This window comes from Arvicanthis niloticus, chromosome 1 (genome assembly GCF_011762505.2).
Source record: "Arvicanthis niloticus isolate mArvNil1 chromosome 1, mArvNil1.pat.X, whole genome shotgun sequence".
Lineage (NCBI taxonomy): Eukaryota > Metazoa > Chordata > Mammalia > Rodentia > Muridae > Arvicanthis > Arvicanthis niloticus.
This window is the reverse complement of record NC_047658.1, coordinates 144,093,474-144,197,491: the sequence shown is the minus strand read 5'-3', so window position 1 is coordinate 144,197,491 and position 104,018 is coordinate 144,093,474. Positions and strand designations below refer to the sequence as shown.

The 104,018-nt window shown below is 42.1% G+C and overlaps 2 protein-coding genes and 1 long non-coding RNA gene across 3 annotated transcripts; 1 reads left to right on the top strand and 2 right to left on the bottom strand.

Moving 5' to 3' along the window:
- Positions 1 to 6,553: 6,553 nt before the first annotated feature.
- Positions 6,554 to 31,567, top strand: LOC143436037 (uncharacterized). Its single transcript, XR_013106283.1, has 2 exons — positions 6,554 to 6,651; positions 31,530 to 31,567. It is a non-coding gene; the product is annotated as an uncharacterized LOC143436037 (long non-coding RNA).
- Positions 31,568 to 34,540: 2,973 nt separating this feature from the next.
- Positions 34,541 to 40,309, bottom strand: Hhex (hematopoietically expressed homeobox). The gene is made up of 4 exons (XM_034519539.2): positions 39,756 to 40,309; positions 37,605 to 37,783; positions 37,384 to 37,434; positions 34,541 to 35,628 (listed from the first exon to the last, which is right to left on the bottom strand). Exons 1-4 carry the CDS (start codon positions 40,117 to 40,119, stop codon positions 35,407 to 35,409), a joined length of 816 nt encoding a protein of 271 aa, XP_034375430.1. The 5' UTR covers positions 40,120 to 40,309; the 3' UTR covers positions 34,541 to 35,406.
- A 15,752-nt stretch (positions 40,310 to 56,061) lies between these two features.
- Positions 56,062 to 103,342, bottom strand: Kif11 (kinesin family member 11). Its single transcript, XM_034494822.2, has 22 exons — positions 103,034 to 103,342; positions 95,546 to 95,678; positions 95,279 to 95,376; positions 95,097 to 95,175; positions 92,379 to 92,564; positions 92,145 to 92,269; positions 91,044 to 91,134; positions 90,343 to 90,585; positions 87,792 to 87,887; positions 83,812 to 83,900; positions 77,880 to 77,967; positions 76,372 to 76,560; positions 75,735 to 75,942; positions 73,357 to 73,529; positions 71,057 to 71,182; positions 70,821 to 70,979; positions 65,485 to 65,591; positions 64,675 to 64,954; positions 62,516 to 62,738; positions 60,324 to 60,472; positions 59,318 to 59,434; positions 56,062 to 56,741 (listed from the first exon to the last, which is right to left on the bottom strand). The coding sequence occupies exons 1-22, from the start codon at positions 103,105 to 103,107 to the stop codon at positions 56,610 to 56,612; spliced, it is 3,165 nt and encodes a 1,054-aa protein (XP_034350713.1). The 5' UTR covers positions 103,108 to 103,342; the 3' UTR covers positions 56,062 to 56,609.
- Positions 103,343 to 104,018: the final 676 nt, after the last annotated feature.

The window sequence follows — 104,018 nt, the reverse complement described above, 5'->3', positions numbered from 1 at the left end:
GGAAATGGCAAGGGAAAAGGAGAATAATTAAATAACTGCTAACAAAATCTAGATGGCCCAAAGCCTATTTGTGGCATGGTGCATCTGGGTCCCAATAGCTTCAAAGGTATGCTATTTTTCTTGAAGCCTACAGTCATATCCTCCTGTCTCTTCTACTCGTGTGGGTTAGGAATACACTGAACTGACCCATGGGTTTCATTGAGTGGGGCTTTAGTTTTTCTCTTGTGACTAAAGTCTTCAAATCTGACAGAAACAGCCGGCTAAGGAAGAGATCTCACACTCCCCTGCAGCTTCTTTCCCTGGTCACTCTTGATGCTTTCTTCCTCCACAGCTGGGGGCTGCCCCCACTCACAGGGTCCACATTTCCAGGCAGGAAGAAGCGGAAGTGTAAAGGACAGAACTCATGTGCCAATTGCACTCTTCGTTTTGTTAAGAAAACAATAGCTTTCCTGGAAGCGCCCCACGCAGGAAGCTTCCACTTATCTCTCACTGACCAGACCTGGACTGTGAACATTCCAGATTTAAGAGGTTCAGAGAGATGCTTGCTCTGAAAAGGGTGTGCGCAACCAGAACTCTGGTAGTGAGCAAGGAAGGCCAGTTGAGAGGATCCACTACACTGCTGCCTCAGGCATACACACCAGCTCAGTTCCAAAGCTCTGGCTCATCTCAGAAGGGAATGCTCACTTCTCAAGATGCAGGCTCTGTGAGCGTGTGCGTGTGTCTAAGCCAAGCAAATGAAAAATGGAAGTATTCCATCAAATAAATGGTAGTTGGTATATCTGTAACTTATTTCCTTCTATTTAAATCAAATGTGAAAGAGCCTTTCTGCCTTGAAATACTGCTCCTGTTACCATCCATACTTTGTCTTAAGGATCACCTTTCAGGAAGGTAACTCCACAGGAAGCTTGGGAGTATGTTTAAGACATGCTGCCTGGAGGTGTTTCTCCTTGAGTGTGTAGTTTCATGGAGATATTTGTTCAGCTAGGAAGAGAACTAGGGAGACTCTCCATCAGTCAACTATGTTCTGAGCTAGGAAGTCAGAAAGCAATACCAGAGTTCATAACTCAAAAGAACAGCTCTAATAAGATGTTCAGGATAGCCCTCGGGGTGCAAACCTGAAGACCTGAGTTCCAACCCTGGAACTCACATAAAGTTGCAAGGACATAAGTGACTTTACAAATTTATCCTCTGATCTGCGCTCGCTATCTCTCTCTCTCTCTCTCTCTCTCTCTCTCTCTCTCTCTCTCTCTCCCTCCCTCCTATAATAATGGTAATACTAATTATATCTAATTAAGAGTACTAGGAATGAACTAGGGTAGAGCTCACTGGTAGAGTGCTTCCCTGGCACGTGTGAGAAGTTTTTGGTTAAGTTCCAGGCACTACGCCCTCTTAAAAAAAAAAAAAATCATTTATGAGGGGAGAGGTTTTCTCAGCAAGGAAATGATACATTTGCTAACACACACAAGGGCCGATGAAGGATGAAGCAAAGATGATAGAAAACAGGACATGCCTTCACGGGAGGAACTAGTTTTCAGCTGGTGTCATTACCTTGATTAACTCAGTTCATCAAACATTTAGTGCCCAACCCCCCTGGGCCAGGAATTCCAGTGGAGGCAGGCGCTCTTCTCCATCTTGCTGAGAGAGGGGTTGGGGCGGAGGGTGGGGGTGGGGAATGTAAATTTTTCAGAACAAAACTTTGTAGGACACATAAGCACTTTATAAATAAAGATTTTATGGTCTGGAAAACTAAACCACTCTCTATTGTTAGCAGCGGTTATGATTGAATCTAAAATGTCTCCCACTGTTTCCATGCTTTAAATGCTTATTTCCTCACTGATGGAGCTATCGCAGGAGGATGTGTAGCTTTTAGGAGAAGGAGCCTGGCAGTGGAAGTAGACCACTAGAGCTGGCCTTTGGAGGCCGTAGCCAGCCCCTGATGCACTCTCTGCGTACTGGTCCTCCATGATGTGAATAACCTCATCCACACACACACACCCACTGCCATAATATGAACTACCCCATCATGCCTTCCTCTCCCCATCATAGTGGACCAAAATCCTCTTAAAACATAAGCCAAAATAAGTGTAATACCCAGGGCCTATTGTGGTAGAGTTTACTAGGGCCTAGAGGAAACATCATCCTAACTGTTATTGTGTTTTTATGTTGGTATATAAGCATCTAAGTTTGGGAAGACTATAATTCTAGGTGCTGAAATCTGGTCTTGTCTTTGCTGGATAGGTGTTTTGTTTCTTGGTTTCTGTTGCCCTCTCTGGTTCTTAGGAGGGTGTAGAAGCTGTGTATGGCCTGGTAAGACATTCTTCTCTGATCCTGATAGGTGTGGCCACTGGAGATTTGGGATAAAACGTGTTTCCAGGTATTGGGAGCTGACACTTTTGAATGGGGATGGGGTGGGGGAAGCTGTGGAGGTCCACAGGAGGGAGGAAAGATTCCATCAGGATCTTCTTAGTTCCCTGGGAATGTGGATAGAGAATAAGGAGAGGCAACAACACATAGTCTGCTACAGCGCTGCGGATGAGACTGGGGACTGGATGTGGAGGAGGAGGGGATGGAGAGTGACAGTTTGAAGCTCTCTCACCTGCTTCACTGGTCTACTTGCTTCTCTGGCAGCTTGGCTGGTGGGTTTCCAGAGAAAGCCTGATGGTTGGGGGCTGGGATAACAGGATGAGTGGGAGGAAGGCTGGAAGAGAAGATCTGTGTGATCAGCTGGAGATGGGGGCAAAGAGGAGTGGAGGCCGCAGCAGGTGGTCGTCACAGCAGATGGTCCCCTACAGAGATGGGAGTGAGACTGTGGAATTGGATTTGGAGGAGCAGAGGGAGAAGTGGAGGTCTGCAATTAGCATACCTGCTTCCTTCCTTTCTTTAAGGTGCACAGAGTGATGTCTTGACATATGTCTCTTGTTGTACATAATGAAATGATGACTATAGTCAAACAAATCAATGAATCTATTGTTCCATAGTTGTTGTGTGCCTGGGGTGGGGGAAGGGCGCATGTGTTAAAAAAAATCTAAAATCTACTCTTCAGAAAAATGACAGCATGTGATAGGGCATGATAGGGCATTGTTAACTCTAGTTCTCGTGTTACACCTCAGCTCTCTAGACTATAACTGTAACTTTGTACCCTTTGCAAGCCTCTGACTTGTTACCTGTAAAACTCTAGTAATGGCGGGACCTCCCTCACAGGCTGATTGTGAAATTAAAAGAAAGAACATCTATAAAGTGCTTAAAATAGTAAATGGTAAGGTCCAAAACAAATATGAGCTTTATTGCTGTGAGTTCAGTGATTTTGTCTTATAAAAAAACAATTTAGGGGTGCATATAGGCTCCTCCTATTAAAAGGTGAAATAAAATCCAACGCTAGCTAAGAGTTACAAACCTGTTTTGTTTTTTTTTTTTTTTAAATTACAAAACCATTATTTTTCTGGAACCTAAGTTGAAAACTAAGTCCTGGTAATACTTGTGATCTTTGGACTGTGGCCATCGTCTGTTAAGAGTGTGTTCTGTTGGTTTTCTGTCGCTATAACAAGATATCAGAAGTAAAGAGATTACAAGAAGAAGATTACTTTGATTCCAGTTTCAGAGATTTCAGTGTTACACTGAGGAAGCCAGAACCATGTGGCAGGGGAATTTTGTTCACTTCATGTTGTCTGTAAAAGAGTAAAAAGGAGGGGTTGGGGTTCCAGTGACTCCTCCAAGGGGCACACCCCTAATGACATAACTTCCTATAGTGAGGCCCCACCTCCTGGAGGTCCCACCACCTCCCAGTGGTGCCACAAGCAGTCAGTCAGGTCATTAGTGTATCGACCTTTGCGGAGCATAAAAGATCCAAACCATAACCCAGAGCCACGGCCTCCTGCCTCGGCTTTCTCCAGAATGCTATCTTGTTCCTGATTACCGGCCTTTCTTATGGACAGCTTTGAGGGGAGGAGTGTGAATCATAAGTTACTGAGTAAGAAGAAAAGGGAAGATTCCTGATAGTCAATCACACATAATGAGAGCAGCTGACATTTAAGAAAACTGAGGACAATTCCAACTTAGAAGACACTGAAAAAGGTTGTTCTTTATGCTAGGATCAAACTCAGGAGCTAGTCCAAGCTAGAAAAATTCTCTACCAATAAATTACATTCTCAGCCCCACCCCACCCCACCCCACCCCACCCCTTTGTTTCCTTTGAGACAGGGTCTCAGTATCTGGCACAGACTGACCTTGATTTCAAACTTGGGAGTCTCTTGACCCTACTTCTAGTATTGAGACTGCAAGTACAGGCTACCACACCAGGCTTGGAAATACTGTAACAACAGTATAGCGTGACACTTAGGCTGTGGTTAGGAGACATACCTGGCTGAACACTTCTTTCCATCCAAAACAGACATGTGTAAGATGGTGGTTATATGAACAGCAAGTGTTCAAGGCCCACTTTTACCACTTGTTATATGACCTTGGGTAACCCGACTGCCATTGTCCCTTTGCATAAAAGTGAGGTCAATATGACTGCTTTATAGGGCCATGAAGAGAATAGAGCCAAGTGGTGTGTGCAAAAGGCCCAGGACAGTGCCTGCACATATGTGTGCTCGCCAAGGGGAAGCTATTAATACTCCGTATGCAAAAATCAAACAGTGAGCGTGTTTTGTACAGAAACCTTCTGGGTTTATTCTTTGAGGGCTACACAGGTGGTATTGTTTACTTCATCGTTTTAAGTTGACTAAACTTAACTCTAGAAATGAAGTCTAAGAAATAAGCCAGCTGGAAAGTGTCGCCAATTCCCATTCTTTTCAGTTGGGGACTGGCAGGAAGTCTCTGTGCACCGTTTGTAAAGCTTGTGTCTTGAACCATCATGCATGTTTCCTATGCTGCGCTGGGTCTTTCCATTCTCAGTGTTAGCAAAACCTCGAGGTGTTGGGAGCTCCGCCTTCATAGCCCACCCACTTAGGGTTGGCAGCGGAAGCAGGGAAGATGCTCTGGTGTCCAGGCAGGGGCCGCAATTAGTAAGATTTAGGCTGGATTCCCGCTCAGGTGAGTCCTCCACATCAGCTGCTCCCGTATTCTCTCACTCTAAATCCACAACTTCAGCTGAAGAGACGAAAGAATATTTAAGCAAGATGGCTTCAACAGGGTTCATCTTTGATCCACGAGACCAGGACGGTATGGGTTTGGCTCACAGTTCTTTCCCGATCTCAGTGAAGCTTAATGAATAAAGGTTTCAATAATTATTGTCGAATTGGTTTTTAAATTATTATATATCTTTGCCTGTGTATTTGTTTGGTGGGTGGGGGGGAGGATGCATTTGACATAGTGTGTACTGGTGGGGGTGCTGGGGGGGGTGTTAAGAAACAACTTACAGGAATTAATTCTCTCTTTTCACCCTGTGGCTTCTGGACATTGAACTAGGCTTGTTGCACTTGGCAGCAAGCACCCTTACCATCTGAGCCATATTGCCAGCTCACTGAATTGATTTTTGTTTGTTTTGTTTGTTTTTTGAGACAGGTCTCAGTGTAGCCCTGGCTGTGCCTGTTGGTATCAGGCTCTGAACCGAGTGACATCACATCTAGGCTACCCCCCCCCCCAACATCGTTGCCCAGGCAACCTCCATACAGTCCCAGAATCCACCTGGCTACCTCCCACCTTCACCTGGGAGAAGCTGTGTCACTGCCCATATAAAACAGGCAGAACCTCCTGACCTCTCTCTCTTCTCTTCCTCTCTTCTTCCATCTTCTTTCTCTTCTCTTCCCCCCGCCCCATCTTTGCTCTATCTCCTGACTAAACCCCACTTGGAACCGTTTGGTCTGGTGTGGTCTGTTCTAAGCCCTGCACGGACAGTGCTTGAACTCCCTCTGTAACCAAGCTGGCCTCAAACTCAGAGATCCACCTGCTTCTGCCTCCCAGGCACTAGGATTAACGGTGTGAGCAACCACCGCCTGGTAGACTTGATTTGTAATAGAGGAATAATAGTGTCAATCGCTGCTTCCTTCCCACAATCATGATAGCCTTTCATTTATAGCTTAGACCAAAGCAATGCTTCCATTTTTCTTTGAAACCCATAGAGCTGTGCGGGACAAAAGGCAATAGACAGGAAGTTTGATTAAAATTACAACAAGCAATGTTTTATCGTTGAGAACTTGGGCTTTGAGGGATGCCTCAGTGGTTAAGAGAACGCTGTTCTTGTAGAGGATCAAGGTTCAGTTCCCAGTGCTCACACATGCCTGTAACTTTGGTTCTAGAGATGTAACTCCCTTTGGTCTCCAAGAGTATTTACATGCACAGAATGCACATAAACTCACACACACACATAAATAAAAATTAATCTTTTTTTTTTTTTTTTTTTTTAAAACATGAGCCTTATATACCAGATAACCACCTGAGCTAGGGACACAGAATAAACTGACTTAAGGTGTGTTGAGTTTTTTTTCTTTCAGTACTATAGAGCTAAGAATGTCACCTGGCAGAGTTATTGAGAAAATAAGATGACAGTATGACAGTATATGGACAAAGTATTTAGCACAATGTCCAGCATATAGTAAACACTCAATAAATGGTAACTAATGTTTCTGTGCTTTCAGAAGGCTAGGAAACTGTTTAATGGAAGAAGGAAAGATCATGAAAGTGTGGCAAAACCGTGATACCTCCTAATTCCAGGTAATGTACACATAGAAGCTTGTTGTGTTCTTTCAACTTTTATACACATCTAAAACTCTTTGTTAAAAAAATTCAAGTTAAAAGGGAAGACCTCCAGTTCTTTTCAACTCTACCAGTCAAGTCTTGATCTGCTTCCTCAAGAAATATTTATCTAGGCTGATGAAAGGGCTTAACAGGTTAAGGGGCTTGCCACTAAGCCTGATGATGTGCGTTTGATTCCGCACAGTGGAAGAAGAGAACTGACTCCAAAACTTGGCCTCTGAGCTTTACATGTACCCGGTAGTATGCATGTTCCCCCTATTCTACACACGAAATAAGTAACAGTAATTTTTTTTAAGAAGAAAATAATATGAAAAAACACATATTTCTCAAATCCTGGAGCCCAGGACTTTGGGTGTTACTAGTACATGGAATGCTGGAATCCCTACCCTCAGGAGCTTCCAGTCCAGCTAGATTAGATAGTCATACAAATGCATACACAATTATATGCAAACACTAGAATTTGCATAGAATACTTCAAAGGAAAGCTTTGATGTTGTTAATTAAAAAGGACATTTCTAGACTGCTCCTTTGAAGAACTGACAGGAAATCAAAGACCTGAAAAGAGATAAATTACTGAAAGGAAAGACAGAGTACCTGGGGGGTTGATGACTAAAGAGACAGATGCCTAGAGGGGCTGGGGGTGCAGCTTAGTTGTCAGCATCCGCCTAGCTTAGAAAGCCTTGAGTTCAGTCCTCAGCACTTCAGGTCCATGCTGTAATCCCAACATTTGGGGAAGTGCAAACAAGAAGATCAGAAGTTCAAGGTTATCCTCAGTTAGTTGGAGCCCTCAGCTATATGAGACCCAGTCTCCCCTACACACACACACACACACACACACACACACACACACACACACACACACCAGAAGGGGGTTGACTGAGGAGAGGGAGCTCTTGGGGATCCTGTTCTCAATCTGCTGAAAAGCCTCAAAGGGGAACGGCAGGCCAGGTGCCCATTAGAGAGCTCTTTGATCACAGGGAGCAGACAGAAGGGGCATGTTTGTATATGAATGGATTTCTTTACAAGGATACACTCGAAATCAATACAGTAGCGGCCTCTGGGTGTGGGAACTGGAAAACTAGATAAGGTTAGAGGCTTAATTTTCTTGCTGTGTGCTTGGTCGTAAAGGATAATTTTGATTCTTTTTGTGCACAGATAATTCAGCCACATACATTTAACCCAGGTCAGCGGCCGACTCTTTACCCTGACTCCTTTCCCACAAGGCAGTGCAAGGCACAGATCCTAGACACACTCACCCTTCTTAGGGGCAGCAGACTTTATTATATCTGTTATTATATTTATTCTTCAGAGTCCTTTGATTTCTTTCCTGGGGGGGTCTCACTCTACTACTGAAACTGCCCTTGGACTCATGACAATTCTCTTTCTCAGCTTCTCAAATGCTGGGGTGACTGGCATGTAACCCAATATCAGTTCAGAGAGCTTCAACCAGCTTAGCCAGAGTGCCTTCGTCCTCCAAATTAACCAGCAGCGGTGCTTGACACCCCCAGGGGAGCCCAGCTTCAGACTCAGCAGGCAGAGGAGCACCGCCAGACAGACAGAATGCACACCTCCTGCAGGTGCCAGCCTCTGGTTCTCTGTGAAGACAGTACTACACCCTGCTGGTGGCACAGGTGACTTCTTACTTGAGTCTCTTCTCTTCTGGCCTGAGTTTACTGGCCAGCGTGGGAGACTGAATAAACAGCTAGCTGCCTGGTGGCCCCAAGCCAGGGATAAGTGCTGGATCTCAAGGAGGCTCTTTCAGCCAGCCAGGGAGGAGCCCCAGATGTAGTGAGCCATTTAACACAGCAGGTAAGGTCCTTTGGGGACTAATGGCCTGTTGGATGCCAAATTCTTGGGTTTTTTTTTTTTCTCAAGCAAGGTAGATACACACACACACACAAGCACAGAGTCACCATTGAGTTATATAGCAGTCAAATGGAAGGTAGACATATGACATATTTCAGACTAAACCAATGTTTCTTAGTGATCACTGGACTTCATCCCCCTTCTGCCTTTAGAAACATGGCCTTCCAGAAGGCCCAAGAAGGATGGATTCCAGAGAATGCTGGAGTTTTGAAAGTCTGTTAAGACCATGGCTCTTGAGGTACTGCCCATGACCAAATGTTCAGGAATGTGTCTAGCCTGCATGGATGACTGGTTCCTAGAGGGAACTCTAGAGTGAATGCAGGGCTGTCCAAGGACTTATGGGGGTATTACTCCAGGCTTGTGGAGGGTACAGCCTCTGAAGAAGGCACCTTGTGGGAGCTCCGTCTTTAGTAAGTAACATTTTGCTTCATGAACCTCGAAACAGCAGCCAGCCCCGAGGTTAATCTGTTCTTGGTAGCCTGTTCGATGGCTTCTCTCCTTCCTCTTTCTCATCTTATTCAATGCAATTATTGGATGGCGACTTATGTGAAGATTGTCTCTGTGGCCTGCAAGAATACGGCTCACAGGAACTTGACAGACTCTCTGGTGGTGGGACTGTGGGTTATATTTTGGTTCTTCCCCATTTCTCTTTATTTCTGACACACGCTTACTTTTGCAGTGCTGAAAGATGCTTTGGTCCTTTTCGAGTTTGTGTGGGGTTTTTTGGTTTGTTTTGTTTCGTTTTGTTTTGCGGAATGTGTGTATGCCACCAAAAAACTAGAAACTATGGTTTTCTGGTTTCGTGTCAAAGTACAAAATGATCCTCAAAAAGAGCTTAGAAAAGCTAAGGTGTAGTTGCTACAAAGGTTTTGGATTCATTCCTCCCCTCGCCCTCCATGTTCCTTAAATGATTAAAAAGTTCAACTTTCTCTCAATTCTGCGGCCCTCCATTCTCCACCCCCACTTCTGCCCCCAACACCTGCTAGCTGGGTCGCCCTCTTGAACCATATTCTTCACTTCAGCTGCCCTCAGTAGATTAACTTTCTAAACTGGGAAAGCAATACTCCACCCCGCTAAGCAGAGGCAGTTTCGCTAAGACAGATGGAAACAGAAATGGACCACATTCACTTGGTGATTTGCATAGGGCCAGACACTGCAAACTGGAGCCTCAGAACTCAGCCAATGCCTTCTTAGAACTCCTGAAAAGCCACCCTCCTCTTGTGCTCAGGTCTCATTTTGTGACCCTTCATCCCTTAAGGACTACAGCTACATGATGGGGGGTGGGGCGGTAAGGGGGTGTCGAAGTACACCCGAGAGAGTCATGCTGCCTTGGTTCAACTCTTCATGCTACCTCTTTGGCTCTGGAGACTTAAATAAATCACTTCATTAAACCTCTGCCCTCAACAACAAAGTTGTGACATCGTGAACTGGATGGAATTGTGCCCGTGACACCGATGGAAAGTGTACCATGCACCCAAGCTATCGTCAGTATTGGTGACTCTGCCATGCCTTCCTAGGGGCTCTCAGCAATCATAGAAGTTTCTCAAACCTAGATTTCTGTTTCAATTGAAAAAAAAAATAATGTGTGGGTGCTTTTAGTCCCAATACTCAGGAGTTTGAGTCATGAGGATGACTTGAGCCAGGAGTTCAAGGCTAGCCTAGGCAGTAAGACCCCAGATAAAAAACAAAGCATTCATTTTCTTTTGGAATGATTAGAAAAATTTTGTCTGGATTTCATCCAAGGTGTCACAGGCATGAGGGAAAAGAATTCTGCGTTGATTGTTAAGCTATCCCTGAACGGTTGCTCAGAACAGTGTTCTGTGCATACAATAAGAAAGAGGAGAAGGAGGAGAAAAGAGAAGCTAAGGATGGGACAGTGCGAACAAAAGATCTTACTGCAGAAGGTCAGATGGCAGAGCCATCCATGAGGAAGAGCCCCTGAAGGAGGTCAGAGTTCAGTCACCTTAAATGACGTCATGGACAAAGCTGGAGAGAAAGCTGTGTTTGGTTATTTGAGATTCATAATTGTACATCTAGAATATGGTTCTCAACTAGAGGTTTTGTTCCCAGGGAACATGTTACAACATGTAAAGGTCTTTGTCACACTTGGAGGTGGAGAAGGGAGCTTCTGGTATCACTAGACAGAGAATCAATGTCTTCCCTGCACAGGACAACCCCCTACAACAGAGCTGTCCAGCCCCAAAGGCCACTGGGGTGGGAAGTCCCAAAATGGTGACTGTCTGCTAAAGGGCTTTTCAGTGTTTTTAGATACTTTTGTCCCTTATAACAAGCCGTGTTCTCAGACTCAACTCACCATTGCATCTCCTCTTCCTGCCATCACCTTCAGGGCTCCTGCTCACTCGCCTGATGTCCTCAGGTCTCTTAAAGGGGAAAAGAAACAAAACAAAGGACAGCAGCAGCTAGGTAAGCTGGCGTCACAATAAAGTCCCAGGCCCAGAAGCCTCCTCACCAGTGCCCCTTCAGATAAGTCAACACTTTCCACTCAAATGGGCAGCCATCCAGGAAGATTCAATGAAAAGAGCTTCAGCGGCGCCCCCCAAACACACACACACACACACACACACACACACACAGAGCAACACTAAAACAACAACAAAAAGTTTATCAAGATTTTAATCAGAAAGGGTTCTCTTAGTTCTTAGGGAATGCATCTCAGCAATCCAACAACAGAGGACTGGGACTGCCAGCTGCTGACCCTGCTAACTCAACACTACAACGCTGTGGTAAACCCATAAATTTGTTTTAAAGAATGTTTGCCTCCCTTTATTATATGACCCTCTTGGATGTCTTTTTCTAAGAGGAGGAGCCTAGCTTCCAAGAATCTGAGTTCAAGCAAGGGAGACTGCTCAGAGGAACTGAATCTTCCATGTAAGTGTATAGACCCAGACTCGGGCCCCTTGAGGACGTAAAGCATATCCCTTCTTAGAAACTGCCTCTCTGCTCACGTCAAGAGAGGAAATGGAAAGGTCTTTCCATGAAGCCAAGAGCACAGGGAGGGGCAGGTAGGAGTACTGGGATGTTTCTCCAAATACAGTCCCTCTCAGGACTACTTGACTTTGGTAGCTAATACAGGGCTGAGATGACTCGAGCAAGCACAAATGGCATTCCAGAAAATCAACTACCACAAATCAGGAGTTTCAGAAAAGCAATAGCTTGGCAGCATCTTTAAGAGCCATTGAAGATGTTAGCAAGGCTGAAAGGGATGGTTTAAGAACAGATGCTGGACATGGTCATGCAGGCCGTTCATACCTGCACTAGTGAGGCAGAGGCAAGCAGACCTTTGTGTGTTTCAGGCTAATCTGGTCCACATACTGAGTTCCAGGCCAGCCAGAGCTACATAGTCGAGAGCCTTTCTCAAAAGTTGCACAGCCAGTGAGATGGTTCAGCTGGGAAAAAGCAGTCGACACCAAGCCTGACCACTGAGTTCAGTCCTGGGAACCCACATGATGGTGGAAGGGGAAAGCCCACTCCCAAAGGTTATCCTATGACCTCCCCACTGGACTGTGGCATGCACACACAGGCTCATGCATAAGCTCACACATGTGCATGCGTGTTCATGTGTGTGTACATATGTGCACAAAGAATTAATGTAATACAAATATTTTAAAAGACCCAAGCATTTGAAAAGAGTTGGCACCAGGGTCAGATTTAATGTCCCAGTGGCTCTCAAGAGCTACTACTCTTTACTGAGCCATTTTGGCCATTGTGCAAGGTACCGTTTCTCTTTGGTTCATTTAATCCTCGTAACAGCCTGTGAGACCCGTTTGCTTATCCATCCCTGAACTGCAGAAGAGGGAAGTCTGTGGAGTCAGAGGTTAGGAGGAATCCTACCAAAGTCTGCCTGTATACAGATCTGAATGTGTGGCAGGCAAGGTAATTTACCAAGGCCCCCAAGACTTGTATAAAAGCACCAGCAGAGGATTTAAGAAGCCAAAACCAGCAAGGGAGTAGGGGTCAGGCAGCAGAGATCTGAACAGTCTGACTGCAGGACCATCCTCGAGGGTCTAGAGACTGAATGCGTGGAATGCAGCTCCTTATGCAGTAGTGGATCAAAATGGGCATTCATGTGTTAACAGCAAATCGTGGGGTCACCACCTCTTGGGCCCTGATCCCTTTGTACTAAAGCGGAAAAATATCTGAGATGGGTGGACATAAATTTTTAGGTCAACTTTGAAATGTTCATATTAGCCCGGTGAGGTAGGAGTACATATCTTTAATTTCTGCACTCAGAGGCAGAGGCTTGCAGATTGCTGAGTTCAAAGCCAGCCTGGTATACAGAGCAAATTCTAGGGTAGCCACAACTACACCTGTCGCAAAAAAATAAAATAAAATAAAATAAAATAAAATAAAGCTTATTTTACATAGGGAAATCCTGTCTCAGAAAAAAATAAAATGTTGATATTGTAGAGGCTCACACCTGTAATCCCAGATTAAAAGCAGAAAAATCAGGAATTCAAGGTCCTCTCTAGTTATGGATAGAGTTCAAAGTTTATATCAAAATTAGAACAGGAAGATACTGTATAAATTTGCATGCCCTCCTTGCACAAGGGCCTTGCTCATCCTCTCTGTTACTGAGTTTCTGCCTATGTGCTGCTGAATCCAGCACCCCCGTTACTGTATAACAAAGAGCATGTCGCTGCCCCACACTTGGGGGCCACTATGTCCCAGCCCAAGCTGCTGCTCTGGTCTGAGGGTCAGGGTCTAGCAAGAGAGAGAGTGGGGATGGAGGGGCAAGAGACTCGAAGAATGGAGACAAGACAGAGGTTCTGATCAAGTCTTGTTTATTGAATGGAAATCCTGGGTATTTTTACTCTTTGCCACGTGCCTTGTAGGCGTAGATACCACGTGCGCCTTACAGGTGTGGATACCACATTCGCCTTGCAGCTAGAGGCACTAAACAGCAGAACAAGCTATGTGGGATAAACAAGATTTTATCAGAGTGTGCTCAGCTATTGTGGGCTGTTAAAAAACAAGTCTCTTGTCAGAGTATATGGCTTGAGATGGCTGCAAAGACGATAGCCGCTTTCTGCTAGGAGTCGGCTCCCAACAAGAGCAAACATTTTTCTCTCCCAATGCTTCTTCTCCCATGAGACCCACCCAGACTGATCTCAAACTCCTAGAAACAAAATTAAGTGATTCTCCCACCTCAGCCTCCCTAGCAGCTGGGACCCAGGCACATGCTATGGCTCCCGGATGACATAGATTTCCCCAGGGAATCCAGCTAGAGGGTAGGAATGTTGTTCTGTTTGCACTGTGTTTCTTTGTATGATTACTTTCTGTTTATGATGAGTCACGCTGGTTTCTCACTTACAGTCACTAGTTAGAGTTCTCTTTAAAGATGAACTTATAAGTTATGTGATGTAAAGAAAACCGGTTAAATGGGAGTCGGCAAGATAAAAAGGGAAACAAAGGGAGAAAGGGGTTTATTTCATCGTACACTTCCAGGTGATAGTCTATGGTTGTGGGAAACTCAAGGCAGGGACTTGAGCTAGTCACACCACATCCATAGTCACGAATGGAGACAAATAAATGCACCCATGCTCACATGCTTACACTCAGCTTGATTTCTCCACTCTTGCTCAGTTAGCCTAAAGAATGGTACCACCCACAGTGGGCTTGGTGTTCTCACATCAATTAACAGAGATAATCTCCCACAGATATGCCCACAGGCCAACACAAAGTGGACAATCCCCATGAGACCCCCTTCCCAGGTGATTATAGGTTCTGTCGAGTTGACAATTAAAGCTGACCATTGTACGTGTAGCTTGGAAGCTAACACATAACCTTTGTCTTCCAACCACCACCCCCCTCCCTCACAGTCACAGATCTGAGATGTATGAGTTTGTGCTGAGAACTAAGAATTCGAATTAAGCTACCATGAGCTGTTAATATCACAGGTCAACCTGGCTATGCAAAAATTTTGGGAACCATAGAAAATTAGGCCCTTGAGGAAGGGAGAGCCTAGAGATCGGAGGAAGTTGGAATGGAGTGTGCAGGCATAAGAGGAGGACCCCGAAGGGCGCCATGTCACTTTCCCATTTTGATCCATATCATGCCTGCTAGGATTAACATGAACCAATCAACTGGCATTTGTGAATAACAACATTTAGTTTGTTGTTAAGTTGGTTTGAAGCATACTGGCCATCAAAGGACTTTTCAAATTGCTTTGTTATGTACTCTGTCACCCAGCCTGACTTTTTGTTTGTTTTTGTTTATGAGACAATATTTCCCTGGGTAACAGTCTCGAACTCACAGAGATCTGCCTGCCTCTGCTTCTTAAGTGCTAGGACTAAAGGTGTGTGCTACCACACCCAACTTCCAGACTATTTTTTTAAATGTATGTCATGTTCATTTATATGCAAGTTCATGTATGCGCACATGTGTGGCAGCCAAAGGACAGATTAAGGTGTCATCTTCAGGAAACACCATTCACTTCCTTCGAGACAAAGTCTCTCATTACCCTGAGGCTCACCAGTTAGGCTGGCCTGCTGGCCAGAAACCCCAGATATCTGCTGTCTCTAAACCCAACAACGGGATTAGAAGTGCAAGTCTCCACACTCATTCATTTAAGTGAGTGTTGAGAATCAAATTCAGGACCTGAAGTGTAAAGCAAGCTCTTAATTAACTGAGCCATCTCTTCAGTACAGACTGGCTACTATTAACATTTTGAACTTAATTTCATGATCCTACTCTGTTTTGGGGGGAGGGTAGAACTGAGATGAGATTTTTGTTTTGTTGAGTGTACATGTGACATTAGCCTGTGTATGTGCAGGTGTGACCATCTCTGGAACCCAGAGGTCAATGTCACATGTCGCCCTCTGACACGTCTACTTTGGTTTTTTTTGTTTTTTTTTTTAAAGACAGCGTCTGTCTTAGTTAGGGTTTCTGTTGCTGCTGCAACAAAATATCATGACCAACAAGCAAGTTGAGAGGAAAGGATTTATTCAGCTTACCCTTTCCACATTGCTGTTCATCACCAAAGCAAGTCAGTTCAGGAACTCAAGCAGGAATCTGGAGGCAGGAGCCGATACAGAGGGATGGAGGTGTGCTGCTTACTGGCTAGCTCCCCTTATAGAGCCAGACCACCCCCAGTGACATACTTCCTCCATCAAAGCCACACCTCCTAACTCTCCTAAACAGCACCACCAACTGGGAACCAAGTATTCAAATACCCAATACTGTGGGGACATTCTCACTCAAACCACCAGACGTGGGTCCTGAGGATTAAAGCTAAATGTATACTGTACACACTGGACCTTCTCCCCTTTGTAAACACTGTTAGCAGTGTGGTCCTTCATGGGTTACGGGACATCTAGTGAACAAGATCTTGGATATTTCTTGGATCTGTCCCACTGAATGTTATTCACATGCTGAGATCCTGACTGGGATGTGCTGTTGCAAGGTGTTGGAAGGGTCTTGAAAGTGGAGTTCCAGAGGTGGAAGTAATGCATCTATGCCCCCTTATAGGACCTTTCTTCCTGTATCTCTCTATTCTCTATACTTGAGGGCACAGTATGAAAATAGTCATGTATGTATCAGTGAGGGACCTCAACCAACACTGGATGCATCCTCTCCTTGATCTTAGGCTCTTAGTCTCCAGAACGGTGAGGGATATACTCAGTCTATTCTAACTCAGTAGCGTTAGGACAGACCAAGCAAGCCGATGGAAGCAAACTGAAAATGTGGTGTGCACACAGAGAGACACACTGACACCATCTCTGCTGACTGCCACTCAGGGTTCTACTCCACAGTGCTACCCCTGCTGCCATTGGCCTGCACCTCACTCCACCTTGCAGAAGCCTCAGGCCCTCCCCAAAGCTTGACTTCCTTGTTTCTTTTATTCCTGATCTTCTTTTCTAAAGTTAGAGTAAGACTGACTGGGCCCCTCTCGGAAGAACTCTTTGAGGGCAAGAGAATGACTCACAACCACCTGTCACTCCAACACCAGAGAACTGGACACCCTCTTCCTACACACACACACACACACACACACACACACACACACACACACACACTTTTTAAATAAGTCTTCCAATGCATTAATCAAAGAACCTTCATGATCCTTTACAAGTTATCATATGTTGTGAATAACAGTGATAGCAATAACTAACATTGGTCAGTGATCATGCCCTCTATTAAAGGCTCCTTTCATAGGCATTGGTCCTTTAGCCCCCACAACAAGATTGCAGGGCTATTGTTATGAGTACTATGGTGATTTGAATGAAAATGGTCCTTATAGGCTCAAAGGGAGTGGCAATATCGGGAGATGTGGCCTTGTTGAAGTGAGTGTGGCCTTGTTGGAGGAAATGTGTCACAGAGGTGGGGTGGGATGGGGGTGAGCTTTGAGATTTCAGAAGCTGAAGCCAGGCCCAGTCTCTCTTCTCTTCTTCCCCTTCCCCTTCCCCTTCCCCTTCCCCTTCCCCTTCCCCTTCCCCTTCCCCTTCCCCTTCCCCTTCCCCTTCCCCTTCCCCTTCCCCTTCCCCTTCCCCTTCCCCTTCCCCTTCCCCTTCCTCTCTCTCTCTCTCTCTCTCTCTCTCTCTCTCTCTCTCTCTCTTCCCACTGCCTGCCAATCCAGATGTAGAACTCTCAGATACCTCTCCAGCACCAAGTCTGCCTGCATGCTGCCAAGCTACTGCCCATGACAATAATGGACTAAAACTCTGTGATGGTTTGAATACTCTTGACCCATGGGGAGTGACACTATTAGGGGGCATGACCTTGTTGGAGTAGGTGTGGCCTTGTTGGAAGAAGTGTGTCATTGTGGGGGTGGGCTTTGAGGTCCTATGCTCAATGTCTGCCCAATGTGAAGGAGAATCCCCTCATGGCTGCCTATAGAAGACAATCCTCTCCTGGCTGCCTTCTGATCAAGATGTAGAACTCTCAGCGCCTTCTCCAGGACCCTGTCTGCCTGCTCGCTGACATGCTTCCTGCCATGATTATAAGGGACCAAACCTCTGAAACTGTAAGCCAGCCCCAATTAAATGCTCTCGTTTATAAGAGTTACTTTGGTCATGGTGTCTCTTCACAGCAATAAAACTCTAACAAGACAGTCATCCTAGGCTATGTAGGGTGTTCAAAGTCAGCTTCTGCTACATGACTCGAAAGTAACAAACAAAAAAATGCCAGACTGTTTAAGAACAGTCAGACTTTGAGGAGCTGGTGATGTGGCTCTGTGCTGGAACTGTCACTTTGGCTTGCCTAGCACGCAAAAGGTCCCTGGGACAGGGAGGGAATTAAGGGATTGAAGGAGAAAAGGAAGAGGTAGAAAAGGGTGAAGGAAGAGAAGAAAGGGAAGGAGGGAGGGAGGGAAGGATTAAAGGAAGGAGGGAGTAAGAAAAAGAACACCCAGGCTTTGGTAGCCTCCTGCCTCTTGAGTTCTTCAGAATGAGGGCTGTCAGAAGCAAGCAGAAGCCAGGCGACTGGCAGGGAGGGAAACAGCCCCTGACAAGTTCCCATCTTTCCCTGAGGACACACAGTTCTCTCTATGCCTGTCACGTTTTCTCACTGACTGGTATCAAGTGAGCCCTGGCGCAGGAAGTCAATCACACAGCAGTTCTCAACTTGTGGGTCACCTAAAGACCACCGGAAGACACAGGTATTTACATTACTGATTCGTAACAGTAGCCACGTTACTGTTATGATATGGCAACAGAGATAATTTTATGGTTGGGGGTCACCACAGCAGGAGGAACCGTATTAAAGGGTCACAGCATTAGGGAAGGGGAGAACCATGGCAATAATACTTGAACAATATTACCAAACAGACTTCACTGCTCGCCAGGAGATGTGGGGCACAGCAAGCAGGCAAAGACGGCACAGGGGGCAACTTGTTCATCTTGTCAGAGGAGAACTGAGGTCCACAAGTGGGTGCACGCTTACATTTTGGAAAAGAAGTATCAATATCCATATTTTGACCTGTTTTTATCTATAAGAAGGTTTGGGTTTAAAGAGCCATGGAGGAGCTTAGCCTGAGTCACACAGTGTCGACTTACAAGTTTACTGCTCCTGGAATCCCTTTGATTTTTTTTTTTTTTCTTTTGGGATTCTACTTTTCTTTTTTTGAGCATCTAGCCCTTCTTTTGCTCCAATTTTATGTAGATCTGCTAATCAGAAATTACCAGTACACACCAGAGCTGGGATTCGAACCCAAGGAACCTGACTCATTCCACAGAAATGGCTGTAGCCTGCTTCCTGATGTCCAGATGTAACATTTTCACTTGCACATCATTTGAGGTTTATTATTCTAAATAGAGAGATACACAATAGAACTCCTTCACCATTCGAATACCCAGATACAAAGAACATGTTAGCTAAGGTTTAAAGTTATGAAAAATAAAAGTTCTCTCATAATGGGACGGGCTTTAGGGTCTGTTTTTCAAGAGAATGCTAATCTAATTGCCCCTGGGAATATCAATTAAGAATCAAGAAGTATATTATGATTTAATTGTTTATTATACAAAAAATGATATGGTCCCGTCATTTGTTGCATGCTTTCCCTCTATCTAGGAGGATATTTAACTAAGCAATCACGGATATTACCTAGCACAGCTGATGCAAGTGCAGCCAAATAGGCCCTGCAATAACACTCCGCAGCCTGGGCAAGGTTGGCTGGGAGTGAGCACACAGCACTTAGCTGCCCCTTTGGGTGTGTTTGCAGATACATTTGCGATTTCATGCCCAGTTTTTGACGTTAAGCATTAATCTGAAATGGGCACTGAAACATCAATAAAGTCTACATTTTGCCCCTTTTAATGAAAATGCCAGATATAGATTTAATGCAAAACTAAACATTTGGCTCAATATGTTCTACTCCAGTAAATTAGCTGGTGTTTGTCATTTTTTTTTTTAAACACCAGGGATTTAATGCCTCATTTCACATGGTTTTGTTAGAGGCAGATAGAAAGCTGATAAACAACCCATTTCAATTACAGTAGCCCCTCGTCACACTACTGAATCCGTCCTCAGAACCCATTTCCTTTACAAACTGTCTTGGGAGCTGAAGTGGCTCAACCCCTTTTAATCATTTGACTGAAGTGCAGCCCTGGCAAGGCTGCTTTTCTCAGACAGGTGCTGGATGGCGGCCCCAGAAATGACTCTCAGGAAGCCAAGAGCAAGACCAGTGTACCAGCCAGCCCTTCCTTTTTGCTCTTCAGATTCGTTAGCCCTGTGGGCTGGAGGCCAGCCTGTACTACATAAAGAGGTCCGGGCCAGCTACATAGCAGAACATTGTCTCCATAAAATAAAACAACAACAGCAAAGCATTATCCTCACCATGGCCGTGAGAGATCCATGTAACGATTCCCAATTTGGGAACTGAGACCCAAAGATGGAGCTGTACAGCATGCAGAGGACAAGTCTCGGATTTCAACACTCCTATTCCTGCTGGCATCTGGGGACTGCCTTTCTCTTCTCTCCTCAGATGTGCAGTATTTGATATTTAAAGGGATTGTAAATGCCACCTCTTCCAGGAAGTCACTTCTCATAGCCTGCCATTGACTGTCCTGCTCGTGTGGTTTTAGGGCAGAGTATGCCGAAATCCTTAGAGTGTATCTAAGTAAACCTAGGTATCTCTAAGTCCGTGTAAGAGAAAGAGCTGCCTCTTACACATCCTTAATACATAGCAGGAGTCTCCTGCCAGATGCATTCAAGAAGCATTTTTTTTTGTATCTTTATAAAGCAGATAATTTTCAGTATCTCCAACCTGTTGATAGAAGGATACTGTATACCACAGTCATGGCAGCAAGTCTTAAAGTAAACCTGTCTGGGTTGAGGGCTCACTGCATGAGCTCAGGAAAACACTGAAAGCATCTCTGAGATTCAGATTTCTCCTTGTACAAAGTGCAATAGTAATTACTACAAAAGGTTTTCTCGAAGTCCAATGGCAGAGAAGATGGAGAGATGACTCAGCAGTTAAGAGCACTGGCTGCTCTTCTGGAGGACATGAGTTCCATTCTCAGCACCCATATGTCAGCTCACAACCTTCTGTAACTCTAGTTCCCTGGGATCCAGTGCCCTCTTCTGGCCTCCACTGACACTGCGTTCATGTGGTACACAGATAACACATTATAGGCAAACACTCTATGGTGGTTTGAATATGCTTTGCCTATGGCAAATGGCACTATTAGAAGGTGTGGCCTTGTTGGAGTAGATGTTGCCTTGTTGGAGTAGGTGTGGCCTTACTGTAGGAAGTGTATCACTGTGGGGTTGGGCTTTGAGGACCTATGCTCAAGTTCCCCCCAGTGTGGAAGATACCCCCCTCCCAGCTGCCTATGGAAGACAATTTCTTTCTGGCTGCCTTTAGATCAAGATATAGAACTCTCTGCTCCTCCAGCACCATATCTGCCTGCATAAGAATTACCTTGGACGCCTTTAATCCCAGCATTTAGGAGGCAGAGGCAGGCGGATTTCTGAGTTCGAGGCCAGCCTGGTCTGACAGAGTGAGTTCCAGGACAACCAGGGCTATACAGAGAAACCCTGTCTCAAAAAACCAAAAAGAATTACCTTGGTCATGGTGTCTCTTCACAGCAATAAAACCCTAAGACATACTCACACATACAAAATAAAATAGAGTATTTTCAAAGTCCAATGGCAGAGGTGTGCAGCGGCTTGAGCCAGTGCCTGAGGTGAGACAATGTCAGATGAACATTGATTATTATTTTCCCAAAAGTTTGTAATTCTGCAGCATAGGCAAGAATGTCACACTTGCTTGTTGACCACTTTGTTTTCTTAGTTACTTACTGGTTTGTTTCTGAGCTAGAGTCTCCTACAAGTCAGGCTGGCTTAAACTCACTTATGTAGCCAAGAATTGCCCTCAGATTCCACTGTTATCCATAATGATGACCAGAACAGCTTCCTGAGATTAGCAAACTAGCTCTCCAAGTCTTGGGTACACATTGATTGAACAGGTTTGCCTCCGAAACCCAAATACAAGTATGTGCTAATACCCTGGCTGACTGTCTACATTCTAAAAATTGAAAAAGAAAAGTGGGCCATTTAGTTTGCCTGAGTAAGATCTCAGCTGACAAAGTTCAGGGACATTTACTGATGACCTGTTACATAAGATCATTGGAAGAGAAATTACTTAAGACAGCCCAGGACCAGATATTGACAAGCCCCGGACTTAGCCACATGGCTGGAGTCCATAGTCCTCAGTCCCAGTCCTGTGTACTCACAGAAAGATATTTGTGGAGATATTAAGGTATACAAAGCCTGCTTTTTCTTCTGATCATCTTGACTTCACTTCCCAGATGCTAGAGTGACAGGTCTAGTTAGACATTGCTGGAGACTAAACCCAGGCTTCAAATGTGCTACTGAGATCACCCCTCACCCATGGATCCCAGCTCTGAAGATGACTTTTCGAAAACTTGCCCACTGGCTGACACAAGCAGCATGTTCAATCTATGTTTACCAAAGATCTGCATAGATTGGAGAGTTAGCTTGCTAATCCCAGGAAGCTGTTCTGGCCAGTTTTTTATTGATAACTAACAGGAACATTGTGGTGGATAACTAACAGGCTGTTTCGAGAAGTGATAATGCCACTGGGACACGGAGGGCAGGCACCCGAAGTTCCACTCTTAAAACTCATAGGACAGACCAGGGCCAGAAGCTAAAGACTTTTAATAAGAAGTCTAGGAATAACTTCCAACCACAAGGCGGGCCATAAAAAAGGTTCCATACAGCTCTGCTGTTCAATAGCAGCAGCATCTGTATGACTGGCCCCACCCACAGCATCAAAGCCATTTGTAACTTGAGTGACCAGGAAGAGATTTGTTACCAACTTTAGACAGCTCAGGAGGGGCATATCAGAATGGAAAGCCGGTGGGATGTTCTAGAGCCTAACAGACTTTTATCTTGACATAAAATTTCATATTTGTATTTTAGTCGGCCAAGCATCCTTTCCCCTCCCAACTCCTACTAAGACACAACCCTAACTGTTCAAAGTCACTTAGTGCTCCACATTTATAGGGCCTTTCGTGGATGTCTGTAATGGTTTGCGTCCGTTTGGCCCAGAGAGTGGCACTATTAGGAGGAGTGGCCTTGTTGGAGTAGGTGTGTCACTGTGGGCATGGGCTTAATATCCTAGTCCTAGCTGCCTGAAAGTCAGTCTTCCACTAGCAGCTTTTGGGTAAAGATGTAGAACTCTCAGCACCTTGCCTGCCTGGATGCTGCCATGCTCCCACCTTGATAATGGACTGAATCTCCAAACCTGTAAGACAGCCCCAATTAAATGTTGTCCTTATAAGAGTTGCCTTGGTCATGGGGTCTGTTCACAGCAGTAACACGCTAACTAAGACAGAAGTTGGTACCAGAAGTGGGGTATTGCTGTGATAGGCCTGACCATGCTTTTGTTTGGAAGAATGTGGATTTGGGGACTTGGGATTTGGAAAGCAGAGGAATGCTTTAAATGGAGCTTATGGGCTATCCTAGGAGGAATATGGAAGACTTTGTTACTGAGAGTTTTACATCTTTATCTGAAGGCTGCTAGCGGTAAACTGACTTCCAGGCAGCTAGGATGAGACTCTTAAGCACATGCCCACAGTGACACACCTACTCCAACAAGGCCACACCTCCTAATGCCACCCCCTAGGCTAAGCATACACAAATCATCACAACATCCAAAAATAGGTCATCTGTGTTTTTATATTCAGAAATAGACTTTTACTAAGTAACTCATGCTGATCTTGAACTCATTCTGCAGTGTAGGAAGGCCTCAGGTTTTTACTCTCTTGTCTCTACCCTCCAAGCAGTTAGCATGTGCTGACTTGTGCTTCCAGGCCAGGCTTGGGTCTGCACCTGGCAGGCGCAGCACATAAGATGAATCACTGACTACTGATTAAGACCATTCCAAAATGCTGCCCAACAGCCATTCTTCAGGATGGCCTTGCTCTAAGAATATTCCCAGTGATGCTGGTATTATCCCAAAGGAACATGTTTTCCAAGAGCAATGCCTTATAACCAAACAAACTTGAAAGAGTCCCAGGGAAAACAAAATACTGTCATTCTATACCTCTATTTACCAAACTCTTTTCACAGGAAATTAATTCTAAAAGAAATAATGGTCCCTACATAATCAGAGACTTCTATAACCCAGCAAATTTTAGAAATGCTGTGTTAGATAAAATTAAATGTACTTCTCTGCTCTAAAGCATTCTCAGAGCCTTTAAGGTGTAATGTGCTGTGTCGCTATCCAAAAGAGAAAATGTGCCAAATTTCTCATATTTAGTTCACTCCTGAATCCTTAATTTTCCACATCCTACACTCTCTGAGTCTAGTCTATTTTATCATTTTTAAGAGAGTCTTGCATCCAGTGAAATGGCTCAGGGAAGCCTGACAACCTGGTCTATTTTCCCCCTGTCGACCAACCTGCCTCTTCTACCTTATCTTGACCTGTTTGGTTGATATGGCTAAGTTAATTGATTCCTGGAACCCTCATGGTAGGACAGAACTCCTACAATCTATCCACACACACAAATGTACACACGCACGCATGCATGCACGCACGCACGCAAGCAAGCAAGCAAGCACACATGCACACACACTTTTTAAAGAAGACACATAAAGAGAGAGAAATGACCTATTTCATTGCCTGAACTAGCTTCCAACTCCTAGGTTCAAACAATCCTCCTGCCTCAGCCTTAGAAGCTGGAACTATAGGCCTGTACTCATGCATTGGCTTAGACAAGTGTATTTCTCACAGTTGCTATGGAAACTTTTTTAAGCCTGAGACTTGGGGTTCATCTTCCATTCAGACTGTTGAAAGCCATGCAAGAATGTTGCTTTCTCAGTAACAAGGAAAAGGTAGCTAGACACAAACCCTTCCAAGGACAGACAGTACACATGAACTGTTTCTCTTTGGGCAAACACTGAGAACAGATAATCACCATAAAGAGGCTAAGGAGATAGCTCAGTCAGTAAAGGGCTAGCTTTGCAAGCACTGAGACCTCCTCAGCAAACATTTGCAAAGGTGTGAAAATGGAGATGTACCCGACTCATCCTCCAAGATCTCTATAAGGATAAGATAGTGATTGTCTGCCCTGACAGGGGGGTAGAGGGCTGTACCCAGGGATGGACTCTGATCCATCCCAGGTTGGGGACAAAACACTCTTTCAGTTCAGTTCAGTTTGAACTGATCAGACCAGGGCCAGATGAACACATCATATACCGAGTTGGTCCAAATGAGCTTGGAGACACTTCTCTCTCCTGAAGTATCTAAAGTGACAATTATAAAGGGAAACCCCACTGGTGTTTGGAAAGAGGAAGAGCAAGAATGGAGATAATTAAGTTCTGAGGACACTGTCTAATACCTGGACCACCAAAAATTTAACTCAATACATTTCTTTACAACACTCAATACTGTTTGGAAGATCTTCCAAACCAATTTAGTATTTGACACAATTCTATCTTTTTCGTTTCAAAAATACTTCAAGAGAAAATATCGGTGTTCTTGTAGCAGAATTCTGACAATAAAGCATTAGAGGTAAAATGAGAAGCACGGGTAACAAAATAAAAGTAGATTAAGTGGACTCCACCAAACTCAATGTTTTTCTGCATAAGAAGGAATTGTTTTTTAATTTAAAAAAAAATCCCACAAATTGGGAGAAACTATTTTTAAATACATGTATGAATTAATTCAGTACCTGAAATATGAGATTATTATAGGATCTATATTATATATCTGGACATGGTAATGGTGTGACACACCTTTAACATCAGCACTTGGGAGGCAAAAGCAGAAGGCAGGTCTAAGTTCAAGACCAGCCTAGTCTACATAGCAAGTTCCAGGCCAGCCAGGGCTATACCGTGAGACCCTGTCTTAAAAATAAATACACAGAAAATCTCTTATAAGTCAACAACAACAACACTCTCAATTTTTAAGTGGGCAGAGATTTTAACTAGGCATTTTTCTATAGTTGTGCAATGTACAAGCTACCAGAAGAAAGATGTTCAACTATATGTCCTCAGGGAAATACAAGTCAAAATCACAGTGAAAAACTACTTCAGACCCACAAGGATGGCTATACCCTAAAGAAGGGAGAAGATGAAGAATTTGAAATCCTTGTACCTTACTGGTAGGAATGTGAAATACTACAGCCATAACAGAAAACAATTTGGAAGATTTCTCCCTCCCCCACCCCCACAAAAAAAAAAGAATTATTATATGGCCTAGTAGTTCCACGTCCTTGATGTGTATCCAAAATAACTGAAAACATATCATTAAATAAATGCTTGTTCACATATGTCCGTAACAGCACTCTTCATAATGACTAACAACTAGAAACAACTAAAAGCCCTATCAATTCCAGAATGGATAAGCAAAGTTTATATATGCACAGGATGGAATATTACCAAGCCATCAAAAGTAATGAAAATTCTTACTATCTACGTATATGCTACATATAATGTGATGAACATTCAACAACTTGAATGTTCAAGGCCAGAGTGAGCAGGAGTCAGGGCAGGAGGGATATCCCAGGGGCTGAAGGGAACACACAATGGAAAGGGAGTGTTTGGTGGGTTTTAGTTTGTAGTTGTGATCATGTGCACAAGATCTACAAGCTGGGCCTATCAACACCCTGTTATGGGAAGGAGATGGGTTTGAGGGGCTATGGCCTTCCCTGAGGCTTATTACCAAGTAGTTATTGATGGGAAAAGAAAAGGCTCTCTCTCTTTCATACACACACACACACACACACACACACACAAGGAGCCCATACTTTTGTATCTAACCCCTCAGCCATGCTCCCATAAGTGAGCCACATGAAATTCATTGGTCATGGGGGAAAAAAACAAGGGCAAGAGGGACTACCAAGGTAAAGGAAGGGGATCAGCAGGCGGGAGGAAATCAAGAGAGGGTAATGGGTGTTTGACATGATCAAATATATTACATACATGTATGTCAGCATGAAACCATTATAATGTCTAATTAATTAATGTCTAATTAATATATGCTAATAAAAGCATTAAATAAAAAATTAATCTGGCTAGAAAATGTGAAAAGTGCAATTTATGAATTCTGAGGTAGAGTTGTTATGCTTTGATAAACTATTCCAAGCAGCAGGAGGGACGGCTGTAGTTTAGTGGCAGGCATCTTGCCTAGCACGCATGAGGCCCTGGGTTCAGACTCCAGCACCACCAGTGTGGTGCTGCACGTGTGTCGTCTCAGCCCTTGGGAGGCAGAGGAATGAAAGTCATACTCAGCCACAGATGAAGTTAGTAAGCAGCCTGGACTAGTGACCTTAACCAAAACCAAATAAAAACAACTAACTAAAAATTTACTTATAAAAAAAAATACATAACTTGTAAACATGGTACTTCAAATAAAAATGTTGAACAATAAAACTCTATGCAGATAAAAAAAAGTATTTTAGCACTCCACATTCAGATAGGATGGTTAATAATGAATAATATATATTAAGAAATTGTAGGCTTAAATTCCCTGGTCATGGAAAGCACTGTGTATTTCCTGATGCCTGAAATAATTTCTGAACACAGGCAGCTGTTCTGGCAAAAAGGTGTCCCAGTATATTTAAAGACCTGAATGAAATCAAGTAATTGCTTGGTGAAGCTAACAACTTTACCTTCATTTAACTAAACACCACCACACAAGACCAAAGCTGCCCCATTCACCTCCACCTACGTAACATCAAGTCATTACGGGAGGCAGGTGTCTTAAGAAACCACTTCCTCCAGACAGCTGAACCTAGACTCAGGGGACATTTTTTTAAACATTAATTGAATTAACCTGGTCTAATTTACAGTTAGTGGAAAGTGTGTTAGAAGGATTCCACCCGAAGCTAAGGAAAATGGAAACTTCGCACAAGCATGATCTCTAGTGCTTGCAATTTGTGAAATACTTTCGGAAATTGGTGGGAAACATTTGGGTTTCCTGCTTCTACTCACCCAATGGGGATGCTAGTAAAGTAGCAGCAACAGGCTACCTCAAACTGTGTCTTTTTTAGTTCTTCTTCTTCATGAACCAACACATTTTCAATACAACTCTTGACTGAAATTGAGAGGCATGAATCAGACCTTGAATGAAATGGCCAAGTTGGACAGGAAGAACAGCCAATAAAAACCACAGAAACACTTCCTCTTAAAATATATGCCGTAAAAATGGGGAAGGCTCTTTGGGCGTTTATTTCAGCCTCTACGGGCTGCTGTGTCCTCTCCCCACCCATTCAAACGCCTGCCAGCTCGTTCCAGCATTAGGACCCATGAGTAACTGCTGTGTTCCTTGATCCTCTAGAGGGGTGTTTCCTGTGGCCCTGGAATGGGAACTCGCATGGTGATGCGGGGCTTAAGGAGACAGGAAAATCTCTCTCTTTCGCAGAAGACATAGCTTTCAGTTTCATTGCGTCGTATGATATTCATTAAAAGCTTTAATGAAGCCAAATGCAATATTAAATTAAGCCAAATTAATGCAGTGCTGGATGCTGGCAACGCAGAAGCCACTGTCCTGCAGCGTTTAGAGCTCTTGGCAAAACAGACATGGACGGGTGACCCAAAATAATCCATTAGACAGTTGGAAACATGAAAGGACACGGAGCAGAGGCAGACAGGTTTTGAACGCTTTGAAAGATAATATCGTTTTTATCAATGGACTTCCACAGAGCTGTAAAGAAAGATAAAATCAAGAATTTGCAAGGAGACGGATACAACCGGAAATCGTTATATTATGCAAAATGAGCCTGATTCAGAAAAATGCAGGTTATCTAGTCCTAAAGGTGTGCAGAGGATTGGGGAAGCAGAGGCAGGTGGATCTCTGTGAGTCTGAGGCCAGCCCGGACTACATAAGAGTCCTAGAACAGCTGGAGCTATGTAACAGAGACCATGTTCCAGAGGGGCGTGGGGAAAGGGTGTGTGACAAAATTAGAAGTGGGTAGTCAAGGAGAGGAAGGGGTCTTACAGAAGTGGGGAATAGAGAGAGTAATGGGGGGTACATGTGATAAAAAGGGAGAGTGACTTGAAGAAGGAAGGAGGCCGGCCAGAGCCAGGAGATTGCACAAGGGAGGCAAGTGGGGAGAGAATTAATGAAAGCAAACTAGAACCCACAGATGTGAAGACACCATGATAAAACTCATTACCTTGTATACTAACTTAGAACGTTCATTCTAAAAAAAAAAAATTAAAATGAGATCACATATTTTATTATGCTCATTTCCCACCAGAAAACAAGTGTTCCCTTGGGTTTAGTCACCAGGTAGAAGAAAGTGCTACATTGACAAAAATTTTCCATCCCCACATTTTATTTCTAGACGTGCATTAAGGCAAATGAGTAAATAAATGCACAACAACAAATCCCATCCTGATGCAATTGTCCTATAAATAATAGAGCCAAGATGGTGGTTTATACCCGTAATCCCAGCAGGTGCAGACAAAGGCAGGTAGACCAGCAGTTCAAGGTCATCCTGGACTATGTGTGATCAAGTCTCAGACCTGGGGGCTGGGGGGGAGGAGGGAGGAAGGAAGGAAGGGAGGGAGGAAGGAAGGAAGGTAGGGAAAGAAACAGAGGAGCAAAGAACAAACTCTTTTCTAAGACTCAGCAGATTAAGTGAAGTTTCCACTGTAGTGTCTGAATAAATGAGACCAGATTCACTTCTCTGTGACAATTTCTTTTTCTTTTGTTTTTTTGTTTGTTTGTTTGTTTGTTTGTTTTTGTTTTTTGAGACAGGGTTTCTCTGTGTAGTCCTGGCTGTCCTGGAACTCACTCTGTAGACCAGGCTGGCCTCTGCCTCCCAAGTGCTGGGATTAAAGGCATGCGCCACCACTGCCTGGCTCTGTGACAGTTTCTTTACCTAGAAAACAGTGAAGCTGATAACAGAAACAACCTCAGTGTTTCATGGGGATAGAACATGAAAAGATGTCACACAATATTTAGGTCAGGTTTTTGGTGGCTAGTGCCTTTCAACCCAGCACTTGAAAGGCAGAGCCAGGTGGATATTGGTAAGTTTGAGGCCAGACAGGTCTACATGGTGAGTTTCAGGAGAGCCAGGGCTACACAGAGAAACCCCATCAATAATCATAATAATCCCTTACATAATACTTAGTATAAAATGCATACCTAGTATATATTCATCTATTTGTTGAACCTACAGTTTCCAGCGCTATGTTTCAGGCTAGAAACATACAACACTGAATAAAACAGATAAAAACCCTGACTCCCAGTGAATATCAGCGAAGAGACAGAGAACAAACAACTCAGTAAAAAAAATATATACTGAGCCAGGCATGGTGGCTTGCGCTTATACTCCTAACACAGGAAGGTAAGTTCAAACCCAGCCACATCTCTGTAGCCAGCCAGAGTTACAGACACACACACACACACAGAGAGACAGGCAAACACACACACACACACACACACACACACACACATTTTATACATACATATATGTGTATATATGTCTAATATATATACACATATGTGTATATATGTCTAATATATATATATATTAGACATATATACACATACATATATACATATATAATATATATATATATATATATATATATACACAAATATATATAAAGTGTATTTACTAGTGTTGGAGACTGAATCTAGGGCCTCGTGTACCACTGAGGTATATCTCTAACCATCTTTCTACGTTTCATTTTTGAGGCAAGGTCTCACTGAGTTGTCCAGGGTGGCCTGGGACTCATTCTGTTTACCAGACAGGCCATGAACTTTCAATCCCCCTGCCTCCGTCTCCTGAAAATGTTTCCTAGTGTAATAAATGAAATAGAGAAAAAGGAATTTGGGAGAGGGATAGGGAAGGGGATTTTGTGGCTATATACACAATGGCCGGGGGAGCCAGCCATGACAATACCCAGCAGAGGGGAGCTCCAGGGAGAACTATGGATTCAAACACAAAGCCACAGCCAGAACTCTGTGGCTGGCAGAGGAGAGCATGGGTCTATAATCCCTTACCCCAGATTCTGAAATCTGCAAACCTTTGGTGAGTAAAGTTACACTTAGCCCTGCCTCTTCCACCTCCAGACCTGAAATCCTGGGACTCCCTCTTGATAAGACAGCATCCCATTTCCTTTCTTCAAATTAGGAGCCCTGGCTGACTCTGCCGGGCTCTCTGAAGCATCCATACGTGCCCCAGGGTACCAAGTGTCTTATACCCTATCTGTTCTGCTATCACTGACCTTCTGCTTGTGGCCCTGTACTACTCACCTTGATTTCTCAAACCACTGAAGCTAAGTAGCCACATGGTTGGAAGCTAAGTCTCCTGCCTTCCAGCACAGGTTTCTCGCCCCAGCGAAAGCTGAATATTCCTACAAATTCAGGAAGGCACTGACATCTGAGGAGCCGAGATTGCTCATTTTCTGTTCTTAACAGGAAGATAAACTAATGAGTATAAAGCATGCCGGGTAGGGAGAATGGATAAGGACAAAAAAGAAAGCAGGAGGAAAGATGGAAGGACAGGTAAGCTATAAAAGAAAAATATAAAGCTTGAGACAGGCGGGAAGTGGTGGCTCATGCCTTTAAACCCAGCACTCGGGAGGCAGAGGCAGGTGGATCTCTTGAGTTTTAGATCAGCCTGGTCTACAGAGTGAGTTCTAGAACAGCCAGGACTACACAGAGAAGCCCTGTCTCAAAAACCAAACAAACAAAGAGACTGAGAAAAACCCAACAGGCTTTTCTCCCTTACAAGTACGTATGAATACAGGGAGGAGACCCTTTACAGTGTTAGCTCTTCTGTGTTTGTTCTTCTGCATATCTTAAGGGTTGGGTTTTTTTTGTTTGGTTTGTTTTGTTGTTTGTTTTTTTGTTTTTTTTTTTTTGTAATGTCAATCTCCCCTTTCAAATTAAAAAGGAATCCTAAAGAAGAGTTAGAAAATCCACAACTGAATAAACTTCCTGGGATGGGCAATCAGCCCTCACAGGTTTTAATCCAGGAAAAAAAAATCACCCTAAATTATCCCTGACCTTCTCCTTCTCCTAGAAAAGAAAAAGAAAGATAAGAGCTATACAGGAAAACCATCTGCAGCTTTGAAAACCTCACAGTGGCCGACGGATGCTCCAAAGTCATGATCCTCTGCAGACGGGAAACGGCAGCTCCAAGCTCTCCTCCCCACATTCGGCTCAGTCTGGAGGGATTTGTGTGTGTCCAACTTCAGAAGATTCCGGGCTGCAGCCGAGAATCCTGGACTTTCTGGCAATGGCGTTCACTAGGCTCCAGGTACAGATGCCTCCTCTCAAGTGTGCTATCCAAAGGACTAGAGGCAAGAATTCAGGTAGCTAGGGAGGAGCATGGGACTTCTGCTTGCCTATCTCTAAGCTAGTTACAACAGACATCTCAGAAGCTGCAGTTTTGTGAACCTTGAAGTTCTGATAAGGAATCTGCCAACTGCTTCATATTTAGATTAACTATACCAATAAACAAACAAACAATCAAGGAACAAACTTATAGTAGCCACAGAATCCAACTAGGGTTTCAAAAAACCCAAGTAGATGAAAGGTATGTTAGAATGGTGTGTGATTATTTTGACCACGTGATAACAAGCTCCTGTCCATATAATACAGTGGGATCCAGGGTGGCTAATGTCCCATATTCTGTCCTGTGAGAGGTATTATATTACCTTTAGCCACAGATTCACTGGATCACAAATGACTGGATTTTAAAGAGGAACCATTTCCACGAGGCTGTATGGCTAGGGTGAGAATTTGGGTAGCTTTCATCCCTAGTTAGAGGCACTTCCCCTAAACCTAAGTAGTCCTCTTCTTGAATCCTTGTCCTGTCCATATTTTAACCAAGCTGCATATTCACAGTGATAAAACCACAAACGAAAGAGCTTGTCAGAAATGTTGAAAGAGAATAGGTACTTTCACTATCAGTGATGGTTTCCTCTCTTCCCACAAGATGTCTTATCAGCTTTCACCCTGAGAAAAACCATAAAAAGAAAAGAGAAATCTTACGCAATAGTTCTCTAAATAAAATAGTACGCAACAGACTAGTCATCCTTAAAAGTGATGTTGTGTAAGGAGTCAAAGTACATCATCCAGCAAAATCAATACCCTATTAAGTTAGGTAGGATTCTGGATATCAAAGAGCAACGAACTGAATCACTTAAAGTATAAGTACATGACCCAGGGGATTAATCACACACTGTCATGGTGAAATTAGGACAATTCTTCCAATCATTAACGTTTTGCTTACAAAAGTGTGCTTTTCTGTTTGTCTTTCTGCTAAATGATAACCGTTTTTCAGGTTGAATCTCCTGATAAAAAGAGTTAAAAACAAGACAGGAGTTGTGCTGTAAAGGTCATACCTGCCGCTTCAACATGAAATAGCCAAAGGGCAAACAAATGAAAAATGTCTGGATTGTAGGAAGAATTTGTAAATATTCCCTGGCAGACTGTAACTTTATAAAAGTCAATGCTAACCTGGGTTCTGAGAGGACCTCCTCCAACTAACAGACTCTCCATTCTTAAGGACATACTGTTTAGATTCAGAGCAATCTGAAGGGAACCTGGGCTAGATTCCAATCCGGAAGCAGTGTGTTTTCAGCAAACTGTCTACTTTAAAACAAGATTTCGCCCCTTCGCTTTTCTAATGTCAATCAATACTCATGCTGCTGTCCCTGTGCCTAATAGTCATGATACAGTTCTTGCACAGTAAACATCACCCAGAGGTTATCTCCAGTAACAAAACACCGAGATTTCAGGATCGGTTTTAAACTCCATATGAATGCCTCATTCTCCAAATCTTGGGATACAGACAAACTTTCAGGCCAGACTGACTGTGGCCTTTGAAACCTCGATGTAACCTGTTAGGCAGTTCTGGAGCTTGGAGCCTGCAGCTGATTGGAAGCAAAACTCTCCCATTGGATGGAAGGCTCCTTTGGGCTCCAACACTAAGACATAAGAAGAGGGAACGACACAGAACATGAAACGAGCTGGAACTGCGGGACCTGGAAAGGGTCATGTAGGTCAACTAGACCATTCTTTTGGAGTTCTGAGACCAAGAACTAAAACTCCAAAGTAGATCTTTAAACCTCCAGGCCTACCCTTGCCGCTCTACCTAAGGACCAGCGCTCAGTCATTTTCTGGAAACCTAGTTCACCTGCAATTCCAGGGCTTTCTAAGGAGGCAGTACGTGAGGGCCTGCCTTCACCTACTGAATGCCCATGTGTATCCAGTGTTCTTTGGACAGAATCTGCCACAGGTTCTTTACTGTACAACTTAAGAGCTTCATGCAGACCAAGGCTAAAAGAATGTTCTGGGCCTCTCAACAGGTCTCTGTGGGAGGGCTGTCAGACCTGGGCTCTGCAAAACAGGTAGCTGGATGCAGATTAATACCACTTGTCAGAGCCCCGACCCACATCCACCTTTTTTATCAACATTCTTCCTGCCTTTTCCCACAATCACCCTTCCTGGACTCTACCCCCTCTTCTCAGCCATCAAATTCCTGACACTCCCAATGCTTCCTGCTTCTGCTAGCCGTCTGCAACCCAACACTGGTAGGAGCTAAGGAAGGGAAACCAACATCAGGGTGTGAGGCAGAGTGCTGGTCCCACAGGCGTCTTGTCATACTGCCAGGACCACAGGGCAGCGGCCCTCAAATTCACTCTGGCCATGAGCTTTTATGTTCCCAGATCTTCTAAATTAGCAACTGGAACCCGACAACTCCTCTAACTCCCCCTCTCCTCTGCCACTCCAATCCCTGCCTTGTCCCAAAGAGCACAGTGGCTAGGCTCCCGCTGAGTGTGACACACTGTTGACTCACACTGGTCAAGGACGGTGGCCGCACACACCAATCGATGGTGCTCAGGGGCAGCTCCAACCCACCCTGCTCGGTCCCCAACACACACACACCAGCAAAGAAAGCTCAAATTTATATTCTAGGAGGTGAGCACTGCACCTCTCATAAGGTCCTAATCCCCCATTCCCAATGGCGCACACACACACACACACACACACACACACACACACACACACACACACACAAGGCTCTTCAGGTGTCAGGTTTTGGTATTTTAACCAAAGAATGAGAATTCCAACAGGGTCATTCATCTCATGATGAATGCATATGCAAGTTAATTCATTAAATTAAAAAAAAAAATCAAACATCATTTTGGCAGGGGTTTTACAATGAATAATTCTATATACATGCTATAGACAAAGTTTCTATAAAACACACTATCTACAATCTACTTACATTTAATTGTCCTGCTATTTCTAGTTCATGTGAGATCAGTCACAAATGAGTCAGTTTCCCTGCCTGTAGGGACTGCGTTAGCCCTTAACACCAGGGTCAGAGGCACTGGCTGAGCAAAACAAGATTTTAAGAATCTTCTTGTCAGTTGCCTTGCTTATAAGAACAGACAGCAGGAGCCAAGTGCTCTGAAGTGGTTTTGGAGTTAAGGCAGCAATGTAAGATGTCACATAAAAATCGAGTGTGCCCTTTGAAAGTGTTTCATGGATCCCCAAATGTCGGCCCCCTTTCTAAGTGCACCTCTGAAGTTGAAGGAATAGCTACAGATTTAGGAAAAGTCATTCAAAAACAGCCTCCTAAAACCTTTAAAGTTGTTATTTAAGCTTTAGCCAAAGGTTAAGATTACTTCTCAGAAATAATTCACTTTTTAAAAATGAGGTCACATTTAGTCACTTTATCAAAACAACTTAAAACTGGTATAGTATGTTAAACCAAAATTAAGGTCTTAATGCATGTTTGTTAATTAGCCAGCGCACCAAATATTTCCAAAAAAAAATCTACAAGAATGGTATCTCTCTTTCTTTCTCTTCGAATTTTCCAGTTTGTCTGTAGCAAAACATTATTCTAAAGTCTGGTCTCTGAACACTATCACGGCCGATGACTGTCATCCAGCATTAAAGTAGCCTTTGTCACCCTCGATGTCCACTTCCTGGTCGGAATCCTCTGAGATCTCTGAGTCGGGGTCTTCCTGAGAGGCTGGAGAGGGTGAACACTGAGAACTATCCAAAGAGGCACCTTTATTCTGCTCACCAGGCAAGTCTTGGCCCTGGTCACAGGAAGTGTCCAAACTGTCCGACTCATCCTTTCTGTTGCCTTGAGGATTCTCCTGGATGATGGGAGTGAAGATGCAGATGGTGAGGGCAGAGATACAACAATCTAAGTTGGGTTTGTTTTTTTTTCCCCCAGCCTTTAGCATGCCTACAAAGTTTAGTTTAACAACTATTTTCATTAAAATCTTTTTACTAAGAAGATACACTTGTGATTCATTTGAAAGAAGACGGAAGAAGTCCCACCAGAGAGAGAGATTATACACTTATTATAGACCCATGAGTTCAAGATTTGCAGAAGTTTAGGAGAAAAACAAAAAACAAAAAATTCAGTTCAATTCAGACAGCCGTTCTCATTCTTTAGATATCACCCCAAACAGGGGTTCTAGCACTTTAAAAGAACGAACATTAATGGCTGGGTTTGCTATATGAAGACCTAATCCCCTAAAAAAAGAAAAGAAAAAGAAGAGGAGGAAGAGGAGGAGGAGGAAGAGGAAGAAAAAAAGAGGAGAGACTAAATTAAGAGGCTGCAAAATTATTAGACTGAATCCTTTTTCATTTGTTTTCTCAAGTAAATTCATGAGCACACACATACATAAATATGTATCAAATTACAAAATTGTGGCCAAAAAAAATCACAGAACCAAAATAATATTGATAAAAGAGCTTGCAAGTTGCTTAAGTTAAAATCTAGGCAAAATCTTCTGGGAAACATGTTTTTCCATATTACATAGAAAACACTATTTGAAAACTCCTTGGTAAACTAGCTCCAAGCCAAGTCCAGCCAGTGGATTTTTAAGCATGTAGATGTCTAATATGGATGTAAATATTATATAGAAACACTTCATTCTCTAGTCACCAAGTTTGCAAAAGATGTACAAGGTTAGAGAGAGGGAATCCTCAAGTATTTAAGAACAATGAAGTTCCAGGAAGTTATTTTATTGTTTCAAAATGTTCTTTGGGACAACATTTTTTAAAAAAAAAATTATAAAAGTATGAGCAATACAACTTAAAGTCTACATTAAATTTTCCCCGTTACCAAATCATTTTGTTTCAAACCATCCTGTTATTCAAAGCACTGCCAGACGGACCATTCAGCAGCTGTCAGATAGCTCTGGAAACATCCAGATTGGGACAGCAAAAACAAATCTTTAGCTCTAAGTCAATAAGGGCTGCTCCTGGAGGGTGACTTGGCCTTTCCTTTCTACCACATATTTCTTAACAAGGTCATTGAAAGACTATTAGGAAGTTTAAGTTACTTTCCAAACAGGTGTGGACATTTCTTTGTGGAGTTCATATTCATTTTAAGAGCTGGCAAAGGATGGATAAATAACTTCTAAAACTCTTTGATATTTAACTCTTCTTTCTTAAAAAGTGCAAATGGGACTTAAAAGTGTTTGTGTCTGTATATTTACCCTTGAGTCCTGCCTGGTTTTATTATGGGTGTGTAAATAAAAGAAACAATTTTCTCCCAAAGATAACTACTTAAGTCATTTACTGTCAATTACTTTATCTTTCTTGCGTTAATGAGATAAACAACATATGGGGTTTATAAAACAATTAGCCAGGCGGTTTACTGGCCAGTGTGTGAAACCCTGGCATAATGGATATAGGAACTGCATTAGGTGCTTTTAGCATTAGTGACACCTGAGCAACTCATCCTGAATTTCAGCAGGAGTATTTGCTTTTTTAATCAAGGTGAAGAGGTTAAATAGTCTCTCAAATGACTTTTGCATACAACCCATAACAGGACTCCACATTTAGATAACATGATACAAACATTTATTTCCATAGAAACAGAGCCATGTCGATACCTGTTTCAGTCTTCTCCATTTAGCTCGGCGATTCTGAAACCAGGTTTTGACCTACAGAAAAGAAAGCAGGTTTGCAGAAAGTCCCAAATCCCGAGGGGCTATGGGGCCCTGCAGCTGGATCGTGGCAGAATGGGCCCGCAGCGCAGTAGCTTTTTTGCTAGTTCAACAGAGGCCAATACGCCTGATGGTGTGTTTGGGGGGTGGGGGTGGGGGCGGCTGACCTGTCTCTCGCTGAGCTGCAACATCTTGGCCAGACGCTTTCTCTCGGGTGGGGAGAGGTATTTCTGAGTTTCAAACTTCTTCTCCAGCTCGATGGTCTGGTCGTTGGAGAACCTCACTTGACCGCCTTTCCTTTTGTGCAGAGGCCTCTGGAGGAAGGGGCTCCAGAGCAAGGGTTTGCCTGTGGGCCAGAGGAGCTGTGGTTAACCAAGACCCCGGGCCCCTCTGAACAGTCCCAAGACCTACCTGGTCCCACGGCCAGAAAGCAGACCTGTTCCCCTCACATACGCTCGCAGGTATATGGATCGTTACCACACTCCCAATGCACACCAAGTCAGCTAAACCGTTCTATCACACAGATCACCTCTGGATCCACAAGACACTGCACTACCCGCCCAACACACCTGTGGCTAAATACAAACAAATCTTTTCAACCCCAAAAGAACCCCTGCTGGGCTTAAACCTTATCTTATTTAACCCAACAGACTCTTCTGTATGCACTAACTTTTGCAAAAGAAGCAGTGTGCGCATTTACGAGAAGAGCAGGGTTGTTACACTTCCCAAGGCCCGGCTGCACAGAAGCGCTCCCTCGCAGGGCGCCGGTGTTAGGCCACCAGTGGGGCCTCCAATGTGGCTGGAGCGCGCCCCGGCCTCCTCTGATTTCACACTCGGCCTGCGGGGGCGGCCAGTTAAAGCCACCCCGTGGGCTATGGCAACATTTCCGTCAATGTGTTTCCTGTTGGTCTGTCTCAAAAAAAAAAAAAAAAACTTTGCTTCCTTCTGCTCAGGCCTAGCAGAAACCCAAGGAAACCAGGGCGAGCTATGTGAAAATGTTTGCCCAGGACCTCTCCTGACCCAGAGGGTAGAGTTGGGGCCGGCCACACACACTCTGCACGCTGAAGTTTTTAAATACAAATTTTATGTACAAAATTATAACGTTCACACCCCAAATCCCTGTAGCGGTTGAAAAGAGAGGAGCGCTGGAGGCCGCTCTTAATAATGCTGGCATTAAAATGCCAATTCATTAAAATGTTAATTGTCTCCGAGGTCCCCAGTTAAACTGCCAAACTGTCGACTTTAAACTCTGACGAGCCCCCTCCATACTCACTCTAGACAACACTGGCTACAAGGGACTGGGGCCCTGAACCCAGTCACCGTTGCTTATTTATTTTTAGAAATGTTGTGGGGACAAGCCTCGAAAATCCCATGTAGTCAATGTGTAGCCCTTCGTATCTGCTCAGGGTCTGCACCTTCCTACTCCAAAGTGACGGTGGTGCTTCTATCTGGTGCTTCTATCCGTCCGTCTGTCCCTATGACCGCAGGCCTACACCTAAACATTTTGAAAGCTGGCATTGTGTTTTTGAGATTTTGCTTGCGTCAGGCTTCAGACTTGGTGCAAAACAGCCTCCAAAGATGGGGGGGTGGGGGGGGGGTAGAGGCAGAGAGGAAGCAACTGGTTATTTTAGCTGCCATAAAGTCACATCCCACACAGAGGAAATGAACAATATCAGAAAAACGGATCCTGGCTATCAGACGTCGAGTGTTTCCTGAATTTGTCTGTATTGAGGATGTCGATAAAATAATCAGCAGCGTGCACTACTCCGGGGGAAGGGTCTGCTTCATGCAGCCAGGAAAACACTTAACAGCTTCAGAAACCAGATTTACTCCTATCGAGAACTCAAGATTTCCTGTATGAACGGAAAGGGTCAGGCTCCTTCACTGCACAAGCTTGTTGAACCAAGCCCAGCCCAGGAACCGCCCGGGCCGGCAGCTCTCCCTGCCCCGCAGGGGCCAGGCTCGGGGCGCCCCGACGTCCTCTTCCCGGTGCCGCTCGCTAAGGGGGCCCCTCCCGGACCGACACGCGTGGCCAGGGCCGCCCTCCACCACTTCCCCGGGAGCCCCAGGTCTCTCCCGACTACGCTCGCCTCGATGTCTGCAAGGTGCAGGAAAAGCAATCTGAGTCGCCGAGCGTCCCAGCACCGTCAGCGCGCCGCCGGGGCCCCGCGCCTCCTGTCCCCGCGCGCACCCGCGAGCAGCTCCCTCCGAGCGCTCACCGCATCTTTCGACTGCGCCGCCCGTCCGCCCCCCGCGCGCTGCCACCCGCCGGGAGCGCCTTCCTCACGGACGCCCTCGCTCGGCCCCGGCCGCCTTACCCAGGGGGTCGTGGCGGAGTAGGGCGTGCGTGTAGTCGTTCACCGTCCGCGGGAACGGGTACAGAGGGCCTCCAAAGCCACCGGGGCCGTAGGCGGCGGCCAGAGCGGCGGCGGGGTGGTGCGAGAAGGCGGGGTGGACCGGCGTGGGCTCGTACACCGGGGTCCGGTAGGAGGACACGAGGCTGGTGAAGGAGGAGTTGGGGGACGGCAGCGTGGGAGTGGGTGTGGGGGCGGCGGGCCCGCGCCCCAGGATGTCGTCGATGTAGAAGGGCGTCGGGTGAGCGGGCTGCAGCAGCGGCGTGGGCGCGTACAGCGGGACTCCCACGGCGGGCGCAGCCGCGGGCCCCGGGTGCGGGAACTGCATGGCCACTCCGCAGCCCCTCGGAGATTGCTGCCCGCCGGCGCCGCCGCGCTACATTTATTTGCGCTCTGTGCTCCAGGCGATAGGCTCCGGCAGCCGCGGGGTGGGGCCGCGCTCTGTCCCCTTCCTGCCGCCAGGCCCTGCGGCCAATGGACTGGCCTCCGCCCCCGCTCCGACCCGCCCCCGCCGGCCCAGCTCCCGCCCCCGAGACGCACGGGCTGCGGAGCTCCAGGGACCCTCCACCGGGGTGCTCCTCCGCCACGGGCTCTCCCAGAGGCTCCAGGCACCTAGAGTGCGACTGCGACCGTCGAGGAGGACAACATTTGGCTTGCTCCGAGGGCGCGGATCCCGGCGGGACGGCGCCACTGCTGAAACTCGGGCAGCCTCTGGCACCTGGAGAAGCGATGGGACTCTGCGGACCAGGAGGCCGCCGCGCCGGCAGGACGGCACCTTCGGGCGCCAGAGCCACCTCCTAGGAGGCTGCTGATTCTTGGGGTAACGGTGGCACTGTCGAGAACGGGTTACCTCTGCAGCTCGGAGCTCCAAAGAGAAGACCCTAGCCGTTGGCTGCGTCCCAGACGGGTACTGACAGCAAGACTGCAGGTGCTCCAGACTCTCTATTTGGGGACCCCCTAACTCGGCCACCTCCCTGGATGCTAACGGAATCTGCTCCAGACCGGTATCAAGACAAGACCTTGATCCTATGGTGCAGGACAGAGGCTGTGCAGTGTTCTTCGATCCAATGGGGATGGGAGGTGCTCCTGGACCTCTGTCCCCGGGCCTTGAAGGACACAGCTGCGCGCAGCCGAGCTCTGAGGTTTTACACGTGTTTTCTATTCAAAGCCCGTGCCGCGCTGCTCAGTGTGGCCTCGACTCTGTGCGGCTTCGCTCGCCTCTGGGGCAAAGGGGCATTTTCTTGATTGACGACCTCCTACGGTGACCACACCTTGAGTTGGGCAGTTCTGCTAAGGTCTTCTCTTAATAGAAAAACTCCCTGACTTTTTTTCAATTGAGATATTAAGTTTTATCCTTTGGAGTTATATCTTCCGCTGCAATGAGACTGAAGGCGAAAGAGAAAACTGGTGGCCAGAGGACCTGGGTCCGAGTTTCACTTCACACATTATTTTCTTGAGCAACTACTGTGCGTCATTAGCAAATGAGAGAGGTGTCCTCTCTGTCCTGGTGGAAGCAGGAAACAAACTGAACACAATAACATACATACTAGAGAGAAATCATGTGTAAAGGTCAGAAATCTTAGGGAACTCCCGACACCTCGTTTCGGGTAAAGGACAGAATCACTTTGAGAAAGAGAAAGTCTTCCCAAAGGAAATAATGTTTGAAAGATAAGTAGGTGTCAACGAGCCTAGGGTGTGAGTGACACTTGAGTACAGAAGGGCACTTGAGTGCAGTCTTGGTCCGTTTATTGCCCTGGGCTTTTCTTACCTGACCCGTTTGGGACTGGACATAAAGGTTCCCAACTGCTTGGGGATGGAGTCACCGGCATCTTTCAGAATAATGACAGACAAAAGCCACTAGCACAGACACCCGTGAATGCGAAGCCCTGTTATTTGAATTAAAACCTTGGGGGCTAGTAAGGACATATCTCCGTGTGTTCACTCTGAACCATAGAAGGAAAACAAGATTAATTTCGGGTCCCCCATGAAGAGGGGCAGAGCTGGAAAGAGAAGACTTCTGAATACCTGGAAAACTGAACCTTCTAAGGTTTCTGGTCAGCGCAAAGACAGATATCTTGCGCCAGGCACCGTGGGAAGACAACAGACTGTTTGAAGGGGCTTCCGGTGGGCAAGCTCCTCGGTATTTAAGCTTTCAAAAAATACATCGTTGTCAGAGTGCTAGCCTGGTATCGATCCACGGAAGACGTGGTGGAAGGAAGAACCAATCCCACAGTTACCCTCTGCCCTCACATGCTTACCATGACACGTTATACACAGTATCGAAGTTGAGAAAATGCATCGTAAATTATGCTATTTCTAAGTCCATTGAACTTAAGTGAAATAAAGGAGTGGTGGGTGGGAAAATGAAGAATGACAGAACAAATATAAAACATTTGAGGCCAGTGAGGTGGCTCAGCCGATGGGAGATTGTCTCCCTGATGCTGCACAGTAAGGACTCAAATTCAAGCTTCAGACCCCACATTGGGGGGTGGGGGGGAACTTCCCTTGTAGCACCATAGCTGGAGTGCCCAAAACACACATCAAACACAATAATAATGAGATACTTTTTAATGTAGAAAGTTTTATGGTTCAGGAAAGACTCATTAGACACACAGGTATTGAGTGACCCATTGAAGATGATTCTGGCAAGCTTACAGAATTAACGAATTTCTTTGGATTTGGGGTAAAAATAGGAATAAAAATGAATTGTACGTAGATGGCAATATTTCACTGGTACTATGTTAGGTGCGATTTTGGTCTTGTGAGGTAAATATTGGAAACCTACTACTAAGATGTAAACTGAAGCATTTTAAGAAAATGATAGGGGCTGGAGAGATGGCTCAGTGGTTAAGAGCACTGACTGCTCTTCCAGAGGTTCTGCGTTTAATTCCCAGCAACCACATGGTGGCTCACAACCATCTGGAATGGGATCTGAGGCCCTCTTCTGGTGTGTCTGAAGACAGCTATAGTGTACTCACATACATAAAATAAATAAATCTTAAACAAAAAAGAAAATGATACCTGCAACCTTTGAGCAGTTCACTATATCCACGTGTATAGTTATTCATATGTACACAACTGTAAGTATATACATATGTATAGAAAAAGAAGGGAATAAACCAAACATCCCAAAATATTAATTGGTGAGTTTAGGTTAAGAACATTCAGGTTTCTGTTGTGCTATAGTTTTAACTGCACGGTAGCTTTCAAAATTTTCAGTATAAAAACTGGGAAAGAAGAAGTCTAGTTTTTGTTTATTAAAATAATTAAAGTGCTAGGTCAGAGGTGGCTCAACAGATGGAGGTGCTTGCCTCCCAGGGAATGAGTCTGCTCGTGAGACATGGTATCTCTCTGATCACACGGGCACTGGCTGTGGCACTTAGGCGCCAGTGTGCAGGCAGAATAAATGTAATAGTGACCGGAGAAATGGCTTAGTAGGTAAGAGTTACTTGCAGAGGACCCAGGTTCTATCCCAGATGCTCTCTGCTGGCCTCTGGGGGGCACTGCATGCACACAGTGCTCAAATTCAAGCTCACTGTTTAAGAACACATGCTACTCTCCCAGAGGATCCAAGTTCAGATCCAGCACCCATATGGGGAAGCTCACAACTGCCTGTAACTCCAGTAATCTGACACTGCCTTCTGGCCTCCATAGATGTACCCCACACACAGGATTCATTCACACGGACTCTTTTGTTAGTTGGGTACTTATTATTGGGGGTTGAAGCCAGAGCCTTACACATGCTAGACGAATGCTCTATACTTAGCCTCCTTCAGTTTAATTAGTTTGAGACAGGGTCTTATGTAGTAGCCTAGGCTGGCCTCCAACTCAATATGTAACCAAGGATGGTCTCAAACGTCCATCCTTCTGCCTACACTTCCCATTGTGCTGGGGTTACAGGCACACACATGCTCCTTCTGGTTTATGTAGCACTAAGAATCAAACTCAGGGTTTCATGCATATTAGGCAAAACCAAATAATAACAAACAAACAAACAAACAAAAAACAATCAACTGAGCGACAGTTCCAGCCTCCCCTTTTTTGTTTTGAGACAGGGTCTTGCTAAGTTATCGGGGTTGAACTTGAGCTTGAGAGCCTCCTGCCTCAATGTCTCAAATAAGATTACAGGCAGGAGCCACTTACACCTGGTACCACTCAGCTTTAAAAGCTTTTTTGTTGTTGTTAATTATTCATTAGGTCTCTATACAATTTCACTAGTGCCTCATCTTTGGAGACTGCTGGGGGGTTCTTACACAATCCCGGTCTCCACAGGTGACTCCACTGCTGGCCCCACCATGGACCATTCTCATCACCTGCCCTGATAGAGAATTCAGTGTGGTTTAGGTTCCAGAAAAACTCTGGAGGCCAAGTAAGAACTGTTACTATTTGAAGTTCAAATGCACCTTCAAAAAAATGGTATTTGAATACCCAGAAATCTGGGACCTTGTTGAACTATCAGGAAACTGTTCTTCCTCATGAAATATTTCCCCAACCTTCTGTTTGATCTTTTGTACTCTTCTCCCCCACCCCCACCCCCTTTCGGAATCACCGAATGATTCCTGCAGGTCAGTTAGTGTCCTTACCCAAACCCCTGTATTCTCCTCAGGAATATTTGGGTTTATGGTCCTCATTTAATCCGTGCTTGATGCAGCTACCAGCCAAAAAGATGGAAATCTGTAAACCTCCCAAAAGTAAATATTAAGATGCTGGGAAATAACCGCTAATGCAGGATTATTAAGTCATCACCTGTTGAGGTGCATCCATCTTTTCTCTGCTGCAGCCACAGACCTGGGAAAGTGGGTGGAGGCCTTAGAGGTATTGGCTCTGACATTCCAACTCAGCTACATAATCCTCACCAGCAAATTGAAGCACTTAATTCTGCTAAACTATATAACACTGCCTTTTCAAAACCCAATAGATCCACGTCCACTTTGCTGTAGTTAAAAAAAAAAAAATTACAACCACATTTGTGAATGTCACATTTCTTGAACTACATAATTTTAATATCACTTGTGTAGGCTTTATAGTTTGTTTTATTGTTTTAAAAGTCATTTGGGGCTCTAAAAGAAGTCAGTTTTTCCAAAGTTGTCCGTATGATTTTTTTTTTCACACAGTCAGAACTAATAAAACAAAACTGCTGTAGCTATTTAATTCAAAATCTCTTGGAGTTTCAATATTTTCTCTCTGCTGGATACTAAAACCAATAAGGCTACATGAGATTTTAATTATATGCCGAATTAAACAAGACTCGCCAAAAATTTGGTGCCATTTATTTTAGTCATTGTTATTGTGCAAGAGAACGAATTTTGCAGGAGGAAAAAGTAGTTCTGGCCTCTCACTTACCCACTGAGAACTTAGGTAAACTCCTGCGACTTGTTTTCAACAATTAAGTCTCCGTAGAGTTAAACTTTCGAATGAGCTGTGCTCGAACACAACAGTGGATTTTGCTATCGCAACTTGGTTCTACCTGCATTTACCTTGAAAGGTGCAGTCCCTTCAATTGTTGGAATGAACAATTTATTACGCCTCATATAAAATTATTTTTATCTTATTTAACATTTGACAAAAGCTAGGTAGAGTTTTAGGTTTTTTTTTTTAAACTAATGTGTTAACATTTAAATATCTAGTCAGCGTCTGTGACATGGATGGTATCAAAGCCTGAAAGAAGAGAGAGGATGGGCTCCCGCTGTGGCAGATTCACCTACGTTCCCTTTCCACATTTCCTAAGTTACCACACACTCTGCACAGCACTCTGCCGCAGGTGGGTTTTACTACCCACAGACTATATAGTTTATGGTATTTGTACAATATAAAAGGTGATGAGCTGAATAATAAGTTTTTTTTTAAATGGGTATAAGATCTGAGTAGGCATTTCTTCAGAAGATTAGATAGAGGTAGCTAGTAAGCACACAAAGAGATGTTCAACACCATTAGTCATCAGGGAAATAAATGCAAATGAAAACCACAGTAAGACATCACTTTGCACAGGACAGCTATGAGAAGTCTGTGAAAACAAGGGTTAGTGGGCATGTAGTGTTTGGATTCCTTATATCTCTGGGGCAGCAGTGTAAACTGACATGGGGAAACAGTCTCATTCTCAGGATGGTTACACACACAGTTCCCGTGACCAAAATACCAGGAGAAGGTTGGTTCCAATGGGCTACCATATTTCCACCCTTAGGTTAAGACTCAAGAAGTGATAATGCATGTTCACACAAAAGCTTGTTTTTAGCAGTTATTCATACTTGCTAAACAATGGAAACACTGTCCGACGTGAACAATCCACATGTGGATAAGTAAAAATGTAGATCTGCACAATATAATATTATGTAGCCAGGTGTAGTGGGGCACACCCAGGAAGAGATTAAACTCAGGAGGCAGAGGTAGGTGGATCTATGAGTTTGAGGCCAGCCTGGTCTACAGACAGAGGTCCAAGACAGGCAGAGCTGCACAGAGAAACCGTCTCTGAAAAAGTCTAATATATGTGTGTGTATGTATATGCAGAATCTCCCAGTCAAACCCTGTCTCACCAATATGGCTAGTCTTGCCCTTGTCTGTCCTGGAATTACAAAGAAGCTGCCATGTCCACCCATCGTGTATCAGGGCTCTGGGAACCCGAACACGGGTGCTTACTCAGCAAGTGCCTTAACCACTGAGTTATCTCCCCAGCCTGAGGGGAAAAATAAGGGGTGAGTTGTATAGTATGTAAATTATCTCGCTAAAGTAGTATTTCACATTAGTAGTTCTTTTAATGAGGGAAGGATGCCATCTGGAAGCCTTACGTGTGTAACCTAGAGTTTCAGCAAGACCTAACAACAGCAGAAGTGATATCAAAACAGATAATCTGAGTCTAAGAGTGTACTGCCAGACTCCTAGGTGACAGCCCTTGAGAAGGTAGCAGAAATGATGAAGCACGACTCTTGCTGTCTGAATCATGGGTTCTTCTAGTCAGCGCACCAACCTGCCCCACTAGATCTACCCCCAACCCTCAACAGATGGACTCGATTGCCAAGGAACAAAATGTCTGAAGGGAAAAAAAAAAAAACCAGTCTAGATTCTTTTTTTTTTTTTTTTTTTTTTTTTTTTTTTTTAAGATTTCATGAAATCGCCGGGCAGTGGTGGCGCATGCCTTTAATCCCAGCACTTGGGAGGCAGAGGCAGGTGGATTTCTGAGTTCGAGGCCAGCCTGGTCTACCGAGTTAGTTCCAGGACAGCCAAGGCTATACAGAGAAACCCTGTCTCGAAAAAACAAACAAACAAACAAACAAACAAACAAACAAAGATTTCATGAAGTCATTTGGGAAACTATGGGGACGGAATGGCCTCATCCTTTGGCTCTAAGGATTCTATTCTGAGAAAAGAGAAAGACAACCAATATTGAAAGACCATAAGGAAGTCAATGAACATGTATGTGTGTGGGGGGTGGGGGAGGAGAGACAGAGACACAGAGACAGACACAGAGAGTGATACAGAGATCAATTCAAGGAGGTGGGGGAACACTGAGGGGTTGTGAAGGGTGGGGATCTGGGAGAGCCATGGGAGCCATTTAGGAAGCCGGGAGGTATCTGCATGCAGCAGCAGTGAGCTCACTCACTCCATCCTTACCTGCTGGAGCTGGAGGGACCGCACAGCTGTCAAGCAATGCTTGACTTTGATTGCATTTCCCCCAGCTGTGAACTGGATCTGGCATGTGAAATTATTTCCAACTGGCTCATTAACAGATTCTGGGATTATTAGGAGAATCGGGAAAATATTACTCACACGTAGGTTGGACCTAAAAGCAAATTTTCTAGCTGAAATTATAGGTGTCAAAAATGGAGACAAATAGGAAATGATAGCGGGAGGACACAGACAATGGTGGGAATACACGAGAGGATGAAACGGGAAGTGGTATTACAAAACCCCCATTTTTTGCCTTTTGAAATTTGAGTCCAGTTGCTAAACAATCTGGCATACAGTCGGAGATTAGTAGATACCTTCGGGGAGATTTTGAACCTTTAGATGAGTAGGGAGATCAATCTAAGGTCACTGGGCTTTTGTAGCCAAGTGCCTTTACCCACTATTCCATCTTGCTGGCTCCTGTGAGTTTTGATGATGTTCTTTGACGCGGGTGATCAAACCTGCATTCCCACACTCCACCACTGAGCGACACCCACAGCTTTCTTAGCATCTTTAGGCTCCCGGTTCCTTAAATGTAGCAATGGGATTAGATTAATACCCTTTTCATGATTTGATGTTGTTGTGAATGTAAACGATATTTTTATATTCTAGCTAGCCTGTATAAAAGACACACAATCCTGATATTTTATTTACAAGCTGTAGGCCTAGATTGGGCAGACTTGGGAGCCATTCTAACTTAGATCCCAGGCCTATGTCCCTTGTTACTTATTTTTCCTGGTCACATGCTCATGGTCCATCTCCTCTCATGGGGGCTTCTTTCTCTCCTTGTCTCTTCTCTTTTTCTCCCCTATTCTCTTCTGAGACCCCTCACTCCATCCTCAAGTCCTCTCAAGTCCTGCCTTTCTCGCTCTACTGCTGGTGTGTGTGTGTGTGTGTGTGTGTCCTGCCTTCCTTGATCTACTGCTGGTGTGTGTGTGTGAGAGAGAGGGTGGGGGAGCAGTGAGGGTGGGGAGAGAGAATTTGCTCATCTTGGGGCAACCAGATCTTGGGGTATAGAATTTAGCATTTGAATACATAGCATCACACCAGCCCTAACGTGAAGATTAAATACATTGTTAACAGATAAATTTCTGGCATATAGTAAACACTCAATAAATGGTTGTTGGAATGGGGATTTTACAACTTTTGCCACTGCCAATGACACCCACAATAGCAATGCAGGACCAGCAATCCCCAGGGTCTCCCAAGTCATCTGGGCCAAAAGAGGCATTTGGAGCCTCTGGAACTGGAGTTAGAGATGGTTGTGAGCTGCCATGTGGGTGCTGGGAACTGAACCCAGGTCCTCTGCAAGAGCAACAAGTACTCTTAACCACGATGTCATCTCTCCAGGCTGTTTTGTTTTGTTTTTGAAACAGAATCTCACTATGTGGCGCTGGCTGACTTGGCTTCAAACAATAGCACAGAAATCCATTTGTCTCTGCCTCCCAAGGGCTACGATTAAAGGCATGTGACACTATGCCCAATACATTATCTAATATATGTTTTGAAGATTTATTTATGTGTATGGGTGTTATCCAGGCATGTATGTTTGTGAACCATGTATGTGCCAGGCCAAAAGAGGGCACCATATTCCCTGCAACTGGACTTACCGGTGCTGGGACTTCAGGAAGAGCAGCCAGTGTTCTTAACTGCTAAGGCGTCTCTCCTAACTTTCGTTTATTCCATTTGTTTGTTTTCTGAGGCAGATTTTTCTCTGTGTAGCCCTGGCTGTCTTGAAACTTGCCCTGTAGACTAGGCTGGCTTTGAACTCTGAGACCTTGCCTTTGGCTTCCAGATGCACCACCTCCTCCCAGCTCCTAATTTTATTTTATTTTTTAAGTCATATGTTTTGTTTATTTGTCTTTATAGGAAATTCGAGAAAAGATTGTTAGCACTTATCAGGTCATCTAGTACTGACATTGATTTAAAAAAAATGAATAGATTCTTTAAAAGGAAGCTTAAAGGGACTGGAGTGATAGGTCCGAGGTTAGGAGCAATGGCTGCTTTTGCAGAGGTCCTGGGTTTGATTCCCAGCACCCACACAATGGCTCACAAACATCAGTTCCAGGGACCCAACATTGCCTTCCAGCTTCTGAGGACACTACATGAACATGGTGCACAGGCATATAGGCAAGCAAACCACACATAAAATAATAAAGTTTTTGTTGTTGTTTTGCTTTTTATTTTTAAATTCTTGTGTTTTAAAGATTTATTTAGGGCTGGAGAGATGGCTCAGTGGTTAAGAGCACTGACTGCTCTTCCAGAGATCCTGAGTTCAATTCCCAGCAACCACCTGGTGGCTCACAACTATCTGCAATGGGGGTCTGATGCCCTCTTCTGGTGTGTCTGAAGAGAGCAATGGTGTACTCATATATATAAAATAAATAAATCATTACAAAAAACTTAAAAGATTTATTTATTTTATGTATGTGAGTACACTGTACCTGTTTTCAGACACCAGAAGAGGGTATCAGGTCCCATTATGGATGTTTGTGAGCTACCATGTGGTTGGTGGGACTTGAACTCCGGTCCTCTGGAAGAGCAGACAGTGCTCTCAATCTCTGAGCCATCTCTCCAGCCACTACTTTTTAAATTCTGATTTACCAAATCACCTAATCTGTGATTCAATGAGGAATGAAAGGGAAAGTGTCTCAGATGTGGCCCGCCACTGATGCACCAGCAGAACCAAGCCTCTTGCCTAAGGCTGGGAATGTAGCTTAGTTGGCAGAGTGCTTGCCTGGCACATAGGAAGCCCTGGATCAGTCCCCAAATGAACCTGGTGTTGTGGCACTGGCCTGTAATCCCAGCACTCATGGGGTAAAGCCAAGAGGATTAAAAGTTCAAGGTAATCCTTGGCTACAGGGAAGCCAGCCTGGGCTACATAAAACCCTGTCTCAAACAACCACTAGCCTCTTAGCTGGCTTTCCAAGCCAAGGCATTGGTAGCAAGATTTTAACGATTCATGCAAGTTGTCCGCAGACGTCTCCCCATTCCATGGTATGTGCAGTACACACACACACACACACACACACACACACACACACACACGTACACACACACACACCATGGCTGAGCAGTTAAAACCACTTGTTTTCCTAGATTAATATCAATGTTATAGCAATAGCCTACAAACTCTTGCTCTTACAGTACTTTTACTTTGTCATGTACTGTATACCTTCGAAATCAGCATGAAGACACCAGGAGCTTTTCCTTCCCGATAACCAAGTTGCAAGAAGCTTCTGTCTTCAGCTCTAGAGAGTTTTATGATATTGTGTGTTGATGTGATTTTCTTCTGAGTTTATCTTGTTTGGAGTTCAATGCATTTCTTAGTTGTATAGATTAAAAAGTTACAGCACATCTGAAGTGATTTGAGCATTATTGCTTAAATGTCCCTTCTGTACCCATCTCTGCTGTCTTGGGACTAGCTTTGCAAACATCTGTTTGTCTGATGATGCACCTAAGGTCTCTCATTGGATAACCTGGAAAAACACTCTGAGCTTCACTCGTTATCCCACTTCTTGTTCACACTGACCACCGGACCCCTGAGTGATGTCTTTGACTTTTACGGCTCCTTTTCATAGTGGTTTCACCTATACTCACCTATATCTTCTCAACTCGGGGAGTGTCCTGTTTTACTTTGACTCTTTGAGAATAACAGAGTTGATTTAAAAAATTTTGTCTAGTACTAAACTCTAGACTGTCTTGAGCTTTGGATATTCCAGAACAGGATAACTATAACCAATATAAATATAATGCACTGTGCAGACACACATGGTAACACCCACTTGTGTGTGATCCTAATATTTGGGAAGCAGAGGCAGGATGACAAGATGTCGAAGCTCACCTTTGGCTACATGGTAAGTTCAAAGCCAGCCTGGGAAAAATGAGACTGTCTCTTTAAAAAGGAGGCAGTTCAGTGGGTAAAAGGGCACTTGCTACCCAACAGTACAAACCTAAGAACCTACTCGATCCTGGGAACCTACATAAAAGTGGAAGGAGGGAACCAAACACACGAAGTGGTCCCCTGACTTCCCGTGTGCATACACACTATGGCACACACACAAACACTTCACACACAAATCCAGAGTAAGAATATTATGGATTTAAAAAAACAAAACAAAACAAATCTACACAGTATCTCTCAAGCTTAAAATTCCAAAGTTGTTGTTATTGTGGGTTGTTTTGTTTTGTTTTTTAACCATGAGTGAGGAATGCCTGGGGATACTATGCCTAACCTGGCTTAAACATTACATTATGAACATGAGCCGGAAGCATTACTAAACACTGTGGGGTTTGCGTAAAATTGTGACAACACCTACAGGAAAAGCTTCCTCAGTTTCTGCCTCTTTCTCCTGTGAATGAATGGTGCCTATTTCTTCCCACCCTTCAGGCTGCATTTTATGTTTTACAGCTGAATGGTGTGACTGTCATAAGGCACTAGCCAGAAATCCAATTCTCTGCTCAGGCGTCTTTTCTATTGCTTGCTATGGCTGTAGGGCCATAGTGACTTTTCTAAACTATAGCGACAAGTTTTCTTGAAGGAGCTGGAGAGCTGACTCAGCTCTTATGAGCATCTGCTACCCTTACAAGAGGACCTGTGTTTAGGTCCCAGGATGCTGGCAACTTACAACTACACTCCAGGGATAAAACTCCAGCTCTGGGATATAACACCTCCTGATCTCTGAGGACGCCTGCACAAATATGCACATTGTTCACACATACACATAAAAGAAAAATCTCTAATGAAGTTTCCTTGCAGACCAGACATCTAAAAGTAAAATCAAGAAAATACCATTTTGGCAGATTAGCTGTGTGCATTGGGTCACATTTGCAATGCATTCTCTGGCCATTTTAACATGATCTACCTTCACCTTACCTTCTCCGCCTAAGCCTACAGATTCGCTAGAAGCCAGAAGCCAGAAGCCAGAAGTCGTCTTCTTGGAGCTCTGTGTGTGCCACTCACTTTGGGCTTGTTCATAACTTTCTGAATCCTCTCCACTGCTTGCCCTCGGGCTATATTGGCGTCTTTCTTTACCTAACTGTAACTGGCCCAGGTGGGTTGTTCATCTGTACTGTACCATGTGAGAACTGTTTCCCACTTTCCACTTTTGAGTTAATCCAACAGTGTCTGTCTGTCAGGTTGCTCCAGGCAGGTTTTTGATGCAGGAGCTGACATCACCAGGACCCCATCTTGCATGTTCGTGCTGTGGATGATGTCTACGGACTTTATCCATTGGCCAGTCAGCTCTAGGGACCTGTCTCCATCTGCCCCATTATGCCCCTACAGATGCCTGTTGCTAGGCCCTGCTTGGCTTTGGGGTAGTTGCTAAGGATCCAAACTCACATCCTCATGCTTGTACAGCAACCACTTTACTAGTAGAGCCATCCATCACTTTAGGCCTATGGCTGCAAGTTCATAACTGTTGTAGATGCTTCAAGATGGAGAATGGGAAAAGGTCAGTCCTTTTTCTGATTCAGCACATGCTTGGAGCTAAATCTTTGACTGTTTCCAGAGTCCTGGCAAATGGACAAGGTGCAACACCTTTCACTTGATTTTTCTAAGTTGCTTGAAGTTATCTACTAAGGCATTCTTGTTTTCTTGTTTTTGACAGGTTTCTACTATGTAGCCCAGGCTAGCCTTAATCTTATGCTCTTCCTGCCTCAGCCTACCGGGTTCCACAGTTACAAACCTTTGCCACTATGCCATGCAACACTCCCATTTTTGCTGATACCATACTTGGTTGGTTGTCTGATACTGCACATGAAGATTTGTAGGGCTAAGTTATTACTTTTGCTATTCAGTAGCTTGTTGGGCAGTTAAACCAGTTGCAGAGCCATTCGAAAAGAACAATGACTGAGGCAGAATAATATAAGCTGTACTTCAGGTTGTGTAGGGTGGGTCTTTTCCAAATATACATATGTCCAAGGTATATGTGCTTGGATGAGTGGAAGCCTGACGTCTTCCTTGGTAGGACTTATATAGAAATCTGTTTTAGGAGTTTCACCACTATAAATACCACTAACAAATACAAAATTATGGGCAAGCAAGTAAAGGAACAAATTTCAGGCCTGAGATGGCTGGGGGTGGGGAGGGATGGGGAGATTAAAGAGTTCAGGCTGCACACATGGTGGCACACAAAGGTCCAAACTCCAGTTTCAGGGGATCTTTGGCCTCCAAGCACACCAAGGACAAAAAGTAGTGCACAAATATACAGACAGGCAGAATTAAAAAATTAGAATAATTTAATTAAAAACAATTACCAACTAGAGATTTACCAAAAACATATTAGATAATATCCACAGATTAGGTTGACATCTGTTCGCAGAGAAATTTATCAATTGTTTTTATTAAAATAACATTTCTGTTTCTACAATGAGCTGGAGAAATGGCACAAGAAAATCAATTTCTTAAAGTAATATCTTCTCTAATTTTCTATTAAGAGTTAGTTTTTAGTTACAAAGTCTCACCTATAAAGCCAGGCACAGTGATGATGCCTGTAACCCCAGGCCTCAGAAGGATGACAAAGGATTGTCCGGTTACATAGTGAGTCCAAAGCCAGCCTGAGCTACATAATGAGACTTTGTCAAAAATAGAAAAAAACCACATTACTCTGAACTATATACATTGAACTGTGATGTGACCACATTTATTCTCTGCATACATTCCTTTTAGGTAGGTGCCCTGGTTCATCTTGAAATGGCCAACTTCCAGAAATAGGGTTGTCAGATCAAAAAAGTATTTCAACAGAATGTATATATACATTTTTATTATATACAAAAAATAGTTTTCAAAGATAAACAAATAGAAATTATAGTCATAATTGGTAGTTTAAAAAAAGTCTTGTCATTTTTTTATTGGATATTTACATTTCAGATGTTATCCCCTTTCCCCATTCCCCCCCAGAACCCCCATTCCAACCCCCCTCCTCCTGTTTCTATAAGGATGTGCCCCCACTTACCCACTCACTCCCACCTCCCCACCCTCAAATTCACCCACACTGGGACATCCAACCTTCATGGGACCAAGGACCTCTCCTACATATACAGCTGGAGCCATGGGTCCCTCCCTATGTGCTCCCAGGGTGGTGGTTTAGACCCTGGAAGCTCTGGTTGGTTGGTATTGTTGCTCTCCCCATGGGGCTGCAAACCCTTTCAGCTCCTTCAGTCTTCTCTGTCACTCCTCCATTGGCAACCCCATGATAAGCTCAATGGTTAGCTGTGAGCATACACCTCTTTATATGTCAGGCTCTGGAAGACCTCTAAGGAGACAGCTATATCAGGCTCCTGTCAACATGCACTTCCTGGCATTCACATCAGCGTCTACCTTTGGTGATTGCACATGGGATGGATACCCAGGTGGAACAGTCTCCAGACGGCCCCTCCTTCAGTTTCTGTTCCACACTTTGTCTCCATATTTGCTCCCGTGAGTATTTTGTTACTTCTTCTAAGGACCAAAGCACCCACACTTTGGTCTTCCTTCTTCATAAGATTCATGTGGTCTGTGAGTTGTATATTGGGTATTGTGAGCTATTGGGCTAGTATCCAATTATCAGTGAGTGCATATCATGTGTGTTCTTTTGTGATTGGGTTACCTCACTCCATCCATTTGCCTAAATGATTCCATCCATTTGCCTAAGAATTTCACAAATTTGTTATTAATAGCTGAGTAATACTCCATTGTGTAAATGTACCATGTTTTCTGTATCCATTCCTGTTGAAGGACATCTGGGTTGTTTCCAGCTTCTGGTATTATAAATAAGGCTGCTACGAACATAGTGGAACATATGTCCTTGTTATATGTTGGAGCATCTTCTGGGTATATGCCCAGGAGTGGTATAGCTGGGTTCTCAGGTAATGCTATGTCCAATTTTCTGAGGAACTGCCAGACTGATTTCCAGTGGTTGTACCAGCTTGCAAACCCACCAACAACATGTGTCTTTCTCCACATCCTCGCCAGCATCTGCTGTCACCTGAGTTTTTGATCTTAGCCATTCTGACTGGTGTGAGGTGGTATCTCAGGGTTGTTTTGATTTGCATTTCCCTGATGACTAAGGATGTTGAACATTTCTTTAGGGGCTTCTTGGCCATTTGAGTTTCCTCAGTTGAGAATTCTTTGTTTAGCTCTGTACCCCATTTTTAATAGGGTTATTTGGTTGTCTGGAGTGTAATTTCTTGAGTTCTCTGTATATATTGGACATTAGCCCTCTATCAGATATAGGACTGATAAAGATCTTTTCCCAATCTGTTGGTTGCCATTTTGTCCTATTGACAGTGTCCTTTGCCTTACAGAAACGTTGCAATTTTATGAGGTCTCATTTGTCAATTTTTGATCTTAGAGCATAAGCCATTGGTGTTCTGTTCAGGAACTTTTGCCCTGTGCCCAGGTATTTGAGGTTCTTCCCCACCTTCTCTTCTATTACTTTCAGTCTTGTCCTTTCTAAGAGTCACAGGCCTTAGAGTGGGGCCTCAAAGCGTGAGTTAGAGCTCTAGACAGTTCTCCTGTAACAGCAGCTGACACTGCAGGGAGGCTGGTGACATGTGTCAGACCTCAGGAAGGAATGAGATGCCTGCATATCAAGGGAGGAACAAATGAAGAGCTCAGAAGGAAGGGTACTTCCAGGGTCAGGTTTATTTTGACAATGATTATAGAAGTAATCAGTGAAATGTAAAGATTTCTAGGTAAAACCCCAGGTTTCTCATAATAAGGAAACCTTTCTGTGGGCCTACAAATGGCTAAGTGACAGGAAAAGGGAGAAGTAAGCCAAAGACAAAATAGAAAAGGCTGGTCAGAGGTAGGGAAATACACACTGAACTTAGCCTTAGTCAGACAGCAAAGGAGATGGCATTCTCCATTACAAGTTTAAACCTGGAACGATTTTCATTTATTTCGTATTTAATTATTTACAAGAAAAATAATTGTTACAGAAGAGCTTCTTTATATAAAAAATCTAGAAACACACATACATATTCAATGTAAAGCCCAAATGGCACCCAACTTACTACATACTTGGACTACAGGAGTTATAAAAAAAGACTTTCCATGTAACTACAGTTACTGTGGGGCCCTCATATAGTCTATCCCATACTCATCTGTACACAGCTTCAGACTGTGGAGCTTTGGGTTGTATTTTAAAGACGCCACCCTAACTCTCGTATCAGCTAGAGGTTCATGGAGGTGCGCAGTGGCAGTCTGCTCTTGGAGACGGAGTGCTCCGAGGCCTCTTCCACTTTACACTTCTCCACTGGGTTAAAGCCTCTGTTTTCTTTGTCTTTTCCATGTGGCTTTTTATGCTGTGGGTTTAAGGGGATGAAATGAAGTCACAATAATGTAACATTTACTAGATAGTAACATTTTATTATCAAAGTTCTATGCATTACAGTCAAAAGATTAAACTTGAAAACCACAAAACACAAAGGTTCAACACATATTTGAGTCAACTTTTTTTTTTTTTAATAAAAAAACAAGTAAGGCCTTCTTTAACAGTAATGGAAGTAGAAAGAATTGCTTTTCTTTTTTGTTTGTTTTTTGTTTAAAGACAGGGTTTCTCTGTGTGTAGCCCAAGCTGGCCTTAAACTCACAGAAATACACCTGCCTCTGCCTCCCTCCTGAGTGCTGGGATTAAAGGCATGTGCCACCACTACTTGGCAAGAAATATTGCTTTTTTGCATTATTTCTAAAATTTAATTACAAATTTCCCTTTAAGACAGTGGTTCTCAACAGCAAGTGATTTTGCCCCCTAGTGGACACAGGCCAATGTCCTGAGACATTTTAGGTTAGTACAGATACAAGAGTGCTCCTAGCTCCAGTTAAGAACTGGCGGTGGAAGTGTTCAACCTGCAGGGAAGCTGAACACAACACACAGAAATCCAGTTTAAAATGTCAGCAGTGTTGCTTAGAGAAAAGAAATTTTGTCACCATGAAGAAAGACTTATTTATCTTCTACTGAAAACGTGTTTCACACTCTACATCTCTGAAGTAAAGGATAGCCTGGTCTATAGAGCAAGTTCCAAGACAGCCAGAGCTACACAAAAGCAATCCTGTCTCAAAAAAAAAAAAAAAAAAAGAAAAGAAAAGAAAAAAGGAAGAAAAAAAGAAAATTTTTACTCTATATCCCTGGAAGCCTCCTACTTCAAGGAGAAACATCCTGCACACTCAATTATGAACACTGAGACAAATAGCAAACTACGTCTATAAAGTTGTAGACTCTAGAGGTATAACTCAATTACTCAACATGCAGAAGGCCCTGAATTCTAACCCCAGCACCAAAAGAAGGAAAAGCCACAAACAATAATAAGGAATCAGGCCGCCAGTGTGGAGCAATGGTATGATGAAGAATGACTAGCTATGCCAGGTCAATAACAAGTAAAGAGTTAAAAGAATATGGGGGTGAAGCTGCCTTGAGGTACATAAAGGATTTAAGGAAATCTGTAAAAATGTACCAGTTTAAACTTGGGATGGAGAGAGAACTTTTAGACCTCAAGAAAAAAACCCAAGAAAGTCTATTAAAATAGATCTATAATATATAAATTATATTATATATAATTTATATTATGTAATTATATATAATTATATATTACATAATATAAATATATATAATTATATATATTTATATAAAAATTATATATAATTATATATTATATATAATTTATAAATATATAATTATATAATTTTATAATTATAAAATTATAATGTATGTGAGTATGTATATATATAAAACACGTAAAAATATATATGTATAACATATATATAAACACACGTATTAGCATCCTAACTGTAAAATGCAGATATATGTCTTGCATAGGAAATTTTTATTTTAATCTAGGTTCCTATCTTCAAAATACAGGGAAAGCTGCCAGGTAGGATTTTAGGGGCACTTGTTTTGAGATAGGGCTCACTGTGTGTCCCTAACTTGTCTGGAATCATGATGAAGACAGCCTGGCCTTGAACTTTCGGAGATCAAACTGTTTCTGTTTCTTAAGTGCTATGATCACAGGTATGTGGTGCCTCACTTGGCCCCAGGCACTTTTGGATGGGTTGTTCCTAAATATGTTAATAAGGCATGATGCCTCACATCTGCAATTTTTATGGCAGGAGGATTGCTAAATTCTAGGCTAGCTGTACGATAACAAGGTGGTGGGCATAGCATCTGTCAGATGACTTAATTGTACATCATCAGAGCAACAGGGAGCTCAGGAAGCTCAGGGGAGAAATGAACAAGGACAGCCTCGAGGTGGGCAGGATAAATCACTAGTATAATTTATAGTCTCAGCATGTAATGGACAGAGACGCACACCAGGACCTGCTGGGTAAAGGTACAAATTCAAGAAATATAAGAAGCAGAAATGAGACAAAAAATAACTAAAGATTACTTTCTAAAGTTATAAATGATGTCAAATTTTACCTTTATGTATTCTATAGAAGATTTCTTCATCAATCACATTATGTACACAATTTAAAAAACAAAATTAACAAGCCATTAGAAAGGAATGACTAGGGCCGGGTGGTGGTGGCGCACGCCTTTAATCCCAGCACTCTGGAGGCAGAGGCAGGCGGATTTCTGAGTTCGAGGACAGCCTGGTCTACAGAGTAAGTTCCAGGACAGCCAGGGCTACACAGAGAATCCCTGTCTTGAAAAACAAAAACAAAACAAAAAAAGGAATGACTAAATTTTGTTGTTGTTCTACACCAAGAATACTGTGTTTTGTTACTGCTTTGTTTTTGAAAGGCAGGTTTTGCTTTGTTGGCCTAAGCTAACTCCTGCTTCAGCCTCACAAGTGTGGGGATTTCAGCTGCATGGCTACTGGCTACATTAGGCATTGTTCCTTTATACTAAATAGTAAAATTTGAGTGAAATTATTATCAGTACCTGGAAAAATGGAACACCTCCGCTGGAAGAGCAATCCACACTGGTATGTACACTTGTCTCTAGACTTAAAAGTTCTTCAGTACTCTGCTCCAGAACCTCCCTCTCTTCATCCATGTCCTAAAGTAAGATAAGAAGGTGGTAAGTGCTAAGTCCATGGCTGGATCATCATACTGAGCAGGATATGGAGGGGCATGCTTTACAATCCTAGCTCTAGGGCAGTACAGGTAGAAGCATTATGGAAAGGTTAAATTTTGATAATTATTAGAAAAATTACAAAATATAATGTATTGGCTTGTACTTGTTCTTTAATTTCTTAACTATTTAACTATTTCTGTACTATTAACCTTTCTATTGCTATTAACCACAGAGCACAAACTAAGGGCTTGATTGCCTTGCTTCTAATTGCAGCTTCATCTTTGTAACCTGAGACAAAAGAATTCTTAGCTTGATCATTTAAAAGATGTGATATAGCCTTCCCATAGGGCTATTGAAAGGGTTAAGTTAACATATGTGGAAAGAACTTAGAACAGTGTCTGATATGCAATCACAGCTTAATACTACATTTTGTTATTATTATTTACTAGCCTAATTAATTCAAAATTAATCAGATTAATAGAAAGTCAGCACTCTCCCAGAAAGCAGCATAAGACTAGAAAGTACAAAGTAACATTATATTAAATCAACCACATCAAGAATTCAGCGGGCGAACATTTGCGGTTCAAATGGAAGGACCAGATTTTGGATCCCTAAATCCAAAATATCTTTTGGATGTTGCAGCCCACCTGTAACCCCAGTACTTGGGAGAGCTGGTAACTGGTAGCTCTGGGTTCAAGTGAGGGACTCTACTTCAGTATATACAGTGGAGAGCAATTAAGGAAGGCACCCAAAGTCAACCTCCTGCCTCCACTCACATGCACACATACTGAATGGACACTCACTCCCATGCACATATGTGCCCCCATACATGCAATTATAGAAAAGTTCTAAACTTATGTATTAAATTTACCTGACTCGGCTCTCTGCTGGTTTCTGAGCAGTTTAGCATGGTTATTGGCTTGGGCTGGCTCTTTTGCAGCTGATCAAGGAGCTGTCCCCGTTGTTCAGTTCTCACAAGTGTTGATGGATATAAATAAGTTTTCCTCTCTGGTGTCATACCTGTTATAGCAGACATTAGAAAAGCAGGGGGAAATTAAGTATGACATATAATTTTTAATGTTATGTTAAAATGAATACTTTCAAGTAACTTGTCTTCCAAAAACAGTGATTTTTCTTTTTTACCTGCCAGGCACATACTGGTTGAAGCTAGAAATATTTTGCTTTGTAATAATGGATCTTTATAGATCTTAAAATTCTCAAAAGTCATCCTACCTCCAAAAATGTGAAGTTTTCATTTCTAAGAAAGTACAAAAGATGTATTAGGCTTATGAAAGATTTTGGGTATTCTGAGAAATGAAATTAAAAGTTTTACCAGCTTTGAAAGGAGTTATTTCATTATAAATTTGGTGCAGTGCTTTTACACAGTTCTATTTCTTTATTTGCCTTTTCACATAAGATTTCATTTTCATTGATAGCTAATGATAAATCTGAAATACTGAAGAAACTAAATCAACCAATATTCTTTAGTACAAACTCTTTACAATTTTTACTTTACAATTTTTACTTTGCTGGGCAGTAGTGGCACACACCTTTAATCCCAGCGCTTGGGAGGCAGAGGCAGGCAGATTTCTAAGTTCGAGGCCAGCCTGGTCTACAGAGTGAGTTCCAGGACAGCCAGGGCTACACAAAAAAACCCTGTCTCGAAAAAACAAACAAACAATCAAAAAAAAAGAAAGAAAGCTTTGAGATGTAATTTATATGCCACAAATATCATTCAAAAAAGTATATAATTCATACAATCAACGAGGAATCAATTATTAATAACCATTAATCATTAATAATTGTCAATTAACTGTTAATATGTAACAGTTTAGCAATCACGGTAGTTTACCCATCTTTGCCATTTCTAATCTCTAAAACTGGTAATTTTTAAATGATGCCAGTAGTGGAAAAAAATTGCACAATGCAGTGAACTTTGCATTAAACAAGACTTAGCTTTTATACTCATATGGTACTTTTGGTATTAGAGCATCCTTTTAGACACACTGTTGACTAAATAATCCGTCAGTTTTACTTGTTTTTAATGCTTTTTGGTTTCAGTTTGGTTTTTTGAGACAAGAGCTCTTGTAGCCCAGGATAGCATCGAGTTTACTCTGCAGCTAACGATGACAGTGAGCTCCTGGTCATCCCACCTACCCCTCCTGAGTACTGTTATAAAGTGCTGCCGCCACACCCAACATTTTTTTTTCCTCTTTCATCAGAGTCTTGCTATGTAGCTCAGGATAGTCGCCAAGTGACAATTTTCTTTCCTCAGCCTCCTGAGGAAAATAAATTATAAAAATCTCATAAACTTTCAGACATCTAGCTTGTTTATACACTGCTTTAAAGGATGCTATACCAGGCTTGAAAGAAAGCCTGGTATTAACAAATTGTCATAAAGCCAATTGTCTGACTCTTTATGAATATTATTCTATTGTGCCTAAACTGACAAGAGGACAGCTAAGACTGGATTAGAATTATTTTGGTTTTCTAAATTTTCCATATTTAAATTTTATTACACCAAGATGGTAAATTTCTGTCAGGCAAAAGCAGGCTCAGTTTCAAAGAGTATCAACACTGTAAACAGTTGAATTCAATTTAAAAAACTTCAACAAATTTGTTTTAAAACTACAGAGGCTGAAGAGATGGCTCAGAGGTTGAAGAGTACTAGCTGCTCTCTCTTCCAGGTCCTGAGTTCAACTACCAAAAACCACATGGTGGCTCACAACCATCTATAATGAGATCTGGTGCCCCCTTCTGGCATACAGGCATGCATGCATATAAATAAATCTTAATGTAAAGTAAATAATAAATTAATAGGAAAAAAAAACCACATAGGGGATTGGAGAGGTGGCTCAGTGGTTAAGAGGATACATTACTCTTCCGGAGGACCAAAGTTCAGTTCCCAGTACCCACACTGAGTAACTCATTCCTGCCTCTACTTCCAGCTCCAAAGGGATCCCTCCACCTGGCCTTCACAGGTATTGCACACAAGTGCACATATCCAACCCCAGCTGTGACCCACATAAATAAAATAAAATTTAAAAAGTAAAAATGACATACCTGTTGGGATATCGAGTTTCAGATCCTGTTGCAGAAAGCAATTAAGCTTTGTTAAACCAGTTTTTATAGTTTCTCCAAGTTCCAGGCTTCCCGCTTTAAATTTTTCTTCATCAGAAGTTATCTGAGCAACAAAGGAGTTGTGCTGGTTCTCAATAGCTGCTGTATGTCTTCTTATTTTTTCAGTGATCTCTGAACTTGAAGCTTCACAATATCCATTGACAAACTGTAAAGGACAAAAACAAGCTTTCATTACAAAATTTGTAAGCACTTGTAGCCCACATACGATCTTTTACTACCTCAAAACTTCCCAGAATACCCGCCCTTAACATTACTCCAATAACAGATGCAAGGAAAGGCTAACTTTAAAAAAAAAAAAAAAAAAAAAAAAAAAATCAACTGACAGCCTGGCAGTGGTAGAGCACACCTGTAATCCCAGGTCTTAGGAAGCAGAGGTAGACTGATCTCCAGTGAGTTCAAGGACAACCTGGTGTACAGAGCTACTTCTAGGACAGGATAGCCATATCTACACACACAGACCCACAGACACCGAGACACACACACACATCACACATACTCATTCATTTTCTCTCTCTCTCTCTTCCCCCCCAGGCCCCCTGTCTCAGAGACAGAGAGAGACATAGATATCTAGATAGATGGACAGACAGGCAGGCAGGCAGACAGACAGACACCAGACTGAAGGCTAGGTCTTAAAGTCTTTTTTTTTTTGCTCTTTAACTTATTCTTTTTTTGTTTTGTTTTAACCTGAAAACCTCTGCTTTTTTAAGACACTAGGTCTTAAGATGTGCAATCACAGCACAGGGAGGAAGAGGCAGGGGGATGATTTTGAAGCTACCCTAGGTTAAGTAATAAGTCCAAAGCCAGAAGAAGAGGGGCTGAGGCAGGGGAAGAGATAATGGACACAAGAAACAGGACTTTTCCTACGTCTCAAGTTCTGGATTTGGTCAAATATATCTCTATACCAGGTTTTTGTTTGTTTAAATTATTTTTGAGACAGTCTTAAGACTATATGGCACTAACACACCTTTAATCCCAGCACTTGGGAGGCAGAGGCAGGAGGATTTCTGAGTTCGAGGCCAGCCTGGTCTACAGAGTGAGTTCCAGGCCCAGGCTACACAGAGAAACCCTGTCTCGAAAAACAAAAAACAAAAACAAAAAACAAACAAACAAAAATCAATCTTAAGTCAAAAATATCTTTACTTCTGATTATAGCTATTCTCTCCAACAACAACAACAATAATAATAATTTTAAGGGGCTGAAGAGATGGATTAGTAGTTAAGAGTACTTGCTGTTTATTTAGGACTCAAGTTAGGTTTCCAGCACCTGTGTCAGGGGCTCACAACCGCCTGTAACTCCCAACTCCAGGAGATCAGACACTTTGTCCTCCAAAGGTGTTCATGTACACACACGCGCGCACACACACACACACCACCACCACCACCACCACCACCACCACCACCACCACCACCACCACCACCACCACCAAATAAGATACAACTTTAAAAACAAAGAATATAGCCGGGCGGTGGTGGCGCACGCCTTTAATCCCAGCACTCTGGAGGCAGAGGCAGGCAGATTTCTGAGTTTGAGGCCAGCCTGGTCTACAGAGTGAGTTCCAGGACAGCCAGGGCTACACAGAGAAACCCTGTCTCGAAAAAACAAAAACAAAACAAACAAACAAACAAACAAAAAAGCTTAATTACTCATTATATCTTAAAAGACTATATAATTTTTGGGGATTTCTGCTGTTTTGTTTGTTTTTATGAGGGTCACATACACACATAGGGTCACACTATTGTAGCCCTGGCTATCCTGGAACTCACAGATCCCTACCTGTCTTTGCCTCCTGAGTGCTGGCAATAAATGTGTGCACCAGTATAGCCAGCTTCTATATTTTAAAATCAATCCTAAGCCAGGCAGTGGTGGCACACACCTTAATCCCAGCACTTGGGAGGCAGAGGCAGGCGGATTTCTGAGTTTGAGGCCAGCCTGGTCTACTGAGTAAGTTCCAGGACAGCCAGGGCTACACAGAGAAATCTTGTCTCGAAAAACAAAAAAACCAAAACAACAACAACAACAACAAAATCAATCCTAAGTCAAGAATATCTTTCCAAAGTTAGTTCAGGTACAGACATATTACCTCCATTAAGTTCTGAAGTTCTTCCTTCCTCTTGCTTAAGAAGGATGTCCACTGATCAGAAAAATGAACTGTGCTTGTGTTCAGGGTCCCACATCTCTGTGTGATCTCTTGGGATACAGTCTCCAGGTTGCTGCTGAGTGAACTGCAGTGTCCTATAGACTCTTCAACCAACTGTGTGCCTTCTTGGTTAAAGTGTCTGAGTTCTTGTAATAATCCATCAGACTTAGCAAGAATGTTCTTACTGTGAACTGTTGTTTTGTTGATTATATCAGTAGACTTCCTGTAGGAACAGAATAATGTGAGTGCGAGGCCAGCCCAGTCTACAAGTCAAAGTCCAGGGCAATGTGAGCTACAGAGTAAGACTCTCAAAAAACCAACCACCAAAACAATCCCCATAGTTATCCGGCCATCAATTACTCATGGAGGACCAGGAAAACCACAAGCTGAATGAGAAAGGCAATCAACAGACGCCAACAAGAATACTTGGAATTATCTGGCAAACATTTTATAGAAGTCATCACAAAAATGTCTCAAAAAGCAATTAAAAGCCCATGCCTGTGGTTTCAGCACTTGGGAAGCTGAGGCAGAGTTGCCCCAAAGTCAAGGCTGTGCTGAGGCACAGTGACGTCCTGTCTCCAGAATGGGGGTGGGGAGGAAAGGATGTACTCATACACACGTACACACAAAAAGCCAAAAAGTCACAAAGTTACTTACAAGCAAACCAAACTGTTTATACTATATCAAGTCTTTCTTCCTTTTGAATATCATTCCAGGCTTACAGAAGAGGTTAAGAGGTTAAAATTTTCTTACCACTCTGTATTTTCTTGAATATTGTTCAGTGGTTTCTGGATGTTTTCATACTTCTTCTCCAAAGCACAAAACCTCTCTGCCCAACTATTGCTTAACTGGCAAAGTTCCTGTAAGAAACATTGAGAAGAGAAAGACTTAAAATGACAATATTTAAATGTTTGTTTTCTGTATATGAATGGTAACATGGTCATAGAGATGAGAATTTATCATTTGTTTTGTTGCGTTACGTCTCCTTATATAGCTCAGGTTAGCTGCCAACTTGCTTTGTCTTGCTGCCTCAGCTACTGAGTGCTCGGATTACAAGTACAACACTACACTCAGCTGATGTTGCGGTAAATCTTTTGCCCATAGGGAGTCCATAGAAGAAAAGACACAAGTCAATAAGTATCAAATGAATGCTGCATGCCTAGATTGGGCAGATTTACCATTAAACTACACTATTTCCCCGGCTATGAGAGCTCTTAACAACTTGCGGTTTCCTAGGTCAAGGCCTTCTTCATCTTCTCTCTCTCCACCAACTGCCCTCTCTTCGACCAACTGCCAACTCTGCCGCTTCTCCCTCCTCTCCTCCTCGTCTTCTCCCTTTTCCTGCCTCTGGCTCCTCCCACTCCTCTTCTATTGCCCAATCACTGGCTGTAGCCTTTATTTAACAAATTTGATTGGACAGAAGGTTTACAAGATTCACTCCTCCTTCGCAGCCCCTCCCAGGAGTGGAGTTACCATGACAACAAGAGGCTAGGGCTATCCACCACATTTCCCCCCTTTTGTCCAATAATAAAAAAAATTTTTTTTTCTTTTCACATATTAATTGAACACTAACTATATTACCATGTTGTGATTGTTAAAGTACAAGATAAACCTAACACCCAGTCCATCAATTTTGTTAACTAAATAGAACCTTTGCCATCTCTCTCAATAAAAAAACTTAGTTCTGAACCTGGCTTATGTCCTGTCTTCAAAATGAATAGCATCTGAAAACCATCCTCTCAAAGTAAATAGCCTGGGTTGACTGTGAGATTATAAATCTTCAACCCCATCAGAAATCCAGAATGACTCAGTTAAATAAAGATATGGGAAGCACAAAGCGTGGCTTCTAAAACTCAACCAATTTAAATAGACCACTGAACATCTAGACAGTTCCTTATTTCAAAATGTTGGAGCATCTGGTCTTCAGCCTTCTGGCCCAGGATCATCTGACAGACCTAGTAATGCAGAATTACTAAGGGCTGATTACTCTGTCTTGGCAGATATAATCAGTCGACTATTCTGCAAGTGTGTTTCTTTTTTTGCACACTATTTCGTCTGTAGATGAAAAGAGGCAATTCTTGCCTAGTGGCTGTCATACCACAACTGGTGTAACTCCAAAGATGCTCAATTTCTTCTTAGAATCCAAGACTGGGAAGCTGTCAGGATCAGATAGGTCTCCAATAAAATAAATGTTTATATAAGAATGTTTGTAATGTCAATTCTATGGATTTCTAACGTTTTTTGAAAATCAACTATGTAAGGCAATCTGAACAGTTGTATGTTAATTCCTTTCCACTAATTTTTTTTTTTTTAATTAAAAAGGACTGGGTCTAAGCCTTGTATTTCTAAATAAGATATATAGGTACAATGCCTACATGAGAGTAATATATTAATATAAATTCCATATCAATGTAAGAGATTATAATTTCAACCTTGTAATTATTATAAAGATTTCTTACCAATGTAAGATATACCTATTTTTTTTTTAAACTGGGTCTAAGCTTTGTATTTCTGTATGAGTTATACAGGCACAATGCCTATATAAGAGTAAAATATTAATCCCACTTAATTCCTGAGATTTAGCTCTCTAATTCCCTTCCTGTCTGAAGCTACATTTGTAAAGTATTCCTTAAATTACAACACATGTATAATTTACAAAGTAACCAGAACCATCCACCCCAACATAAGGAACTGGGGCGATGATCTCCTTCTGTCTGCTTCCAGCTGAATTGGGGCGAAGAATTCCCATCTGGGGGCCCAAAGGGAAACAGGAAAATTGGCTTAGTCAAAGGAGAGCTAGCTGGCATCATTTGCCTTGAAGTCACTGTGTACTGAGAAAGTTCATAGCAAAGCTGACACCATAACTGTTACAGTCAGAAAGGCTGGACAGGCAAGCTAGATGTTCTGGAAAAGTTCTGGAAGCAAGTCCTTAAAAGAAGCGGCTTCGATGCAGTTGCAGTAGAATCAAGCACGAAGCTGGAATAGGAGGTCCTAGAGACTCAGAATCCCCGAGTATAAATCATGCTAGGGCTGAGTTTCTCTTCTTTCATCCTGTAACATATAAAACTTAAAAGCAACAGGTAGTTTTATAAAAAACATTCACGTGGAACATGTAGGGCACACAGCTTTGTCAATGAAGATCAATAAAGAAAGGCCACTGCCCTCTTCAGGTTAGTTTGATTACTTAATCAAATTATATATAACTTATATACATGCCCTCATAAAGGATGGCATGTATTAAGTCATGAGAAATTATTACCCAATTAAATGTTCTTGGCTTTGTATTGACATTTTAGTCCCAGCCAGTTAAGTCCATATAAGAGACATAACACCATATATACACCAACCATTTGGTTGGTTGAGTTAGTCTCCCTTTTCTTCTGTGTCGACTAGTGCTTCAGGGGGTCTCCCTTTGTCATTTCTGATCTTTATCATTTTTGAAGGAACCCACAGCTTTTCTTTTCCTGTGGAAACATAAACATAACCTCTCCCCCAGCATAATACATTTCCCACTTTCCATTCTGATGTCATAATAACCTTAATATAAACAGATTGATTTAGTTCAGTAGTTTTATCCACCATCCAATGTTTCTCAGCGACTGTGGTGTTTTGTTCATTAATATTCAAAAAATTTAAGTTTAATAAAGAAATACATAATCCATCTTTGGGGGTTCTTATTGATTCCTTTTGCCTATTAAGCATCTCCTTTAAAGTTCGATTAGATCTCTCCATTTTTAGGCACTCTTCCTTCTTCTGCTCAAGAGCAATTTCTAAGGTCTTGAGCCGTGAGTCCTTTTTTAGTCCTGAGGAAACCAGGGAAGAAGCATGCTCTTTGAGATCCAAGAGAGAAGTCTCCTTCTCTGAGAGATCTCCTTGCAATAGGCTGACCTTTTCTTTCAAGTCTTTAAGATCTTTTTTGTAGGTTTCAATCTCCTCTTGCTTCTCTCGCTCATCTCTGTCCTGCTGCTCCTTTAAACATTCAATTGTCCGCTCTTTGTCTGCAAGAGCCTCCTTCAGCATTGTCAGAGCTGTGTTCATGTTAGTCGTGTCCACCTGCAGAGACTTGACTTGCTCTTTCAAGCTGCTCATCTGCTTCTCTTTATCTCTTAGTTGTTCCTGAAGATTTTCTATCTTCTTCTGGAGAACACTGACCATCCGCTCCTTTGTGTCCAGCATGTCCTTGAGGTCGTGTATCTCTCCAGTTTGTATGCCCTTCTCCTCAGTCATAACTGGTTTCAGAACATCTGTTTTTGAAGCAGTGACATTTAATTGTCCTGAGGAAGAGAATTCTCCCTTTCTGGCATTGGGGCCTGCGAGAGGCCCCCCTAGAAGTTTTTTGGCAGGGTATTGCCCCATTTGTCTGTTGTTGCTCTACATTACTTAATCAGATGTCGGCCTTTGCCACATCTTTGACAAATTCCAGAAAGCTTAGGCCCCCATTTCATATTATTTTGATTTGTCCTGTAGTCATTTCTGAGATGATCCCATTTACCACAATTAAAACATTTGAAATCTTGGGTCATCTCTAGGTTTCTAGTTGCAGTTTTTCCATTTACTGACATATCAGCTGAGTGAGATCCAACATCAGCTGTGTATCTAATCCATTCATCTATTGATGCTGACCTTGCCCTCAGTGGTCTGATTACTTCCTTGCACTCAGCAGTTGCATTTTCAAAGGCTAAAGACTCAATTATTGCCTTTCTTGCTACTGAATCTGATATACTCCTTTCGACAGCTGAGGTTAGCCTTTGTAAAAAGTCAGGGAAGGTTTCTTTTGGCCCTTGTTTGACTTGAGTAAATGGTTCAAGTCTCTTCCCGGATTCTGCAACTTTGTCCCAGGCATTTAAGGCTGACAATCTACACAATGCCAGAGTTTCTTCATCATATACAGCCTGCACCTCTATTTCAGCAAAACGACCTTCACCAAGCAGTTGGTCTATGGAAATCTCTCTTCCTCTGGCTCTATTTTGTCGTGCTATCTCCCTCGCCTCATATCTCCACCATGCAACCAGTTGGCAGTTGGTCGAAGAGAGGGCAGTTGGTGGAGAGAGAGAAGACGAAGAAGGCCTTGACCTAGGAAACCGCAAGTTGTTAAGAGCTCTCATAGCCGGGTAAATAGTGTAGTTTAATGGTAAATCTGCCAAATCTAGGCATGCAGCATTCATTTGATACTTATTGACTTGTGTCTTTTCTTCTGTGGACTCCCTATGGGCAAAAGATTTACCGCAACAAGCTGAACTATATAAATTTCTTGACAAAACATTTTTAACTTCACCTCTCACACATAGAAGAAAGCCCAGAAAAGAACATTAAAAGAACATTTTAGGACTTTTAAGAAAGAGCAAAGAATTAACACAAAAAAAAAAAATTCTTTTTGCTTTTTTTTTTTTTTTTTTTTTTTTTTGGAGAAAAAGTCTTATCCTTAGTCTTAGCTGGAATGACCTAAGCAAAGCGGGCGTTAGTACTAAGGCCCTAAGAGGAATGGATGCTGTAGCTGCAGCACTGAGCACACTGGTAACCAAAGAGTGAAGGAGATCCAGGTGAGAACCAGTGAGGAGCAGACTGAGGGGAGCCAGGCCTTAGACCATCAGACAGTAACTTGCAGGGCACAGGAGGAGGAGAACCCTGCAGCACTCTCACTTTAAATGCTGCTGCAGCCTTCCTCTACAGACATTCTTTCCATTCTGTTCATCTTGCTAGGAGAAAAGGACCATTTTTGTTTGTCCTGATGTGGTAAAGCACCGAGTTCCTGATGCAGCAAATTCTCAAACATTAACTGATCCAAAGAAGTATTTTTGAGCCAGGTAGTGGTGCTGCATGCCTTTAATCCCATCGTCTCAGATGCAGAGGCAGTTGGACCTCTATCTATGCTTCTGAGGCTAGCCTTATGTACACAGTGAGTTCTAGGACAGCCAGGACTACACAAAGAAACCCTATCTCCAAAACAAAAGAATCTCCCCTCAAAAGAAGTATTCTCAATTATTTTACATAAGTTACCATCAGAAACAACAGTAGCTGTGGTGACCTCAGGCAGTGTGAGATAGATTATTAAATCTATTAAGGCATTAGAAATGGCAGTTAAGAGATACCTGAGAATGGGTTTCCTTCATTGTCTTCAGGTCTTCAGTTAGGTTTCCACAAAGCTTTTGTGATTCAACCAAGGAAGAAACTGTGTTTTCTCGGAGTTCATGTATATTGTTACACAATACACTGAGAAAACTGTCTATTTCTCTTTTTTGATCTTCTACCTTTGAGGAAAAAACATATTAGTTTCTTTTTTAAGTAACCTATCAAATATGAGGCATTAAGAAGATAACATGTATACCTTTTCAGCTACTGTTGATGAAGCCCTGAAAATATGCTGTAGTTGCCTATTTATGTTCAAGATGGAGACCACACCAGGGGTTACGATGGTCTTCAGGGAAGTGGAAAGGTCGGTCACGAGTTCATCCTGGATTTTAAAACAAATACTTCCTTAAGAATGTGTTCATTTGCATTATCTTGGCTGATATATCTTGGATACTTAGCATCAAACACCCACATTCAAAATTCTGAATTGACATTCTTTGTAACCTAAAGAGATACATAGTTGCATTCCCAGAGTTTATATTCTGCCTATATTATTTGTCCTACTCCAGTAACTAAATAATGTTCACTAAGTGTATAGTAAATGCTAAATTTTCTCTTTTGTGTTTATAGATCTTGTTGTGTGTATATGTGCTGTGTTTTGTGTGTCTTGTAGCAGAGGCTGACAGAAGCACACTGTGTAGCTGAGGATGCTCCTGACCTCCTTTCCCTCCTGCCCCCACACTATCAGGATCACAGGCACGTACCATGATGCCTGCCTTTTTTAGTCAAATTTTAACAATCTAAGGGAGAGTTCAGAAGAAGAGAAAAATAACATCAAAGTGTTGAGATTCCAGCACTCCAGTTTGATCCCCAGCATAGTAACTAAGACAACAAAATCTCCACAACAAAATCTGGAAAGTCTGACACCCAAAATCCATCTCTAGAACCCAGGTGAAGGTTGAAAGAGATAACAGAGTCTACAAAGTTGTCCTCTGACCTCCATGTGCACACCATGGTAACACACATACCACACTCATAATAACAAATCAAATTTTAAAAAGAAAACACCTTAGGAGAGACTCCTTAGCCACCTGTGCATACATGTATACACATACATACACACATGCACACGCAGAAAGAAAGAAAGGAAGAAAGAAAGGAAGGAAGGAAGAAACAAACAGAAAGAGAAAGAAGAAAACAAAGGAAAAGTAGTAAAGAATCCATACAAAGGAAATAAGCAATATGACCAAGAACTTCTTAGACAATACAATTACAGACTACAGATAAATTGGGCTAGTGAGGTATCACAGCAGATAGGGGTTGTCTGTTGCCAAGCCTGACATAAGGTCCCTGAAACTCAGATGATTAAAGAGAGCTAATTCTCCTAAGTTGCCCTCTAACCTCCTCATGTAAGTCATGGCACACATATGCATATGTACACATATTCACAAAATATTAGAATTTTAGAACAAAGACAAACTAGATATAATTAGATGATCGACTTTTTGTTTTTGGATGAGACAGGGCCTCACATAACCTATGCTGGCTTCAAATTCCTGATTCCCCTTGCCTTAACCTCATCAGGTTACCTACAAAAGAAAGGGCTGAAATTACTGGTGTGTACCACAATGCCTTTCAGTATTGCTATAGTTTTTAAAGTTAGGCCTAGTGGGGTTTAGTCATGTAAATCTAATGCAAAGAATTCTATTCTGAGTTCCTAGATTCTACTTGTTCTTCCTGAATTCCTATTGCACTTGATCTCACATTGCCATTACCACCACATATTATTTACGTTTTCAAATTAGCAGCCCATGAGCCAGCAAGACAGCTCAATGAGTAAAGCCCTCACTGTGTGTGCCTGATGGTCTGCATTTGATCACCAGAATCTACAGGGAAGGACTATGAAACATCGTCCGACCTCACTCAACTCCACACCCCACACTAATAAGAAAAGAAATGAGCTACTTATGTTCAGTCATGTGTGCTAAATTAAAACAAGCCAGCCACCCACTATCTCCTATTGGGTTAGCTAATTCCAGCTCTGGTGAGGACGGTAACCTACCAATTTCTTGGCTAAAAATAGATCTCAAGTCTCCTGAATGCACTGGAGCTATTCTTTAGTGATCAGAAGACTAAGAACTGGTACTCTTGTTTGTGACTGGCTCTCAGGTAGCTTTAAATTCACTAAAAACCAAGGATGGCTTTGAACTCCTGATCCTTTTGCCTCCATCTTTCTTTTCTCAAAAAAACAATAACAAAAAGGTGTGTGCTGCCTCGGCCCAGCCAGCCTCCATCTTTCATAGTTGCTGAAATTACAGACATATGAACTACAATGGCTTAAGTATTCTGACTCTCTGCTACACCAAAGGAGTGAAATGGTTTCAAAGTTTAGTCATCCCCTTGGAAACCAGTCTTTCTATAGGGACAGGAGGATATGTGTGTGTGGACAAAAACAAAAGTCCCCTCTCTCTGTCTAGCAAAGCTCAAGCTGAAAGAGCAATTCACACTGTTTCTGATGACCGATCATTCTGTATAAACATTAAGAGATTTACTAACAATCAATCCTTGCAGCACAGTTTTACTTTGTGCTGCTAACGATTGCTCTTTCAGTATCATATCAGAAATCTGAGCAACTCGAGCTGACACATTTTCTGGAATAGACACAAGAGATTCAAGTGCTGTCGTGGTAATGGTGTCTAATGCAGAGACACTAGAAGACATCAGGTTACCTACAAAAGAAAAAAGAAAAAAAGAGATGAACTTTAGCATAAATATAAGCTATTGTAGAATCTGTAATAACTGCAAAGAATTGTCATACTACATAATCAAAAAAATTTTAAATATGAATGTTCTATAAGCCCTTGCATATTAAAAGCATATCATACTTGAGTATGCCTTAGAATAACTTTAAACTCAGAATATATTTTTCTCCATTTGAGATGATTTTAACTCCAGTCAACCATGTTTCAGCTTCCCAAGAGCCACCAGATTTAAGAAGCAGAATATACTAAAATTAGTATCTAAGTTTATAGTAGGCAGGAGTTTATTAAAAAGAGAAACACACTTATAACCCCAGCCCTTTAAAGGAGGAGACAGAAGGATCAGATTAAGTGACACACAGGTCAAGGTAATTCAGCATTACCCTCAGCTACATAGTAAGTTGGAGGTTAAGCTGTTACATGAGACTTTATCTCAAAAGGAAGCATTAAAACACACACACACACACACACACACACACACAGATGCATGCACACACCATGCATGCACACAAAATAAAAAAGAAAAATTATAACCTAAAAAAATATTGCTTCTTTATTTAGTGTGTATGTATGTTTGTGTTCTCAAAGATGCAAGAAGAGGGTGTCAGATCCCCTGGAATTGGAATCAGATTTGTGAGCTGCCATATGGGTGCTGAGGAATTAAATTACTCTCTCCAGCCACAATTTACAAATTAAAAACAATTTTTTTTAAAAGAAAAGAATCTAAGAAATTAAATAGTAATACCTAGAAGAAATGTGTCAGGCTCAGTTATAAAGAGAAATTTATTTCTAATGATAACATGCTAATTTGATAAATCTTGACTTGTATAGAAAATAGTCTAAAACAATACAACCTCTAAAATTTATTGTAAAAAAAGCAAAAACATTAATCCCTTGCCTAAACAGCTGACATGTTCAATGGGACAGGTACCAGTGACACTGTTACCTGAGTTGTTGGATTTCTGTTTGTTTAAAACAGTATTAAGTTGTTTTGAGACTTGTTAGTTTATACCTGTAAACGTCAGTATTCAAGGTGAGCCAGGAGGATCACAAATTAAAAGCCAGTTTGTGCTACACAGTAAGTTGAAGTGCAATTTGGTCAACTTAGCGAGACCATGTCTCAAGTAAGAAAGATAGATAATAAGAAAAATAAAAATTAAAAACATTAAATTGTGAAAGAGACACACATGAAACACATAAAGGAAGACTAGAATGGGCTGGGAACTTAGCTCAGTTGCCAGAGCACTTAATATGCACAAAGCCCTAGGTCTTATCTCTGCCATCACATAGAAGCAGGTACGATAGCACAAGGCCTATAATCCCAGTACTCAAGTGGGAGAGACAGGAGGATTAGACCTTCAAGATCATCCTTTGCTGCACACCAACTTTGAGGCAGGATTCAAAACAAAAAAGACCAGAAAACCTGGGTTTAGTGATACTCTTCCTGTAATCTTAAGAAGCAGAGACAGAAGGATCCTTAGTTAGAGACCAGTTGCATTAGTGCTGGGGAAGGGAAGAGGAGGGAGACTGAGGAGAAGGGGAGAAGGGGGAGGGAGAGGGAAAGAGAGAAGGTTGAGAGAGTAGAGAGCATAAGAGTGAGGGAGTGAGCTAGCCTGGGTCTCACTAAGGGAGCCAACCTAGTTTACTAAGCCAATGAAAAGACCTTGTCTAAAAGAACTAAGGCAGAGGGCTAGAGATATGAACCAATGGTTAAGAAGAGTATTCACAGAGGTGAGTCTGATTGTCAGCACCCATAGCAGATGGTAGCACTCCAATTGAGGGAATCCAACACCTATAGCCTCCACAGGTACATGCTCTCACATACACAAACCCACACACAGACATACACACATACATGTAACCAAAAATAAAATAATTTGCTAGCAGTGATGGTACATGCTTTTAATCCCAGCAGTCAGAAGTTAGAGGCAAAGGCAGATGCAGATGGATCTCTGTGAGTTTGAAGTCAGCTTGGTCTACAATGCAACCTCCAGGATAGCTAGGGCTACACTGAGAAGCCTTGTCTCAAAACAAAACTATGACAAACTCAAAAAGAAAATAACTCTTAAAAAAAAGTAACTGGTCCCTAAGAAATAACAGGTCAGGTTGTTCTCTGGACTCCACATGGATGTACACACATCCACGGGACATAGCCACAGAAGTGCCTGAACTTACCAAACAGTGTCTTATGACTGTCTAACATGGCCTTTTGTTTTGCACTGCCATTCTTAATCAATTCTTCCATATTATTAAATAGATCGTTGAGGTTTTTGCCAAAAGTCTTCTGAGCTTCTGCATTGTGCTCATCGATTGCTCTCTTACGGTCCAGTTTGGAATGTAGACCGCATACATCCCTGGTGGTTTCTTTAACTGTGTTAAGCAACTGTATGTTTAACAAACAAACACAACAAAGAGATAACATAAATACATCTGCCTGATCAGTGGGCCTGTGCTCCATGAGGATCTCTCCCTGATGAGAGCTAGACACAAAACTGTGGACACTATATCAGGTGCTCAGGAATGCTTAGTCCCCACCAAACCATCCGTGTAAAGAAAACTGATTTTGCAAATTTATTCTAATAATAATGTTTGTTCATAAATTTTTTTCTTTTGTTTTACTGTCTCCTCAAAATTATACCTTAAAATATGTAATACTTTTATTTCAGTATTTTAAAAATGGGTCAAATAATGATATATTGTTTAATAAATGGATATAACATTTGGAATAAAAAATTAAAGTCTTATAATCAAAATTTAAGCAAGGATACCTCTACCTATCCTTCAATGTTCTCAATATAAACAAAGGACAAACCTTGCTGGCAGTATCATGAAGTTTCTTTTCAGTTCTTTCCAAGGCTGAAGAGACATATTCCTCTTTAACAAGTTGTAATTTTGTTTCTTCCAAATGTTTCTGAGTGGTCTCAAGTTCCTGTGTCTTGGTTTGCAGGTCAGATTTACACTGGTTAAGTTCATTCTTACTATCCATAAATAACTCCATAGCCTACATGTAAAATACATTAAACAATTCTTTAAGAATCAGGAAAAAATGCTCTGGCTGGTAAAACACTTGGCTAGTTAATAATACTGGAAAGAAAAACTATTCAAGTATGAAAATTATAATAGTTTGTCAGACTGATTAGAACATTTTTAATGCTTTCTAGCCTGCTCCTATAAAGCTATTCAAACTAATGTAGTGGTATTGATTCTTCAGGTTCCTCCCAGGACTTCAGTGGACTGCCATAGTAAAGGTGCACCGTGAGGGTGGCACAGAAAGGGTCTGGCTGCTTGTCTAAGTGTCCTACAGCTCCCAATTTCTGAAATCCTTACCTTGAAAAGAACTGTGGAGAAAGTTCAACTGGCAGAATGCTCACCTAGCATGAGCAAAGCCCTGCATGCTTTACAGGCATGGTAAAGTACTGCAATAATCCAGGTAGATTGGAGAATCAGAAATTCAAGGTCATGCTTGACTACATAGTAAGTTCTATTGCTCTTTTGAGACAGTGTCTTTCTATGTTGCCCAGGAAAGCCTGGAACTCACCACATGGACTAGGCTGGTCTTTAACTCATAAAGATCCATCTGCTTCTGCCTCCTAAGTAACTGAAGGCATGTGTTTGAGTCTAGCCTAAATTACATGAGAACTGTCTCAAAATAAAAACTGAGTATACCATGAATTCTAGGATTGTAGAAGGTTTTGGAGATTTGTACAAGTAAACTCTATAGTGTTTACACAATAATGAAATCACTTGTAACACATTTTTTAAAAAATATAACCCAATCATTAAGCAAATGCTTGACTGTGAGTTCTTCTAAAGTTGTATTAGGTGTCAAAATAGAAGGCTTTTCATTACTAACAAAGGAAAAAATAAAATACAACTTACCTTGAATATAAGAGTCAAAAAAATTCTTTAAAAAAAAAGTCCCTACACAGTTTAAATTTGACAGGTTTTTTTTTATATATATATATTTTCTGTATTTACATTTCAATTGTTTTCCCCTTTCCAGGTCTCCCCTTCAGAAACCTCCTATTCCATCCCCCTCCCCCGCCTCTATGAGGGTCCTCCCCCACCCACCCACCCACTCCCCGCCCTGGCATCTCCCTACACTGGGATTTGATTACCCTCAGGCCCAAGGGTCACTCTTCCCACTGCCATCCAACAAGGCATCCTCTGTTACAAATGGGGCCGGAGTCATAGGTCCCTCCATGTGTACACTTTGGTAGTTCCCGGGAGCTCCAAGGGGTCTGACCGGTTGACACTGTTGCTCTTCCAAGTTCTTTTTCAAGTGACCTTACGTGTCACTTGAAAAAAGACAATGCCTACCTTACTGTGCTCCTCCTCAAGAACACTGATTTTTTCAACCAATTCAACAATTTGTTCCTCTTGAACAGTTACTTTTCCATTCATGGCTCTAAAAGTTTAATACAAATTTAACAGTTAATGTTTTGTTCTAAATTCTACAAAATTTTATTTAGTCTTATTGCAAAATATAACAGAACAAAATCATGGCAGCTATACAAACTCACATCCACACTCCTCACCCTTGTGATGATAACTAAGCGGTGATAAACATAGTGGCAAAAGGCATTAAGCAAATGTAGCCTCTTTGGGGGAAAGACCTACTTACCTTTAGTTTATGTGTGTGTGTTTGCCTACATTTATGTCTGTGTACCATTTACATGCCTGGTACCCTGGAGTTACAGTCAATGTGAGCCACCATGCCAGTGCTGGGGATTGAACCAGGGTCATCTGGAACAGTAACCATTGCCCTTAACAACTAAGCCATCTCTCCAGCCGCCTCCCTATTTTATAAATGGAACATTCCTTACTTGACCTCTACCCTGAAACTGAGAACTTTTATCTATGAAGGAAAGGCATGTGTATGCAAATCCAACTTAATATGCTAAGGAGCTAGTAAGTAACTCAGTGACAGGGTGCTTTTCAGCACACAGCAGAGACTCTGGATTTGGTCCCTAGCACCATCAAATATATATAAAATAAAATTTTATGTTGTGAAGGTAGAAAAATGACAGAGAGGAGAAGTTAACACAAAGTAGTGATGGAAAGGATATAACTTAAGTGGCTGCGATTAGTGATACGTAATATAAAAATGCCCCTAAATGTCTAAGTGCTTAAGACTTGAAGACATGAAGCATCACAAGAAATAGGTGAGATAAATGACTAGAACCACCTAAAGGACTGATTCAAAGTACGTATATGGAACTGTATCGATCCCCAGTATCTATGGGGGATGCCACACACAGTTGTATAAGACAAGGTGTACAAGTACCACTGTTACACTAGTACTAGGCCTTGTGAGATTCTCTAGGGCAGAATTTCTCAGCTTCAGCAGTTCAAGTGCTTTGTAACAGACAGGTTTTTTTTTTTGTTTGTTTGTTTGTTTGGTTTTGTTTGTTTCTTTTTGATTTTTGTTTTTTGAGACAGCGTTTCTCTGTATAATCCTGACTGTCCTGGAACTCACTCTGTAGACCAGGCTGGCCTCCAACTCAGAAATCCGCCTGCCTCTGCCTCCCAAGTGCTGGGATCAAAGGTGTGCGCCACCACTGCCCGAAGACAGTTCTTTGTTGAGGGCTATCATGCATGTTTTAGGATATTCAATGACATCACGGATTTCTATCTACTAGATGCCAACAATCTCCACCCACAGCAATGAGAACCATAAAAAGCCCACCTAGCTAAGGTTTGGTGTGGTGCAGAAATGGAGAACTGTTTTGCATACTTAACCATTGTGCTTTCTCCAATGTTTATATTAATCAATTCAGTTCTAAGCAAAGGCGAATTTAAAATGGTGCTGCTATGAAACAACAAAAACCACATGCACTAAGGCCAATGTTCCTTCAGGGTGCCAGTAGAGTTAACAGAAGATGCCCTGATATTCTGCTGAAAGCATGGATAGCTGTCCCTGCCTTTGTATCCCAGAAGCAAAGTATGGATTTTTTTTTTTTTTTAAATAAAAACAGGACTGTATTACCTTAAAGATGTTTGCTAGTTAGAACATATTAAGATGTATTTATTTGCTTCTGGTATTGAACATTTTGTGCATTTTTATAGCTACATTCTTTTTGTTGTTTTACAAGACAAGGTTTCTCTGCTTAGCCCTGCCCTGGCTGTCCTGGAACTTGCAGATCCAAATGCCTTTGCCTCTCAAGCGCTGGGATTAAAGGTGTACATCACACCCCTACACTCTCAACCCCCATATGACCCCATCCAGGTGAAGCCACTTCATCTAAGTGCAGGAGAGTCTCACAGGTGTCAGACTGAACTTGGCCCTGGGGCAAACATGACAAAATCAAATCCATGAAAATAGTCTTAGTGCATGGAACATGAATTCTTAAATAGGGACCACAATCTTTTGTAATCTTTGTTAAATATATACTATGAAACCCTTAATGTTTTCTGTTTTAGTGGACAAAACATGAGAAAAATCAGATGGATCTGTTAATACTACATTTTAAAATATGTTGAATCTGACAGTGCTATAATTACAATAAAACTGAAGTTTTTTTAGTGGCAATACTGATTTATTTTTTTCAACCAGAAAGACATCACACTGATTATTTACTATAGAAAGAAAAATAAATGCTGAAAGAAAGAGAGAAAGAGAGAGAAAGAAAGAAGAGAGGAAAAAGAAAAGACTACAAGGTTCACCTGAAGCAATACAGTAGCTGAGTAATCACTTGTCATCTTTGTGTGGGTGAGATTACCCAGCATCCCATGCTCAAGATTAACAAAAGGTTCTGGATGAGATTTTTAGAACATTTAATATACCTGTGATTTGGTTTGGTTTATAATGTAAGAAGAAAAGCCAAGTGGCCTGGAATCTAGTGAGTTTAATTTGGAACTTAATACTCTGCAAGTGCTAGAAAGCCCTGGCTGCATTTTAAAGTGATTTTTCTAGGAACTTCTACATCATGACATCTTAGCAAATATGCCCAGGAAGTGTAGCAGCAGGGAGCTATGGAGAAGACCCGAGTCACAGACCCGGTCTTGTTCTCAGACCTAGACACCAGCAGAAGCTTTTAGGCTCACTCAGAAACTAGGTGTCTCTCAAGTCATGTGGAATTATGCATGGATTCTTTCAGGAAAACTGTTTTGTTTTCTCATTTCTTTTTTTTATTTTCGTTTGAGACGGGGTGTATCAGGAAAACTTTTAAAGCTTTAGGAATCTTTATTTCATAGAATGATGGAATTAACAAGAACAAAAAAAAGAACAAAAAAAAAAAACTAAAAAGGCAAATGCATAGGGAAAGGTCAGGTTTTAATAAGCTTTATTTTTTTCTCATGACAAATTTCTCAAAGGCATTTTATTACAAACTAGATTTTCTTTTTTTTCTTTCTTTTTTTTTTTTCCCCCATTAAACTCGGGTGGAGTCACACCACGAAAGCAGGACTCCGGGAGAGAGCGCGGGCTCGCCCTCTGCAGGCTGCTACCTTAACGGCTGCGCCACCGCTGGCTTGCTGACAAACTAGATTTTCATTTTCAAACACAAACACTACCTTTTGTCTTTATTTCAAATCTTTGCAGGCCTATTTCATTTCATAGACTTGACTGACATGGGTTTCACCTTCCATCTGCTTAAGTTAATGTAAATTAAAAATGTTGTGTAATGTGCATCCAATAAAGTCTCTGATTAAAACAAACAAGAAGCCTGAATATCCTGTAGGGGGCAATGAACCTCCCTACTGAGAGCCAGGTGCCTGCTAGCTGCAGGTGACCTTCAGTTTCTCTCTCACTACTCACAAAGAAGAGTGAGGCATTTGAATGAAAATCTAGTGAATGGCAGACTCCTTAGCACTTAAACCCATTCTAATCTGGTAACGGCAGCTAGAGTAGACTCTAACCAGAGAACTGGGTGCCTCTTCCAAGACTAAAGGGCTTGGCCTTTGCTCTTAAAAAAAAAAAAAAAAAATCAACCAAAGTAACCACGTGATGGGAGTCCAGACAATTCCAGTCAACACAGAACTCTAAGCCTCACCACACACAAGACTAAGATGCCAGCAAATAATCACTAAACATTTGAGGAAACAAACACAAATGACAGAAACCACAACAGAAAGTAAAAAGAACCCTGAAGAGAAAATAAAGCTTTAATAATACTAACAATTTTTGACTACACAAGAATACACAAGAATAGGATGTCATATTCGCTAAAGGTAAGGAAAGATGTGGTAGAGCTTTTACAAATTAAACATCTGAAAGAAAATTCAACAAAAAATATTTGAACATAAAGCAAACAAAAAGGTAAAGTATGATGAATGCTTTTGTTTCTTCTTCTTAAAGATAGGCTGGCCTCAAACTCAGAGATCTGCCTTTGCCTCCTGAGTGCTGAGATTAAAGATTAAACACCACCACACCTGGCTGAAGGAGCACATTTAACTCCAAAACTCACAGGCCTTCCATACCCACTTAAAGTGTTATGCTGGTTTCCTAAATGTTGGGAAGTTTCAGAAATGGCTGACTGGTTGGTGGTTTAGCTCAAGTGTAAACCTGCCAGAGGATGGGGTCATGGAAGAAAAAAGAAAATGACTTTAAAGGAGAGACAAAGAGGTTGATATCTACAGTGCAGTGATGGTTACACAGATGTCACAGTGGTATAGAATCCATACATATGCTTCCAGTGCTCATCTCCTAAGTTTACTATTGAATCACAGTTATATAAAGGAATATTGGTAGAAACTGGTAATTAATACATGGGAACCCATATAGTATTATGGCCTTTGTCTATAATTTTAGTACTCAGAAAGCTGCAGTAGGGATACCTATAAATTCAAGGACAGCCTGACCTGCATAGTGAGTGTAAGGCCAGCTAGGACCACAAAGCAAAATTCTGTCTTAAATAAAAATAAAAGAGCTGACTGAGGGACATGACTTAAATGGTGAAGTACTTGTTTAAACATCAATAAAGCCCTGAGTTTGAGCCCCAGGGGCACATAAAACTAAGCATGGTGGCCCATGCCTGTACCCCAGCACTTGAGAGGTGGAGGCAGGAGGATCAGAAGTTAAAGGTCATCCTTGACTACACAATGCGCTTGAGAGCAGTTTGGACTACATGAGACCTTACCTAAATAGATAGTAAAAAGTCATGATGCATGGGACTTCACATGAACCAACAATCTTTTTAAATACAAAGTTAGCTAAAAGACTTTGTAAAAAGTGCTTGACAACAATATTTGTATATGTATGTTTTTAAACATTTATTTAGCGAGGGAGATGGTGCATGTGTTACAGCATACATATAGATGTCAGACAACAACTTTTGGAGAAGCTGATTCCCGCCTTCTATCATGTGGGTTCTAGGGACTGAACTCATGTCCTCAGGCTTGGTAGCAAGCACCTTTACCTGATGACCCATCACCAAGCATAGTTTTGGTTTTGAGACCAGTCTTGCTATGTGGCCCTGGCTGGCATGAAACTCTCAATGCTCCTATCTCTGCCTCCTTGGACATATAGGTTAAAACGTGAGAGAGTGCATGCAAGCACATGCGGGCACGGGTGCACACACACACAGAGCCTGCACAAATATTATAGTGCATGTGTGGAGGTTGAAGAGCAACTTGTAGAAGCAAGGTCTTTCCTTCCACAAACTGGGCTGCAGGCATCAAACTCCAGGATGAGTCTCTGTAGCAAGCACGTTTGCAAGCACGGTTGCACGCAGCTGTCACACTGGCTCAGTAGGCATTATTTCCTTATTGCTGCATAAGCAAGTTTCACTTCAAACCACTGCTATCTAAAAGGATGGTTTTAGAAATGGGAATGTTGGCACACCCGTAATTCCAGGCTGAGGCAGGATTCAGAAAGCTTCAGGCCAGCTTGTAAGATACATAGTAAAAATACTTCCAAAAACAAAGATAAGGGTATGAGGAGACAGCACAGCAGGGGAGAACTCTTGTCTGCTCATCTGGGGAACTAGGTTTGATTCCCAGCACCACAGGGCAGTTCACAGGATTTATAACTCCATCTCCAGACACCTCTTCTGGCCCCATGTACCACCACCTGAAATGGGGTACACAGACATACATGCAGGAAAACCATCCATATGCTTAAAATATCTAAAAATGCTTTTTAAAAAACCCAGCCGGAAAGTAGTAGTGCACACCGTTAATCCTAGCACTTAAGAGGCAGAGGCAAGTGGATCTGAGTTCAAGGCTAGCCTGGTCTACAGAGCGAGTTCCATAATGGCTAAAGCTATACAGAAAAACACTGTCTCGAAAAACTTTATAACCAAAGTCTTACCTAAAACTTTCTTCAGAGATGTAGACTCCATTTTTCTCACGAGCTGCTGCAAGGTCTCGCTTCAAACGCTCTATCTCTTCTGTATACTCCTATGCAAGGGGAATGTTACACATTGGTATCGAGTGAGTTTGGTTTTGTTCTATCATCAGCATGGAGAGCATATGCATAAAATAAAACATGTTAGCCTTTTATGATTTTCAAACATAAAAAAGTTATAATCATATTTTTTTAAAAAAAGGATTTCGTTCCATAACCCAGGCTATCCTTGGCAATCTTCAGTCTCAGCCTTTGAAATGCTAAGATCACATGTGTAGACCTCCACCCCCAGCTATAACTATAGTTTTAGCTAATTTGTTTAGAAATAGCCTTTCAATAGCCTTAATAAAATTCTTTAAATGTTTTCATTATAAACTCATATCCACCATTAAATAATTAAGATCTCTACTGCTGTGATAAAACACCATGACCAGACAAAACTTGGGAAGGGAACTTTACTCAGGCTTACACTCCCTTACTGAAGAAAGGCAGAGCAGGAACCTGGAGACAGGACTCAAGCAGAGGCCATGGAGGTGTGCTGCTCACTGGCTTTGTTCCTCATGGCTTGCTCTACCTACTTCCTTATAGAACCCAGGATCATCTGTGAGGGGTGGCACTGCCCACAGTGAGCTTGGCCCTCCTACATCAATCACTAACTGAAAAAAAAGATAACCCACAAGCTTGCCTATAAGCCAATTTGGCTTGGGCATATATTATCAATAGAGGTTCCCTGTTCCTAAATGACTATAGCTTGTGTCATGCTGGCAAAAAAACTAAGCAGAACAACCTTTGAGAATTTTACATAACTACAGTTATTAAAACTAAGTAGTATTGGTGGAAGAAGAGAAGAGTAAATGAATGGAATAGAACAGAGTCCAGAAATAGGTCCATATAAATCTAGAAAATTTGATATACTAGACAACACAAAAATTAAAAGCTTTTGCTCTGCGAAAGCCTGTATGAAGATGAAAAGCCATTCAACAAAAGAGGAAACCATGTTTACAAACATCAGATATCCAGAAAACTTTATATGTAGCAAAGTAACTAAAATATATTAGAACTCTAAAGGCTGGAAAGCTGGCTCAGCAGTTAAGATGGCTCACCGGCTGTTCTTCCAGAGAACCTAGGCTCCATTCTTAGCAGCCACAATTTGGCTCACAGACATCTATAACTAACTCTAGCTCCAAGGAAGCTGACTAACTCTCTTCTTGCTTCTACTGGCACAGCAAACATGTGGTACACACACATGCCAGCAAAACACCCATACACATTTAAAAAAAAAAATCTTAAAAAAAACCCTTTAAAATGCCTCAATAAAAGAACAAATAATCCATTGGAAAATAGTGCTAAAGACATGAATAAACATGCCACCAATGACATGAACATCTGAGCCAGATGGTGGTGGCACACACCTTTAATCCCAGCATTCAGGAGGCAGAGGCAGGCTGACCTCTGAGTTTGAGACCAACCTGGTCTGCAGGAGTGGGTTCTAGGACCAAGCTACACAGAAAAACTCCATCTTGAAAAACAAAACAAACAACAAAAAAGAACATATGAATAGCAAGTAAGCAAGCACAAGAATATGTTTGACATCACTGGTCATTAGAGAAAGTTCGGTAGACCAAGTGACACAGATAAAACCTACCACGTTTTCTGAATGGCTAAAGTGAAAAATAGCTGTCTCACCAAATGTGGATGAGGATGTGAAGAAACTACATTACCTACCTTGCTTGTCGGAAGGCAAAGTTATATAGCCACTAAGAACTGTTTAGCAGAGCGGAGCAGAGAGTGCATGCCTGTAAATCCAGCACTGGGGAAGCAGAGGCAGGAGGATTATAAGTTCAATGCCAGCCTGAGCTTCAGAGATTCAACTTCACCCCATCACAAGAAACTACTTTAGTTTTTCCTTAAAAACTGAAGCATTCAGTTACCATGTATCACAGCAAATTCACTCTGACAATTACCACAAAGGAATGAAAGCCTAAGTCCAGAGGAGAAGTCTTAGCTGGTAAGCATTTGCCACAGACGCCTGAGAACCACGGGAACCCACTATGATGATACAGACTCCTAAAAGCTGTCCTCTGACTTCCACATGCATGCCATGGCATGCACACAGATGAACACACAGTAATAAGGAGTGAGAGAGGTGGCCTTGTTGAAGGAAGTAAGTCAGTGGGGTGAGCTTTCAAAAGCCTGTATCAGACTCAGCCTTGCTCTTGCTCTGCCTCCATCTTTCATATCAGATGTGAGCTCTGTGCCATGCCTGCCTACCACCATGCTCCCCACTATGATCTTGGACTAAACCCTTTAAAACCAGAAGCAAGTCCCCAACCAAATGCTTTATTTTATAGGTAGCCTTGGTCATGATGTCTCCTCATAGCAATCAGAACAGAAAGTAAGACATGTTTGTTTACACAAATGCCTATGAATTAATATAAACAGCAGTTTCATTTGAAACAAAAAATTCAATAAATCATTCACGATGCTCACACAAATTATATAACTAGCACACAAATACCATAAAATACTACTAAAAAGACACTATCAAAACTCATTGACAATTTCAGTGAATCTCCAGAGAATAATACAACATTTAAAAAGACAACTCCAAAAGTTTATGTGCTATATACAATTTCCTTCAATAATACTTCTGAAACTACAAAATTCTACAGAACAGACTAGTGAGTACAGGAATTACAATTAAGAAGAGAGGAGAAAATTCTGTGAGTATTTTATGGCATTTTTGGAAATAATCAATTGGTTGGTATATAGAATTATCCATATAATGGAATATTATTCAGCAATATAAAGAAATAAACTACTAATATAAACAACATTTTATTTTTTTAGGCATATTTTCAAATGTATTTTTATGATATACCTTAATGGAGTTTAGCAGACATCAAATGCTGTTCTTAAACTCTTATGTCACTTATTGATATATTGCATAAACCAGTAAAGTGTATTTATTCACTAAACCTTTTGTGTTCCGTTTCTGATTACTAATATTTGAAATGACATTGTATCAAGTGTGAATTCAATTCTTTTCTCCAAATGTAGTATTGCATCTTTAATTTTTATTAGAACACAATCAACCCTGAATTATTACATCACTTTTAGAACTAGAGAAAAGTAACACCTTGTATTTAAAATGACAAGTTAATAACTGCCGCCATCTGCAGGCAACACAGAAACCTCTCTGGCGTTTACCTCTTTTAAACAGCATTTTAAAATCTCAAATGTTATACCAAGTAAAAGAAAAAAGCAAAAGGCCAAATAGTTTATGATTCTCCTTCTAGGAAATGTATGAGAAAGGCAAACTATCTACAGAATATATTGATAAACCAGGCATGGTGGTTCATGCCTATAATCCCAGCACAAAAGATGCTGCACAGGAGCATAAGGAAACAGATGCCAGGCCAGCCTGGGCTACAAATGATTCTGCTCAAGAACAAAACAGAGTGGGGCTAGGGAGACATCAGTGGCCACTTCATTATAAAAAGGGAAACTACATGTTAACCTTTTTCTAAAAGCGCATCTATATAGATGTTGGTCAACTACATTAATGTATTTTAAAAACTACTGAAATAACTGCTAACAAGAGGTAAATGTCATGGTGTGTACATTTTCCCACAATGAAGCAAACTAAAATTATAAACACAAATGCTTCCAAGGGTGTCAACTGCACTATAAAGTTAGGGATGTCAACACATCAGTGGTAGAAAAACAGTCTAACATCAGGTGTACTTTATGTCATTAACAGTGATCTGTTGTTATTCCTAGGTTGGCCTTTAACCCTCAGCACTTGGGAGGCAGAGGCAGGTGGATCTCTTAGTTCAAGACCAGCCTGGTCTACGGAGCAAGTTCCAGGACAGCCAGGGCTACACAGAGAAACCCTGTAAAAACCCAAAACAAACCAAAGAAACAAACAAAATCATAATTACCTTAATAAGAGCTTTTTTAGTGAGTTTCTGATTAACTTCAGGCTTATTCATTATGTTCTTTGCTCTGTGAGCATATTCCAATGTACTCAGAGTTTCCTGTTATAAAAAGGAAAGTTAATACTTACTGAGGGCATGAAGATGAAAATAAAGACACTCTTATTTAAAATGTACTGCATAACTTACAATCATAATTTCTATGTGTGTTTAATGTGTGATCTATTTATGGACTATTTTATCCTTGTGTGTGCTGTATGTGTGCATGAGTATGAAAGCCATCAGGACAAGGTTGAACATCTTCATCACTCTCCTTCTCAGCCTTTGAGGTGGTGCCTCTCAATGAACCTGAAACGTGCCTGAATCTAGCTAGACTGGCTGGCCAGTGAGTTCCCAAAGCCAGAACTACATCACCAAACTTAGCTTTGATGTATAAACTGGGGATCTGAATTTGGGCCTCCTCATGCTTGTATGACAAGCACTTTACCAGCAGAGCCAGCTCAAGCCACCTACACAGGTCTTAAACTCAATGAATTCCACCAGCTGGTGAATAAACAAAATGTCCTTTTATATAACAATTTTCTCAAAGATAAAATCTTTCATCTTGGAAGGAAATTCATTAGGATGATGTTCTAAAGGGTAGTTTTACTATATTCTATATTGCAGGGAAGATTAGAAAATAAAAAAGTGCAAGTTTCAGAAGTTTCTGAAACAGATACACCAGGCCCCTCCCTCTCTAAGGATATTATAAGTAGTAAGAACTACTGAGAGATACCCTCAGACCAGAGCGTCCCTGAACTAAACACAGTGGGCCCCTCCCAGAGAGACACTCTCAGTCCAGCAGAACTACTCCTAAACAAACCTTGCTGCCTGGAAGAGGCAGACACCAGCCCACCCACCTGAAAGAGACATTTGTCAGCCTGTTGAGCTGTATGCAAGTTAAGCTGTCATGAGCAGATGCACACCGAGGATGGGGTGGGGTGGAGGGGTTGGTGATGCAGATGTTTTTGAGTAATTTCTGATCCTATAAATAATCTCTCACCCATATTACCATAAGTAACCCCAATAAAATCCATTATTTCACCAAGTTGAGCTCTGGTGATATCTTTACGTTGGTCTGGCATGTGTTCTCTGAGATAAGTAGATATCTGTTCATGAGATTCCAGAAACAGTGTTACACAATACCTTTATCCACATAGTTAATTAGCACCCATAAAAAGGAATCAAGTGTGGACTGGAGAGATGGCTCAGTGGCTAAGAGCACTGGCTGCTCTTCCAGAGGTTCTGAGTTCAATTCCCAGCAACCACATGGTGGTTCACAACCATCTGTAATGGGATCTGATGCCCTTTTCTGATGTGCATGAAGACAGCGATAGTGCACTCACATATACAAACTAAATAAATCTTAAAAAAAAAAAAAAGAAAGAAATGTTGATATGTAGAAAACTTTTAACAAAGCATAACATAATGAAAATAGCATGCTAAGTACAAGAATTCAGTGCTCCAAAAGGACTTAACTCAGTCTAAGTCCTCAATGCACTCCTCCGGAACCACTCATCACTAATGACATTCAGCAATCCTTTTTATTAACGTGCATGAGTATTTTTCCTGCATGTATATCTGTGCACCATGTGTAGGCCTAGTGCCTAAGGCACCAGAAAAGGGCAACAGATCCCTAAGAATGGAGTCACGAAGAGTTGTGAGTCATCACGTGGGTGCTGGAAATCAAACACTGGTCCTCTGGTAGAGCAGGCTAAGTTCTTAACCACTGAGCCATTTCTTCAGCCCCAGCAATCTTTGTTTGTTTAAAGAATGTAAGCTAGCAAGATGACTCACTGAGCAAAGGCACTTGCCACCAAGCCAAATGACCTGAGCATGATTACTGGTACCCACAGGGGAGAATTGACAGCCACAAGTTATTTTCTGACTCCTATCTGTAGACCCCCACCCCAACATATACACACATACAAAATAAGTAAACAAATGAGTGAATATATATATATTTAAAATTGTGAATCCAGAGCTGATAAGATGGCTCAGTGTTTAAGAACACTTGTAGTTTTTCTCAATTCCCAGCAACCACATGGTATCTCATAAGGGATCTGATGCCCTCTTCTGGCATGTAGGTGTTTATGCAGACAGAGCTTTCTTACATTTAAAAAAAAAAAAAAAAAAAAAAAAAAAAAACATAAATAAATTTAAAATTCTGAACCAGTTTGGCAGTATATGCCATCACAGCACTATGGAAGCTAAGGCAAGGAGATCATGAGTTTTTGGTCAGCCTGAAAGACATCACAAATCCTATTTCAAAAGAAAACTAGCCCCCAAAAGGAAGAAAAGAGGGGAGGGGAGGGGAGGGGAGGGGAGGGGAGGGGAGGGGAGGGGAGGGGAGGGGAGGGGAGTAAAAAACTACTTTGGAAGTCATAACTGGCTTTTTATTGTACCAGATTGTTCTATATTATAGTATAGAATGAAGCCAGTAAATGAATTTTAAAAATATGGACAGCTAAGAAAGGCTTTAGTTCCCAGGGCTGCTGCTTTCTCTCAAAGGGCTTACCTCAAGATTGAGAGATGCAGGGGAAATGGTTGCAATTATAGATGTTCTTGTGCGTCCCCCAAGAGAGTCTTGCAGGATTCTAGTTAGTTTAGATTCTCGATAAGGAATATGAGGTGTTCTTTCCACAAGAGCAGTAATAACTCTTCCCAGAGTCAACAGGGACTGGTTAATATTTCCAGCTTCCCGGGCCCTCTTGTCAACAGCTCCAGAACGCCCAATATTTTCACTTCCTGCAAGATCAACCTTTAATTTAAGAAAAAAAAAAGTCAATCTATTGTATTTGGATTCAAAGATTTGTATTCTTTTATATATTTCATTATATATACAATGTTCTAAATCGCTAGCAAAATAAATTTTCCAAAACAAATTCTTTCCTCTACTTCAAAGCTAATTGATAAAGTAACTATGAAAATACTGTACATAAGTGAGAATTCCAAGTTTCTCTAGGAAGTAATCAAGTGAGGCTGGAGAGATGGCTAAGAGGTTAAGAACATTAACTGCTCTTCCAGAGGTCCTGAGTTCAATTCTCATGTGAATGAACCACATGGTGGCTCACAACCATCTGTAATGGGTTCTGATGCCCCTTCTTCTGGTGTGTCTGAAGACAATGACAGTGTACTCACATATATAAAATAAATAAATCTTAAAAAGAAAAAAAAAAAAAAAAGAATAGCACAGTGGCATCACGGCAGGATACTTACCAAATTCAACTTCCCAATTTTCACAAGCTCTTCTCCATCAATTGTCATTTCTTTCATGTGTATTGTAACAGAAAAAACTGAGTGTGAACGACTAGAAAACAAGATCAAGTTGTCTACTCATTATAATGGAATGTTATTTGTTCCCTATCAAATACTAAAAGCAGGAAAGGAAGCTCTGAACGCAGCAGGGAGGGCCAAGACATCACCAATCAGAAAATACAACTTGGAAGGACAAAATTCTACCTGATATCTACAATACTGATCCTATCAAAGAAGCTATCAAAACTATTCTAGGACTTTTGCAGTTCCTGGGTTCCATCCCCAGGCTCTACACATTTCATCCTAAAATTTAACCTGGGTGCCCAGAAGACATAGTTTTGTTCAAATCTTTTGTTTGGTTTGTGGTTTGTTGGTTTTGAGACACCATGGGCCTGGGGTGGCCTGGAATTCCACCTGCCTCAACCTCCTAAGTGCTGTGATTAAGGTGTGTGCCACCACCTTGCTTTGGTTTGGTTTTTGAGTCAACAGAAAGGTTAAAGACAATAAGAAAAGGCTGTTTGTGCTTTGTACAGCCCAAGCTGGCCTAGTTACACAAGCACAGCTCATCAACAACTCATGACCATTTCCCCAGCCTCCCAAATGCTGGAATTTCATATATGAACCACCACACCACACCCAGCACACCATCGTTTGAAACTGAAGGTCTTTGAGACATTAATACTTCTGCACTAATTTAACTTTTCTTTGTTTTCCTTTCTTTTTTGTTTTTGTTTTGGTTTTTTCGAGACAGGGTTTTTCTGTGTTAGTCCTGGCTGTCCTGGAACTCACTCTGTAGACCAGGCTGGCCTCGAACTCAGAAATCCACCTGCCTCTGCCTCCCAAGTGCTGGGATTAAAGGCGTGCGCCACCACTGCCCGGCCTTTGTTTTCCTCTCAATCTTCCAGTATTGCCAGACTCTTTATGAATCTGATGCCAAGTACCAAGGACTCCCTTAGAGCTCCAAATCTACTATGTGACCCAATTCCCTGACCCATCCTAACTTGATGCCTCCAAAGTTGTACTAAATGGAAAACAGAGCAAAGAACAGGGTGGTTTTCTTACCTAGAGTAAGCATTCATCAAGGTTGCTGCAGTTGTCCTTTTTGCCGCCCCCTTCTCTAAGATTTGGTAGACTTCATCTTTGTTGTGTACTGTGATTTCCTCTAAGCCTTTGATTATCACTCCTCTCTGATCAGATATCAAAGAACATCTATTACTTTATAAAGAAAAGTACACTGACTTTTAAAAGACTTGTACAGTAAAATTTGGGAACTTTCCTTCTCAAACCCCGAGTTACCTTGTTCCGGGGATCATCAAACATCTGCAGCCTTTCAGAAACATCAGAAGATGGACTAAGAAGATCAAAAAGCTCCTCATTATAGATTTCCAATAGGGACACTTTAACTGAAAACTCAGTGCCATTATCAGTAAGTTTCTCAAAAATTTGATGAAGAGTGCGTGGAATTATACCAGCCAAAGGATCCTGAAATTATATTAATAAGAATTAAAATGAACTCAAAATGTCATTTACTATATAGTTAAAATATGACAAAGATTTCCTTCAGAGTTTATCACTGTATTTGCAGCACTGAGGATTGATCCGAAGGACTTACACATATTAGGCAAGTACTCTACGGCTCAGCTATACCTCCCATCCCTGCTTTTCTTTTTAGATACAGGAGTCTCCCTTAAATTGTCCAGGTTGGCACCACACTTGAGACACTTTTGCCCAGATGCACACCATCATACCTAAGTCTAGTTTATTTAAGGTTTACTATATAGCCAAGCCTGGCCTCTAATTTGCAATTCTCCTAACTCAGCCACTCAAATAATAGCATCCAGGCACAAGCCATTACACCTGGCTTATCGTATATTTCAATAAGAGCCAGTTAATCCTTCCCATCCAGTTGTTCTGCATTCTACCAATCACAAAAAAAATTTGAAAAAAAAATTCTATCTGAAGGCTGGAGCGATGACTCAGCATTTAAGAGCACTGACTGCTCTTCCAGAGGTCCTACAGTCAATTCCCAGCAACCACATGGTGGCTCACAACCATCTGTAAAAACATCTGGCCAGGCGGTGGTGGCGCACGCCTTTAATCCCAGCACTTGGAAGGCAGAGCAGGCGGATTTCTGAGTTCCAGGACAGCCTGGTCTACAGAGTGAGTTCCAGGACAGCCAGGGCTACACAGAAAAACCCTGTCTCGAAAAACCAAAAAAAAAAAAAAAAAAAAAAAAAAAAAAAAAAAGACATCTGATGCCCTCTTCTGGCAGGCAGGCAGGCAGGCAGGCAGGCAGATAACACGCAGATAGAGCACTGATACAGCACTCATAATCCAGCATTTAGGAGAGAAAAGGTCAGTTCAAGGTCAGCCTCGGCTATATGACAAGCTTAAGGTCAGCCTAAGCTTTTGTAAGGGCCTGTTTCAGAATAAAGAACTCTGCCCCTGCCCCAAATAAAAAGAGTATAACAATTATTTACATAGTACTTGCATTGTATTAGGTATCGGAAGTAGCCTATGAATGATTTAAGCTATGTGAAAGTATGTATTTAACTTATGTACAAACGTATCATCTGATAAAAGACTTTTGAGTATCCTCACACTTTGATATGTGTATATGTGTGTACTAGAATCAACCACCCTCCATGGATACTGAGAGACAACTATGGCAAGGCAAATTTAAAACTAAAACCCAACTAATCAAGTCATATCAGTCTAAGTTATAGTCAACCATAATCTAAAATATTAAATGGAAAAATATTGAAAAACAGCTGTTAAATTTAAATTTTTAAATTTAAAAATTGGGCATCATTCTAAGCAGCATGATGAAGTAATGCACCATTGTAGAGAGAATCTCTACAGTGTTTACAAAACATCATACCTGTCAATAAAAACGCCTTTGTCAAATGAGGTGAAACAGGAGATGGGACACTAGCAGGAAGAGAGAGGACTCCGGGAAATACTGAGAGAACATAAGGAGAGGCAGGGAAAGATGAGGAAGAGACTCCAATGAGACTCAGGAAGATACTGAGGAGACTCAAAGAAGTGGGCCAGGCCTGAAGGAGAGGTAACTAACATAGGAGGAAAAATGGATTTTTTTTTTACACACCATCCTGCCAGGGACATGAATCATCCCTCTGACAATATGTATCTATACTGTCTATGCTTCTTATATATTAGCCACTTGGTAGCACTATTAGCTATAATATCCATTATTCTGATAGACTGTGTTAAATATTTGATTAACTCTTATTTCAAAGTATCCCAGTATTATGGAGCCTGAGATACAATAAATATTACAAGTCCAAGGGAAATATATAATAAGTTCCAGGCCAGCCTGGGCTACAGTATAAGACCTTATCTCAAAAATAATAATATCATCATCATCATCAACAAAAACAATAATTTTTAAACTATCACCTAAAACACAATAGCAGTGATTCTGGCAATTTGAGGATATCAAAGAGAAAAATGTAAACTGTTTCATTTAAGTGACAAAGTAAAAGTATAATAAAATTTTGAGACACAGAAAAACCATATTTGAATAACATACTATAGTATATAAGTTTTATTATATTGTTATTGATAAAAATTTATTATACTTAATTTATAAATTAGATATTATCATAGGTACATATGTAAGAAAAGATATAATGTCCATACTGTTTACTATTTTTAGTACCTGCTATGGGTCTTGAAATGTTAATCATTTCCCTACAGATAAAGCAGGGTGGTAGGGGAGAGACTGCATTCTGCACCTGCTATTCTGGAGTCTAAAAGGCCCTCCCTTTTTATCATTTAACTGTACTGTATGTATTGGTCTTATCTCTCCCATTCTGACTAACAGTAATTTGACTAAACTATTACTTACTGTACTTTAGTACAATAAAGAACTTAGGTTCGTGGTTGACATGGTTCTCTGATCTGCGTTTCAACAGAGGTCCATAATCAAATTTTAGTTGGCTAAATTTTTGCCACAACTGAGATAAAAAGGATGTCATAAACAATAAATACCTCCTCCCAGGTATATACTTCATTAGGTGACCTTTCACCTTCCATTGTAAACGTTTTTCCAGTGCCAGTCTGGCCATATCTGTTAAATATTTCAAAAAAAAAAAAAAAAAAAAAAAAAGCATTAAGTCAAAAGCAAACACACATATCTAAACCTTCTAAACTTGGAAAGTTGTTTTGCTTACGCGAAGATGGTGCAATTATAGCCCATAATAACTTCATCTAGAATTGGACAAACAACACTTCGGTAAACATCAATTTGTTTTGTAGACGCTCCAAACACCTATTTTTAAAAGAAAAAAGAAAAAAAGCTCTGAAAACACATCATTCATGTTAATAATTTGCCACTAGAAACTAGCTCATCAAACTTGAAGGCAGCGCTCAGAAGCATGCATGTTCCATGGAATCACTTTACATTAGTGAATAATCGAGGAAAAGAAGAAAATAAGTACCATATCAAAGGTGTATGTTTTCTTTGAGGTCTTGTCAGTCAATCCTGCAGTTCGAACACTAACTTCTTTCCGTGCATGATCACATTCTACCACTGAGTGGGCATTAGCTTTCCGTTCTGCCAAATTAAATGGTCTGTAAGAAGAAATACACAGAATTAGAAACTTTCAGTTAATTTAAATAACACTTTCCTGCCGGGCAGTGGTGGCGCACGCCTTTAATCCCAGCACTTTGGGAGGCAGAGACAGGCGGATTTCTGAGTTAGAGGCCAGTCTAGTCTACAGAGAGAGTTCCAGGACAGCCAAGGCTATACAGAGAAACCCTGTCTCGAAACACCCCCCCCCCCCAAAAAAAAAAAAGAAGAAGAAGAAGAGAGGCCAACATAAGATGTAAAAACATCTTTTTCAGAATTCCATTCCTACTTGATTTATCTATTTTGAGAAAGGGTCTCTCTGTAGCCCATACTGTCTGGCAACTTACAGGGCTGACTTCAAACTCACAAAGATCCTTCTGCCTCTGCCTCTCCAGTGCTGGGATTAAAGGTGTGTGCCATTAAATCAGCTCATATTTCTAATATTCTTAACTGTGATTGCACTTCAAGAGTGAAGACTAAAGTTTAGAAATCTAAAATTCACTTAACAGCCAAGCTACTATGTGCAAGTCATCTGTAATCCCTGCACTTTGAGGCAAAAACAGGAGAACTCTGGGGCAAGCTGGCTAGCTAGAATAGCCAAAATTGTAAGCCCTGAGTTCTGTGAGAGATCCTGGGCCACCTAGCAAGATATCCAAGGTCAACTCCAGGCCTACACATGCATTCACACCACTCACAAACACACATTTTTAAAGGGAGAGAAGGATTAGGAGGGAGAGTGAGATGGCTCACTCCATGCTTGCCACCAAGCCTTAGAGTTGAGTTCAAGCCCCAGAACCCATATAGTAAAAAGAATGAATCTACTCGCACAAGTTGTGCTCTAGACTGTACACCTAACCAACCAACTAGCCAGCCAGCCAGCCAGCCAGCCAACCAACCAACCAACCAACCAACCAACCAATAAATGTTTTTTAAAAGTGGGGAAAAGAATGAAAAAGGTGATTTCTTGGGCTAAGAATAAAGCTTGGCTGGCAGTATGGCTGGCATGCACTTGTCTCAAAACACAACTCGGGAACTTGTCCTCATGGCACTCTTCTTCCCCATAAACCTCAAATAAGGCCCCATAAATTCCTGTCAAGAACTACAATCCACAGAGTAGAATCCATAAAATACTTACATACTTAATACACAATTGAGCCAAAAGGAACAGCCTGAGTTATTAACCCCACTGAGTATGCACATTATGTAAGGAAGGTCTACACAGAAAACTCTTTCCCTCATTGCTAGACAACCAAGGTGTTCTCTATTTAAGATGCATACCTCAACCTCTCTTCCCATACCCCATTCACTAGCATATTACTGAGTGGTCAGAAGAGCAATTTTGTGATCTTGGGAAATTTAACTCCTGGATAACAGTAATGCTATCATTTTGCCACTATACTGAAGCCTGGAACAATGCATATTACTCATAAGAATATACAACATTATTGAAAGCCCACTAAAATCCAAGTTAAAACCAATGTATGTTGAGGTAAGCCAAAAAGTACACGGATTTACTTTCCAGTGACTAAAGCTTCTCCAATTATATTCCTATTCCTATTCCTAGCATCTCTGTTACTTTCTAACGTGAACATGAGATTAAGCTCCTGAATGAATGACATTCAAATTGTTAGGACAGAGTAATAAATTTATACAGATCACATATTGCTAAAAATTATGAAAACTCACACCATTAATCCCAGCACCCAGGAGGCATAGGCCGGAAGACTCAGTTAATTACAAGTCAGCATATCTACATAGCAAGATATAGGCCAGCCAGGAAGGAAAATAGAATTTTTAAAACCCTCAAGAGGTATCTTAGAGACTGCAATGTACCAAAACAAGTACTTCCAAGTACTATTTCCTGCCCCAATCCCTCTAACTAGAAATTGCAAGGTTCTTGCTGATTCCTAACTCCACCAGTTTGGGCCTCAATACAGATTATAAAATTTCAAACCAAAATGATAAGAGAAGGATACTAAAAGTTTTTAAATTTTTTTAAATCCTGTGTCATTACACAAATATTCATCACATACTTACTATATGATAAATAGCAATGATAAACTAGTGAACAAAACAAAATTCAAAAATCAAATTGTGAGATAGACAACAGTGAAGAGCACACACTGTACCCAATTACCTGCAGCTCCAGCTCCAGGGGATCCAACAGTATCTTCTGATTTCCAGGGACACCCAAACTCCTACACACAGACACACAGACACACACACACTCACATAATTAAAAATGAAAATCTTTTTAAAAGGGGTTGCTGTATCTGTAGCTCAGGTGATAAGAATGCTTGCTTGCCTAACATGCACACAGGCCTGGAGTCCAATTTCAGCCCCATGTACAGTAAATACAGCAGGGCACACCAGTAACCCCAGAACTCAGAAGTGGAGGCAGAAAAATAAGTTACTCAAGAATAAGGCCACCTGAGTACAACAAATCCTGTCTCAAAAGAAAAAAATAAACAAAAACATCACTAAATCCTTCTCAGGGAACTTTGAACATACTTGGAAGAGAAATTACCAAATAAATATATCAAGTACTAATAAATTAGAAATAAATAAGCAAAATAAAAGGACATAGGAAGTAATAAGACAGGTAAGTATACTATTTTGGTGTGATTATGAAATGTTTCCTGATAAGGTGACATTTAAGCAGAATCTAAAATGTGAAAGAGTCAAATGTAGATAATTTGGCAGAAAGGTTTTCCAGGGAGACAACAGAAACTGCCAGGGCCCTGACTTGCATAATAGATGCAGTCTTCTGTTTTGTTTTGTTGTTTGAGACAGGATTTCTCTGTATAGCCCTGGCTGTCCTGGAATAGACCAGACCTGCCTCTGCCTCCCAAGTGCTGGGAATAAAGGGGTACACCACCACTGCCTGGCCTGTAGATGCAGTCTTAAAAGCATGTATGTTGCAATATTTTTTATATATAAATACCGGTGGCCCGCTCCTGTTACCCGCCCCCATGTTTTATTTCCTGAATTAAAGACACACACACACACACACACAGAGAGAGAGAGAGAGAGAGAGAGAGAGAGAGAGAGAGAGAGAGAGAAAAGACACACACAGCCTTTATACTTTGATATGTCATAACCAGCACAACAGTTGGGCCACTTCCTAACCTCCTGCCAATAATCCGAGTTAGTACTTACTAAATTCTATATTCGACCTTGGCTGCCCTGGACCCTCAGGGCTGCCCAACTGGGCCTCACTCTCCAGGCTCCTTCACATGCTGGCTATGCCTCCCTGTCCTCCACTCTTCTCAGGCTTGACATCTCTCCTCTCCCTTCTCTCAGTCCCAAGCCCTGGAATCCTAAAAGTCCCGCCTCTGTCTGCCCTGCCCAGGCTTTGGTTGATGGCATCTTTATTTACCAATCAGAACCAACTGGGGGCAGGGTCCCTCCAGGATCCACATTAGCATTAGAATACAAGCAGCATTAGGCCAAACCCACTACACGAGTAATTAAGGGGAAAGGAGCAGTAGGGATAGGTCAGAGGCCAGCAGCGCTTATTCCCCAACACTCTTGTCTAGTGGTTACAAATGTTGGGGTTGGTCTTGTGAACTATATATTCAGATGCTTATTTGTGTGTGTGTGTGTGTGTGTGTGTGTGTGTGTGTGTGCCCAGACATCAGATTACAGTACAGAGAATGACTTGGTCAAGTACTTCCAGACTCAATGTTATGTAAAAATTGTTTTCCATCTTCTCTGATTTTATGATAAAGAGCTGATCAGCCTATGGCGGGGCAGGAGAGGACAGTGGAAGTGGGGCATCAGATCCCAGGGAGGGATAGGAGGAGAAGAGGAAGAAAGGTGTAGAGAGACCATGAGGACACATGGAGCAGAGCAAGCCAGAGCAAGACTCAGATGGCAAGTAATGGGCCATTTATTTATCTGGGTTATTAACAGCCTAGTCAGGTTGTATGGCTCAGAACCTGGCAAGCACATTGCCAACAGCTTCTTAATAAAAACACCAGGTCTCTGTGTTTTTACTCGAGAGCTAAACAGGATAAAGTGGGTGTAACAACCCTGGAGATAACTGGAAGCAAAAGGAGGTGTGGCAATCCTCACCATCATCACCAAAATACTACTATACACAATGCCAGCTCTAAGTGATCCCATGCCCTCTTTGAACTTCTGCAAAGAGGCACACACATGGTATACATTCATAAAGACACGTTACACATAAATGAAAATAAATCCTTGCATTAAAAACTCTGAAATAAATAATGAACTCAACAAAGTACCGAGATACAGTCAGGGCAGGTGAACAGGGTAAGGTGGTGAAAGCATTCTCTGGGTCAAGTCTGAGGGCATGAGTTAAGTGGGCAAACTTCCCAAATACACACACACACATCACACACCCTGTGGCACATTAATGCTTGCACTGACATACACATCATACACACATATAAGATTTAAAATTAACATGTAAAAATCAGTTGCACTAATATATCCTAGCAAGAACGTCTAGAAAGAAAATTACAAAAGTAATTTAATTTAAAATAACATCAAGAATTAATAAATTAATTTAGCCAGGTAGTTTAAAAGACTTATTAAATGGTAATTACAACACATTATTGAAGCCAGTTATGATAAATCCTAACACTTGGGGAGCTAAGGCAGTAAAATCAACACACTAGAGAGGAACCTAGGACTGTTTTAAAAATACCCAAAACAAAAAACTAAAAACAAACATACAAAAACAAAAAACAAACAAACAAAAAAACCCAACAAACCTTCAGGACTCATACTTCTTGCTTTTAAATTTTATTCTAAAGGTGTAAGCAGTCAAAACTGTACAGGACTGGAACAGACAGACAGGGACCAGTGAAACCCAGTGCTCATAAATAAACCCTCTCCTTTATGGGCAAATGATTTTAGACAAACGAGCCAAAACCATTCAGAAGTCTTTGTGACACGGTGACAGAAAAACTATTCAATGAAGCCGAGTGCTCACCTAACATCACAAAAAGTGGACCAAAGACTTGCACCTGAGACTTTAACACCATAAAACTTAGAGAAACAAAGAAGAAAAAGCCTGGCAACTTTGAGTTTAGCAATAATTCTTTGGAAAAGACACCAAAGGCACAGGCAACAGTATCAAAACCAGGCATGGTGGCTCACACAGGTAACATCAGGACACTGCCCTAGGAGCCCTGACTGCATTGACTTCAAGACTGGATGCAGATGAGTTGGAGACTAGGCAGAAAGCTATAAAGTAAGACCCTGCCACCAAACACAAGACCAAAGAGAATCTAATGTACAACATAAGAAAGCCTCATATGTTGCTTATTAAAGCTTAAAACCAGGAACACCACTTGATAGAGAGAAGACTAACCAATCAGACAAGAAAAACCTATGCTAAAACTATTGTACATAACAGACACATGTAAACGTTTTTCACTAGTAAAAAATGTGAAAAAAAAAAAGAAATCTCTTAAGGCAAGCCTTGCTGGGCAGTGGTGGCACACGCCTTTAATCCCAGCACTTGGGAGGCAGAGGCAGGTGGATTTCTGAGTTCGAGGCCAGCCTGGTCTTCAGAGTGAGTTCCAGGACTGCCAGGGCTACACAGAGAAACCCTGCCTCGAAAAACAAAAACAAAACAAAACAAAACAAAACAAAACAAAAAAAAAAGCAAGACTTGAAATGTAAGAGGACAGTATGGACACATGAGATGTTTTATTTCTTAATTTGAATAATAAATAAAAGCACATATTACAATGGTGCCGCTGCCTTCCTAGTGCTGGGATTAGAGACCTGTACCACCACACCCCCACCGTTAGGGTTCTTTAAAGCTTTTTATGACTCAAATCTTTTGTAAGTAACAAAAGAAATAACAGTACACATAATACTGCCTAATTATTATACTGCAAAATAATTGTAAAAAAAAAAAAAAACACATTTGTTTGTTGGATTAGAGCTAGCTTATGTAAAGAATACTTCTTGTTGTTCTAGAGGACTGGAGTTCTGTTTCTAGACCCCACAAGTGGTGGCTCACAATCACCTGTAACTCTAGCTTCTAGAGGTGATGCTTTCTTCTGCTCTCCATAGGCACTCATGTATGCAAATACCCGCACACATACACAGTATTAAGAGTAAAAATTTTCTGAGGCAGAGTTTTCTCTTTGTAGCCCTGTGCTGTCTTGAAACTCGATCTGTAGAGCAGGCTGGACTCCAACTCAGTGATCCACCTGCCCCTGCCTCCTGAATGCTGGGATCAGAGGTGTGCTCTCCACCACTGCCTAACTAAATTCTTTTTTTTTTTTTTTTTTTTTTTGGCTAAATTATTAAGTGCATTTACTTTCCTACGGATTAAAAACTAAGTTCCAAATTTAGTAACTAATAAAAGCTCCAGAGTGCAGCAATTAAGTATCTTTGGTTAGACTGGAGGTTGCTGCCACACCTCCTCTCTGACACCTAGTTTAAAAACTTGGGTCTGGTAGCTCAAACTTGAATTGCTTATAACTCCAGAACTCAGAACTAAGGCAGGGAGCTAATCTGGGTTTGAGGCCAGTCTCAGCAAAAACAACAAACCAAAAAGACACAGTGGCGCGCACACACTGGTCACCCAGCAATCCCAACTAAACCACCCAGAGACTGAGAAGTAAAGTACGGCGGTAATAGTTCCAGACCAGCCTCGGTAAAAATCACAAGAATTCAAAAAATTAAAAAGAAAAAAAAAAGAAAAAAAATGGGTAAGTTATTTGGATGTCAGTCGCGCAGAGTTGAACCCCCACATCCTCCCTCTTCTCACAGTTCTGCCCTTTGGTCTATGAACAAAGGCAGATAAAAAAGGAAATATGCTGTGCCATGGACATGCACCTTCATTAACTTGTGAGCTTCATAAACCCACTTACATCTTAGCTTAACTTAAATTCAGCGATGTCTACTTGGTTAATAGAGGTGAATAAGCTATTGCATCTAGAATAAAGAACTATTACTCTTTCCGAGTTGGAAATAACCCCAAGGCAAGCGCCAAACTACATGCAAAGTAGGTATGAAGCTTTATTTCCAAGCTGACAACTTTATTTCCAAGCTGACGGAGTAGATAGGGCAATGACAGCTAAATTTTCGGCGACATTGGCTTTTAAAAGGGAACGCACTTTTCAGCGAAGAGCAACCATCAAATTCTTTGTGAATGCAGCTTATCTCTAACCAATACCAACATCCTTTCTCTTCCAAAACAAACCCTAATTTAGAACTGAACATGGTACCATTTTTTACCGAACAAAACATGGGAAGCCTAGAGAAGGATAATTTAGATTCCTTCAGAAAATGTAAACAAATCGCTCTCCTGAACGGCGCCAGCGAACCCTCGGCGTCCGGACTTGTCTCTGCCTCTCCTTACCTGCATCTCACCACCACCTGAATGTTCTTGCCCTTTTCCTCTTTCTTCTTCGAAGAACTCGGCTGAGACGCCATGACGGTCGAGCCAAAACCTGCCGGCCTGGCGGTGACTCCGACACAGTGAGAAACGGGCGCCGCCTCTTCTCGCACGGTGCTGCCCAGGCCAGGAGGACCGAGATTTGCAGCTCCGCGTCCCCGAGGTTCACGCAGGCCTCTTGGCCGTGGCCACCGCCCCGCAAGAGTCGGAGAAGACGAACCTCCTCCGCGCAGAAATCAGCAACGATTCGGCGCCTCAAGTTTAAAAAAAGGAGTCAACTTGCCGAGCCAATAGCAGAACGGCGCGCAAGGCATCATGGGACTCCGTGCCGTCACCGTGATCACGACGGGGCGGGACCCGAGGGAAAGGACGGTGGTGCAGGCTGGAGCGTGTATGCAGAAGTACACGCTGTGTGCGAGCTTGCTGTGCCGCTGCTGGCGGACTTCTGGGGCCTGGGACGCCTATGTCGCCGCGATCGCCGGGTCCTGCCCGCCCTCCAAGGCCTCTCGTTTTCCGGAGAGGTGACGAACGACTCGGCGGGGTTTCTGGAGGTGCCGACTGGGCCGCTTAAGGTGTAGGTGGGGGCCGGGGAAACAGTAAGGCTGCTTCCTCCGCCTCAGTGAGTTCCCGGAGCTGCTTTTCTGTTTTACGGGATCTTAAAGTGGCTTAGCCTCTGATGTAACTAGCAGGTAAAGGGGAAGGCGCCGACGACCTCGCCAAATACCTGCCTTCCACAGTCCAGATCCCTGGTCCTCTGGGTTAAGCATAGCCACTGTCTATTGGTACACTACCCTCGGAGGTCGGGCGGAGTGGCAGAGGATCTCTCTGAGTTCCAGACTAGCCTGATCTACAAAGCGAGTCTAGGACAGCCACAGAGAAACCCTGTCTCCAAAAACAAAAGAAAAACTAGCCCCCATCTTAAAATGACCACAAACTGTACGTGCACAGG

What these genes read in the sequence shown, in the direction of transcription:
- Hhex (XM_034519539.2), bottom strand. Translation starts at nt 40,119, where the DNA reads ATGCAGTTCCCGCACCCGGGGCCCGCGGCTGCGCCCGCCGTGGGAGTC. An exon ending in ACTCCGCCACGACCCCCTGG is followed by an intron (nt 37,784 to 39,755) that starts GTAAGGCGGCCG and finishes TCTGGCCCACAG; the next exon opens with GCAAACCCTTGCTCTGGAGC. An exon ending in TGCAGCTCAGCGAGAGACAG is followed by an intron (nt 37,435 to 37,604) that starts GTCAGCCGCCCC and finishes TCTTTTCTGTAG; the next exon opens with GTCAAAACCTGGTTTCAGAA.
- Kif11 (XM_034494822.2), bottom strand. Translation starts at nt 103,107, where the DNA reads ATGGCGTCTCAGCCGAGTTCTTCGAAGAAGAAAGAGGAAAAGGGCAAG. An exon ending in AAATTGGGAAGTTGAATTTG is followed by an intron (nt 90,586 to 91,043) that starts GTAAGTATCCTG and finishes CTTAAATTAAAG; the next exon opens with GTTGATCTTGCAGGAAGTGA. An exon ending in TGAAGGAAACCCATTCTCAG is followed by an intron (nt 65,592 to 70,820) that starts GTATCTCTTAAC and finishes TGTTTCTTACAG; the next exon opens with GAACTTTGCCAGTTAAGCAA.